Source organism: Erythranthe guttata, chromosome 4 (assembly GCF_056151865.1).
Source record: "Erythranthe guttata isolate IM_541 chromosome 4, IM_541, whole genome shotgun sequence".
Classification (NCBI taxonomy): domain Eukaryota; kingdom Viridiplantae; phylum Streptophyta; class Magnoliopsida; order Lamiales; family Phrymaceae; genus Erythranthe; species Erythranthe guttata.
The window spans coordinates 9057191-9201369 of NC_142536.1; the positions used below are offsets into that span (position 1 = coordinate 9057191).

Sequence of the window (144179 nt, forward strand, 5' to 3'; positions counted from 1 at the left end):
ATTTAGTGATTGTTTAAAAAAAATTCACCATACTGGGATTTTTGCTAATATTAATAATATAAGGAGTTTTTTTTAGCAATTCAACATCTTCAAATTAAAAAAAAAATATGATTTTGTAAAAAGAAAAAAAAAATAAATGAATCAAGAATAATATAAGCGTACGCGAATCGACTTACGTGTATCCGCTCGTCAACCGGTGTAGAAATACGAGCATAGTAACTTTTGCCATGTTGATGCCCAAGCATGCCCTAGGTCCTGTGCCAAAAGGTATGTAACTATATGGCTTTTGCATTTCCTGAAAAAAAAAAAAAAAAAAAAAAAACCAATATATATTCAATACAAAACATTGGCAATGATCATTAAAAGAGAAGCAATTAATTACTAGTAGTAGATGTGATATTTTATTTATTACATCGAATCTAGAAGGGTTGAAACGATACGGTTCCTCGTACGTTGTCGAGTCATAATGTATCTGAGTTGCATCAATGTTCACATTCCAACCTTTCTTTATCTCATAACCTGCACACCACACAAATTTTGTAGAATTCATTTCTAGTTTTTTCAACTTGATTATTCTTTTTTTTTTTGGGTCCTAAATTCTCAAACCTCAACTTGCCTTCAATGGTGCAATTTTGTAGAGCAACTCGAGGATACCATAGCAAGACATTAGCCATCCTCAATGTCTCTTTGACGACCTAATAAAACAATACTTGATTACTTTGCATAACTAAAATACCAATGACATTGTTGAATTTGAATGACCGTTTCCTCTAAAAATTTAAGTTCGCTACAAAACAAAAAATTAAAAAAATTGAGTGACAACACCTATTTTTAACATAGTTGGGCAAAAGATGTTGTTACTAACAGGATGTCGCTAATGCTCTACAGTGACAATAAGTAAGAATTAAGTGACAACAAAAAGATGTTGTAGTTAATGTATGCATTTAGTGACAACTTTTGCATTTGTCACAGTGTCGCTAATGCAACTTTTTCTTGTACTGGTTGTTAGTAGTAAGAGTAAGGTGAATCATTTGATATTTATATAATCTACTGCGCGCGTATGTATATAAAATAAGTACGTTGTTTGGTTTAGATTTTCTCTAACCTTTGAAGCATAAGACATGCTCGCGAGATCTTCATATTTGAGTAGGGCTCCATCAGGTTTCTTTCTAAGTATTGATAGTTGTTCCTCCTGCTAATTGCATTATGTTAGTGCTATTAATTATAGCTGATCTCAAAACGATATGAAATTAAAGATGACTTTTTGATAAATATTAATAGGGTTTGAATAATATGGAATGTGTAACATACGTACCCTTAATGTATGTTGAACATGTTTATTTTCATCCAAGAATTTGACGCACCACATTATGGCAGCTGCAGTGGTGCTTTGGCCGGCAATTATGAGCGTCAATAGATTATCGAGAATCTCTTGATCGTCCAACTTCTCTTCCGGTGGATATGAATCTCTCTCCAACAACGATTGCAGGAAATCATCTGCAGGAGCTTCCTCTCCACTTCGTCGCTTGCTAATCATCTTCGTGAAGGTTTCCATTAACCTTCTTCTTGCCTAATCATATATATATATATATATATATATATATATATATATATATATATATATATATATATAATTTCACCATTTTAATTAGAACAACACCTCAATGTGCATGTAATGAAAAACTATTTAGAACATTTATATCCAAAAATACAATAATACAACCTCTACATAAGTTATATATAATGGACCCATAAAACCTCGTTTGGTTAGAGAGATAAAAACATGTTTAACTAAATAATTGGAGTTTGTTTGATATTTGGTAAACCCAAATTACTTTCCGGGTCGGCCCAGAAATATTATGTTATTATGCGGCATCATGCCTTTTAAGGATTTTATTGTTGAACCTTCGAGGATCCAATAAAATAATTGAATTTTCATTAGATTATTTAATCTTATCTTGGCTAATCCTATCTTGCCAAAGGAAAAAAAAAAAAAGAATAAATGATGGTTCGTTTGTAAGTCGTCGCACCTACGTACCTTCATTCCTCTGTAGTATCTAGTGCCTGGAAACATAACAGGAAACGAAAGCATGGCTTCATTAACGGCATCAACATCACTTTCGAGTTTTCTAAGTGTGGAATAATCTCTCACACTCATCAACATTTCACATATTCCATCAAATGCCACCTTAATTGCAAAAAATAAAGTATCTTGTGTTATTTTGAATGAATAAAGAAGAACTCCTTCTTTGTTATTTTTTTAATTTCCACATGAGTTAGATAATAATTAATTAGAAGAATGTTCAGGATACCTTGGTGGTGAAGTCAAGCACTCTGAAACTTTTTCCTTCATTCTCTAATCTCTTGAGTCTCTCACACAACTCAAGGTCGAATTTCGGGACAAATTTGGACATTGAATTCATGGAGAAAGGATCCGAAAGCAAACGACGGATCCTTTGATGGATCTCTTGAGGTACACCTAACAAGCTTTTCTTTCCAACCGCATCCGCCATTGATTTCAAGAACCGTTTGTTGAACGCCGCATGATCGCTCGCCAACACCCTTTTCGCTCCTTCTGTACTAGGAACGAAAACGTGAACGTGCCCCAAAATTCTCGTCTTGATCCAATTCCCATGCCTGAATATTAATTCCAAAGCATATGCATCAAAACATCTGATAATGTTATTATATATACACAACTAAACTTAAATCCTTATATAAAATAATAGGGATTAGAGAAACGTTGCGGGTGCAGGGGGGGCCCACATGCATGATCCAACTAGCCCTATGCTGACTCCGCCAGTGAGTTCAAGGATCCTAAATTAAATTCCAATTTTATTTGTGGTAGAAAATAGCATAATTCTTTATTAGCTATATTCGGATTTATTCTAAATTCTTTGAGGATTTCGAAACTCGCCGTAGTTTTATCATCCCAAAACTAAACCAAAATCTAGATTTTCAGACACGAGTTGACTAACCTATAGTTAAAATATAAAATTACTACTAAAATATAAACAAAATTCACTTTATTTCTCAAATTCTTCTCCCAAAAACTAAAATGGGCTTAGTTAGTTCCGTAAGTTGTATGCGTACCTTATTCGTCGTTGCTTGACAAAATCATAACAACCTCTTGTACTGTTTGCAGCAGCTAGGAAAGAAAAAGTTTCTCCGAGGAAAGAAACACCAAGTTTTCCGGGAATTTCACCTTTTTTAATTCTTCTCTCACATCCTTTCCGAAACCATCCGACTAATATCGCGACAACTACGGCGACAACCACTCCGCGAAAGATGACATCAGAATAATTGTTCGTCAGAATTTTATAATAAGCTTCCTTCAATGAAATATGCATCGTTTAATTATTAGTACAGAATGAGAGAAGACGAAAAAAAAGTCGAAGAGAAATGTGAGCTGGAGAAGATCGAGTAAGTATTATATTGAGGTTTCATGTGTTATACAGGTCGAAAATAAATATTAAAGTTATCGAAAGCAACTTTATGATGAATAATAATAATAATAGTATGGGTTATGAGATCCGTTTAAGTAAAAGACAACGCAAGACTAAGCGAGCCCTCGTCTTATTTGCTCTTTCTTTTTTTTTTTCTTTTTTCATTTTTTCCCCTTTGATTCTTTGGTTTTCATGTTTTTTCATTCTTAAAATAATTGTATTTGTACGTTTTTTCGTTGGCAATCCAAAAGCTTTTTATACTTAGAAGGTTGATTATATATGTTTGGCCCGGTTTTTCAAGTCCTCCCAATATTTCCCCAAATAAAATTTAGGGCAAATAGCACTTCACCCCTCAAAAAACCCCATTTTTGCACTTTGCCCCAAAAAAATATAAAAAGAGACAACCCCTTCAAAATATACTATTTGTGGCATTTCGTCCCAAATGTGCATTTCGTGTGAAATCCTAGTCGGATTTGAGTAATTTGGAAGGGTAATTTTGTCAATTTTGAAGCCGAGCATTAACGCCTGCACGCGAAGTCGGCGCACTTCTAGAGTTTGCTGACGGCGGGGGTGTTGTCAGGTCAGGTCTTGAGCTCGAATCGTCGGTAGTTGCATTGATGGTGGCGGTAGTTTGCTTCTACGTCCATAGCGACATGAGCAGCCGTGAATCCAGGATTTTTGCCAAGGGTGTTCGAAATTGCGTAGAATAAAAATTTAAATATTACTTTAGAAAAAAATAGTGGACCAAAAATTTACCCTTTGCAAATTTTAGAAAATTTTTGGAATATTTAAAGAGAAAAGAGGTGGGAAAAAAAAAGCACTATATGAGAGGCATAGATATCAAATCCAGGATCTATTAATGTCTGAAGAACCTCTTTACCACCTCAACCACTAGCCATTTCAATTAACTTATGTATAACAGTACAATTTTATTTTGAAATCAAGGGTGTGCAGCTGCACACCCTAGACCATAGCCAGATCCGCCACTGGACATGAGTTGCATGGATGGTGGCAGTGGTTGAATTGATGGCGGTAGAAGAACTTTCCATGAAAGCGTTAAGATGGTTCCGCAAAAAAACTGAAAACTCGTAACTAGAACGTGCGGAGGGGGAGAGAGAATTAGGGATTGAAATCTGGTGTCAAATAGATAACTAACAAAAATTATTGGACAATTTTTTCCAGGAAATGGAGCCCCCGACCCTAAAAGACCTTCAAGGATATGAAGCGCTGACTCCAAATATAAAATTCAGATTCACGAAGGAAAAAAAAGCCCTGAAATAGGGTTTTTGAGGGGATGAAGTGCTATTTGCCCTAAAATTTATGTTTTATAACCTCTTGAAAAAAATCAAATGTTTCTATCTTATTCAGACAAGATCGTTTGTCTGCTTCAGTATGAATTGTCTCTTCTTAAACTACAAATGAACATTACTTTTTCCTCAATGTGTTTTCTTCCTAAAACACATTTTTCCAATTCGTGAGTACACTGGCACAATGACTATTTAATTAATTGAAATTAATAATGGGCACGAACAAGGCCAAAAAATTGAGCCATTTGAACCGTTTAGAATAGAAAAGTACCATCGGATACAATAACTAAGGGCGTGTTTGATTGCATTTAATGACCTCTTATATACATTTGAACTCTTGTTCGATCAATGAAAACAAATTCAGCATGTCTGGTTTAGAGCTCTGAATTGGATCAACCATTGCTTACCGATTTAGCTGGAAAGTTGGATCTTATTCGTTCAGAGAAGAGCTTAAGGGTGCATTTGGATGGAGGGATTTGGGGGAGGGATTTCAAATCCATAATAACAAATCCCTCGGACTTGTTTGGATTGAGGGATTTGGAGATGGATTTCAAATCCCCACCTCTCCTTTTTAGTTGATTTTGAAGCAATAGTGATGGATTTCAAATGACTCCAAAATTGGAGTCATTTCAAATCCATTTCCCAAATCAAATCCCTCCCCAAATCCCTCCATCCAAATGGACCCTAACATAAATTGGACAAAATTATACCACATAATTTTAACCATGCGATTAATGACAATAAAATGATAAGAGTACATGCATCATCTAAATTATTTTATATTATTTTTTTAATCGAGATTTTAATTAATTAAATAATTAGTGGCGGAACTAGGATTTTTCGGTTGGGGGTGGAAAACTGAGAGGGTTAATCAATGATAGATATTATTGTCAAGAAAAATATTTATGGACATTTAGTAAAATAAATTATAGGGCAAATGGTAAATAGATCCATGACAAGGGCACTCACTTAAAAGATGGACATCCAACTTTTTTGTCTTTCAAATAAATCATGCCCATTCAAACTTATTTACAAATTGCAAATAAAGAAAATCATTTTATATATACCAAAATTACCCGCAATTCATTGAAACCCAATTCAAATCCAATTTCATGATTTACACCCCAATTTAGCCCAATTTCATCAATTAACCAATTTTAACTCTAATTACAATTTTGACCCCAATTTTGACCCGCCACCACCGGAGACTGCCGGTCAGCTACCGTTGACCGCCAGTCTCCGGCGTTGACCTTTTTTTTTTTGAATTTTTTTCTGGTAGGTCAACCGTCGTTGACCGCCGGATCTCCGGCGTTGACTTTTTTTATTTATTTTTTATTTTTTTATAATTTTGTTTTTTCTTAAAAAAAATATTTTAATTAATATTACTGTCTTGGCTGCTAAATTACTGTCTCCAGCAGTTATTTAACTGTCGGAGACAGTAATTTAAATGTTAATTGAGTTTTTTTATTTTTGAAATTTTTTTTCTTCAAAAAATTATTTTAATTTATATTACAGTTTTGGCTGCTAAATTACCATCTCCAACAGTAATTTAACTGTCTGAGACAGTAATATTACTGTATTAATTAATTTTATCGTCTTGGTGGCCTGCATTTTTGCTATGTTCGATTGTAATATTACCGTCTCCGACCGTAATATTACTGTCACATGCAATAATATTACTGTTTGGGACAGTAATATTAATAATATTACTGTTCGGGAAAATAATATTCATAATATTACTGTCCCAAATAGTAATATAACTGTCCCAAACAGTAATATTACTGTCTGAGACAGTAATTTAGCAGCCAAGACAGTAATATTAATTAAAAAAAAAATCTAAGAAAAAAAAAGTTAACGACGGAGACCGGCGGTAACGGTGGTTGACCAGCCAGAAAAAAAATTCAGGAAAAAAAAAAGTCAACGTTGAAGACCGGCGGTTTCCGACGGTCAACGCCGGAATCTGGCCGGAAAAAACAAATTTCAGAAAAAAAATTATTTTCAAAAAAAAAATATTTTTTCAAAAAATTATTAAAATGGGGGTTAATGTGATATATTTGTCTAAATCCAGGATCAATGTGTAATATTAAGGAAGTTAGAGCATAATGGATGGAATTGACAAAAAAATATATTATGGAGGGTATTTTTGACTAAAGACATGAGGATGGGTGCGTTTGAAAGACTTTTTTTTTTTTTTTTTTTTGGGTGCACCAATGTGCATTTAAATCCCTTGGAATGAGTTTTTTTGTCATTCACCCTATATTATAATATAGTATGCATTAGTTGAATGAGATACGGCACAATTGGTATGTAGGAAAGGAATAAGATAGGAATGGAATAAGCATTGGAATGGAATAATGATGGGAAAGGAATGATGACATTGTTCCATTTCCTATGTTTGGTATAAACGAGTAATAAGAAAGGAATGAAAATAATTATTTATTCCCACAGAATTGGGAATACGTAAAACCATGGGGGAGTGGAGGAATCACTAATCCTATAATTTTGGGTATGAGCATTCCGATAGGAATGAGTATTCCCATTCCCAAAACATACCAAACATGTATTCGGGAATAAAATTGGGAACATATATTCCATTCCTTGCCCATACCCACATACCAAATGTGCCGTAAAAGAAATGAAAATCTAGAAATACATAGAAATAAAAGGAAAAAAATAAATACTTTCTTGTTTTACATAAAAAAAAATATTGTGAATTTTAATAGAGATTAAGATTGTGAAAATATATCAACCCTCATTAGGAGAGTTAGTACGTAGCCTTTACCAATAGGATAAATGTTTAGGATTCGAGTCCGGTAATTACTATTATTGTCCACTTGCACGTCCACTATTGTGCAAATGTGCAAATATAGAGTAATAGTTTTAGGGGGGCCACAACCTCCCTTGCCCCTTTTAAGTTCCGTGATTTGATATTGATTCTTACTATAAGTCTCTCTACATTAGATTATATGTGAATAAATTCAAGTCATAAGTCACATTTTTTATTAAATCTATTGTTCATATTGTGTTAAAAACACCCCTAATAAATATAGGTAAATTACAATTGCACCTATCAGATCTGTTAAATAACTTTAAAGTCCATATGGTATTGATAATTATATTTACCCCTCTCTCTCTCTATCTCTCTCTCCCATTATTTTTCAATATTATTTTACTGGTGCAAAACTGCAGTTTGTTTATCATAATGTTTGTATTTTTTTACTTTGTTGTTGCAGTTTGAAACTTGTTGATGCAAATTGTATTTTCCATTTTGTCGTTGTATGCAATTTTAAGAGAAAAACGTGTGAGAGAGAGACACGTGAAAGAGGAGAGTGATATATGAGATTTGTTTCTTAATTTTACAAAATAATATTTTAATTTAAATATTAATTGAGGATATTTATGTATATATACTAATAATTTAATTTAATTCATATCAATTTTATAGTTCAAGGGTTCAAGGAACCTACACCTATATTCATCTAACAACTTTTATATATATATACACACACGCTCGTCCTATAAGCGGTGTTTAGCCAATTTCCTCTAAAACGTATGATTGATCTTGAACCACAAAACAAAAGGAGAGAAAAAAAAAAAAAAAAAAACTAAAATAATTGAACTGAACTGTTATGTAACCTTATATAACCGATATGCTTGATTTTTTTAATTTTTATTATATAAAAATTGAAATAATTAGTTCATATTCAGTTTGAGCAAAATAAATAAATAAATAAAAGGGATTATTTGACAAAACTCCCCATCATATAAGTGTAATTACAATGAGTCCATTTTTTTTTTTAAATTACAGAGTGATTTTGACACAATGCAGGATTTTAAAGTTGAATGTAAGAGTGGTATTTGCACGCTGAGTGGTTTTTGCAAGTAGAGTAGTTTTTGCTCACATGGTGGTTTTTGCGCGCATAAATTCCACTCTTGTGGAAAGTGAATTTTGCCATTTCCACTGTAATACACGTCAATTTTTTTTACCGGAAAAGCTTGTGTGACGTTGAACCAAAATATGTATGTTGTTTGCTCTAAAGAGAAGAAGTTTTTGTCCGAAAATAATAGTAGATTTTCTTACAATACACGTGAAGTCATTGTTGCGGTTTTTGGGGATCAAGAGAAAAAGATGAAATGGATTTATGAGATACTGGGGAAGTGGGGGGCGAGATTTGTGGAGAGATGGAGAAAGATTAGATGTGATAAACAAATTAACGAAATAATTAGGTAATGCAATTTTGCCGGAGTGGATTTCGAGCGTGATTTTAGGGGGAGAAATAATGAGAGGATTTTTAGATAATGCGATTTCGGGAGAGATTATGCATTTAATTCACCATATTTTTAATTTAAAATAATTATACTAATTAGTGGGTGCATATAAGTGTTTTAGGCACAATTAATTATGTTAAATATCAATTACAAATTATGGATTTATCAAGAAGTAAAATCTCCGGTGCTTAACAAATTGCCCCTAGATAAAATGAGCCTAACCGGAGTGCTTTTCGTTGTCCTTTCATTTCTTCCATACTCTAATTTTGTTATTCCGATTTTTCTTTGAGCCATAAAATACGCGGATGCATCGTATCTGGATTCATCGTATATCCTAATTCGACATTAATTTTATGAAACTCGTTATGTGGATTCATAATTTTAACACTTATTCTGTACGATATACAGATTCATCACCCTGAGACAAGAAAACCTGCTTTTAGATGGTTAGGGCTGAATGGAAAACCTGATAATGGACTCAAAGAAGAGGATTTTTGGGACTGATTTAACTAATACAACAAAGAGGTTTAAGGTTGATGAAGATGGGCTTCAAATCTTGAAGCCAGTTAACCTAATGCGAGTCAAAAACGAGACCGAAAACGAGGATGATAGAACAACTACAATGGGTGCAAAGAGTTACCAGTTTGGCCCTTTTGCACCTGCAAATGTACCCCAAGTTGGAGTGTCGAACGATTATAAGGGAAAGCAGGTTGTTGATTGGGAAAGCTTGGCTTCTAGCTACTTACCGGCCTAAGTATCACAACCAAGGTATTTTCTTGAAACTGTTGATTTCATCATATCAAAATATTTTTTCTTAGTTAAATAAATTCCAATCATTTCTTTCATTCGAAGTGTCGTGTTCGTGTTTGTGCTGTGTTTATCAAATAGTAGACAACAAGATGCAAGTGATACAAATAGTATATACATTCATTTTCTTTATTTCAAGTTCCATACTGTTTAGGCACGCCATTTTTTCCAAGAAACAACTATGTTCGTTTATCTAATAATTCGTCATCGCTAAATTCGTGTCTGGACAACAGTTGAATAGTTGCTTATTTCTCATGAATATTTGTTTTAAATAATGTTGTTGCATACATGGATGGTTTTTCTGGGGATGTTCATTTATTAGTTGTTATGTTGTCGAAATTTTTGCTAAACAAGTGTACTTAATCATTTTCAGACTGATTTGGAACGAGTGTACGATGAGACAATTCGTGATGGAAGTGACGAAAGCACGGCCAACTCAATTGCGATAGAAAAAGTGCTCGGAAAAAGCAAAGGGCTTGGAATTAAGATTGCAACCACCACAAAGAGTTCAAAGTCGAGATTTTCTTCAATTCCGCCAGAAGTGCAAATGGAAATGAATTCAATGAAAGAGCAAATGCAACTTAAAGATGAAAAAATGGAAAGATTGGAAGCGGAATTGAAAGAAACCCGAGAAATTGTGAACACCTTGGTCCGCCGTTTTGGACTACAAGCCTCGACATCGACTCCTTCCAATGATGGTGGAGTATAAAAAGGGATGAACTTTGTTTGGTTTTTGAATTAAACTTTGCAACACTACATTATATGCTTTTAAGCTTTTATGTACTTTTTTAATTTATGTTTTGTGCTACCTTGATATTTAATCCGTATAATTGGTTTTAATATTTTCGATATAAGTGTATTTTTTTTTGTACAACTGCTGAATACAGGTTGAATTTGTTAATTGAAAAAATAAATAAACCAGAAATTATATTAAAAAAAAAACCTAGCGACGAATAAATAAAACAAATCGTCGCCAATAAATCGTGGCCTTGCGACAAAAACGGCTATTAGTCGCAAACATTTTTCACAAACGTAGCGAGGAAACCGTCACAAAACGTCGCTGACTATAGCGACGAAAAGATAATTCGTCGCCAACGTTTGCGACTTATTATTTATTCGTCGCAACTGGGAAGCGACGAAAGTATAGGATCCGTCGCGAATATTAAAAAAACATTTTTTTCCATAAAATATGAATGTTGCGACGATTTATTAAATTCGTCGCCAAACTTTCCATCGAAAATGACTTTTCGTCGCCGACCTTGCGACGGGACGTTTGGCGACGTTTTTTGTAGGATGTGGCGACGAAAATAATTCGTCGCAAACAGTACAAAATCGTCGCCAAATAGACATTGTCGTCGCCAAATTTCGTCGCCAGTCGACCATTTTGGCCTAGTGATGACAGATAAAAACAAGGTTTAAGATGCCAATCCACTATAGGTTTAAGATGCTCTTGTATTTCATTTTGTTTTAATATGAGTACAAAATCATATTATATTCAAAATAGTTCAATAATGAATAATAAATTGTGGTGATGTGGCCTTTCATTAATTAAAATGTTATCTTAAAAATACTAAAAAAAATCAATCCCGAAAGCAGCTATGTGCCCAAAATATATTATTCTAATTATTTAGTTCTAGATGCTCACAAACGGGGAATCTAACGATTCCTTAAACGACATGCCAAATTAAACACGGTGTTTGGCTAAATTTATAAGATGTTAAAAATGATTTATAAGATGTTTACAAGTTTATAAGTTTTTCCAAAGTGTTTGGTAGTATTTTTTTAAGAAAATTTTAATTTTTGTTTTTAAATAAGCTGTTGAAATATTTAAAAAAAAAATATTTCCACCCATCTTATAATGAGTAAATATAACAAATAAGTTTATTATTCAATTACTTTACAAATTAATTCAGAAAATAAGATGTAGTAGTTTATCAATTCTTAAACATCTTATCAGATGTAAAGATTTTGTCAGTTGTTTAAAATAAGTTTAACCAAACTAGCCCTTAAACTTTGACTCCCCAACGTAATCTTCATCGTCTTCCAGTTTTCTTTGTTTGATGTGCTTGGATTAACAATTATCAAATTAAACAAGTTTATAATAACCAATCTCGAATCGAATATCAAATATAAAAATTGTTAATTTCCTCAACTATTGTTACCATTTCATGCATACGACAAATTCCAGCACAACCAATCGCCTCACTCAAATATATATATATATATATATATATATATATATATATATATATATATATATATATATATATATATATATATATATATATATATATATAAATCTATATATATATATATATATATATATATATAATGCATCTTAACTAAATTAGACTAGTTATTTTTTATTATCATCATGGATGTGGAGAAAGTGTTCCACATGAAGGGAGGGCTTGGAGAGACAAGCTATTACAACAATTCTTCAATTCAGGTCACTTTTATTCAAAACAAAGTTTTTAGATTTGATTGACACCTTCTTATTTAACCCTGGCTTCCAAAATTAAATCGAAAATTCCCCGAATTTACATATATAATTTAATTGGTATTTTAAAATAAATTACTTTATTTCTAACACTAGTCTAGCTTCTTTCAAAAAATATATGTCTCTTCCATTTTATTCTCATATAGTTTGATTGCTAAGTACAAAAGTTATGCATTACTTCCATTCCCAAAATAATTAAATTAAAAAAAAAACTATATTTTCGATGAAAATTAAGTGTGTATATATATATATATATATATATATATATATATATATATATATATATATATATATATATATATATGGCGTGAGTTACGAGTATCATTATCATTTAATCGACAGAAAAGTGTAGCGGAGAAGATGATGGGCATAACCATGGAAGCCATAGAAGAAATGTACGTAACACTAAGGCCGAAAAGCTTAGGAATAGCTGATCTTGGATGCTCATCGGGTTCCAACGCTATGTCGTACGTTAAAAGAATCGTGGGCGCAGTACAGAACACGGCTAAGAAATTTGAGCAGCCAGCGCCTAATGAAATCCGGGTTTGTCTGAATGATCTTCCGACAAACGACTTCAACACAATATTTCAGGCATTGCCGGATTTGTACGAGGAATTGAATAAAACAATTAGGAGCAATATTTTTATAGGTGCTTTTCCGGGCAGTTTTTTTGGCAGACTTTTCCCGGAAAATAGCTTGCACTTTGTCTATTCCTTCAACTGTTTGCACTGGCTATCCAGGGTATGTATGCTTTCTTCTTCTCTCTGTTTTTTTTTTTCTGTGTGAATTATAAAATTTACTTTGCATATTTGAAGTATTATCCAAAATTAATACACATATCCAGATTTGTTTTTAGGGTAAACTACAAACACCCCAATAACGAGTTATAGACTAAATTAGGGAAAACACAAATCCCTCTTATTTGAGTGAAAAAAACTGTTTATTTAGGCCTCGTTGACAAGATAGGATTAGCCAAGATAAGATTAAATAATAATTCAATGAAAATCAATTATTTTATCTGACCGTCGAACGCCCAACAAAAAAAACTCCCTAAAAGGCAAGATAATGCAAGAGAAGACATGTTAATATAATATTCCAAATCGACCAGGTTAGTCATTGAGGATAATAAACATCAAATAAAGTCCAATTATTTAATTACTCTTGGTTAATCTCCCCAATCAAATGGGGTCTTACAGTTTAGTTAAAGCGTAAAATACTAAAAGATTTTGTTAGTGTTCGGACGATAAGAAAAAAAAAGACCATTATTAGGTTTTGATGTAAAGTTAAACGTAATTACTCAAACAAGAGGCATCTTTGATATATAATTTAGTTCGAACGTAAGGATATGATAATAATTTGACCTAGTTTTTTTTAATTATTATTTTCTTAAATGCTAGTCAATCAAGTTCTAAAAATTAAATAGTATACAATTTCTACAAACTATCGAAAATTTTATTGAATTGCAGGTTCCCCCAGGATTATACGACGAGAGAGGCACCTCTTTGAACAAAAAAAGCGTATACATATCGAAAAACAGTCCACCACAGGTTTGCAAAGCATACGCCAAACAATTCAAAGAGGACTTTTCCGTGTTTCTCAAGTCACGCTCCCGAGAACTCGTTCATGGAGGCCGGATGGTGCTTGTTTTCACTGTTAGAAATGGTGCTGACTTTTACAGTAAGGACAACACATTTTTATGGGAACTTCTTTATCAATCTCTCCGAGCTCTCGTTTCTAAGGTACGTACGTTGTCACCTATTTTTTTCATAAGGGGTTATTTTTGTAATTTTCAAAAAAATAGAAACACATTTCAATAGCAAATCTCCAAATAATTTAGTTACTTCCTTAATTCTTGTCCCAAATCAAGTACAATTAATAGATGATAACAATATATATGAAGATATGAAAAATATATAATTTTTAAGTAATTAAATAGAGACATATTTATTGTATATAAATAAATATATTCCTATATTTGTTATATTTGCATGTATCCCCCACCTTATTACATGTCCTAATATTTTTGATATGCTACATATATTCTAAACAATGTTAATATAATTTGTTGTTCCAGGGTATAATTGAGGAGGAGAAATTGGAAAGTTTTGATGTTCACTATTATAGGGCATCCAAGGAAGAAATAGAAGATGTAATAAAAGAAGAGGGTTCCTTCAAATTGGAGTATCTTGAGATGTTCGAAAAGGAGATGAATTTGACGAGCAACGTTACGGTGTTAGCCAAAGCAGTTCGAGCAGTACAAGAACCGATGGTTTCGCACCATTTCGGGGAGGCGGTAATGGACAGCTTATACGACGAATATGGAAGATTATTGGAACTGGAGACGGCCAAACAAGATATCTGCAAGTTCATTGACATTGCTCTTGTTCTTGGTAAATTATGAGTGCAAGGGTTTCCAAAACCTTTTTTTTTTTTAAATCTAACTCAATTATTAATGATTTGTCAATGTAATAATTAAGGGATCATGAAATGTTGAAATTTTAATTCTATATTATTCTATAATTAATTAGAATAATAAGGTTAGATTTTGTTGAAGTGTAGAAGCCTTTTCTTAATTTTGTAATTTGATATACTATATACCAGTATTACTAGCCGTGTCATGTACGGGATAGCATTTTAAAAGTGGAAAAATGACTATTTAAATAAATGACAATAACAATTATAATAGGAAAATATTCTACACTATAATAATAAAATTATTAACAATATTTAAATTATAGTAATCATACGAATTTGATAATAATTGGCCACAAATATTTGAAAAAATGAATTGCACATGGACTTGAAGTCAAGGCATGCACCTGAAGTCTGGAACTTTTAGTGCAAAAATGGGTAAATTCATTGTCTCATATTTGGATATCCTTTGGAAAATATATTTTTATGTAATCGATGCGATGCACTTAACGCATACATCTATTTGGATCCTAAAATTTTGAAAGAATATGAAATGGTTGAAGTATATAATAAGATGTCTCATAAATTAGACTGTATAATGATCCATTTACATCTTAAGATATTCTTGAAGAATATAGAATAAGCTTCATAGTAAATACTTTTCTATGAATGATATAATCATAGTTGTTTGATTTATCATTATAACGATACATGTGGATCAGTTAAATCGTGTGGGGACTTGTGAAGAGCTCACAAAGAATGCCGCTTGATTAGATAATTTGAGATGAAAAATCCTTGGACGACAAAATTTTATCTCTGAAAATTGAGTATTCATTAAATATAATATTTATAAAAGGAAGTTTAATATGATTTTATATGGATTTTTTGCAAAAACCACCCATGTGTAATCTAAAATTGCTGAAAAAACCCTCGTGTTAAAAAAATTAGTAATAACCCCCCTTATAAAAATTAGTCAAAGGCAACAAGGGCCCTGCTAGCTTATCGTGTGCTCCACACGCGGATTGTGCGACTGTGGGTGTATTTTTGACCCGAAAGGACCAAAATGCCCTTTAAATTATAAATTTCAAAAATTACAGATTCAATCCGAAATTCAATATGGCCCAAAATGAAGTTTTCAAAAAAAATCAATTCAATCCTTAACCTTTTCAAAAAAGACATCTTCTCCAAAATAAACAAAAAAATTCACTCAACCAGCTCCACACCATCTCCGACGTCTTCGTCATCAGAAAACATCAATCTCGATTTCTACTCCGAAACGGCATCGTCGAGCCCACCTCCGACCCGCACTCGAACTCTGAAACGACGTCGTTTGGAAGTCGGCCGCACAAAATAGATCTAAACCGGCTCCAATTCGTTCTCGGGTTCGAGGGTTGACAACTTACCTCTCAAACCTCGATTCTAAATTTTGTAAACCTTGATTCGTACATGAGTGAGGTCGACTCCAAAACCACCGTACCTCCCTCACGATGTCAAGATCCACCGCACACCGCCGCAATTACAGGTACGGACCAAATTGTCCTCATGGGGTTTCCTAATCATTTATTGGACCATGGATTGAGTTTTCACTTGTATTTGGCCCAAAGTCATATCAGGCCCAAGAAGATGTTTCTTGGGAGTTAGGGCAAGTTTGCTTATTTCTTGCCCATCAAGTATCATCACATATAAATAGGGAGTTACTCTCAACTTATCACATATATGCTCCCTCTTACATATCACAATCGATTATCTCTGAATAAAAACTGACTTGATCGTCGGAGATTTCCCACCGGGATCACTCCCCGGCGTTGCAGGTACTCCCATCGGAAGACCCTTTCGTGCCTTGAAGAAGAAGAAGGTCTCACGGACCAAATCAACTGGCGCCGTCTGTGGGAAAGATCTCGAGCTAAGACGTGAGATGATTTAAATTTGGGATCTTCTCCATGAGGTTGGAGATAATGAGCTGCCTTTGATAGCAGATCTAAAGGGAAGATCGAAAAAGAAATCAAAGTATTTCTTGGGGAGGTTTTTAACGGGAGACGAAGAAAGGGGCTCAACAAATCTTGTGCTTGGAATCCAGATCTGATGAATCGATGAAGTACAAAGAGGAGATGAAATACAAAGAGGAGAATCCACATCTGATGAATCGACCAAAATCTAAAGAGAAAAAGAAATCAGAGTAGATTCACGAGGTAAATAACATGAAACGAGTCCAAATCCTGAATCAAGAGCTTGACGAATCCAAGGTGGGAGAAGAAATAAGAGAAGCAGCAGTCAACCCCGTCTCAGTGTTCGTCGATCCATGTCCACCGAGCTAAGTCTCGCCGACCTCGTCTGACGAGATCGAATCTCGCAAAACCTGGATCTGCTGAGCCATCCCTCGCCAAACCTATGCTCGCCTGCCGAGCTGAATTTCGCGGGCTCATCACCACGAAATCCGATTCTCTTCTCCTCGCCGAAGCCCAGAGCGGCCAATTGAGCAATGAGCTCGGTCAATTGTTTTCTTTCGTATTGGTCAGTGCGCCCCCACCCGAAGGCTCCGCCTCTCCAGATTTGGCTGTGTAAGGCTGTCAACCATTGCCAACTGAAAGAAAGGGAATTTTGATTTGAAATCGGATCTGAAATCAATTTGAAAAAAAAAAATTCCACTAGAGAGAGCACCACAGTTGACTAGAGCCGCTGCCCGCGAGCTCTTTCATGGAAAATATCAAGAAACAATGGAAAAACTATGGGGCACCTGGTTTTCAGCAAAGGAATGAGCGAGTTCCGATTTTCTGACGAAGCCTAGTCCTAGGGGCATTCTTGTGAGGCAGTGCCACCCTAGCCCTCTTGACTTTGGGTTGAAGCAACCGGCATATTTTTGTTCGGAGTTTATATTGCTCAGAGGCAAGGGAAAATTGAATTGGGCGAAAGACAAATGTGAGCAAGAAAGAAATATTCGAATCTAAACTGAAGCAATTTTAACCAATTGTTGAAAAATGCCAATTCGTGGAAAGTTAGATCGGAGAGAGATTCAATTGCATGATGCTGCGAACAAGCTGTTTGATAAGAGGTATCAGAGAACACGTCAGTGCCACAAATTGAGCTCAAGTTTAAAGGAAATCATTAAGGGGATCCGGGATTACTTGGCAGGATATTGTATCCCTAGAATTAAGAAATGTCATCGAGGCAATCCTTTATTCGACGAGCTCCGAGAATGCAGATTACAAACCTCTAACTTCATGTTTCGATTAGCCACTGGTGGCAGTGCATTGGTGTGGTACAACGCGAGGAAAATCATGTGAAAGGGATATGGACATTAGAAGAAAGAAAAGGCCGAGCGAAGTTCGTTTTGAGTGACCACTACGGCTCCCATCAGATTACGTCGCGAACTAATTTAAACTCACTACCAGCGATGTGAGAAATGATAAAGATGAATTCACAAATCTGGAAAGAAATATCGAGTTAAGATCTTTGATCTTATCAATTGGCAAAAATGATATGAGCTACGATCGAGGAGAGATCAACCACAACCTGTCCTCGGAGTCTTCCTCAATCAAGGCTCTTCTGAAGCATCAAACACGAGGATTCGCCTGATTCATTCTATATTTTTGGAGTTGCACAAGTCGTTCTCTTAAATCCCTACCATCACATGGGAGTTGTCTGATAAAATGCCACAAAGAACGAACTATCAATTAGGCACTTTGGCGGCGAGGCCTACGTCATCACCTCACCCTCACAAGACTTATGCATTCGCCCGAGTCCTTTGCTATCAAGACGAAGAGAAAAGTTTATTCGTAGAATCAAGATTCTGAGCTGCTTCGATGCACACAAGTGTTTAGGAATTGTACGCGTGAGTCTGTTTGAAGATAAATCTAAGTCTTGGATCTTTTGATTTTTCCCAAGATTCCTCGGGATAGTGCTGGTGAAATTATTCATCTAAAGATCTAGAGTTTCTAGCTCGGAATAACCATATATAAAGTCCGGTATCGAGCCGTGCAATCTGTTCATGAACAATATGAGAAGCTTGACTTGCTTGAGGTTCATGAATTCATATGGAATTTCTTCTATTAATGCATTGACAGAAAGACCGAGATTTACGAGGTTTGTCAAGTTACTTACTTCCTTCAGTATTGGCCATGAAACTCGATTCATATGCAGAGAGAGAATATTGAGCAACTTCAAATTCCCTAATTCCGAAGGAATTGTACCGTCTCAGCTCGAAATATCCATGTGCACTAAATTCACCAATTTCCCTAATTCCCGTCGAATTCTACCCTCGTATACATTTGACAAATACCCCCGTCCCATCATACTGCCATAACCCGTAGAGATTCGACCGTGGAAATAGTTTCCTCAAGCTCAGCAAACCAGTCGGCATATAAGCAAAAAAGTTATTGTTATACGAATCGAGCACCTGTAGACTAGCGAGGCTCAAGTAATTCCAATCAAAATTCCCGTCGAACTGGTTTTTTGATATGTCGACAAGCGAAAAGCTTCTCATATTTTCCATCTAGATTTCGCCTGTGATGTTGTTTCCATCGAGGAAGAACTCGATCAACTTTTCAAGTTTCAAAATTTCAGGGGAAATGTAGCCGTACAGAGCCATGTTGGAGAGTTATGACGAAGAACTCGAACCTTTCTCGTAAAGCAGGACCATGGGGAACTCGGCCTTCTTGGAGCTCAATCTTGCCTGAGCTCGATACAATTAAAACGAAACAACTCGACCTAACCGCTGCAGCAGAAAATGAAAAGGGAAGATTACCCACACCTTTAAGAATATATGATGATGTTCAGTACTCGGAATCTTGTGTTGTTTGTTATCTCAGGGTTAACATACATGGAATTACCGGTCGAAATTTCTTCACATAGGCATTTCAAAGGAAATGTCGTTGTTCATTAAGAATGCACCCATCGGAGATATAACTTGGGGGGGTGGTGGATAAATTGAACAAAAGGTAAAGTATAGACATATGTCCAGAACAATGAAAGTTACATCTCCTCTGGGCTCAGAAGCAACCTCAACCCATAATTGTCAATGCGAAATCTAGAATGGAATTGATAGAAAATAAGAAGAATCTAAAAGTTTCTTTATCACGAGATGAATATTTCGAAGTCGCGAGCTCAATGATGGGACAAACCGCTCCAAGAGCTCTGTACAAACCATTCACTAGCCTGATGGTCTTGGAGCTTGCAAATTATTCTCCTCGAGTCTTAGAAGAGCACATCTATTTTAAGCAGCTCTAACTGAGCCAGGGATTCTCGGGGCTCGCATATTGCTTGGAGCACCAATATAGTACTTACAATTGGATTGTCGGAAACATGCATTTACAGAGCTTGAATATATTCCTTCCAAGTACCTGAAGATGAAAATTTTCTTTTATTCTACAAGATGTTACAAAGGAGCTCGACATTATTAGATTTCGCAAAAAGAGCTTGCTATCGATTTGTTAGTCCAACCTTCTTGAAGGGCTTATGGGCCTATGGCTGTTAAAAATTTCTCTGAGGTGTAAATTCATCGAAGTTCACCCTTCTCGGAGCTCGAATTTGTTTCTTGAGTTTCAAATTCCGGGAAGATCGAATGTATTTCTTAAAACTCTTAAAGCGAGAGTTATATTTCGAACACGAAAGCGAGTACTTGGTGATCGCTTTTGCTGCTTAAAAGTTCGTTTCGTCCTCTCAAAGTTGGATTTTCTAAAGCTTGTAGTTCTTTTCTAGCTCGCATTGAGCTCATACTCGAGCATGGATTTACGAAAGCTCAAGTGTCTCATGATCACCCTGCGAGCTCAAGCTACGATATGGTCATTCCGTACTAAAAACAAGACGCTCGATCCCTCGAGCACGGGGTTATCTCCTCGTTCGATTCTCTAGGGGCCCGTATTACAGCTCGCATTCCTCTTGCATAGCTCAGATATCTCGAATGAGCTCGACACTCAGTAAATTTATGAAACCAACATGCATGATACCTGTTGAACTTCTACGAGTTAACAAATACCACATTTTGAAGCTCAAATTTCGAGAAGCTAGAGTATGTCTTATGAACAACTTGGGTTTTGTAAAGCCCAGCATTACTCAGATTCATAAGTTGCGAGAATATGGTTTTCTACAAACCGAAAATTTATTATTTGGTTGAGAGCTCCCCAAGCTCGCATTATTCTCTCTAAAACGAATTCTTGAAGTCCATATTGATCGGTTGGAGACTCCGAGCCAGATTTCGCCGGATCGAACATTGCCATCTCGGTGCCCTCTGACCCAAGTCTCGCCGGCCCGATGCCCGCCGAGCTGAACATGTCGGACCCATCACTTATGCAAATTCGGTTCTCTACTCAGCACCACATCCGTTGCCCCACATTGAGTCGGAATCCATCTGAGGGACGTATTTGGACAACCTAGTTTTCTTTTCTCGATTGCTGGCGGGACGCCTAAAGCTCATCTCTCTAAATCTGACCGTCTAAGGTCGCCGACCAGCATGGGTACTCGGGCGCCACAGGCTTCGACCTTACCCCTGAGCTCGATATTGGTTAATAGATATCCATGGCTTATTAATTCAACGGCTCGTATTTTCTCTCATATACCCCGGAAGATCCCTCAAAGCACAAAGCTTATTTCCATGATTTAGCGGGCTAGGTTTTCTTGAAGTTCAGAGTTCTCGAATGAACTCGACGTTTGGTGAAACCTTGAAACTCGCACTCACAACTCACACCTCAAATTCATTTATGGTAATTGGACTTTTTGTCGCTCTAATTTATTACGAGAGGAAATTATGTGAGAAGAGATGATACAAGCCATATTTTTATGGCGATGTGAGGTTTCCACCTCGGCAAGAGATCGCTACGAGTCGAGGCGATTAAGTATTTCTATCTTAAAATGGGGCTCTCTCCTAGCTCGCATTCTCTACCTAGAGCTCGGAGTTATCCCCTCGGCGAGATTGTTGGAAATTTACGTTATACCAGGAGCTCACGTTCACATTGCTCGCACTTCTATGCAAGTTCTCCGACAACTCCGAGCCAAATTTTGCCGACTCGAACGTTGCTACCTCGGTGCCCTCTAACCGAATCCCGCCGACCCAATGCCCGTCGAGGGAAGTCTCTCAATCACCTTTCTTGAAGCTCGAATTTTCCTCTTGAATTTCAAATTCATGGAAATATTTCATAAAGCTCTTAAAAGGCCAGAGTTATCTTCGTACACAAAAGCAAGTACTTAACGATCTTGTTTGCTGTTGAGCTCGTTTTCTTACCTCGAGGCGGGATTTTTCGAGGCTTGTAGTGCTCTCATATCTAGCATTGGTCCTATAAAGCTCGCATCTCCACTCTGAATACGAATCTATGAAAGCTCGAACCTCTCCTAATATCCTTGCGAGATGTTGCTTGAATTTATGCCCGACATATAGTTATATATGTGTGAGATAAGGGACAATGAGTCAGATAAACAAAGGTGAAATGGAACACCCTCCATGAATTTTAGTTAAAGAATAAATATTTTAGTGGACTTTAAAAATTTCGAATCGATTTGACCCTTGAGAAACCCAATTTCGAACTTTAAAAGTATTTCCCTTTACTTAAAATATAACTCACAAATCAAGGTTACGATTTTCATAAAGAGTGCTACCTAAACATCATCGGGGTTTGAAAAGAAAACTTGTAAGACAGCGGAAGGAAAATAAACTTGATTTAAATACCCCCGTTTAATAGACTGAATTCCTAAATCAGAGTAAAATAAAAATCTCCATTTTTACATAAGACCCTTTTATAGACGAAAGTGAAAACATGGATTTTTTTTTTTTACGAAATCCGGGTAAGACGTGCAAGGCCTCAAGGTTCGTGATTCCTCGAACTCCGCTCCGCTGCGCACTCTGATTACTTCGAGAACCTGAAAAGTGGAAATTCGCATAAAGCGTGAGCCCAACCACTGGCTCAGTAAGAACATTGGCCTGACGATACTCACGCCTCTCTCAACGTGTCACTCACGTCCTATAGGAGCCCTAAAGTCCTCATCTCTATGTTCTTTCGTGTAGGGATAATCCAAAAGCTTCAACTATGTCCTCTATATTCAATTTATTCGTTTGGACCAAGACAGTCAATTACATACTTGAAAGCACATAACATCACATACGAATACACTACTTTTATTCTTCGAAATTAAGAATCACGAAGCATGAATATTATCATAAAATATAGTCGAACATATATCTCTACATATAAACATATAATACAGTTTACCTCAATCTTGGTATATTGGACACACAGTCCTCTTTCATATAATACGGATATAAAATCCTCATATTACTCACGGACATAAAGTCCCTTTAGTATCAATTTAACACTTTACGCATATAAATGCAATGCAACAGGATCCTTATCAGAACCCCAACGTAACAATCTAAAAATCAGATAATATACGACAACACACGGGTCACAAAAGCACATTATTACACATAGGTCATAAAGGCACACTATACCCACATAATTCACTTTATTATGCAAAATAACCAAAATGCATGTGAATGCAATGCATGTTAAAATTCATTTTTCATTTTGTCGGATCCGTGAAAGATTAATTTCTATAATCGGATAATAAACCGTTTCGAGCCCGTCTATGGATCCAATATCACTCATATCACTCGTATCACTCCTCTCAACCCTAGTTGGATACCGGCCCACCGTATCCGATTCGTTTATTACCCAAACATTCCATTAATCTTTCAATTTTCAAAACACGTGTTATGCATGGACATGAACACTTAGACCATAATCCTATTACCGTTGAAACACCACAAATAACACACAAATATGTCACAATAAAATAACACAAAGATTTACTAACCACATATTGTCACATAGACTAATTAAATCACACATATGGTACAAATACATACACAGCTGTACACGCACACACGACAATGATATCCAATCAAGTATAGCACAATAAACACAAATCACGTAAAGATTATTGTTCATCCACACACATACACATATAGTTGTACACACCCATACATATGTTTATAATAGTATATTTTATATTTACATAAACCATGGATCGGAGTTTTCACTCGACGACCACGTAGGTTGCTATAGAGATAGTATACATATATAAGCCATGGATCGGGAATTATTCCTACGACCACGCAGGCTAGGATATATAAATATATAGTCGTTTATTTAACATATATATAAAGTATGAAATATAGGATATACTATATAGCATTAACGAGTTTAATTGACCAATAATCCCACAAGTAATCTCAACAATCTTCAATACTTGCACACATACGGCACACACTTAATGAATCTCGAACCAACATACTAAATCAATCGAAACACACATAATGACTTAAATGAATAATTCATGACCATAACTATAATTAAATTCAACCTATCATATTTTATTATCTTAATATAATTGTAATTCTTCTATTAACTAAGGATCAAGAATTTAAAACCATACTTCTAAACAAACTTTCTAGTTCAAAAATAGTTTATTTTAGAAAATCGGACAGTTTTGGTATTTCATCTTTGAAAATTCATATCTCTTAGAAACTATATCCAACACCCCTGAAAATTTCACAAAATTTTCACCTATAAGTATATTCTACTTTGTTAAAACAGTTTAGCAAGAGACGTAACCGTTTAAGAGAAATAATTAATTTAGTGCAGTCACACAGTCAAATTTCCAGAACAGAGCAATCAACTTTAAAATTACCAAATAATTCATACCTTTAACCAAACACTGTGAAATTTTGCATAAAAGACGTTTAACAAGTGTATAATCATATACAAGTAAATCAAGCAAGTCAAATTAGTATAAAGTCATGTTAAACACATAATTCATAAATGACTCAGAAACTGTGCAGTTTCAGAAAATGGTTCATAACTTACTCAATATAAATCCGATTTATGCATAATTTATATCAACATGAAGATAACCGAAAGATCTAGATTACCATGAAATTTCATAATTTTATCTTAGGGATTACTCGATGAGACATGCAATACAAACAGATGCTACGAAACTGAAATTCAATTAGTGCTCATCAAGAACTTTATGTTCTAAAGCCCAAACTTAAAACCACAAACATATAATTCATTAAGACACGTATAATTCATATTAATTAGGTTATTATTTCAGTGAAGACCAAGAGGTCCTTACCCATGAAAATCAAAGGCTAAGAAGGAGAAGAAACCAAGGATCCATGGAGTTTTAGCTTGGAAGTCTTTGGGCTTGACATGGGTGGTATTGGATTGCTTTGGAGATGAGTTTTGAGAGATTATATGGTTGTTTCTTTGAGTGTATTTGGGGAATCTCGAATTTAGGGAGAGAGAGGCATTTTGAGAGGATTTTAGAAGAGGAAAAGAGAGACTTTTATGAAGAATCTTGAAGGTTTGGAAGTGGAAGATGAAATCTTCCTTTTGGGGCTGTATTTGGACGAGAAAGAGAGGAGATGAGTGATTTTTAGGCTGATGTATTTATGCTGAAAATAGTGAAGAGGAAGGGTCAATTTATATGGGAGTAGAGGGACTTACTTGTAATATAGAAGACAAGAGGGTGTAGATTGCAATTAGGGGAATTAGGACACTTGGAAGCACACCACAAATCCAACACACACAACACATACACACGGCTATTTTACAACACTCAAGCACATGCACACACAAAATCTATAGATATATATGTATCTATATATAATATTAAAATAATAGAAAGAAGAATTTGGGAGGAAATTACCATGTATTTACCGGGAGAGAGAGAGAGGGAGTTATGGGCATGTATGCCACATACATGTACATTAAATAAACATGCACATACAACATACATACATGTATACACATAATTAAATCCTCACATATATAATCGAGCACATATAATATATGATAGTATACATATTCATATAATATGTCATATAAACACACCATACACATACACAAGGCACATTCATATAATTCACACATATGCATAAGAAATTACACGGCTCATGCACACACTTAAGCACATATAAATATTTAATTACAGAATAAAAGAGAAATTGAGTGGAACTATTAACCAAATTATAAAATCTATTATAAGTCATATAAACACTTAGATAAATGGGATTAACTAATTACTAATCATAAATCCATTAATTAAACTATGAAAATTCATGAATTAACTAATTCAATTAAGTTGCATAATAAATTATAATTCACAAAATTCGTAGGAGCAGACTTATAGAATCACAAGAATCACTTAATCATGGAATCGAAGTTACTAAATCATTTAATCAAACAAGTACACCTAATTCATAATTATCATAATTTATAAAATTCACTTAAACACTTAGAATGCATTGAAATTACTAATTAATCTCTGAATGCATATTCATCATTTATTCAACATAATCTCATATAATGCATATAAGCAACTAAGGTGCATAGCATTTACTAATTAATTCATGAAAGGTAATGTATGTATAGAAATGTTCATATTGATAATTTATTCAATAAATCCCTATAATATGCTTATGAAAATGTGGGGTGTTACATGAAAAACCCTTGAGTTCGGTTAAATTCGATTTTCGAAGAATACGAGTTGTTAAAATGGGTTGATCATTTAGCAACACCGAGGCGCGTGTGCAAGATAAGCAACGTCGAGGCACTTTGCGCGAAATAAATAACACCGAGGCGCTCTAAGCGAGACAAGTAACACCGAATCGCTTTGCACATAAAGAGAAAAAATGAAGCGTTAAATCGCGCAGAAACGAGGTGTCAAATCGAGCAAAAAACGAGGCGTTGAATCGCGCGAAAATGAGTCGTTAAATCGAAACGAAATGAGACGAGATAAATTGCGCAAAAAACGAGGCGTTAAATCGCGCGAAAATGAGTCGTTAAATCGAAACGAAATGAGGCGAGATAAATCGCGCAAAAATGAGGCGTTAAATCGCGCGAAAATGAGTCGAAACGAAATGAGGCGAGATAAATCGCGCAAAATTGAGGCGTTAAATCGCGAGAAAATGAGTCGAAACGAAATGATGCGAGATAAATCGCGCAAAAATGAGGCGTTAAATCGCGCAAAAATGAGTCGAAACGAAATGAGGCGAGATAAATGAAAAAATGAAGCGTTAAATCGCACAAAATGAGTCGTTAATCGAGGAAAAAACGAGGCGTTAAATCGCGGGAAAATGAGTCGTTAAATCGCACAAAATGAGTTGTTAAATCGAAACAAAAATGAGTTGTTTAATCAAGGAAAAAGTGAGGCGTCAAATCGAGCAAAAATGAGTTGTTATAATAGGCAAGAATAGCCTATCAAATCGAGTAAGTAAATGGCTAGAGACATTCAAGCCAATACGGCGAGATAAGTGCACGAGTCATACAACCAGAGAAAGAACGATGTAAGGCGAAAAGACAACACGTGAATAATACTCCTAGTCTAATCACGACTTCTAGACTTCGGAGTAGGGGGGAGTAGTTGATACGGACCAAATTGTCCTCATGGGGTTTCCTAATCATTTATTGGGCCATGGATTGAGTTTTCACTTGTATTTGGCCCAAAGTCATATCAGGTCCAAGAAGAGGTTTCTTGGGAGTTAGGGCAAGTTTGCTTATTTCTTGCCCATCAAGTATCATCACATATAAATAGGGAGTTACTCTCAACTTATCACATATATGCTCCCTCTTACATATCACAATCGATTATCTCTGAATAAAAACTGACTTGATCGTCGGAGTTTTCCCGCCGGGATCACTCCCCGGCGTTGCAGGTACTCCCATCGGAAGACCCTTTCGTGCCTTGAAGAAGAAGAAGGTCTCACGGACCAAATAAGTCGAGCTCACCTCCGACCCGCACTCGAACTCTGAAACGACGTCGTTTGGAAGTCGGCAGCACAAAATAGATCTAAACCGGCTCCAATTCGTTCTCGGGTTCGAGGGTTGACAGCTTACCTCTCAAACCTCGATTCTAAATTATGTAAACCTTGATTCGTACATGAGTGAGGTCGACTCCAAAACCACCGTACCTCCCTCACGATGTCAAGATCCACCGCACACCACCGCAATTATAGGTATACGATGGTTCCCGGACTTCTGCAACGGTTGATGCACCATTAGAGAGCTTTCATGGATAGTAGTTGTCTGGGTTTGGATTTGGGTTGGGGGTGGGGTGGTTTGACGGGGAAGAGCAATTGTACAGTAATTTGATTTGTTTCTTTTTTTCTTTTTATTATGTAACCTATTGTGGATGTTTATAGGAGTTACAAAATCATTAGTATGTGTAATTAGAGGTAATGGTGGATGTTAAGGCCATTCATTCCCTTGTAACTCATGACCTTTTAAATGGTCTTCTTGTACTATAAAAGGGACACCATTGTATAGAGTCGAGACACACTTGATGATATGAAATAATATTTCTCTTCTCCCTACATTGCTCTCTTCTTCTTGTATAATATTTCTTAGTTTCTCAACACGTTATCAGCACGATTTTTCTATTTTCATTTTCGAGTAAAGATGATCCAAAGAAGATAATTACTTCTCAACCATAGAAGATGAAAAGGGGAGTTGATTTCAAATATTTTATAGTTGTTTTAAATTGATTAAATATTAATCATCTTAATTTTATTGTAGGTGAATTTTCGTGCAATTCACGAGTCTGTACTTCGATGCCTGTTTTGGACCTGATACTGTTCGAATTTCAGAAAATTAAAAGTACTAAACTTGTAGAATTTTCTGTTGGCTTTTCGGAACATTTTGAATCATCGAAATCGGATCTCGATCGAGAGACATATGCTTAAAATACTCAGCTATGCCAAAGCTGTCCTTTGTGCCAATTTTGAACATGATGTTCTAAAAACAAAAGGGACGATTAAAGGCCTAAAGCCTAGATTGCATACGAGATTAAAAATCTCGATTGAGTATTTTATACTTTAAGTCTAAATGATAAGACTCTTGAACACTTGAGTTAGAGGGTATTCCCCATTTATAGTACTATTCTTTCATGATCAAAGTACTATAACAATTTTATTATATATTGAGGGTTGAAGCTCAAATCGAGCACGTGCAATCAAGTGACTCGAAGATTTGAGTGATATATTTAAAAAAAAAAAAAAACACATTTGCTCTTTAATTTATGCGACTTGAAAAGCTCCATCAATCGAAAAAGAATTCGAAGTTCATAAATTTTAGGCTCGAAGCCTAGTTTAAATATGAAAGCTTGAAAGCTTATATGGAGGAATATTAAATATAAAGGCTTGAGGCCTAGATTAAATTTGAAGACTAGATATCTCGATTGAATATATTAAACTCAATGAGGTCTAAGTGATGATACTCAAAATTGAATATTTGAGTTAATGGGTATTTCCCACTCAAGGTACTATTATTTTACGATTAAGTACCAAATCTAAAGACTTGAGGCCCGAAATCGAGTATATAAATTCAAGGTGTAAAACTCAATCCTTGATATTTGAATAGTATATTGTACTTGAAAGAACTATTCAGTTTATGGTTCAATGATATATATATGAAGATTTGAGGTAATTATAGTACTATTATTTCACTAACTATTCAGTTTATGGTTCAATGATATATATATGAAGATTTGAGGTAATTATAGTACTATTATTTCACGACAAGTACTATATAATGATTTATATGAAGCTTGTAGGCTCAAATCGAGTACATAATTTTAAGCAATAAAACTCAAATCTTGAGATTATATATATATATATATATATATATATATATATATATATATATATATATATATATATATATATATATATATATATATATATATATATATGTACTCGAAAAGACTTCCTTTGTGATTCAATGATATGAGTCGTATCATGCAATTTGAAATTATTTTTGGTAGCTCAAGAAGAAACGTAACTTTGAGTTTTGGATCATTGAAGTTAAAGATCCATTTATGTCTCATGAACACACAAGTAAAAGTAACATTACATCTAGTTACTTATGAAGAAGAAGAGAGATAGATATTTGATCCTCTCTATAATTTGCTCTCTTTAAATCTTGACTTTGTTTTTTTTAAAACTACAAGTAAAATATTTCGATATATGTGTCTTGAAGATATATATAATGGAGAATTGTAAGAGAAAATATTCTCTAATATATGGATCTATATTATGATCATGAAGTGACAACTAAAAACTCAAGTTGCACTCGTATAATAGCAAAATAAAGATTTTAATAGCATATTGAACTATAATGCGAGTTGTGAGCTAATACAAAACTCGTTCAATAGTTGTTATTCTTTAAAAGTGAAAACAACAATGTTAAAAAAATCGAAGAGATATATTGGCATGAATAGCTATCGTGGTGCTCAAGTTTATCCACTATAAATATTTATCTCATCATTTAAAGTGGAAGAGATATGAGAAATATGAAAAATGACTGGTCATAAATCCATTTTACGATAAAACATGTTGATAAGCTTTATCAAGCAAGCACCAATAGAAAAGTAAAAGAAATTGCGTTGATTTTGGAGTCACAATATTGACCAATGTACTTATTTATGGTGGTGTTGCTGCCACTTGTTCTATCATTCCGATGTTGGTGCATGAAGCGAGGTGCATAGATATATGATTGAGATCGATGGTTCTATATTGTTGGGTGAGGATAACGCTTGCATTACACAGAATTAGAATTGGCTCTAACAAACGTGGCATAATGTATTGAAGTTTTCTATATTTACGAGTTAAAAGAAGAAAGACGATAATACTAATCATCAATGACAATCAAGTAACAAGTTAGCATGTTCATGCATCGGAGGTTTGCCAATTATATCGTTTAGAAGATTATCTAAATTAAAAGTCTCATGCCGTAATCAGGGGATTATGATCACGAAGTACAACACTGTACTATTTTTCCTTCGTCTCCAATTTTTTTTCTCCTAGTGGTTTTTTTTTGTACAATCTTTTAACGAGGCGGTGGCACGTTCGCAAACTTTACATGGAAATGTACTCTTTTTTTCCTCCGATCAGGTTTTTTCCTACAGGGTTTTCCTAAGAATATTTTTAATGAGACATATTTTATCAATGGTGGACATCCAAAGGGGAGTATTATGAATCCTTCAGACTTATGTAGTGTGGAAATCGGACAGATCGGGTCGGATTTGGGTGTTTCGAAAAAAAATCGATTTTTTTTTGAAGTCTAAAATTCCTTTCGATCCCAATTCTGAAAATTTTGCAATTTAGAAATTCATTCCAATTCCGAAAAAATCAGAAATTTTAGAATTTCGGAAAAAAAAAATCAGAAAATAATGTCAATTTTGGATTTTTTTTTCTTCGAAAATTTCAGAAATTTAAGAAAAATCAGATGTGAAAGAATCAAAAGTTGCAAGGACAAAAACAAAGGTAAATCAATGAACACGTACAGAAAAATTCCGTTATCAGAAGTTTTTGGCCATTGAAAAATCGTATTCGATCTTTAAACCAATAAAATCAAAGAAAAATGTAGAAAAAAGAACCGTGAACTAAAAAATTGGAGAACACAATTTAGTATTCTAACGTCGGCCCTTTCATATGAAGACTCCACCTCCATCAAAGGCTCTTTGATTTTATAACTAGGTGGCATAAAATTTGGAGCACATTTTAGGATTTCTTGTGAGGAAAAGTGAAGAGGCAAAGAAGAAGACAATGGGAAAAGGGAAAACAATGAGCAAGATGGTTTCTAAGAGGAGAAGAAAATGTTATCGGGTATTAGGTCGAGCAAAGAGCTGCTGAGGAGAGAAGAAGAAATGAAATGAGTGTTGGAAATTTTGAGTGCTGACTCAATTTTGGATGATTATTTAAATTGATTAAATTTAGTTTTTCAAACATATTTTTTGATGAATGAGACATTAATAAAATTATTTAAACTAATAAATGGAAAATGAAGAGATGGAATAATCACATTTGAAAAACATGGAGTTGTTTAAATATAAATTGCACATATGTACTATCACCAGTGTCTCCTATACTCTTTGTACTATAAAATGCGATAAAGTAGCCCTTGCCGTCGTTAAATTATGTTAGAGAATCCGTTCATTATCAAGTTGACTGACTATTGCACTAGATGTTGGACAATTTCAGAAGAAAATACCCCTATGGTTGTATATAAAAAGTGTGCCTCTTTCTCTCCCTCCTGTACTCAATTTACTCTCAATTTTTTTTAATGTTTCTTCCCTAATCTTATTTTCCTCAACCTAAAAATTTCATCAAAATTTCTGAAAAAAATTTATATTCTAAAATTATTTAAAATTTCCTTTTAAATTTGTGATTTTTTTTGCAATTATGTGCCCAACCTAAAAATATCACCCAAAATTTATGAGTTTCTTTTATTTTGGATAATATTTTTAAATTCTTTTCAAATTTCTGAAAAGATTTTTTTTTTAACTTTCAGCCTAAAATTCTCGATATAAAATGTTTCCCATAGTTCTAATTCTCAAAATTCATGTATTTCAACTTTTACGTCCAAACACTACAAGACATATTTTTCTAGAACCATTTGTCGATGCCACCAGAGTGTTAAGTAATGAAGTACAAAAATTGGCCGAGTAAAAAAAAATGGTCTATTTATATCATATAAATGTAAGGGTAAAATTGTAATCACGCTACATAAACTAACAGTGTTAGAGATTTGATGGTTGACCGTTAAGTTGATGGGCCATCTCGTCGTATTTTATAGTATATGGAGTATATGCGACACTGGTTATAATACTACATGGGTGCAATTTATATTTAACACTGGAAACTAAGTTAATGAAATACAAATTATGATAAAGAATGCATTAATAGTTTCAAGTCCACCAACGATCTAAAAACTTGTATCATATAATTTCATTCAATGGTTAGAATAAATGTTGATTTAAAGTGCATTAAATAAATGTTGATTTTCGCATTACAAAGAAAAAAAAAGAATCAACAAAGAAGAAAACAGAACACGAGCACCGGCAATAATTGTTCACGCGGTAAACGAATTTAAATAAATAAACAATAAAATAAATAAATAAATAATAAAATATTATGTGAATGTTTACAGCTTTTTAATGGTATCGCAGCAGTCGCCCCCAAAGAGGACTTCGCCCCCAAAAGTCCGAAGCGAATCGAAAGTCGAAACCCCCAAATTTCTCTCTCTTCCCCCAAAAACAAAAAAACACAGATACACACAGTAGTGTGTGTGAGAGAGAGAGAGACCTTGCTGAGAGAGAGTGTGTGTGGAACACAATCGAGAATCCAATCGAAAGTGTAGGAGAAAAAGGAGGAGTAATTCTTTGGTTTTTTTGGGTAGTGGGAGTTAGTTATATAATATATAAATGGGGGGAGGTACTTTCGTGGACGGTGTTCGTCGGTTGTTCCATCGTCGGTCGACATCTGGCGCCAACAATTCATTAGCTTCTTCTTCTTCTTCCAATATTAGTATTACCAATGAGCGTCACCCGCGTTCAATTTCAATTTTGACGGAAAATCGAGAGGAAGACGACGAACAAGGCGGCGGCCTTACTATTGTTGAGGATTTTGATTTCTCGGGTCTTAAGTTGATCAAAGTCCCCAAGCGGGTTGATTTCCCTGTTTTGAATTCCGCCATGGATTCGCATAAAAAGGTTGCCTTTTTTGCCTTTTGTTTATCCTTTTATGGGCCCCTTTTGTTTTTTATTTGTTCTTTTGCTATGGGGTTGGATCTGTGTTATTTGTGTTGATTACTTCTCGGTGTTTTCAAGTGAATCCACTATTTGCATTATACGATCCACGAAATTCGGATTTGAGATTTCATATATATATGATTCTTTTTTTTTTTGGTAGCTATTGGCTGGATCGAAGTGTTTTTGGGTTTTGAATATTCCTGATTTTGTAAAATATTTGAAATTTCTTTTGCTTTCGATCGTGCGATTTGCTAACAAGGAGAAAGAAGAGTGAGAATCAGTCCGTCCAAATGATTGGGGCTTTCGTATTCTCTGCTTTTTTTGCATTTTATATTAGTTCAATAAGTAAATTTCACAAATGGTGGTTTCCGTGCTATTTAATTGGGACCGCCTAAGGTTGTTTTGTTGTTATTCCATCCAACAATTCGTCTTCAAAGACAATAAATAATTTTGCCACTGTGATTTGTTCTAATCGAGTACCTCTTTTTACAGAGTAATCTAGAAACTGAATTCTTCACCGAGTATGGAGAGGCGAGTAGGTATCAGGTTCAAGAAGTTGTAGGCAAAGGTAGTTACGGTGTTGTAGGGTCCGCAATCGATACTCACACTGGAGAAAGAGTTGCCATTAAAAAGATAAACGACGTGTTTGAGCATGTTTCTGACGCGACACGGATCCTCAGAGAAATCAAGCTACTTCGGCTGCTTCGCCACCCCGATATTGTCGAAATAAAACATATTATGCTTCCTCCTTCTCGAAGAGAGTTTCGAGATATCTATGTTGTTTTTGAATTGATGGAATCTGATCTTCACCAAGTAATTAAAGCGAACGATGACCTAACGCCCGAGCATTTTCAGTTTTTCCTGTACCAGCTTCTGCGTGGGTTGAAGTATATTCACACAGGTCGTTATGTGTTCTTAGGTTACATCTAGAAGCTTCTTTTTATTCGTCTTGATATATTATATTGACGTGTATGTTTTTTTTTCTGTTTTCAGCTAATGTGTTTCACCGAGATTTAAAGCCGAAGAACATACTTGCTAATGCTGACTGTAAGTTGAAGATTTGCGATTTTGGTTTGGCACGTGTATCGTTCAATGATGCCCCGTCAGCAATATTTTGGACTGTAAGTCTTAGGCCTCATTTGGTCACCTATATCGTATTAATTTGGATTAGATGGGATTGTATTAATTCCTTATAGACTAATCAAATATTTAGCTAGTAAGATGTTTGGTTCCTTAGATTAGATTTTGTATTACATTTTTCAATTATGGTATTATATGTGATTTGTCTATAAAACCTTTTACTTTTCCTTTACCTGTTTCGGTTGTAACTGTGTTAAATGGTGCTTTCTTTTTTCCTTTTCTATTTTTGATGATGTATAAAAAATTCTACTTAACAAAATTAAGATATGGGTTTTATGGATAAAATTATCGCCCCCGACAAAATTAATCATAGGGGCAGGGGTGCCTGCTAATTTAATGAAATAGCGACATTTAATTGAATTTTGTCAACTGAACATCTTACTACTATGCATTTGTTCATATATCTTGTAATTTCAATTTTGAAATGTGGCTTTATAATTTCTAACCTTTAGATTTTGGTTTACAATTGTGCTATAGGATTATGTTGCAACTCGATGGTATCGTGCTCCTGAATTATGTGGTTCCTTCTTCTCTAAGGTAGGTCTATAGTTTATTAAATTTGCAAGAAATGTGTATAACATGATATATATATGCAAAATAAGTACGGATATTTGTTTGATATTCTTGTTTGCAGTATACTCCTGGTATTGATATTTGGAGCATGGGATGCATATTTGCTGAGATGCTAACTGGAAAACCGTTGTTCCCCGGGAAAAATGTGGTGCACCAGTTAGATTTAATGACAGATTTACTTGGCACTCCTCCTCCCGAATCTATTGCAAGGGTTCGTTAATTCATGCAATTTTCAATTGGATTCTCCACAAATACTTTCTACTTTAGTTTAATATAAATAGTGAATCACCCAAGTTTCCATTTTGGCATTACGTTTATAATTGAATTTATTGAAAATATAATGGCAGATCAGAAACGAGAAGGCGAGGAGATACCTAAGTAGTATGAGGAAGAAACAACCGGTTCCATTTGTGCAGAAATTTCCGTATTCTGATCCTTTGGCCCTTCGGCTACTACAAAGACTCCTTGCATTTGATCCTAAAGATAGACCAAGTGCCGAAGAAGTAATTTTTCAATGCCATATTGGTTATTTTATTATTCTTACAGATTATAATGATAGTATGCCATTATGAATATTCCTGGGATGTTTACGGTTTTTGCAGGCACTAGCTGATCCCTACTTCCATGGGTTGTCGAATGTGGACCGTGAACCCTCGACTAAACCAATATCGAAGCTCGAGTTTGAATTTGAGAGGAGAAAACTGGCTAAAGAAGATGTTAGAGAGTTGATTTACAAAGAGGTAGCATAATATTTGCTTGTTGATTGCATGTTATTAGAGTTTTTATAGACCCTTTCTTACTATGAAAACTTGTATTTCAAGCAAACAGATTCTAGAGTATCATCCGCAGATGCTTCACGAATATATGCGAGGTGGAGATCAAACTAGTGGCTTTATGTACCCAAGGTTAGGCCCGTTATGCAATGCTAGATTAACCATATTAATTCCTTTTGATAGCATTCGTGATTAAAGTTCATGTATATTATATTATTATATGGTGTACCATTTTTTCACGGAAGCATTTTTCTCACGAGCATTTTAGTTTTTTTTTTAAATTATTTTCAAAACGGGTGTTGCCACAATTCATTATCAAATTGATTTTCTATTGGATATTGAGATATGTGGCTATATTTTATGTTGGAATATTGAGAAAGAGAAAACTGGAGATATTTGATACACTGTCTCGTTTTATGTATGTTAGTGGGGTTGATCGGTTCAAGCGGCAGTTTGCCCATCTTGAAGAGAATTATGGTAAAGGTGAAAGAGGAGGCACTCCTCCGCTACAAAGGCAGCATGCTTCTTTACCAAGGTATGTACCTGGATTTCTATTCTTCTTCAGTTAAACAGCTCCGGTACTGCATATAATAATAGTTTCTCTTCACTGTACAAATATATGCTATATGTTCGATAACTTCTAATAATTAATTTTCGAGTTAGTTTTTTCCTGGTATTTATCATAAAAAAAAGAAAACATCGGTCTATATTTCAGAAGAGAGGGTGTGTAACATATTCTTTCTCTTAATACACTTTGAAATGTATTTTTGTTTTCCTTTCATACTAACAGAATTAAATGATATGACATTGAACAATGTTTTAATGTTAAATTGTTAATAGCATATTGTCTTAGTTCTAAAGCATCAGTCGAGATGATTAGTTACCATAGATTATGGCCCGGTTTGATAGGCTCTATTGACCTTCATTTATTTGCAATCAAGTCCATTTTTTCTTATGCAATGAATTGCTTGATAGTGTATTAAAAACCCTCACGGTAGGATCCAAAATCCACCCCAATAATATCCTTCCTATCAAACGGGAACTGTGTGTCATGCTAATAATCGAGAACATTTTCATCTGCTGATAATTTAATATTAGGTTTTGTTATTTCAGTTAATACTGCTTGTTACCTATCAATTGTAATATCGTGGAGGAGAAAATTTTAGCAATTGACAATTGTTCCAAATACTCACAGGCCTGTTTTTGTACAGTTAAAATAGTGAAGCAATTATGTAATATATATACATTTGATGTTCAAATCTACTGTCAGATTCCTTGGAAGAAAAATACACGTGATATTAAAGAGAAATCCCTATGATGATTATGATAAGTAATGCTAAATGTTTTTTTTCATGGGTATATAAATATCTTTATGTTCAAATTTCTAATGTGGTTGTTAGAGAGCGGGTCCCTGCACCAAAAGATGAAGTTAAAGAGAATGATTTTGAACAGAGAACCGCAGCTTCTGTTGCAACAACTCTCCATAGTCCACCACGGGAAGGTGAAGGATCGGATATTATATGTGGAACCGAACAAAACGGGCCGAACAAGGGGAACTATAGCGCTCGTAGCTTGTTAAAGAGTGCAAGTATTAGCGCTTCGAAATGTGTTGTTGTTAAACACAAAACAGACACAGAGGTATTTTTCACGCAACAGCTTCGTTATTGTTATTTTGTTTTTTCCAATATAGAGTTTTGTTGATTTAATGGATAATAAACTTATCATCCTTTGTTTGACAGAGAGAATCGTTAGAAGAGAACAATGAAGAGGTTGATAGGTTGTCGGAGAAAGTTGCTGCTCTCCGTGCTTAATTTTTGGAGTCCGATTTTTTCTCAATATTTATTGATTAGAAGGAGAAGTTGTTTTCCGTCGTGATATGGATCAGTTGTTGATGGATGTACCATAACTTATCTGTTTGATGATTTAATCGAGTTGTACAAAAATTATCGGTATACTGTTTCTATTCATCTGATATTTATGTATTATAAGAAACTCTGTTCTCTGATGTAGCATACAAAGATGTATTTATAATAAATTGTTTGAGAACTTGGGGATCCATTTTAGTTGTTGTATTTGAAATGAAGGTTTTTAAATTCTTGATAATAGAACACTTGAGCTTGTTTGGGTGAGTTTATCTTACTAAGAGTGAATTTCTTAATCTCGTTTGAACTATATCAAATTCAAATCTTCGAAAACAAGCACAGTTCAACAAATTTGTTAACCACGGGTTCTACCGCAATCCTTTGTATTTTTTAAAATTTATTTTATATATAAATATATACATTTGTCAACAGTGTAGATTTTTAATGGGGTGAATGGCAAAGAGGTCCATTCTTTTATATATAAATATATATACATTTGTTAATAGTGTAGATTTTTAATGGGGGTGAATGGCAAAGAGGTCTATGAGAAGGAAACAGTCTTGCAAATAAACTATATCCATGTCTTTTGTCTAAAATACCCTACGTAATATATTTTTTATCAATTTCATCCATTATACTCTAACTTTCTTAATATTACGCATTGTCCCCTGATTTGAACAAATATATCACATTAATCCTCATTTTCATAATTTTTTGAAAAAATATTTTTTTTAAGAAAATAATTTTTTTTCTGAATTTTTTTTTCCGGCCAGATTTCGGCGTTTATCGGGCGGTTCTCCAACGTTGATTTTTTTTTTCTCACTAAATTAATGTGTTAACAACAAAATCTATGTTGAAATAGTAATATTGAATACCAAAACAATAATATCCAAACAGTAATATTGCTAATATTATTGTCCCAAACAGTAATATTATTGCATGAGACGTTTATACTACGGTCGTAGACAGTAATACTACGGTTGAAGATAGCAAAATTGCAGGTCGAGACGATAAAATTAAATAATACAATAAAATTACTATTTAAGACAGTTAAATTACTGTTGGAGACAGTAATTTAGCAGCCAAGACAGTAATATTAATTAAAATAAATATTTGTAAGAAAAAATTTTTTTAAAAAAAAATCAACGCCGGAGACTGGCGGAAAAAAAAATAGAAAATAAAAGTTTTCAAAAAAGAAGTTACTGTCTTAGACAGTTAAATTATTGTTGGAGACAGTAATTTAGTAGCCATGACAAGTAATATAATTAAAATAATTTTTTTAAAGAAAAAATAAAATTTCAAAAAAAAAAAGTGAACGCTAGAGACTGGCGGTTGACCTGCTGGAAAAAAAATTCAGGAAAAAAGAAGTTTTCAAAAAAATAAAAATAAATGAATTCAACGCTAGAGACCCGACGATCTTGGGCGGTGGTGGGTCAAAATTGGTTAATTGGTGAAATTGAATTAAATTGAGGCGTAAATCATGAAATTGAAGTTGAATTAGAGTTTCAAGGAATTGAGGGTAATTTTGGTATATATAAAAGGGTTTTCCTTATCTGCAAATAAGTTTGAATGAACTGAATTTATTTGGAAGACAAAAAAGTTGGATGTCCTTTTTTTAATTAAGTGCTCTTGTCATGATCCTATTTGCCATTTATCCTTTTTAATATTACTAGTAAGTACCACGTGCTACGCACGTGATTTACGATTTTACTAAATAGATGTAGTAGAAAATTTATTGAGTTAAGTTAGACATTTTGGGATATTTCATCAAAGAATGAATATGGAATAATCAACATATACTAACAATCAAATATAATTATACTAAAAAAAATTCTCGATATAATTAATTTTGGAGTTAAATGCTTCATTTCTTAGCTTAGGTTACATTATTAGCAAACATAGATGAAACAAGTTCATGAAAATTTAGGAAGAAACCGTATACTTATTTTTTATATTTATCTGACATAACAAATCCTAGGACTTACTTTCTTGAAAATTAGAAAATTCGCATAATATATTATTTTCCATTAAACGATAACAATACTAAGATATTTTTTTCCTATATAAGATTTATTCTTATATAAAATGGTACTATTTCAAAATTTAATTATAAATATTTTAAGAATTGTGTTAGAAAGTAATAGAAACAATACTAATTAGAATATAAAAAAGTGTGTTCTTAATTATATATACTAATCACAACTTATTGACATACGTAATTTACGTTAGTTGTAATAATTTATTTGTTAGTTTGGTTAACTGCAAATATAGATGAAATAGTTGAGTTAAAGTTCATGATTATTTTATGGCGATGTGATAAATGTCGTCGTTCACTTATAATAATACGGTTTTGACTTCAAACATGATTTTGACTCTTTTTAAGGTTGAATTTGGCAAAACTCAAACTGATTTTTTGGTTCTTTGATGAATCAACTTTCTAATCCAATTTGAATCACCAAGATTCGATTTTGGATGAAAACGATATGCATGAATCAATGAACATCATCTAAAATTCAAAATGTAATTCATTCATGCATTACTGTCTTATCCGAGATCCAATCATGTTTATTTAAGTTGCATAATTCAGCCTAAAACATGGTCAAAATCATGTTAGAAATCATAAATAATATTAGTAAAATTAAAATGACATTTAACATTTCAGTTAGTTTATATCCCTTTTTTTATCCTGGATATTTTTGTTTTGTAAATTTTTTTATAAATATAAATATTGAAAATTTGGGATTCAGGATGACTACATCTTTTAAATAAATGATATTGCATTAAACATAAGAATACTAATATATAATGTCTTATAAAAATAAGATTGGTTTAGGCTGTTTAGCACACTCCTAATAAACACTATTTAAGGATATATATGAAAAGCCTCCTAATGGAATGAAAGAAGAAGAATATCAAGGGTTTTGGATTTTTGGTCTTTATATGACTCTTGAGTTATTTGAGAAATTGTTTCAACTGCCCATCTTTGAAATGACGAAGAGTTTATTGGCTAAAATTCATTATTAACTACTAAATACTAATCAATATTGTAAACGAAATTGTGTACTATTTTAATGTTTAATGAATTGAAATTGATAAGATTAACTAACCATTAAATACTAATCAATATTGTAAATGAAATTGTGTACTATGTTAATGTTTAATGAATTGAAATTGATAAGGTTAACAGATATGACCTTGTTGCCCCTAAAATCTTGGATATTTTTGTAAGAACAAAACATGGAAGTAACCACTAACTATATTCATCCTTCATCTTTTTATAATAAGTAGATAGATATAGATAGATACAATCAAATAAACCCTAAAAATCCATTAGAAAAATAAAATACCGATCCAATAGAATTTCAAAGTTGAATAAACTCATTCCATGTCCCAAAAAAAAACAATGTATGCAAAATACACAATGATTCAAATGGAAACATTCAAAAAAATAAAAAATAACAAAAATGTTGCTGAAATTTGAGAGATGGGAAAGTAAAAGAAGAACGAAGAAGAGAGGCACAAAATAAAATAAAAAATCATAAGAATTACAAAACAAAGAAAAAGAAAAAAAATATACAAAAGACAATTTAATATATTATGAAAGAAAAAATAGAAAAGTTAATAATAATAACTTATGAAAAAAAGGAAATTTAATTAGTTACCTAGAATATTCATACACTCATATTAGTTATCTAGAATATTCATTATGATAATAATATGAATTTGTATATTTTGAGGAAAAAAAATTACTTTGGAATAATTACAAAACAAAGAAAAAACATACAAAACAAAGAAAAAGAGAAAAAATACAAAAGCCTTTAACACATTACGAAAAGAGAATAAAAAAAAATAAAAAAAATAAAGAATAATCATTTTTTTTTGAGACCAAAATAAAGAATAATCATACACCGTCTAAGATTTATATATGGTAATACGAATCTGTATATTTTTAGAGGGAAGAAAAGCCCTTTCCAATAATTATATTATCTGGTTAAATCAATAGCATGTTCTAATTTGAGAAGGAAAAAAAATTAAATAAATAGATTGATAGTGATATTGCAGGAATTTAATTTCCCATACACGAAAATCCCATAGGATATTCAACTTGGAAATGAAAAAGAAGAAGGTACATCACTTATAGTAATATATTCTAACATAGTCTCTTTATTCATTTATTTTTTCATGAGAATACAACTTTTTGAATCATAAGTTGACTTATTATTTTTTCTTTGGAAACTAAATTATGCTTGAACAATACGGTGAGGGAAAAGTAATTTTGTAAATGATTCTAAATATACATTATTTTCATCATTTAGTCATTATTCTCCTAAGTGTTGTTTTAAAAAAAAACTATCTTTGAAGTTCTTCGAATTTGTAAATAAAATTTCAATCTAAATAAGAAACAAAATCTTATTTCTATGAAATTCTATGTTATGAAACACCGCTGAACGAAACCACTACCTAAACCTGAAAATCCACTCATCCTAAAAAAAACAAAATATCATTTCTAGGAAATTCGATATTAAATACCGTAGAACAAAACCAATTCCTCAACCTGAAAAATCCGACATCCAAATCTCGATACACATCGAGCAAATAAGTTTAATCTCTTGTACATAAGTTGCCGTTATATTTCAATGCTAAGAAATTTGTTGTGATGTACAGCAATTTTTTCGAATCTGCAACAAAAAACTGAAAATCAAATATAAAAACGAATGATAACTCTACAAAACAGATAAAAGAGATCACAACTCCTTGTACTTGCCAAATATAGTTGCCAACAGTTGACCGAAGAACTTGTAGAAACAAATTGGAGATACATGCTTCTGTTAGTAGAGAACTGCCCTTCTTTCCACTCTAAATATGATGCATTTTATAGTAGCAAAAAAGGAGTCAAAGAGTATTTTATTATTCATTCTCTCAAACTCCTCAAATTCTTTTACCCATTATGTGAATAGGTTACTTATACATTCATGTACCTATTAATTTCTAGATTTACCTCTACGTATGGATGCATTAATTAATTGTTTTATTTAACCAAATTGTTTTTACTAACTTAATCACCTAGGGGCATTTTTGTACATACAAAAAATGGAAGAAACCCCAATCATATTCATCCTTTTATGAAAGTATAGATATAGATATAGATATAGAATAGCAGTGAATATGACGTTGAGATCCTTATTGACGTTGAAAGATATTACGGTAAATCCGGAGGTTTGGCTATGTTTTGGCGGAAAGATATTACGGTAAATCTTCTTAGTTTATCGACGAACCATATTGACGTTGAGATCCTTGGCCAGAATGGTCTTCCTAGTTGGCGTTGTACTGGGTTTTATGGTGCTCCAGATCAACGCAATAGACATATGTCTTGGGATCTACTCAGGATATTAAATACCCAGTGACGAGGTCCGTGGATTGTTGGTGGTGATTTCAATGAAGTGCTTAGTAATTCTGAGAAGGAGGGAGGCGTTACAAAACTGCCCTCGCACATATGGGGTTTTCGAAATGTTCTTGGTGAGTGTGGATTAACGGACCTTGGTTTCATCTGACACCCCTTCACGAGGACAAACAAAAGAGAACACCCCCATACCATTAAGAGCAGACTTGATCGGGTTTGTGCCAATGGAGCATGGACTTCCATATTTCCCCATGCTCGGGTCAGCCATTTGGAAGCGATCGGGTCCGACCACCTACCCATTTTTCTCAACTTCGAGGAAGAGCGCCGCCACACAAAGCACAAGTCCAAAAAACCATTCCGCTTTGAAGCCATGTGGATTCATCGAGAGGATTGCGAGGAAATTGTTTGACGAGCATGGGATACTCCTGAGGGAGCTGACCCAATGGAAGAATTACTTCAAAAAAGTACAAAATGCAGAACGGCATTGATGTTTTGGAACAAACATACGGTGCATCGGCCACAAGCTCAGATTGAGGAGCTCAAAAAAAGACTTAATGAGCTCAACTTAGGAGTCCAGACTGCTGCAACTCGAGAAGAAGCATTAGGGATTCATAGCAGATTAGAGAAACTTTACGACGACATGGATATTTATTGGCGCCAACGTAGCCGTGCACAATGGATTAGAGAGGGCGATCGAAACACGGGATTTTTCCATGCCAAGGCCACGATTCGGCATAAGAAAAATAGGGTGGACGAATTACGAGATCAAAATGGTGTGTGGAGAGATAAGGAGGAGGAAATTGAGGGCATTATTGCGAACTATTTCGACCAAATTGAGGGTGAGATCGATGAGGTACTGGAATCTTTGGAACCGAGAGTAACTAGCCATGCCATTCAGATGTTGTCTCTTCCATTCTCGGAGGTTGAGGTAACAAAAGTCATATCCAATATGCCCCCCCTTAAATCACCTGGGCCCGATGGTCTGCCGGTTTTATTCTATACTAAATATTGGCACATCTTAGGGTCTAATATTGTGTCGTGTGTCTTAGAATTTTTGAATAATAAACACATGCCCCCTTCTATGAACTTTACTTTCATTGTTCTTATTCCTAAAGTTAGTCAGCCTGAGAAAATCACAGAATATCGACCCATTAGCCTTTGTAACATGATTTATAAAATAGGATCTAAGGCCATTGCCAATCGTCTCAAAATGTGCATGAATGATATAATTTCACCCAATCAATCTGCTTTCGTTCATCGTCGTCTTATCACAGATAACGTGCTAGTTGCTTATGAAGTCAATCATTTTATTAAGATTAATACTAGAAAACAAATGAACTATTTAACAGTTAAACTGGATCGATTGGATTGAATGGGTTTTTTTGAGGAAAATTCTTAGCCGCTTGGGCTTCCCTTCTAACTTTGTTGAGCTCATCATGATTTGTATTACATCCGTCTCTTATTCTTTTCTTTTCAATAGTTCACAGTTTGGCTCGATTCACCCATCTAGAGGCCTTCGCCAAGGCGATCCTCTTTCCCCATATTTATTTATTTGTTGTGCAGAAGCTTTGATTCTTATGATCCACAAAGCAGTGGTGGATGGTAGCTTTCATGGCATCAAGATTGCTCCAACGGCTCCCACGATCTCCAACCTGTGTTTTGCCGATGACACACTACCTTTTTGCCAAGCGACGAGGCAGATGCTCGGACTATGAAAGAAATCCTTCAGAACATATGCAAGAATTTCCGACCAAGAAATTAATTATGAAAAAACGACCATGTGTTTCAGCCCAACCACCCCTCAAACAATTCAAAACTCAATTCATGGTATTTTGGGTTTTCAAATAGTTGATCGTCATGACACGTATCTCGGCATGCCTGCTTCAATGGGTCGAACTAGAAAGGATATATTCAACAACCTTCGAGATCGACTTTGGGCCAGGATTAGAGGATGGGGAGATAAGCAATTATCTCGTGCTGGGAAGGAGGTCTTGATCAAGTCGGTGCTACAGGCAATCCCGAATTATTTAATGAGTTGTTTTATGTTACCTTGTGGGTTATTGAGTGATTTAGAGTCAACAATTCCCAAGTTTTGGTGGGGAAACGGGAATGGTAAATATATGGCATGGATGAGCTGGAGTAAGATGTGCTTGCCCAAAGCTAAAGGCAGTCTTGGGTTTCGGGATCTCAAGAGCTTTAATCTCGCTCTCCTGGCGAAACAAACATGGAGGGTCTTTATAAACCCGAATCTTCTTATTTCCAAAATTCTTAAGGCGCGATACTTTCCAAATAGCGAAATTCTTGCAGCCGGGGAAGGGAGCCGTCCATCGGCTACGTGGAAATGTATCATTAAGGCTCGAGAACATCTTGTGGGAAGGATCAGACGAAGGATTGGGGACGGTAGCAGCACATCTATTTTGGCAGATCCCTGGCTGGCAGATGATGGAAATTTCAAAATTATTACACGTAGACCTTTTCACACAGCAAAACCAGATAGAGTTTCGGAATTAATTGACGACACAACCGGTGCTTGGAACAAAACTCTCATCTATGACCTCTTTTGGCCGGTTGACCGCAAACGTATCCTGGCAATTCCAATAGGATCTCATGGGAGGTTTACGGTGCGCCCGTGCTACCACAACATAATATCGGGCGCTCGCAACTCAGTACAAAATCAAGCTAATAGAGATGGCTCGGGAAGTGGTGCGGTATCTAGAAAGTGGGACAAGATTTGGAGCATCTCACTTCCCCCGAAAATTAGATTGTTTTTATGGCGTGCATGTGCAGATATTTTACCGACCGGAGCTGAACTTTTTCGACGAAAAATACATGACCGTCCAATCTATTTGCGGCGAGAGGGTTGAAACACTCTTGCGTGTCGCTCTACGTTGTAGTGGCATGGATAAGTTATGGGCTGAGCAACCGTTTACACTTGACAGTAGTTCCGTCTTCCTCTCTACATGGGACTGGCTTGAGAGAATGCAACTGAAATGGAACGAGGATACTCTACAGCTTGCAATAATCATAATCTAGAAAGCTTGGGAATCTAGGAATAACGAGGCGCATGGAGAACTAAGGCTCAAGCCGCTGGATTTTACCAGTTGGAGTCGATTGTATTTGGAGTCGTATAAACAAGCACAATTTCCACCAGATATAACTATGACCCAACGCCATTCCAGCAGATGGAAAGCTCCACTTGTGGATTTTATTAAAATAAATATTGATGCCAGTTTTCCAAATGGGGTGGAATTTTATTCTACTGCGATGGTGGCTAGAGATTGGAACGGAAAGTGTTTATGGTGAAGTGTGATGAAGCGTCCGGGCAGACCAAAAGTGATCGAAGGTGAGGCTCATGCGATTCTTCATGCACTTACCACGGGTCGGAATAGAGGCTGGGAAGAAATAATTGTTGAGGGTGATTGTCTGCCCGTCTTTTAGAGTCAACTTATGGTGCTTTCTTGGAGGAGAGCCTGGCTCTGTCCAAATCTTTTAGAAACTGCTCATTTTCATTTGTCAAACGAAATGGTAATACACTAGCTCATTTGTTAGCTGCTAAGGTGGATTTTTCTTGTACTGAAGATGAGAACCTTCCTTTTGAGTATGGCGAATGATACCTAATAATAATGATTTATTTTCAAAAAAAAAAAGGAATATGACTTTTAATAATTTATTTAACATTATTTATATAAGTATTATAATTATTTTGCATTTTGCATAGTCTTTTTGTACTCCCTCTATCCCCATAATATTTGTCTTTTTCGAAGATTTCTTTTTGTGCCAAATTATCAGATTTTTTAAAAAGCATTAATTTTCAATTTTATTATTTATCACTCTTGATAATCAGTCAAGAAACAATTAATGGCAAGGGTATTTCATTGACTTTTCAATATTTTTATGCACATTTTATTAATTTTTTTAATATGTGTGCCTGGGATATTAGAAACCGAAACCGACCCATAATTTTCCGATCCGGTTTTGCACCGACTACGAGTTGGGGATCCAGGGGTCGGGTGGTCAACGGGCCAGTTATGGGCCAAACCCGGCCATAGCCGTGTCTAGTGTCTACTCACGTGTATTTGCAAGTGTTGGAATTTCAAGTTCTTTAGAAAGAGTAAGGATTTTTTTTCGATAAAAACAAATTTTTAAAGGGAGCGGCTAAAACAAATACCCTCTTTTTCTGACTTCAATACCACCAACATTTTATTGATTTTATTAAGGGTATTAATGTCATTACCTATTTATTTTCTATTTTCTATGTTGGTGGTATTAAAGTGAGAGAAAACAGTATTTGTTTTAGGCCTCCCCTATTTTAAATTCAACCAAGTAAATTATAAATTTTTTATTAGGAAATACTACTATATAATAAGTTTCATTATGTAATTATAAATTTATAGATAGTTTACGCCCATATTATCTTTAACCTCTAAAGTGTTTTACAAGATATATGATTTTTTTTTTAAATATTGAAATAAACTAAACTGGTCAAAGTTACTAAGAAGTTAGTGAGTTTCAATTTGTTTAAGCCCTCCATAGCTCTTGTGTTGTTAAGTTTCCGTCGTCCTTGTCTCCTATTATTGATTGATTAGAACCAACACACCCTTTCCATGATTTCTGCAATGTTCATATACTTGCTATGATGCACGGACATTTCTAGGAGGTGAGGAGTCCTCGTATCCGACACCTGGACACTCGGACATACTCAAACACCGCTTGGACATCCATGTCGGGCCGTGTCATAATTTCGCTAAAAGTAGAACACTCGTGGGCAGTGTCCGTAATTTTAAAAAAAATGGCACACAACTCTTATGTTTTAAGAGAAGACCTAATAAAAAATACGCATTTTCTTTTACGTGTAACACATATTTCCTCTGTCTTCTTTGAGAGTCCACCCAAACGGCCAAAACTCTAGTGATAACGGTGACCAAGGACATGAGCAGCAAGGGTGAGCAACTCTCTTATGCGATTTGGAGACTTATAAATATATTTTACAATTTATAAATGTACCCCTATATTTTTATAAGTTTTAAATATACCCCTATATTTTTTATATTTATACGTATCCCCTGTGTATCTGTATCCTTGTTTTTTTTAGAAATGCCGTATCACCGTGTCCGTATCCCCGTATCGCCGTGTCCGCATATTCGTGTCCGTGCATCATTGTATACTTGCACTGTTGCACAAACATTGCATTTCATGTAAAACCCTATTTTTTTTTTGAGTAAATTCTGTTGTTCCCGGTATATAAAATGGGTAGTGAATTTAGTAAATGGTCGAACAAATTAATTAGTGAAAATACGAAAAGATTAGCCGAGGCGAGAATACTCTTTCCTTAAGACAATATTGCCCCGCTACGGTGCTTACGGTTATTCGACAATTGTCTCCCAAGATACAACGGCTAACTCGGCATATGAGCACTCAAAATCCCGAGTACAACGAACGTTACTTTGTGTCTCAAACTCTCGAATCGAATACGGAAGAAATATTATGCGAAGAATATTTCCGGGCTAAAGAAAGAAGAATTCCATGAACAAAATTATAGAATTGAATTGATTTTTTGTTGTTATTAAATCAAACATGTGGAGTTTCTATTTATAAGTTTCCAATGGTTGTGATTAATGAACACAACCCTTAGGAAATTAAACAAGTGAAGAGGTGTGGCCACACCTCTTCATATTGTCACACCTATTTGATCAAATAGGTGCCTAAAAACCTTTTAATAATTTCCATTCAAAAATTATTTTATTTTATAAAATAAAATTCCCAACAATCCCCCACATGAATGAAATTAACGAAAAACGATGGAATATATCGAGTGTTCAAGTGGATACTATTGCAATGGGGATAGGTAGCTTCTGGCCTTGAACCTTCCTTAGCGGTATACCATCGGATTTACTTGACTAGTTAGTGAACGCGATGTCTTGAACTGCCAGCCGTTTGTGTAAACCAAGACAATGATATCCACACAATAGTTTTCCCACATTTCATCAGTTCTCATGGTTGCGTCCATTTTGGCCCTGGAGCACATCTTGGATTCATAAGTGTTTGTCATTTTGAAGCGGCCCACACTTCTACACTTAGATAGGTGATGTCCTATTAAAGGTATCCTACCAATACCTCACCTTTTATCAAGGTTTTGGAATCATTAAAAGCTTTCGCTTATCCATTACCCTCTCTGCAGGCAGCACTAATGTCTATCACGGGAATGAGTTGGAAATATATAATTCCATAGGAATATATACTCCTTAGTGCATCACTGAATTTTCCATAACTTAGTTGTCCCTTTTGAACCAGTTCTTGGGATCTCCAGTCATCATGGTTGGGTTTCCACTATAGAAATTCTTAATTTGTGGATTTTGATCTCACTCCCCTAGACAGGCAATATGTTTGATCTCTTTAGTTGACTTTTAGTCGCGGATCCACTATTAACCATTGATTTTCATAATCAATGTTATATTATTTCTTTTGAGATCAATTGCCTAATGGTCTTATGTGTACGAGTGTGTCGATACTTGTCATTATACATGTCGTTTGTGCCCTTACGTAACCGATTGGTTATCACAATTTATTCATAATTGTAGACACCGACTTAGTCCAACACGGAACATCCTCCAATAATTTTATGAAGTTTATTCAACTTCTTTTCTAACCTTATCTCAAGTTATATATTCGAATTCGACCATGAATCGAGCTATTTGTTTGAGGATTTCCAAGATACATAATCTTAATGGACTCATATATCCAATGTACTTTCCTAATACAATTGGATATTTTCTTTAATGTAATCCATTTAAAGGCGATACTTAGATTACCTAAGAACCCTTATAATATCATTGAATGATTATTTATTTTGGAATTACATATTTACTAGTTTGCAATCCATTATGCTGCCAAACTATCCAAAAATATTTGTAATTGAACCATTGTTCATCATTATTTTTTGCAAGGTAAAGACTTGGTCTTTAGATAACTAGATCAATTTTCTAGTAATGTATGAACATGAGACTTTCAATAAGACTATCTTTGTCTTAGTGACTTTAATCTATAAGATTACATCGTCTAGACCCTCGTCTTTTGACATCAAACATAATTTTATTTTTATTTTCAATATTTTCTCAACTTTCAAAATAATATCATGATCATTATCTCATGATTATAATGTCGTCTATAGACATATACTTCCATGTGCTTTTAATATAAACACATTGATCACACTCGTTAGTATGAGAATTATTTGATAACACAATTTTATCAAATATTACTTTAGAAGGACTTAACGGATTCCAATATCTTGTTATAAATAATCAAGATTTTTCCATAACTGTTTAATTAAGCTTTATAGGACCACAATTTTAATTCTTCTTTTGAATAGTCCATTTAAACATTAATGGTTTACTACTTAGAAGAAGACTAACTAACTTCCACATACATTCTTCCAATGCAGACAATATTTCATTAATTGTCTTTTGTTCATTTTATAACCTCATAAGTTATAAAATCAAATCAAAATCAAACGTATTGATTTTATTTGCCATCTTGTTGTATCTTGGTTGATCATCACTTTGATGATTTACCACTCACACATATTTTAACTTGGTTGTTCATCAGTTTGATTGTAGCGCCCCGCCCCGAGTAGCAGGCACCTCGTGGCGGAACACCACTCAACATGCAGTACATTCAATGACCCCAAATATGCTCCTCAAAATTTCGACGATCAGAATATTAAACCCCCAATATCTATACCATCGTGTTTACAAAAGGAGGTTCTATTACAAGTCGACTTCGACACCACTTACTCTATTACAAAATTCTCGATCAAAGGATTCCTATACGGAACATAAATAGAGATACTTATCGACGAGACTAATCGGAGGCATACACGAGCTTTAACTCTTAGTATGAAAATTTAGGTATAAATCTTTCTTTTACCTGCGCATTAATATTAGAAAAGAGAAACGAATAAGTCCGAATGACTTAGTGAAAAACATATGATCCATGAGTATGATGAGAATCAACAGAACATAACATATAACGAGAGACTTTACAAGAATTTCATTAACAGAAGTGTAACATGTACAAGAGTGTAACATGTACGGCTTGAGTTCAATATTTGGTGGGGTCTCCAACCTTGTAACTCCCAACAAATAAAATCATATCACATCCTTATCCCTCCACTCCGTCCCGAGTGGCCACTCGGTCGGAAACAAGCAAGAGGCACGACCGGAACGTGCCGATCCGGCTCAGGAACGTTTAACTCCAAACGAACGTGAGTCCGAACCATCAGGAGGTACCATTCGGGAGACCAGTCATCGTCAGCCCAATACTGCCCGATCGTCTTGCCGAAATGGTCCTAGGGCCCAGCTCCCCCAAGAGCGTCCTCAAGGGTGGGGACAGTAGGTTCAAGAATCAATATCATTCCTTTAAGGAATATCAAGTCATTCATTTCAAGAATCAAGTCAATCATTCACAAGATAAGTCACGATCATGATAATTGAATATCAAGTCACAGGGTAATGAACATGTTTGAGATTTCAATTCAAGCCAATCAGAGAATAGTCGTGAATATGGAATTCAAGAAGAACAATAAGTTCAATATCGGGTTCCAAGAACGAGTATATCAAGATCTCAATGAATTCAATGAACATGAGATTCAAGTTCAAGCCAACAAAATATTTATTCTCGGAAAGCATTCAAGACAAGATTTTGAGAATAAATATAGTCCAATATCGAGTTCAAGGAAAATGTTCAGGCCAAGGAATCAAGTATAAGAATTAGCCGTGAACATAGCAACCAAGAAAAATGACAAGTTGGAGATTTCAAGAACAAGATCAAGGTTCCAAGTTCGAGCCAAGAAAACAATATGCTCGCAAAACACTGAGGATCATATTTCAAGAAAAATATAATCAATGCATAAAAGGATTCAAGATGGAGAATATATTTGGTTCAAATAAAGGAGATATTAAGCGCAGGAAAGAAATCGGATAAGGAGTCATAGTTTCTCACCTGGAGTCCAACACTAGTGTTATAGAAGTGCTATAGAAGCATCTTTAAGCTTAAACCTTGAGTCAGAGCTTTACTACGCTCAACACCTATGCAAATATTAGAACTAAATAAGACTCCAAACAGTAATATAGCCATATTACCATCCACTATATGACATAGTCAATTTCTTAAATATATACTAAGAATTGCTTCTCGTGGCACTCTATTCAAATAATCACTGCGATCGTCGTACTTATCCGAATGACCTAAACGATATATAAAGTTAAAGATAACATCTGTATCTACAAGTCTACTGAAGACATTAATCCAAATTAACAACATAACCCGTCAATAACAATCCCCAAAGATGAACACATAAACTTGCCAGATTTTCGGATAATTTCGTTTGCTATCACAGTTTCTTTGGAAAATCATAACAAATCGTACGATTATCCAAATTGTCCAAATAATACATAAAATGAAACCTGACAAATTAATCTACAAGTTTCATGAAGACACACGACCCAAATTATGATCCCAACATATCGAAAACAGTCCCGCAAGAAGATACTCAAAACTGCCCTGTTTCCGGCAGATTACTGTCATCGGATTCCGACCTCTAAAACACGTATATTAAATACTCTAATTCGATACGATTGAACACTAACTTACAGTTTACGATGTCCTCTACGAGTTTCCTGAAGGAACCGATTCCAAATTCGCATTCGAAACCCTTCGATTTCGGCTCCGAAAACAGGTGCGGCAGCAGATTTTATTTCCCCAAAATCCCAGCGAGCTAGCTGACTTCTCCTCAAACTCCGGCGACCACCGGCGGTGCAAACCATCGAGAACCACCACCAATAGAAAGATAACATCGTAAGGTTTCTAATGATGGGACCTGATCGTCGAGATTCCACCTTTAAGGCCTCCGCTCAATTAATTCTTTGAAGGACCAATCGCTGAAATTCTGGTTCTGGACGGCTCGTCTTCTTCGACCCTTTCCGACCACCACCGCGCGTCATCGCCAGTGAAATCCATCACCACAAGGAAGCTGCATCTTGAGATTTCCAACGGCACCTCTCATATTACTCGAGTTTTGCTGTAAAATTTCTGCAATTCCAGCCCAAGAGCCGATAGAGGAAGAGAGGAATATAGATAGAGAGGAAGATAGAGAGAAAGAGAGAGACGGTGAGAGAAGAGCTGGGGTGAAGAGAAGAAACGTGGCTGCCAAAGGAGTATTGTGAATTGGCGATATACACGTCAATCCCTATCTCAACTATAAATTCTAAAAATTGGCTATAAGGCCAAATTGTTTCTTTAATTACCAAATAGATGCCATAACTTTAGATAATTACAATTCTACACTTCCCATCAAATTCGGGATATATTATAATTCCATATCGACACATATCAACTAAATAAATTCAATTATCCCCAGACTTAAACAACTTACATATTTACGGGGTTACATTGATGATTTACCACTCACACATTTATAAGTTCTTTTATTAAGAACTTATTTATTTTCTTATTTTACACGAAACCACAATATAATCAATTTGCATCAAGAATGACTATCTCGTGCACAAACCCCACATTTCTAAATATTAACGTGGTAGCTCGGAATATTTAATTTATGTGGTTAGGGCCTAAAGACCCCCACATGTCTAAAAATTAACGTGGTAGCTCGGGATATCTAATTTCCCCCACAAATTCTAGAGTATGTATTCTAGAATTTATCTATATGATATCCATATTTTTTTAAATTTATTTATTATTTTTTTTTCAAGAGTTTCAGTACTCATTTTTTAATTCATTTGTCAAAGTTGGCATTTTCCAACTTTCATTCACATACCATTTAAATGCTTTGAAATCCGTATTTTATTTTATTAATAAGGATACACAATGTAACAAAATACATTTCTTCTTTAGTTGGAGAAATATATTGGATCACCAATATATTTAATTACAAAGTATTCTATTTCTTTCTCTCAAGAAAGCACAAAAAGAAAAATCTTCTCAAGATATTTAAATCTTGTCAACAAATATTATAATAAGATTTCTTCTTTTTCCTCAAATAGAGAAAACTCGTCAAGATACTTAAATCTTGTCAATAAACTAGAGAATATTAATCTATCCAAATGGTGGTTGATCTCCACTATTCAATATTAAAGTTAGAATATACAAATTTTAATCTTAATCATTCATAATTTAGGATTGTATGTCCTAAACATGCCGTTCAAAATTCAGTCAAATCCAACGATTTAATTCTACAAAACGAGCTAAGTAAACTGCTGGAATTTTCTTTCAACAAAACATCTATTGTTGTTTACAACTATTTCGGATATTTGAAAATCAAAATCCGATCTCATCCATTCACATTGTAGATCATCATCTTGCAAATGTGATATCAAATCATATCGAACCAACGATTCGATCTTCTGTTATGTTCTTGAGACAAGAACTACTCATTTGCTCTCATGAATTGAGCTTCTCTTTCTTTCTATTTCATTTCAATCATGTTTTTAATTGTACTGTAGTATGATTCATATATAAGACATATGTACATCAATATTATAATAAACATAATATGTGACCACGACTTTCATACTAGTTGATCATAGAAAGAAACAATACTAGTTGATCATAGACATAAACAACATATCAAGCATACTTTATCAACATATACATAGTATACACACATGAGTACATAATAACATCATGTTTGGATATTATTTCATGGCATAAATTAATTCATGTCCAACATAGTTGATTTATATAATTATATAGCACGTAATCAATATGTGTCCAAGCAATTACAAGATTCTAAGGAATTGGTATGGCTTACGGAAATAATAATATGTATAATAATATTCCTCTTACTAAGTAACTCATACTTAATATACGAGACAAGTCTAATCTTTCATAGACAATAACAAAAACGTTAATAAGATCACGTACTCACAAATTTCATATAACATATTCGAAAATCAATCAATTGGACGGTTCCACATCAAATAAAATTTGGGAGAAAGCTAATCCCGTATCAAACTATAACAATTTATGCAAATAATTATTGCATTTTCATGAGAAATATCATGTAGTATAGCACATATCATGCAGTTTATGATAAACTTATTCAAATAATTATCACATACGCTATCAATTTATTGTATTTAAGATAAAATTAGTTATATCATTAATGTAGATACACAAACATAATGAATATTCATTAAGCATATATATTGTATATGGTTTACGATACTTCGACATATGAAAATTAGACTATCATGCAATAATCCACCATTATATAATATAGCATTATCAATATATATTGCACAAATAGATATCTTATAATTAAAAAGCGTACCCGATAAATTATATGTTCGTCAATTCAAAATTTGTGGGTAGCACCAAATCGTGTCAATATTATGGCAGTGCTGAATGATTTAATCATATCTCTTCCGTCTGAAGTCCGATTTTATTGATTCAATATGATCCGAATAGCCAACACAGTTTTCTACAACTTTTATCTTTTACGTTTTCTGAGATTCGGACTGGATCATGATCAAAATAAGCCTCGAAGTTGGAATAGGTGTGCAGTAAAAATGAACCTACAATGGAACCACAAAAAAAGATATAAAAAATAATATTCATGAATCGAAATTAATATATAACCTCATCATTATTCTTCAATTCCGTCCTTTCACCAAAATTTTGTGCATTGGACATTGGTGAGGCGTTAATATGTGACAAGTTGCATTGGTCACGAACGGTTGTATTTTACATGAAAAGGTGCATTGGCAGTTCTGCCACCCTTTCGTGTTTTCATCATAACGTCTTCGTACGATCTCCGATTGTGACGATTTAACATGAAAAGTTGATTATCTACAACTTCTGTGAAATGTTAATTTGCCGTATTCGGACTTTAACACCTTCGAAAATGGGCAGGAATGTGGACTTCATGTTCTGTCCGAAAATGAACTTTCTCCTCCAATTTGATTTTGTAACTTCTTGATTTTTTTTTTGGCAAACTATCTTCTTCTCCATCCCGTTTACCAACGTGTGCAGAAAACACAATTTACTAAATCTCACAAAGATATTGTCTTAAGATTGTTGTTCCCGGTTTATAAAACGGGTAGTGAATTTAGTAAATGGTCGAACAAATTAATTAGTGAAAATACGCAAAGATTAGCCGAGGCGAGAATACTCTTTCCTTAAGACAATATTGCCCCGCTACGGTGCTTACGGTTATTTGACTTGTCTCCCAAGATACAACGGCTAACTCGGCATATGAGCACTCAAAATCCCGAGCAAACGAACGTTACTTTGTATCTCAAACTCTCGATTCGAATACGGAAGAAATATTCTACGAAGAATATTTCCGGGCTAAAGAAAGAAGAATTCCATATAACAAAATTATAGAATTGAATTGATTTTTTGTTGTTATTAAATCAAATATGTGGAGTTTCTATTTATAAGTTTCCAATGGTTGTGATTAATGAACACAACCCTTAGGAAATTAAACAAGTGAAGAGGTGTGGCCACACCTCTTCATATTGTCACACCTATTTGATCAAATAGGTGCCTAAAAACCTTTTCATAATTTCCATTCAAAAATTATTTTATTATTTAAAATAAAATTCCCAACAAATTCAAATCCATTACAAGGGAAAGTAGGGAGGAGGAGACTCAGACCCTAAACCTTTATCCTATTGGTAAAAGTAAAAACCTATTTGCAAACTATTCTTTTCTTCTTCTTCTTCCTCCTAATCTATACTTCCATAAAAGGATGAATATGATTGGGGTTTCTTCCATTTTTTGTATGTACAAAAATGCCCCTAGGTGATTAAGTTAGTAAAAACAATTTGGTTAAATAAAACAATTAATTAATGCATCCATACGTAGAGGTAAATCTAGAAATTAATAGGTACATGAATGTATAAGTAACCTATTCACATAATGGGTAAAAGAATTTGAGGAGTTTGAGAGAATGAATAATAAAATAGACTCTTTGACTCCTTTTTTGCTACTATAAAATGCATCATATTTAGAGTGGAAAGAAGGGCAGTTCTCTACTAACAGAAGCATGTATCTCCAATTTGTTTCTACAAGTTCTTCGGTCAACTGTTGGCAACTATATTTGGCAAGTACAAGGAGTTGTGATCTCTTTTATCTGTTTTGTAGAGTTATCATTCGTTTTTATATTTGATTTTCAGTTTTTTGTTGCAGATTCGAAAAAATTGCTGTACATCACAACAAATTTCTTAGCATTGAAATATAACGGCAACTTATGTACAAGAGATTAAACTTATTTGCTCGATGTGTATCGAGATTTGGATGTCGGATTTTTCAGGTTGAGGAATTGGTTTTGTTCTACGGTATTTAATATCGAATTTCCTAGAAATGATATTTTGTTTTTTTTAGGATGAGTGGATTTTCAGGTTTAGGTAGTGGTTTCGTTCAGCGGTGTTTCATAACATAGAATTTCATAGAAATAAGATTTTGTTTCTTATTTAGATTGAAATTTTATTTACAAATTCGAAGAACTTCAAAGATAGTTTTTTTTTAAAACAACACTTAGGAGAATAATGACTAAATGATGAAAATAATGTATATTTAGAATCATTTACAAAATTACTTTTCCCTCACCGTATTGTTCAAGCATAATTTAGTTTCCAAAGAAAAAATAATAAGTCAACTTATGATTCAAAAAGTTGTATTCTCATGAAAAAATAAATGAATAAAGAGACTATGTTAGAATATATTACTATAAGTGATGTACCTTCTTCTTTTTCATTTCCAAGTTGAATATCCTATGGGATTTTCGTGTATGGGAAATTAAATTCCTGCAATATCACTATCAATCTATTTATTTAAATTTTTTTCCTTCTCAAATTAGAACATGCTATTGATTTAACCAGATAATATAATTATTGGAAAGGGCTTTTCTTCCCTCTAAAAATATACAGATTCGTATTACCATATATAAATCTTAGACGGTGTATGATTATTCTTTATTGGGTTTATTAGGGAAAACCCCCTTGTTCATATTTTCTAATGAGGTAGATCCAATTTTTTTTCTCCTTTTTGAGATACACCCAATTTTGCCAACTTGGCAAAATATATTATATAATTTCCCTTTAATACCCCTGTATTATTATTAAACGGCATTTATTTCCCTTAATACGTGATTTGAGATTTGCTGATACGTTGCCTAAAATCACGGAATAAATTTACGTGAGATCATTGGCCGTTATATCAAATCGTGTACAATATTTTTTGAAGATTCTCTTCATCGTTCCAGCGGGTTTTATCGTCATTGAAGATTTCTGCACCGTCGTGGAAATAGGATCGATTTTTGAGCGTTTGTTGTTGGACGTTGTTAAGCGGATATGAATGCGTTATTCGTTTTTATTTTTTGCTCAATGTCCATGATTGTCGTGTATGGTGGTTAGAAATTTTTAAGAGTTGTGTTGATACTTGATTCTATTAAGTAGAACGTTTTTTAACAAAATTATCCGTCATATATATATCGTTTTTTTTTGCCGATGATGTTTGTTTGGAAGAGGATTGACAGAGTTAGAAGAGGATGGTTCACGCAGATCGGACCAGAGTTGTTTTATATGAGCTTCGTAGTTGGTTTATGCAATAATCGGAATAATTGTCCGCTTTGGTCGAGTTCATGTTTTTATCCCGATCGATAGTTGGTTTATTTGTTTATAACAGCCGATTTAAGTGTGCTGGGTAGTACATTAAAATATAGTTCGTAGTCTTTTTTAATTTAGCGTATGAATTTTGCATTTTAAGTTTATTTTTGATGATATTAATGTATTATCATTCAAATGTATTTGCAGTCTATTTAATTATTTTTTAGTATTCTGCATTTTTAATTTTGTTTCATGATTTTAGGTTTTTTCGATGGCGAATTTCGTACGGATTTTGTTGAGGTTTGCTGGGTTGGTTGCTATAAAGAGGTGTCGATGTAATGGCTCGGTAACTTCGGTTAAGTGTTAAACCGTTGTAATACAGTAGTATAATATTATGAATACCATATGATACTACCATTATCATTTTATTATACTATTATGAGATTATTAATGTACTTGAGTTTTTTAACTCGACATATTGGTTTTATTGTGTTATGATGTGTTTTATGTATTTTATCAAAACCCTAGATTGAAATTATGAGATTATTAATGTACTATTTTATTGGTTATGTGGAATACTTTACGTTGGTGTTGTTCTCAATGTTCTTGTCATTTCAGTGGTATATTGTTTGTAACACAATTTCATATCAATACTATAACCGTAATATACTATCATTAGCAGATTAATGTACTATATTGAAATTATTAATATACTATGTGATTGAATAATACGGGATCCATAGTCTATTAACGAGATCCATAGTCGAATTAGATCAATAAGATAGTCTATTACATGATATAAGGAAAATTACCCTAATTGATTAGTATAACAAACATATTATTCACTTTCCATATGTATTATTATTTCTTCATATATATTATTATTTACCCTAATCGTTTTCATATAATAAGGAAAATTACCCTAATTGATTAGTATTTCAAACAAACATATTATTCAGTTTCCATATATATTATTATTTTTCCAATTGTCAATTAATTAAACCCATAGTCGAATTAGATACATGGGATAGTCTATTAAAAGATATGAGATAGTCTATTAATTTAAAAAAGGTAAAGTAACGGGATTTGTGGGATTTGATTGAGGGTAACTATGTAATTACGAAAAGCTTGGGCTTTTATCAAAATGGCAAATTTAAATTTGGGTCTACCCCTATTATTTGAATGTTTAAGGGGGTTATATCTAATAGACCCTTCTTTATTTTGGTCTCAAAAAAAAAATGATTATTCTTTATTTTTTTTAATTTTTTTTTTATTCTCTTTTCGTAATGTGTTAAAGGCTTTTGTATTTTTTCTCTTTTTCTTTGTTTTGTATGTTTTTTCTTTGTTTTGTAATTATTCCAAAGTAATTTTTTTTCCTCAAAATATACAAATTCATATTATTATCATAATGAATATTCTAGATAACTAATATGAGTGTATGAATATTCTAGGTAACTAATTAAATTTCCTTTTTTTCATAAGTTATTATTATTAATTTTTCTATTTTTTCTTTCATAATATATTAAATTGTCTTTTGTATATTTTTTTTCTTTTTCTTTGTTTTGTAATTCTTATGATTTTTTATTTTATTTTGTGCCTCTCTTCTTCGTTCTTCTTTTACTTTCCCATCTATCAAATTTCAGCAACATTTTTGTTATTTTTTATTTTTTTGAATGTTTCCATTTGAATCATTGTGTATTTTGCATACATTGTTTTTTTTTGGGACATGGAATGAGTTTTTTCAACTTTGAAATTCTATTGGATCGGTATTTAATTTTTCTACAATCCAATATAATCATCTAATGCAAAACTACCAATAGCAATCTAAAGCCCATTTAACAGATTATTTCCTATTTATCTACTCACAATTCATAACATTAAAAAATATTAATAACATGCAGTTCAACTTCTTATTTTCATAAACGGAATGTGGAATACCAACAGCCACGTAAAACAAAATTAAATTATGGTTTCTAGAAAATGTATAGCTTAGTCTTGTTGGAGAAGACAAACAACTTTGATGAGATTGGATCACTGGCTAAACCCAAAGTCATGCAACATCACCTTTGGATTAAGCAAATAAAGCAGCTGCAGGATCAATAAATTTTCTTTCTTTTGTTAGGTATCCCTGATAATGTACATACGTGAATTTGAGACGACAAGAAGAAGCCAATTGAAATAGAAAGTCCTTACAAACTTCACGCATAACATTCTTAGTCACAAACTATATCACAATGAATCTTACCTGCCAATAAATAAATAAAGAATTGAACAAAAAAATACAATGTAATTACAAGTAAATTTAGTAGATAAAAGTTAAATCAATAATCCCCATAACCATTAATTTTATGAAACTGACACGTGTTTTGAATTACCTGAGTAGAAATGATTTTAAATTAATAATCCCCATGTAAATCAATAATCCCCATGCATATAACCCATACATATTTCATTAGGTCAATTAATTCAAAGGAATAAAAAAAAATTAACTTAGTACATAGAAGTGGGAAAAATAAGCAAATAACTTACAAACTTTATTAACAGAGGCTCAATCCGGTCTTGATATGGAGGATTTATTCCTTCATTAATCTAAGAAAACTTTATCAATTTCTCAAAATTTAAGGTTCAAACTATTAAACATAGAACTGAAAACAAAAAAAAAAAAAAAAAAAAAAAAAAAAAAGACAAAGACAAAAAAGAAATCGAGAAGAGAAAGAAACGATGCAAGAGAACCTGAAAATGGAAGTTACGATCATTTTCTTTTATTTCTTTGGTGTAACTGATGCAAAATTGAAATTCATATTGAATTATCGAGACCATTGAGTTTCTTTGAATTTCTTGTATGACTAAAATTTAATAGATACATGAGTTCATCTTTTCCGGTGCCTTTATACATTGAACTCTAAAAGATATCATTTATTTTCATAAACATACATTAAAAGACTAATTATAAATTAATATTAATTATTTTAATTTTTGATAGGGGCATTTTGGTCATCACAAAAAAAGGAAGAAACCTTCCCCTTTGCATAGTCCAATGTTCCCCAACTTATAATCCCAAATTTCAAGATATAGTAATTAAAACACAAAAACTCAATAAATGGTCTATAAAATTAATAACAGTAATTGACAGCCAAAAATTCTCAAATTAAAATCTAAGACCCTCAATTAACCAAGTTTCAAGATTCTCAAATTATTTTACAGTTATACAAAATATCAAATTTCTAATAATTTTAAAAATTAGAAAATTAATTTATTTACCAAAAATTGGTTTCCTTTCATAGATCTAATGGTGCCAACACTCTCCTTCTTTCTTCTTCTTTCACATAACCCCTGTACTTGTCTTCTTCTCTCCTCACCACCGAAGCAAAACCACCACCTCCGATCTCCATCTTCTTCCACCTCACTTTTATTTTTCAAAGAAAATGAGGGTTCCTTGTTTAACCATAGCCTTGGAATATGCTAAGAACACAATAAAAAACACTTGCCCATTAACCGCACATAATGACACCTTTGTTTTAGAAGCACACACCATCTTCTCACTATCAAAGTCGCTTGGTTCGATTTTAGCACCAACCTTTGAAGCATCCCTCCTTGATTGTTCTTCCTTTTCTTTCGGCTTTATAGGTAAGAAATTTTGAATTCATTGCTGCAATTAGAAGGTATCATTACTATAAAAATGGTATTTCATAAATGTCTACAAGACTTGGAAGATTTCGATTCGCTACTTGGTCCATTCTGATTGATGATACTATTATTATCTGTAATCAAAAGGTATCTATGAACTATAAGGCTCACTTAGAAATTTGAATAATAATCTAACACTGAGAATATATTATATAAGATAGATAATATTATAAACCACTTCAATCACATTGGTTCATCATCCAAATACAATTTAATAGTCGAATAATCATATAAGCCATAAAAGCACATAATTTCCACATAAATCACTTCATTAAAAAAAATGACCAAAATGTCGTTGAATGAAAATCGTGTAAAAATCCATCTTTAATTTTATCGGATCCGTGAAAAATTAATTTTTGTACATAGAAAATCGTGTAAATACCATTTTTATTTTATCGGATCCGTGAAAGATTAATTTATATACATAGAAAATATTAATAAATAAATAAAATATTAGCGAAAATGATAAATGCATGTCTGAAAATTCTAAATACAATTGGCAAAAATGTTGGATGCAGTTGGGCAAAAATTACATATAACATTAGTATAGTACTTTTGGCTCTTCAAGTGGATATCCATAATGATTATTTTGGTTTGACTTTCAAAGAATAAAATTACATTTGATAAGGATAATTTTATGAATACTCCGTACGATGATAAGTAATATTACTACATTTATTTTTGGAATAAATTCAAGTCAATTACAATGGGAAGTAGGGGAGAAGGGGTCTCCAACCTTAGACTTTTACTCTATTTATAAGGTTAGGTACCAACTCTCCTAATAAGAATTGATAAGTAATATTACTACATGATGTGTATGCATTTCATTATATGTTACTAAATTATATAAAGAATTAAAATGGACAATTTTAACTTTTTATATCAATAAAAATAAAAAATAAAAATCAATTTGATACCTTAATTTAAAAAACTATCGGTTTAAGGGTTGGGATTTTTATTATTACCAAAAGCCCCCGAGATGTTTTCATGACTAGTTAACACGTAAATGAAATGGGTCGATTGCCGTCTAAAAATAAGCATAAGGGAGTTTTTTATAGGCTTCTTTTATCACAGGGAAAAAGCGCAATTGCAACTTTCACTAAGGGGTGGTATTTGCAATAAACTCGAAAGAATATACTTGTCCAATAAAATAAATGGTGAGCTGTGTTCTTTTCGCATATAATTAACCTGGAATAAATTATAAAAATATTTAACCATTCTAATAAAATAATTATATATTTTCAGTAATTCATTTTTAAATGCATTAATAATTTAATCATATAAAAATTTGATTTTATTGAAAAATATTCACCACCACACCTATTAAATTTTTATTTTTCATATTTTAACTGAATAAATGTGTTCGACTTAGTTTAAGAAAATAATATGAAATTTAAATAAATTAATTAATTTTGCATAAAATCCCTTTGTATTGCAGAAAATATGCACTAAATCCCCCTCTGTTATAAATAAATAGCATAAAATCCCCTCTATAGTTAACGTGTAGACAATAATATTATTACGTTACTTCGTTAACAACTCAAACAAAACAAAAAAAACCAAAAAAATAATAATATTGATGTGGTTGACAGTAATATGATTGCGTTGACTTGTCAACAAATCAAACAAAACTATATAAAAAAAGCCAAAAAAATAATAATATTGTCGTTGATTCTAATTGTATTGTCAACGACATTACAATTACATAAATATACTGTAAACGATAGTACAATTACGTTAATGTATTGTCAACGACAGTATAATTACGTACTGTGAGTGACAGTATAATTACAGTGATTATGCTGTTAATGACGCTACAGGTACGAGCAAAAATACCTTCTTTCTTTTGACTTTTGCTTCTTTCACAACTCACAAGTCATAACCAAAAAATGGCAGAATTTTGTTGAGACAAGCATATTTCCGAATAAGGATAAAATAAAAATGTCTAGAAACTATGACAACTGGGAGAGATTGGTTGATGCAGTATTGCTGAGATTGCATCTCAGGGAAATTGCTATGATGGACTCAAGGAGCCCCAGCACTGCCAGCTCTGCATCCTCTTCTTCTTCTTCTTCTCCGAGAAGTTATCGCAACGACTTTTATTCGGACAGATTATCAGACCTCGATTATCCGAGACCCCCATTAATCAAGGTAAATAATGCTACATTCAATCAATTTAATTTTTAATGAATAACTTAAGTTTCGGTTGTGAATCATATTCGATTCCTATGAATATTATGTTGATTACTGTTTATTGAGCATTAATTATTGAATTGATCCTGTTGTTTTCAGATATAGGAGCTTATAAGATATTTTAAATAAGCTTAGCCAAACAGGGTTTTTTTCGCTCGGAACCCCGATATACTTACTTTATTCAAAAGGTTTAAGCCATCGAGTGTTATGTGTACAAATAAATGTTGCTAGTGAAATCAGTTGTGTGATTCAGTATTAGTAGATCAATTTAACCTACCATTTGATCCAAGTGAAAAATGCAGAGCAGTCGCAGTCTAATGTTCCGTTTTCCTTCTGTTTCGATAGATTAAGTCGGCCCGATTAGAAAAGGAGTTCTTCACCGACTACGGAGAGGCAAGTAGGTATGAGCTTCAAAAAGTGATAGGGAAAGGTATTTCTGGTGTTGTACATTCTGCAATCGACTCCCGTACTGGAGAAAGAGTTGCTATAAAAAAGATCACTGATGTCTTCAAGCTTACCTCTAACTCCATACAAATCCTCCGAGAAATGAAGCTCCTTCGGCTGCTCAAGCATCCCGATATTGTTGAAATAAAGCATATATTAATTCCTCCTTCCCGGCGAGAATTTCGAGATATATATCTTGTATTTGAGTTGATGGAATCTGATCTTCACCATGTAATTAAAGCAAACGATGACCTCACACCCGAGCATTTTCAATTTTTCCTGTTCCAGCTTCTGCGCGGTTTGAAGTATCTTCACACGGGTTGTCATCTCTCTTCAGTTCTTTCTTACTTCTACTCTTAGGATATATATATAGGAAAACTCCTTTGATATATATATTGACATATATGTTTATTTTTGTTAAGCAAATGTGTTTCACCGAGATTTAAAGCCGAAGAATATACTTGCAAATAGCAACTGTAAGTTGAAGATTTGTGATTTTGGTCTGGCACGTGTGGCATTCAATGATGCCCCATCAGTAATATATTGGACTGTAAGTTTTACTTATATGAAGTACTACAATCAGGGATTCCACTTCCTAACCTTTTCGTTCCGTTTATGCTTGTTGAAGGACTATGTTGCAAATCGATGGTATCGCGCTCCGGAGTTATGCGGTTCCTTTTTCTCTAGAGTAAGCTTATACTTTTGGTTTCGATCTTAATTCATGCTAATGTTCAATCATATATCTTGGTATAATTATGTGTGTTTAATTTGATTTCCCCTTTATATACACTGAAGTGATTAGTCTCTAGAAAAGTTTGATATTTATGAGTGGCATAATACTTCATTAAAATTTTGTATACATATATTTTATTTATTTACAGTATACTCCTGGTATTGATATTTGGAGCATTGGATGCATATTTGCTGAGATGTTAACTGGAAAACCGTTGTTCCCTGGGAGAAACGTGGTGCACCAGTTAGATTTAATGACAGATTTACTTGGCACTCCTCCTCCCGAATCTATCACACGGGTTCGTTAATAAGTCCTTTCTCTGTTTAATTTCCCTTGTAGTGTTACGGATATAATCGAAATTATAATGGCAGATCAGAAACGAGAAGGCGAGGAGATATCTCAGTAGTATGAGGAAGAAAAAAGGTGTTCCATTTGTGCAGAAATTTCCAAAATCCAATCCATTGGCTCTTCGCTTACTACAACGGCTCCTTGCATTTGATCACAGAGATAGACCAACAGTTGAACAAGTAATTGTCAACATCACATGTTGATTATTTATCATTCATCAGCCGTAATCATAATTAATATCGAGTGTGAATAATGTTTTGCAGGCATTGGCTGATCCCTACTTCCACGGATTATCGAATGTGGACCGTGAACCATCGAGTCAACCCATATCAACATCCGAGTTTGAATTTGAGATGAGAGAGGTGACTAAAGATGATGTTAGAGAATTGATTTACAGAGAGGTACGTAGCGTATTAATAATATTTGATTGTTGATTGCATGCATATGGTTTGTTATTATAAGTTTTTATCGATCCTTTCTTATTGTGGTTACTTGTATCGCAAGCAAACAGATTCTAGAGTACCATCCTCAGATGCTTCGGGAATATCTACGAGGTGGAGATCAAACTGGTGGCTTTATGTACCCAAGGTTAGTCCCGTTATGCATGCTATATTAGCCCAACGGGAAATGAGTCCAAACACAAATGCTTTTCCCGTTGAGATATTTGATCAGTGTCTTTATATATTTTAGTGGTATTGATCGGTTCAAACAGCTCTTCTACTGCATTCTATTTTAATTTTTTGGCCTCTCCTTATTTTATACTACCAATTTCCAAATATATTCTATTCCTTGCTTTGACTATTGATTTTCGAGTTAGATATGTATTATATGAAACCACAAATTCGTGTATTTTCATCAAACAGTGTTGTCACTTTCTCTCAGTTTGTGCATGCATCATATATATATATATATGTGTGTATTATGTCGTACAGTAGTTACGTAAATTTCAAATTTCTTTTGATATGATTGTGGTTACTACTTATATACTGGTTAAATATTAGACCCTTAACTGTGGTTGCTGAAAATGATTTCGAACAGATAACTTCAGCTTCAGTTGCAACGAGAGTTTACCGTGGCAAGGTGAAGGGTCAGAAAATAGGTTTCCGGAGAATGTATGTTGCTGCTCTTCGTGCTTAATTTTTTCGGAGTCAATTATGGTCTCGTTCTCGTACAAATGGTATAACACACACTGCCGTTTTTGTACTTGTATTACCGCGCCATTATATAGATATTCTTTTCTATTTGTAAGATGTCTTGTGTATTATAAAACTTTATGTTTTGTGATGTAGCATACTACTAGAGTCTAGATGTACTTGCAATAAAATGTTTGAGAATTTGAGGCTACATTTTGGTTGTAATAAAAATAGGCACAATCAGCAAAACAAATCTTTGAACTGCCAAAAAATGAGTTATATTGGTCAAAAATAGCCATTTCAGCTTAAAGGAGTTTAACGGAGGATAAATGTACTGAAGACTTTATGTTGCTAAATCCAACAAGGGGCTTGTACCATTTTTACAAAGGGGTCATTTGATATACACCCCTAGAATCGAAAATATATAGGGATAAGTCCACCCCTAAAATTCTTTCTTTGAGATTCACTCTTGGAGAGGCAAAAGTACTATTGTGCCCTTATTTGTAAATTTTAACCAACTGCATTCAACTTTCCAACTGCATTCAGCATTATAGCTAACTGCACTCCACACTTTTAGACCTGCATTTATCATTTTTTCAGATTTTTTAATAAAAAATTATAAATTTTTATTTTATTATTATTTTTTTATACGTACCCTCTTTTTGTGGTTTTTGAAATTTTTTAATTTTTAATTTTTAATTTTGTCTTTTTAAATTTTTTAAATTTTTTAAATTTTTTAAAATTTTTAATTTTTTTAATTTTTAATTTTTTTTTTATTTTTAATTTTTTTAATTTTTTTTTTAATTTTTAATTTACTGTACTGAAATTGACTACACATGACTGTAGTATACCACGGTCATGTATAGTTATATGTAGCCATGTACTTTTCTTTACCCCAAAGTTATGGTCGATCGATTATAAAAACCGTTGATTATATATAAAAAAAAATCATCTATACCAATAAAAAAATTCCAAATTTGATTCTTGATATTATAAATAATTTAATGCCTAACAAAAAAGTGAAAAAAAACACAATCATCAAGATCACTATACATCAGAAAAACCACATAGCTTGTATATAAATATATGTAACTACATGGAACTATACATGACTACAGTTATCTATACGACTAAATTTGACTCAAATTGCACTTGTCAACACGAGAACCGCTTGTTTTGAACAACAAACACAATCCACTCCGCAAAAACTTACTACATAGTAGTTCAAACACCAAGACCTGTGAACAAAGTTACTACATAGTAGTTCAAACACCAAGATCTGTGAAAAAGAAAAAGAGTTAAACGAACAACGAATTTTGCTTCAAATTTAAATGTGCACACACGCACATACATGACTACATATGACTATATGACTACATGGTTTATATACAACTATATATTACTACATGTGACTACACCATATATTACTGTATGTTACTACACATGACTATATATGACTACATGTATATGACCACATGTGACTATATACATGTATGTGACTTTATTTGTCCCTTCAAGTACCTGACTTTGTTCTCCAGGCGATACGAGACAACTTATATTATCAAAATCAAATTACAAACAGAGTATGCTAGTCATTATTCTTCGTATAACCAAAGGTCAAAGATCAAAACAAGTTGAAGTGGAACACCATAGATAAAATAATAGTTGAAACACACGTAAAGTAGTCACCTATTTCATTCTCTATAAATAAAATATCAATATCATATCAACAAAATATTCTCATCACGAATCTACATATACTCCCAAGTATAAAAAAAAGTAAACAAATCATTTGAGGACCAATAAACAGTGATTCAATATATTAAGAAGCACATTAAAATTCATTACCTTTTTTATGCCTTCAATGGATGAACCGTCAGTTTTGTCGTACCACCACCAGGAACAAGTTTCGAGTTTTTTTTATTTATTATATTTCTTGCCACAACAATCGCGTTTTATGTACAAGTCGACTCCTAAAATTAAACTCACAGCTTCACACAAAAAAAGAAGAAAAAAAATTAAAACCAAAACTCAAAAAATAACTGCAAAATTCGATGATGGCTGTACAAAAAATACTTTGTTGAACTCAAAAAATACCTGCAAAATTCGAATTACATTACATGAAAAATACAAAAAAACCATGAAAAACACTTTATTGATAAATTTACTTTGGTGAACTATAGTCACATGTAGTTATGTCTTATTGTTACTACATATGACTATATATGACTATATGTAGTAAACTATAGTCACATGTAGTTATGTTCATTCTTGTTACTACATGTCACTATATATGGCTACACGTACATGACTATATGTGACTATATATGTATATATATAAATTCATCTACACCACCAAAAAAGTTCACAAGTGAATCTATATAAAATGGTGAATAGAACAATGCAGTTGAAAAAGAAAATTATTACTTACCGTGTGATAAGTGTTCGTTTTGCACGATTTTTGCTTATCAAATCTTCGAGTTTTGGTCTTCGTTCGTCCGAGTTTCGGCTTTATTTGTATATATTATTGCGTTTCTTGTTTTATTTCCTTTTTTAGGTTTTGTTAGCTTTTGTTGCCAAGTCGAAGCCATTTGGAAGCGAAACCGATTTTTCAAGCCGGGAAAGTGGTCATTATTAAGACCCAGATCGCGATCCAGGAAAGTCGGATCGCGATCTGGATGCAAATTCCAGTAGCGAGCAAGTTCAGACCCAGATCGCGATCCAGGAAAGTCGGATCGCAATCTGGTGACAAATTCCAGTAGCATCGTGATTTTGGGGCAGATCGCGATCCGCACTTCCTGGATCGCGATCTGGGATGGCGGTTCACGTTTTTTCGAGAAGCCAGATCGCGATCCTACTTTATTGGATCGCGATCTGGCACGATTTTCGAGGGCAGATATTTTAAAAAGCAAAGCTTCTTGAGGAAGCTTTGCAATTTACTATAAATAGAAGCAAGCCCTCACTCTTCGTTCTTCTTCGACTTTTTATGGTTTTCGACAGTTCTTCGCGGGAATCATCAACGGGGGTTCCGACTTGGGTTTCTCTTACGCAATTTCTTTACGTTTTGTTCTTCATTTCCTTTGTACATTCTTTAGATACTATGTTTGTTATGAACTAAGAACATTTTCTTCTAGGGTAATGAAGCCTTGTATATATTGATTTCGATTGTCATTTCTGTTATCTATTTGTCGTGTTTTGATTTTGTTTATGTTTTCCTGTATTAAATGCTTCTGGTTGTGTTGATCAGCTCTCAGATTGATATTAAATAGGAATGAACTCGAGAGAGGATTTCTTGTTTGAAGTTAGGAAAACATAGCTCGGGGTGTGGAAACGGAGACGTGATGCACTTCGGGTAGCCCTTAAGGACTTGACCTAAATGCTCTCTTAATAGCAGGTTCTGAACAGAGACGTCGGACCTATGGGTAGACTCTAACTACACTGGAGACGGGGGTTAGAGTACATTAGCGTCTGGGTTAACGAATAGGAATGTGACATTAGATAACGGATTTGTAGATCCGCGTTATTGATTATACATAGGTGGATTTGGCCCTAGAAGTCTCCTTTAAATCGAAGTCCCCCCGCGTTGAGTTGTCGTTACTTTATTTACGTACATTCTAAATTTGCATGTTTACGATCTTGCATGCTTTCAAATTAGGGTTTCTCACAACAATGGCCGAAGATCAAGGAAATCCAGAGCACCTGGCCTTTGAGTACGATCGAGAGCCAGGACGAGATCACGAGCAGCCAAGACCGAACCTGCCACCCGAGCGAACAATGCGAGAATACCGAACTCCAGCTGTGAATGAGAACTATTCGGCAATCAGGAAACCGACGATAGCCGCAAACAACTTCGAGCTGAAGACGGGGCTAATCAACATGGTCATGGCGAACCAATTCTCCGGAGCAGCCACTGCAGATCCAAATCTCCATCTTGCCAATTTCTTGAGATTTGTGACACGATCAAAGTTAACGGTGTTTCTGATGATGCCATCCGGCTGAAGCTATTCTCATTTTCTGTCAGAGACAAAGCGAAGAGTTGGCTTCTGAGTCTTAATCCAGGATCACTCACCTGTTGGGAAGAATTATCACAAGCCTTTCTGGCACGATTCTTTCCACCCTCGAAGACCGCACAACTACGAAGAGATGTAGGCAATTTCATACAGATGAGCCAAGAGCCGATGCACGAGTCTTGGGAGAGATTCAAGGACTTATTACGACAATGCCCTCAACACGGATTCAACCCGTGGGATCAAATGGAGCTAATTTACAATGGGCTCGATCAACCAGCCCGATCTCTAGTCGATGCTGCCTCAGGTGGATCATTGCAAAACAAGACTCCCACAGACGCTCGAGACATTGTCGAGCGAATGTGTGAGAATGCTTACCATTGGCCGTCCGAACGGAGTGGTATACAAAAGGTGGCCGGAGTCCACCAACTCGATCCTTTAGCCGCAGTTTCAGCACAATTAGCTACTCTATCAAATCAGGTCGCCCAATTATCAGTTCGAGGGCCACAGACCGAACGAGTAGCAGCAGCAAGCACCTCACAAGCCACAAACGACGATTGGGAGCAGGCACACTTTATGAACCACCGATTCAACAATTTCTGGGGAACCAACAATCAGAACCAAAACCCTACTCATTACCACCCGGGAATTCGGAATCACGAGAACTTCTCCTATGCCAATCCAAAGAATGCTCTACAACCACCTCCCGATTTCAACCATCAAAGAGAGCAACGAGGGCCAACGTATGACGAGCGTCTTCACCGACAAGAACAGGAAATGGAGGGCCTGAAATCAACAATGAAGAACATGGAAAAGCAAATAGGGCAAATCGCCCAATCCATGTCCACAATGGCAAAGGGTGGATTTCCGAGCAATACCGAAGTCAATCCAAAAGAAAGCTGTCAAGCCATAACCACCTGAAGTGGTCTGCAAATGACCGATCCTCCTTATCCGACTGACGAGTCACCAAGGCCACCTGTACAACCGACACCGGTCGAGCCGCATATCACCGTTTCAGGGAGTAATACAAAAGAGGCTAGTAAGCCCAATAACATTTCTTTTCCTGATAATCCCCCTCTTATGATAACTCCTATTCCTTTTCCAGAAAGACAGAAGAAGAAGAAGTTCAAGAATCAATTGAAAAAGTTCATTGAAAAGATCAAACAGATTCGAATCAACATCCCTTTTGCAGAAGCCTTGGAGGTAATGCCAAACTACACCAAGTTCATGAAGGAAGTCCTATCCAAGAAAATTTGGATCGAAGAAGACATACCAGTGACACTCACGGCAACTTGCAGTGCTATTCTTCAGTCGAATCTACCACCGAAAATGAAAGATCCAGGGAGTTACACTATTCCTTGTATTATTGGAAATTCTACTTTCGATAAAACTTTATGTGATTTGGGGGCAAGTATTAATTTGATGCATATGTCTGTGTTTCTAAAACTGGGCTTAGGAAATTTGAACCGCACTCGCATGACTTTACAACTAGCTGATCGTTCATTGAAATATCCTGATGGGATTGTAGAAGATGTGCTAGTTAAAGTAGATAAACTCATTTTGCCTGTTGATTTTGTGGTACTTGAAATGCCTGAAGATGATGAAGCACCAATCATTTTAGGTCGTCCATTCTTAGCCACTGCTAAGGCGATGATTGATATGGAATTAGGATCTTTAATGCTTAGGGTAAATGGGGAAGAAGTTGTTTTTAATTTGACAGATGCATTTAAACACTCTGAGCATGTTGAGCATTGCAGTAGAATAGACGTGATCGAGGACTGTGTTTCCTCCTTCTTTGATTTGTATGAATTATGTATTCTATTGAGCACTGCATTGTTAATTCTATTGATTTGCAATCTGCCTCCCCTGAAACCCCTATTGAAAATGATGTGCTTGATTGTGTGTTGTTTCTTGAGTGTGCCGAGATTTTAGGTGTAGACGAGGTAGGAATCGTCCCCGAGATACCAGTTAGTGTGAAAACGGCCCCCGTACTGGAATTGAAGCAATTACCGGATTATCTTTGTTATGCTTTTCTTGGAGCAGACAAGACTTATCCGGTGATTATTTCTTCTAGTTTGAGCGAGGCCGAAACAAACACACTGCCGGAGGTCCTTAGAGAATATAGGTCAGCTATAGCTTGGTCTATTGAGGATATTAAGGGAATTAGCCCGTCTATTGTTCAACACAAAATTCTAATGGAAGACGTCTATAAACCGAGAGTCCAACCTCAGAGGCGGTTAAACCCGTCAATGAAAGAGGTAGTCAAAAAAGAAGTCTTAAAACTGTTAGGCGCTGGTATGATTTATGCAATTTCTGACAGTCCGTGGGTCAGTCCGGTGCAGGTTGTGCCGAAAAGGGGTGGGATGACGGTTATTGTGAATGATAAAAATGAACTTATTCCGTCTAGAACAGTCACTGGGTGGCGTGTATGCTTCGATTACCGATTATTGAATGCAGCCACTAGAAAAGACCATTTCCCCCTTCCCTTTATCGATCAAATGCTAGACAGGCTAGGAGGTTTCGAGTATTACTGTTTTCTTGATGGTTATTCGGGGTACAATCAAATTTCAATCGCCCCGGAAGACCAAGAGAAAACTACTTTTACTTGCCCCTACGGTACTTTTGCATTTCGTAGGATGCCGTTCGGTTTGTGTAATGCGCCTGCTACCTTTCAACGATGTATGATGTCTATTTTTCACGATATGGTTGAAGAATTTCTTGAGGTGTTTATGGATGATTTTTCTGTGTTTGGATCGTCTTTCGATCATTGTGTGCACAATCTAGAACTTTTTTTGAAAAGATGTACATAAACGAACCTTGTTTTAAATTGGGAAAAATGTCATTTTATGGTTCGTGAAGGTATTGTTCTAGGTCACAAGGTCTCGAAAAAGGGTCTTGAGGTGGACAGGGCAAAAATCGAAACGATTGAAAAATTGCCTCCACCGAAGGATATCAAGGGGGTTAGAAGTTTTTAAGGGCATGCTGGGTTTTACCGTAGATTCATAAAATATTTTTCGAAAATAGTAAAACCATTATGTCATTTACTTGAGAAGGAAGCTGTCTTTGATTTTGATTCTGTTTGTTTGCAGGCTTTCACGTTTCTCAAGGAGAAGCTAACCCAATCACCGATCATGATTACTCCCAATTGGGAGGAACCATTCGAGATCATGTGCGATGCGAGCGACTATGCTGTAGGTGCAGTATTGGGACAAAGGAGGAACAAAATCTTCAAAGCCATCTACTATTCGAGTCGTACACTTGACCAGGCACAGAAGAACTATTCAACGACCGAAAAGGAAATGCTTGCTGTCGTTTATGCTGTTGACAAGTTCAGACCGTATATTTTGGGGTCTCAGGTTATCATTTACACCGACCACGCAGCTATTCGATACTTGTTCGCAAAGAAGGACGCCAAGCCCCGACTCATCAGATGGGTACTCCTACTCCAGGAGTTCGACTTGGAAATCAGAGACAAAAAGGGGAGCGAGAATGTGGTAGCAGATCATCTTTCCAGACTCATACTAGAAGAAGTTCCAGCCGAAGGAAATATTCAGGAATCGTTCCCAGACGAGCAACTGCTCGCCATTAGTACTCACACTCCGTGGTATGCTGATGTGGCCAACTTCTTGGCCAGTGGAATCATTCCTGACGATCTTTCTTGTCATCAAAAGAAAAAATTCCTTCACGACAGTCGTTTCTATCTATGGGACGAGCCGTTGCTTTTCAGAACCGGCCCCGATCGTGTCATCCGAAGATGTGTTCCGGAAACAGAAGTACGTGAAATCCTCACACATTGCCACTCTTCACCTTGTGGCGGGCATCACGGGGAATCTCGCACAGCCGCCAAGGTTCTGCAGTCAGGCTTCTTTTGGCCAACCCTATTCCGTGATAGTTATGAGTTCGTGAAACGGTGTGATCGATGCCAACGAACAGGGAACCTATCCAACAAAAGCCAAATGCCTTTGAACAACATGCAAGAGGTGGAGCTTTTTCGATGTTTGGGGCATAGACTTCATGGGACCATTCCCTTCTTCGAACGTGTAGTTATACATTTTGCTTGCCGTGGACTACGTGTCAAAATGGGTCGAAGTGATTGCCACCACTACCAACGATGCTCGTACGGTCCTCAAATTCTTCCACAAGAACATATTCTCAAGGTTTGGGACACCTAGGGCGATCATTAGGGATGAAGGATCTCACTTCTGCAACAAACTGCTCACTAATCTCACGAACAAGTTGGGGATCCGACACAAAATAGCGCTTGCCTATCATCCGCAAACAAATGGCCTTGCTGAGTTGTCAAACCGAGAAATCAAACAGATTCTGGAGAAGACCGTGAGCACGAACCGAAAAGATTGGGCATTGAAGCTCGATGATGCACTTTGGGCCTATCGAACCGCATTCAAGACACCGATTGGGATGTCTCCGTACAAACTCGTGTATGGGAAAGCGTGCCACCTGCCAGTGGAATTGGAGCACCGAGCTTATTGGGCAGTCAAAAAGCTCAATTTCGATCAAACAGCTACCGACGATCGTCGATTGCTTCAACTCAACGAAATGGAGGAGTTCAGAAATGATGCTTACGAAAATGCCAAGATTTACAAAGAAAAGACGAAAAAGTGGCATGACAAAAGAATTACAAAGCGAGAGTTCCGGGCAGGTGACCAAGTCCTGCTATTCAATTCTCGGCTACGACTATTTCCGGGAAAGCTCAAGTCTCGTTGGTCGGGACTATTCGTAGTCCTGAGCGCAACCCCACAAGGAGTTATCGAAATACGAGGACGAGACGGTCCGTCGTTCAAAGTGAATGGGCAACGAATTAAGCATTACTACCCGAATGGTGCTCCCGAGGAAGTGGAGCGTGTCGCACTAATTTTCTCCCAATAAATCCAAAAGAAGTCGAGCCGTCGACTGTAAAACAGGCGCTAAATGGGAGGCACCCCATTGTTGCTCATTATCTGTCATTTTTCTTTTGATCTTGTTTTCATTTTTATTTTTTTTTGCATTTTCGTGCATTTTTATATTTTAGGGTTCAACATCTCTATCTCACCCATTTAAATTTTCGTTTTGGCAGGTTTTAGGTGTCCCGGATCGCGATCCAGGTAAGTCGGATCGCGATCTGGGGTGTTTTTCCAGTAGTAGTGAATTTTGGGCCCGGATCGCGATCCAGGTAGGTCGGATCGCGATCTGGGGTGTTTTTCCAGTAGCCACCAATTTTGGGCCCGGATCGCGATCCAGGTAGGTCGGATCGCGATCTGGGACGTTTTTCCAGAAGCTGCGATAGTTGGGGCCAGATCGCGATCCAGGTAAGTCGGATCGCGATCTGGGGCCTTTTACCAGAAGCTGCAAGGTAAGCCTCCAGATCGCGATCCGGGTATTGTGGATCGCGATCTGGGGTCGAAAAACAGTTCAAAAGGCACAAACCCCCCTTTCATTTTCTTATTCTCCCTTTTCTAAATTCCAAACCCTAACCCCTCCCCAATTTCAAAAGCTTCAATTTCTTTCATAAAAAGCACATCAATCACACACTTGATCATCACAAATTCATTATTTGCACATTTACTCCAAGAATTTGTGGGTGAATCTTCAAGAAAAGGTAAATTTTCAATCTAGTCCTCATTTTTTGTATTTTCTTCAAATTCTTTCGAATTTCCCCAAAATTTCATGTTTGTTTCCCCTTGTTTGTTAATTGTTTATACTAGTACGTGATTTTGTACTTGGTGTTGGGATTCAAAACATAAATTTGTGGGTGAACCAATGTTTAGATATAGGAATTGCCCTATTGTTCTTAATTTCGAAATGAAGGATAAAATAAAAATTTGAATGACTTGAGTTGGTTGTTTAGCTACCTATTGTTGTATGTAGTGGTGGATTCTCACTTGGGGTGTTGTGATTGATGTAGGAGGGATAGGTACCGAACAACCGGTGGAAATCAAAAGGCTTACCAAGTTGGGCACGCCAAGTGTTCGACAAAATTCCCGAACGAACTTCCAAAAGCTTTCGACCTTCCATCTCGCACAAATTCGAGCGAAATGACGTCGCCGGCCAAGAAACTCTTAAAGACGGGCGAAACCACCAAAAAAGCCCAACCCAAGGAGAAGGCTCCGGCAAAGGGAAAAGCCGCACCGAAGAAAAAGGCAGCTTCTCGAGGCACGGGAAGCCAAGAAGGCACTTCGAGCGCACCACCACCATCTCAGGTGCCGGAAGAGCAACAAACCCCACGCACGGGAAACGTGCAACTTGAGATGGGCTCCCGTGCTAATCAACACACCATCCTTGACCACGTAGTCCTCGAACCGGGAGATGAGTTTTTGTATGTGAACGTCGAGGCCAAGAGAGAATTCATACGTCGCCATAGCCGACCGTTTGTTCCAGAAAGGGAATTAGATATCTATGGCATGGAAAAAGAATCGATCATAACAAACTTTGATCGTCGAAAATGGAAGTACTTGGCTAAACGACCGGAGGACTACAACGAGAATCTAGTGAGGCTTTTCTACGCCAATGCCGGTTTTCACGCGGGGTCGGTGGTCGTTCTTCGAGACAAAGAGGTGCACTATGACGCCGCTACAATCAACAATTTTTTCCACATTCCCGAAGTCCCGACCGAGCCGTTTCAACAACTGAAGATGGCAACGACCTATGAGGAGCTGATTCAGACTCTTTGCCCTAGGGGTTCGAAGTGGAAACGAGGAGAGCATTGGTTCCGTCGGGGGGAATTTTCAAGAGAAGCGAAGGTATGGATGTACTTCGTCAGTAGCAGGCTCATGCCCACAAAGTCGACGGCCAAGACCTATGCCCCACGTCTTACACTGTTGTATGCCATTATGAAGAGGACACCTGTGAATGTGGGCGCGATAATACACGCTGAGATCCGACGATGCTTAGGTGATACCTCTCTAGGTTTGATGTTCCCTTCCCTCATCACTACACTGTGTGATCGTGCAGGGGTCCCCACATACGCTGATGACTGGCTCACCAGGTCACCACAGCCTATCTTCCCCTACCACAAGCTCCAGCCAGCGAGTGGACCCCTGGGCGAGGGAGACTCAGACTTACCGGATGCGGGTCCCTCAGGTGTTCATGCAGCTCGACCAGAACAAAGGGGCAGAAGAGGCAGACAAGAAGCAGAACCATAGCTCCCGGAGTATGTTGGCCAATGGATGGATGTTATGGAGGAAAATGTGGGATGGTTCAAGAAAGTGATAAAGGCCATGGCTCGAGCGCTTCAGTGCAGGACCGATGACATTGTCGAGCCACGGCCGTTCCCACCACGGCCTCGATATGACGGAGCATCAACCTCCGCTGCCGACGAACCAGCACAAGCGGCAACCACTACACTGGTGGCGCAGGCCTGGGAGGAGCACGAGAGGGGATGACAGGAAGAGGATGGAGGAGCCAACGAGGACGATCAAGACAACTAGAGGACGTTGTGTTTTCTATCCCTTTTATTTTTTATTCTGCTTTTGAGCATAGGGACTATGCTAGAGTTTAAGTTTGAGGGTGGTGTGTGTTGAACCTGTTTGTTTTTTTGTTCGTTTGTTTTGGGATAAGTCGTTGGATTGATATTTCGTTTACGATGTATCTTTGCTAGACTTTGTTTTTATTTTATTTTATTTATCTTATTTTGATTTGGTCTTTTGCATGCATATCATATAATTTAGTTTCGTTTATGTATTTTGATTTCCGTTATTGTGTTATGTTTGTCACATGCATTTCATTTAGGATCGAGTGTAATTTGCATTTCCGGATTCTATTGAAGCAAAGCAATTAATGAATTAGTAGATGGGCTAGTTGATTTTAAAATTCAAATTATGGATCACCGGCTAATTATAGATGAACCTTCCGACTGCGTTTTTGCAACTTGTGTGGATAGCCTTTCGAATCCTTTCCGATTAAGCTTGAGCGCATTTTTCTGAGGGTTATAATAGCCTGAGGTTTGAGGGGGCAAGTTAGAATTGAATTATGTGTTCACGATTTCGAGTTGTTGGCTAGAAGTTCTATCAAGGGTCTTTACGTTTTTTGATATATAAAAAAAAAAAAAAAAAAAGAAAGAAAGAAGAAAGTTGTGATGAAAATCACAATATATCGTTGTTGTCATTTATTATTGAATAAAAAGACCTACTTATGCCCAACTCGAGTTTTTTGAATTTCAGAATCAAAACTTACTTTTCACCCACATTTCTACTCAAAACCCTCGATGATTGTGTTTATTGTTTAATTACAGATTCTTGAGTCTATCTTTCATTTTGGTGTAGAAACAACTAATTGCGTCGGTAGGAAAGTCGAATACCTTAAAGCCATGGGCCATTATGAGATTTTAGGTTATCTAGCTCGTTTTATCTTTCGAATTAATTGCAATGCTTTGACCAATCCGGTAACTTTGTGGGTGTGTTGTCTGAAAACCCTCACGAGACACAACTCGTCCTTTGGGGGTACCCAGGGGTTCAAAGGCTTGTTGCATATGCTAAATGCAATCGTGACTCCCTACGTTAGTGGCCTAGTTTAGTTTGTTGTTTTATTTCTTTTTTGTTGTAGTTTCGTGTTGATTTACTCGGGACGACCTTTTTTAGTTAGTTGCATATGCTAAATGCAATCTTTTTTGTTGATCTAAGTTTGAGGGTGTGATAAGTGTTCGTTTTGCACGATTTTTGCTTATCAAATCTTCGAGTTTTGGTCTTCGTTCATCCGAGTTTCGGCTTTATTTGTATATATTATTGCGTTTCTTGTTTTATTTCCTTTTTTAGGTTTTGTTAGCTTTTGTTGCCAAGTCGAAGCCATTTGGAAGCGAAACCGATTTTTCAAGCCGAGAAAGTGGTCATTAAGACCCAGATCGCGATCCAGGAAAGTCGGATCGCGATCTGGATGCAAATTCCAGTAGCGAGCAAGTTCAGACCCAGATCGCGATCCAGGAAAGTCGGATCGCGATCTGGTGACAAATTCCAGTAGCATCGTGATTTTGGGGCAGATCGCGATCCGCACTTCCCGGATCGCGATCTGGGATGGCGGTTCACGTTTTTTCGAGAAGCCAGATCGCGATCCGACTTTATTGGATCGCGATCTGGCACGATTTTCGAGGGCAGATATTTTAAAAAGCAAAGCTTCTTGAGGAAGCTTTGCAATTTACTATAAATAGAAGCAAGCCCTCACTCTTCGTTCTTCTTCGACTTTTTACGGTTTTCGACAGTTCTTCGCGGGAATCATCAACGGGGGTTCCGACTTGGGTTTTTCTTACGCAATTTCTTTACGTTTTGTTCTTCATTTCCTTTGTACATTCTTTAGATACTATGTTTGTTATGAACTAAGAACATTTTCTTCTAGGGTAATGAAGCCTTGTATATATTGATTTCGATTGTCATTTCTGTTATCTATTTGTCGTGTTTTGATTTCGTTTATGTTATCCTGTATTAAATGCTTCTGATTGTGTTGATCAACTCTCAGATTGATATTAAATAGGAATGAACTCGAGAGAGGATTTCTTATTTGAAGTTAGGAAAATATAGCTCGGGGTGTGGAAACGGAGACGTGATGCACTTCGGGTAGCCCTTAAGGACTTGACCTAAATGCTCTCTTAATAGCAGGTTCTGAACGGAGACGTCGGACATGTGGGTAGACTCTAACTACACTGGAGACGGGGGTTAGAGTACATTAGCGTCTGGGTTAACGAATAGGAATGTGACATTAGATAACGGATTTGTAGATCGTTATTGATTATACATAGGTGGATTTGGCCCTAGAAGTCCCCTTTTAAATCGAAGTCCCCCGCGTTGAGTTGTCTTTACTTTATTTACGTACATTCTAAATTTTCATGTTTACGATCTTGCATGCTTTCAAATTAGGGTTTCTCACAATTCCAAATATTTACGATCGGCTAGATAATATAACGATAATATAATTACACTACTCAGCATGTGAATCTACAAGGTCCCTGTGGATCGATATCTGGAACCACTGTTCTGCAAAATGCGATACTGTATACTTGCGGTAATTTATACGTGAGGAAAACGCGTATCACCGTGCCAGCAGTTTAAGGTAATCAATATGCTTCGTTCTTCTTTCCTCAGCTTTTCTCGATTGTCTCTGCCAAATGCTGCTCAAGGCATACATTATATATTATTAAAAAAGAAAAACAAGAAAATAGCAGACAATTTTACATGTATAGAAAAGAAGCCAAGTGTTCAAAGAATTAACCAAAAGATTAAAACTAATGTCCATAAAAGTATTCTGAATGGAAAGTTGTGAAGGGGAGAGCACAAAGCAGGTTGCGCTACGAAGTATAAAAAACAGATTGACCCACCTTTGACCGACCAAGGCTGAGAATCAATTTGAGATGTGTAGAAGATAATTTTTTCACACACATGTGCCTCAATGATATCATCACTAGTTCAGTAAAATCATAAAATATTTCTCTTCAAGTCAAAGTCTTGGTTAAACTAAGGTATATCTCATGTAAACTTAATATTCAGGGGAAATACTAATTACAGCCACCTATCAAACAAAACAAGATGTAGGGAAACTCTAATTACAAATTTCAACAGCAACGATCAGAAAATCAAACAAAACCCTAACTACAAAGTTCAATCAATACCTTTCGTACCATTGAATATTCCTCCAAATGTGTAATTTTTTCAAAAAACCCTCTCCCTTCGAGCACCGAGAAGAAGGAGATTCTAGTCCTCGCCATTTGCCGAGCCAAAAACTCGTGCGACGGAATATGGATCTCGTTTTCCTCCTCGCCGCCGCCGTCCTTCCTCATAATCGTCGTCGATCTCCCTTAACCTTTCTCCGTCCTTACCTTTCCGCTTCTTCTCCGTCACCGCTGCCACCGGAGCCTTTTCCACTATGCTGGTTTTCTGTTTTGGCGAGAGAGTCAGAGAGAGATTTGGAAGAGAGATGTAACAGCGTGTTGGGTTGTGGGTGTGAGAGAGAAGGCTAAGGGTGGTTAGGGTTTAATTGAACTAAAGGGGAAAAATAGGTATTTTATGTTGTCTAGGGGGTCTGTCAAATTAAGATTTGAATTTGGATTTTTGACTAGAACAAAGAAAAAAATATTGGACCTCCTCATATATATTTTCATAACTAGGGGGTTATCCCTCATTCTCCCTTTTACGAATACGGCTTGTAATAATTCACTCACTCTCCCCTCATCCTTTTAAACAAAAATATCTCTCAAGCTTTTATATTAGAAATTGTCTCGAAACCTATCTTGTTGAAGCAATTTACAAAGGAAAATGAGTGCATCGGATGAAGATCGAGATATACAATACAATAAGGTAAAATTTATTTGCTTTCATTCTATAAATCTGGAAAAGGTGGCTCACGACCAAAACGGCTTCAGTAAAATATTCAAGCCCAATTTGGGCGTGCGGACTGTCTTTCCACGCCCATTTTGGGTGGGTAAACTGGTTTTGGGCGTCCGGTTTGGGCACCAACTACCTCTGTCCGATCTTTTTTTATTTATTATTGTATTATTATACTACTTTAACTTTATTTTGTTTCGGCGCCCGGTTTTGGCACCAACCACCTTTGTCCGATCTTTTTTTATTTATTATTAATATTATTATACTTTTTAACTTTATTTTGTTTCATAATTTTTTCAGGAAGAGCAACAAAATTCATCTACATTTGAGGGTGATCATGATGAGTATATTGTGATAACAGAACTATTTAACTCGATGGATGAGTTGATAGATTGGGTGAGAGCGACAACCATGAGTCTTGGTGTAAAATTGGTGAAGCGTAGTAGTCATAAGAAATGAATATAGGGCAACTTTACACCCATGAATTATGGTGTGTGTTGCAAACACGTCCTTCAATTACGAAATCCACCGAATACCCCTTATATTTGTATTCCATTTGAATATGCTGGCATCACCTATTGACTTTCTTGTTCCCTTTTTTTGGACCTTTTTACCCCGAATTGTGTAAGGGTTCAAAGTTTATATGTGCCTTATTTTTTTTTACCAATATTTTTTCTCATTTTTCATTTGAAATTAGTTCTTTTTTTTCCCTTAACTTCACTATAATGTCCAACTCTAGTTGTTATCATGGCTCAATTTCATATAGCAATCCTAACCAAACCACATTAACAATTAGATACCTAATTTCTTCAATTAAACTAAGTATCTCAAAATAGGACATCAAATCAGGGTAAACATCTCAATCAATGCAAGTCGAACCCCCAACATATTCAAACTCCGTAAATTGGCCTCCATAATGGATTTTAATTGTAAAAAATGATCTGCCGTTGTAACTTAAAAAAAATGTTCAAGTTAATAAAATATTAAAATTAGTTAAACAATTGCTTAAATAGTTATCCAAGTATTGTTTGTAAGAAGAGTTATGTTGGAAAAAATGAAGGAGATTGACTTTGTATTTTTATTTTGGCTGAAATATTTCTAAAATTACCAAAGTTCACATATATTTTCCCATATACGGGATCATGATTTTGATTCCCATATAACATTTTAAGTTCTCATATATTCTGATAGTGTTCATTGAAGTTACCCACTTCCCCCCAAATAGATCACAAGTAACACATATTCTAGGGCAAAGTTCACTTTGCACCCCTTAATTATAGGCTATGTCGCATACACGCACCTCAATTACGAAACGTACTAAATACCTCCCTGTATTTTTTTGGTCAAACTTACAAAAATGTAAAGACATTAGTCTTGTAATGTTTTCTTGTGCTATTACAATCTTACCCCCAACTTTAGTGTAAAGAAAATATATGTGAACTTTGGTAGTTTTAGAAATATTTCAGCCAAAATTTAAAAATACTAAATCACTATCTCCGGGTTGAACATGTTACTCTTTGGTAGTTTTGTAATCTTTTTCTTGTGCAATTTCTGTTACGTAGAATATGTTATTATTATTATTTTTTTTCATTTTCGTATTTTTTCACTATTATAAAAATCTATCATTTTTTCTTATTTCTGCATAATATTGAAAATTATGAATTAAAAACAAATTGGTCGTAGTCATCCATAGACAGACACCTATAGGAAACCATAGAAAACCGTAGTATTCCATAGACATCTCTGATAGCATATTTTTTGAAACCCTAGCTCCTCTTTTGAACCTTAGCCGACAGACGCCCTTAGTAACTCATAGACATTTGTAGACATTAAATCTAAAAAAATTAGATCTGCCCCACCAAACCATAGATCCATCCTCCAAACGCTAGATCCGTGACGCCAAGGCCACCCGCCCCATCCACGCCACCATCGTCTACCCCACCCACGCCGCCATCGCCTATCCCATCATCACCGCACCACTAGCATTATCCTCGAACCCCGAGCGCCATCGTTGTGCCAGTGTCATCTTCCATGGCCCAGTGTCGCGCCACCACAACACCTTCTCCCATCATCGTGGCTTCCTTACCTTCATAATTGTCTTCCCTATGCCGCCGTCTCCACCGCCGTGATCATCGCCATAGCCACCACCTTCCTCAATCATGGAGAGAGAGAGAGAGAGAGAGAGAGAGAGAGAGAGAGAGAGAGAGAGAGAGAGAGAGAGAGAGAGAGAGAGAGAGAGAGAGAGAGAGAGAGAGAGAGAGAGAGAGAGAGAGAAGAAGAAGAAGAATAGATCTAATGGAGCAACGTAAATATTTAATTTATAAGATTCAGGGTACAAGGGTAAGATAGAGATTAACTTTTTTTTGGGATGTGAGTTATATATTATTTCAAACTAGGGATTTAATTAAAAATTTGGATTTAGACTTGTCATTTAGTACAAATTATGTTTTGTTTGAGGGACTCATAGCATATTACCCCATCTAAAATATATATTTTGTTACCATAAATACTGCTGGTCAAGGAATTTTCAAAAAAACAAATTACCACAATTTAACGTTAACTTTAACATTGTTTGTATATTAATATAAAATCATAAAATGTCTAAATATTTGACGTATATGGAAAATATCAATGTTAAATTACATGGAACATCAATATCCAAATTCTAGAAATATGAAGGGTGAACCACGTTGTATTTTTACTTTTCCATTTTCCTTCATTTTATTTTATGAATCATATCTATGATGATGATTTTTTTGGTTGCTATATGTCTGATGATTTTAAAAGTTATTAAAATATGTTATTGAAATGATGTTTAATAATGTTAATTATAAATATATTAAAATTGCCCATATTAGCTTATCATCAAATCAAGCTAATTAATTGTTGATTCTTTAGTGTATTAAATATTAAAACAATTATCAATAATTACCCAATTAATTTCTAAACTTAATATTATCTATTTATCTAGTATACTCTTTTATTTTATTTTGTTTTAATTTTATTTTTATTTGAAATATATACTAAACATTCATTTAAACTTAATAATTAATTCATATCTTGAAATTTTCTATTATACACACGAGTGTCTACGAGAAACAAGATCATTCTAAGCATTAAGGTGGACAAGAACCCATACAAAAGATTATAATAGTGGGTAAACATTTATTACTTTTTTGAATTTTGTTCCAATATTTTGTTTGATCATTCATATTACACAATACTTAGTAACTTATTTTATATAAAATTAATCATATATAATTTTTTTATTGATAAAGCAATTAATAATGTGCAATTTTAACCAATTAAATCTTAAATAGTGCAAATCATTGATTAATAGTAAGAATCACGTGCATTGCCCTTGGTACTAACTAGTTACTACAAATAGTAGTAAAATATAATAGTTGTACACTATTTTTGTCTTTATCCTTCTCAACTTACTAAAACTATAAGTGAAATTTATAAAAAAAAAAAAATTTTGAAATATCATAAATAAATCATTTTGAGCTAAATGAATATCTCATTAAAAAGGCTGGAAATCAGTTTCATATGAAGGAATACTTGTTTTTAAATTTAAATTATTTTAAGATTTATGATACAATGATAATATTAAAAAGGAAGAATATAAAAAAATACTTAACAATCAACCTTGAATTAAATATTAATTATAGGGGAAATATGCAATTCCCCTCTAAAATGAAAAATATTATGAGTAAAATTCATTTGACTAAAAGATTTTTGCATAAACCCATATTCCAAACTTAATTAGTGAGACCCCCCAATTAAACGTGATAAGACATAAGTACCCATATTAATAATTTTAATTATAAATCAAATATTTAATCACGATATCTTTCCATAATCGAATAAATCCCAAAATACACACAATGGTGTGGGAGTATTCTCTCTCCACCATCACCACCCTCCCCCCCGAAAGTTCTACACTTCCTTTGCCAACTGGTAAATATACTAGCTCTTATTACATACTTTTTTATGTTTATGATTTAATTATATATTTACATAGATGAACAAAACACACAGAGTTCAAATGAAATTTTAGAAATTTTTTATTTTATTTTATTCAACTTGTGTGTGTGAAGACCTCATTGGCTTTGTCAGATATGAAGACCACCATAGCCGTCTCCCTCACTCTCTCTTTCATTCATCATCGTTGTCGTCGCCTCTCCCTTCCTCCCTTTAGTTATTTTCGATTTTTTTTCATTTTGTTTTTCTCTCCAAATCTGAAGCAGCAGCAGTAACGTGACTATAGTCTGGTTCAAACATGATTATTGCTCATTCTCGATTAGTGATTTATTAATTTCTTGTTTGTTACGTGGATCTTGAATAACAGAGTATACGATGAAGAGGAAGAGTGGTTCCGATTAATTCTCAAGAATTCAAAGGAAGATGCGATTCAAACCAATACGAGTTTTTTCAAAAAAAGAAGAGGTATCTAAGTTTCTCGATTTATCATATAGAAGAATGAAATTTTGTTTATCCGATCACATTGCAAATTAAGTTCAATATTCTGGGTTTTTGTCCAGATCTATCCGCCACCACCACCACCGCCGTTGTCGTCAACTCCCCTTCCTGCTCTTTCGTTATATTTCTATCTCTATCTATTTGTGTATTTTTCGATTTTTTCCCTTCAAATCTGAACTAGCAGCAGTAACATGACTATAGTCAGATTCGAATTTTTTTTGTCCAGAGCTCAACTAGCAGCAGTAACATGACTATAGTCATATTGAAATATGACTATTGTTTGAATATGACTGTAGTCATATTTAAATATAAATATTGTTTTTATGACTGTAGTCATATTCAAATATGTTCTATATTTTCATTTCAAGTTGACTTGTAATAACAACGTTCAAATTGTGATTTTTGTGTGGATGTTGCTATGATTATATAATCGGAACTTTTAAATTGAAAATGTAAGAATCTACAATATAAAGAAAAAATATGACTACAGTTGATATAGTCACATATAGTCATATTCAACTATAGTCATATGAAAAAATAATAAATAAATAAATAAATAAATAAAATATGAAATAAAAATTAAAAAATTCAATTTGTTTTTTTTTTATTTAATAGCAAATTTTTAGGAATTAGATTGTTGTTATGGTAAGAGAAAAAAAAAAGAAGAAGAATTGAGATATTATGCTAAGTAATCCTAACTAGCAAGATTAAGTGCCTCAATAATAGGGATTTTAAAATGCTGATAATTAAAAAGAAAAAATAACCTGATAGATAGTGCAAGGGTAAGATTGAAAATAAATATTCTAGCGATTTTTCACAAACGAAGAATTACGGTATGAACATATCACCATTTTTCATCTATAGGAGGGGTGTATTGCTTATGACCCCGTACTTAAATTAGTTACTTTTTAAACCGTACCGTGTACTTGTGAGTATTATGGGATTCAATGCCAAACAAAAGATTACATTAATTTGCAATTCCTCTATACAACTTCTGAAATTGTAGGGTTTCTTTCTTATCATTAATGTATTCTAAAATTGTAGTTTGGTAGTGTAATACCATGAATCCAAAAAGTTTTCCTCATTAATGTATATTAATCAAAATGATATATATGCCCTTGAAAATACTATTTAAAGGCTATTTTGTAGGTTGAATTTGTAACTATACGTACAAAATAAGTAAAGAAACCACCTATCTATTCATGCAAATTTCAAATTTAAATTATTAAGAAATAGAATTTTTAGGTACTTCATAGAAATATCTCTACTGTATTTGAGTTTTAGAATATATCTTATATCTATACGATTAAATTAATCTGCATCATTCATTAGGAGGTGGATTGGTACATAAAAGTATCACTTCATTGATAAACTAACCAAGCAAAAATGTAAACACTTGAGAAAACTTATCTATTCAAATTCAACCGAATAAAGCTTTTTCATTACAATAATCATCCGATTCTCTTACTTTTTACAAAAATAAGCATCCAATAACTCTCAAACCATTCTTGAGACTCAAATTCCTTTATATCCAAGTCAAATGCAGGGTAGAATTGTTGTTGTATGAGATTTCATAAAAAGGCTTATTGTAGCACCTTCATCGATGGGTACAGTTTTATTAATATCCAATGGAACATCGCTAACCTCGACGCGAACAACTATGACAGTAGGTGCAGCATGGCTGACAGTTGATCTAGAGAAGGTTGTTGCCGATACCCATATACAACATGGAAGATTTTTCGGGATTCAACTCCTATTTTGGCAAAAAATTCACTATTTTTTCTCCCAATCATCTAGAGTTGAATATAAATAAAGAAAAATAAGAAAGAAAGGCACTAATGAGAAAGAGGGAAATAATTCAATTTTTTTAAATATTATTGAATAAACAGTTGAATATAAATAAAGAAAAATAAGAAAGAAAGGCAATAATGAGAAAGAGGGAAATAATTTAATTTTTTTAAATATTATTGAACTAAACTGTTTAGGACTGATACAAATTGGATTTTTAGTTTTTGTACAAATAAAAATTGATGAACGCTGAATTCCAGGTGCATTTTTCTTTTTCTTTAGGAGTCATTTAGGCATTCTATTTTCTTTTTTTAATTATTTTATGAAACTAGAGCTGGTTCTATTTTACTAAATGCAGACATTTTCAAACATACAGATATCAGCTATTTTTTTTCAAGAAACTTAAAATGAATAAAAAAAGTTCGAAATATCAACATCCATTTGATATCCAGGGCTTCAACATAATTAATTACCGACCAATTTTCTTTTGGCGGACGTAGGCTAGGTTGCAAATATCGATATCTACGTCGGTTTGATTGTAGTTATGATATATTCTTAGGGCGTCAATGTAATGCGCCGACAATTGACCGGTCATCAGGTAAACTGAGTGTCTGCACGCATTGATCTCAAGTTAATCTAGCCACGCGTTATAACTCCTCGTCATGCACATGAAGTGTGTGTCCACATCCCTACCCCTCCTTTTCGTCTCTTCTTCCGCCGCCGGTTCATAGCTTGCTACTAATTGCGGCTACTGATTGTTGGCTATTTGCGGCGATTGATCGCCGCCAGCAGAGGGTGTTAACACGAAAATTGCAGCAGCGATGATGACGATAATTGACCACAATAGTAAATTACTTGGTTTGCTGATGGCGATGATGTTAATATGTACATGTCTATTTACTACTAGTATTATGGATTTGAATTTTTCTTTCACATGGCAAATAGAAAACTATTGTACAACATAAAAAAAATTGGCCACGAATCTAATAAACTTCGTAAGAAATGTAAACAATCTACTCTAAAAATTAGTAAGAGTTGGCCACAAATTCATTAACTTTCGTCAAAATGAATTTCACCTGAAGAAACAAATGTTGTTAAACAGGCCTCGTTTGGATGGAACCATCATAACCCATTCTCGTAATTTTGCCATCACCAATAGTCTCCACAATTACACACACCTCCCTCGAAATGGTGAAAACGGTTCGGGTCACGCAGGATAATCAATCTCCCGACAATCTTAGCCATAAGCTTGACCGCCGTGTGACAATCCTCACAAACCCTCAAGTTTTTGAAAACCCTAATCGCCCTCCCACTCGGCACTTCCATAATCCCATACGCAACCGCCAATTTCTCGCTATGGTACCTAAGCATATTCTGCTTCTCCTCTTCCTCCACATCATGCAGAACTAACTTCGTGGCTGATACATAACCTTCCCCTCTCATCCTCAAATCCATCTCCTCCAAAAACGCATATATTCTCTCACTGTCAGCATGGCTCAAATCACCCACTGAAAAAGTGTGGATCTTGTTTCCAACTTCCACCCAGCTATACCCAGGGACTTTACTCACACCCTTATCCCTCATTTTCAATCTCAATTTATTAGCATCGGACCATCTTCCGGTTGATGCGTATAAGTTTGAGAGAAGTACGTACATACCGGAATTCCATGGCTCTAATGCGAAGATCATTTCGGCGGCTTTTTCTCCCAAGGCTGTGTTTCCGTGGATTCTGCTGGCTCCGAGGAGAGCTCCCCATGTTGCTGCGTCAGGCTCGAAGGGCATTTTCGTCATTAGGGTTTGTGCGTCGTGTAGGCGGCCGGCTCTGCCGAGGAGATCGATCATGCATGTGTAGTGCTTTGAGTTTGGTCCTATGCCGTAGTCTTTGGTCATGGAATCGAAGTAGTGTTTTCCCCTGTCTACCAAGCCGGTGTGGCTACATGCTGATAGAACACCAACCTATATTTAAATACGAGCACAATAAGTAAATATCTTATAACGGATGGAGAAAATTGAATATACAAAAAACATGGGACATTACATCGATGAATTTTTTTTTTCACATAAAAAAAGAAAAGAAAAACAAAATGGAACAGAAAGGAAAAAAATAGACTTCAGTAACTTTGGTCCTTCAAGAATAACTCTTGAGTCAAGATTCAAGAAACGATCTAAAAGGAATAATCAAGGAGTTCTGGAGTAAAACATCGGTCCTTCAACTTCTATACGAGTTCAATAGTGCCCAATGCAAAATATGGAATAGTAAATGTAATTCTTTGTATTAATAGAATATATTAAAATCCAAATACCCTAAACACCAGATTCATAAAGCACCCATTATTAGCATTCAATAAATAAGTAGAAATGTGGAAACCCTTCAGACCAATCTTCTGAATAAAACAAAGAAATATTTGAAGTAAGAAATCAAATTTACCATAGTAACTTCATCAGGTTGAATACGGGCTTGTTTCATCAATTCGAAATGTGCGAGAGCTTCTTTTCCAAAACCATGTCTTGCATAACCAATTATGATTGTGTTCCACGAGACGACATCCTTGTCCTCGATTCTCTTGAACACTTCTTGCGCCTCATCGATGCTTCCACATCTACAATACATAGCAAGAAGAGCATTGCCCACGAAGCAGCCAAACTCATAACCTGCTTTAACAACATGCCCATGTATTTGCTTGCCAAGCTCAAAAGCAGCAATATCAGCACATGTGCTCAAAACACAAGTAAATGCAGACCTATTTAACCTCTCTCCATCCCTCTTCATTTCGATAAACATTTGCAATGCCTCCTCACTATCACCAATCTGAGCATATCCGGATATGATTGCCGCCCAAGAAATACAATCCCGATTTGGCATTCTATCGAATAAGTTTCTTGCTCGAGCGATATCTTCGTTTTGAGCATAACCAGTTATCATTGTGTTCCAAGAACTGATATTTCTACAAGGCATTTCCTCAAACAGCTCTCCAGCCAAATCCATGTTCTTGCTCTGTACGTACCCCGCAATCATAGCATTCCACGAAACAATATTCTTCTGTGGCATCCCGTCGAAAATTCTCCTGGCTTCATCTAACTGCCCGTTTTGTATGTAACCCGATACAATTGCCGTCCATGCAAACACATCTTGAATTGGAGATTTTTCGAATAACTTTCTTGCTTCTTCCATTTTCCCATTTTGAGCATAGCATGTAATCATAGTATTCCACGATACCTCATCCTTAACAGGCATGTTGTCAAAAATCTGCCTCGCCTCGACCAATCTCTTCTTCTTCAAGTACCCACCCATCAAACAATTCCAAGAAATCACCGCCCAGTGGTCTTTACTCTGAAACAATGCCCTTGCCTCATCGATCTTCCCATTTTGCACATAAGCGGAAAGAATCCCGTTCCAGGATATCTCATTCTTCACCGGCATTGAATCGAAAACCCTCCTCGCCTCATCCACGAACCCATTCTGCGCATAACCCGACAACATCGCATTCCACGAAACAACATCCTTCACAGGCATTTCATCAAACAGCTTCCTTGCAGCGCCTAGATTCTTGTTCCTTATATGCCCGCTAATCATTATATTGCAAGTGACCAACTCCTTGTGCGACATTTCATCAAACAGCTTCTGGGCCTGCTTAAAGCTGCCGTTCGACAGGTACCCAGAAATCATAGTGTTGTAGGACACAGTAGTTCTCCGAGGCATTGAGTTGAACAGGCGCAGTGCCTGGTCGCATTGGCCGCTGCGCATGTGATTGGTGATGTCGATGTTGCATTTGACTATGTCGGAGTCGGTAAATCCGTTGCTGCTTCTGGGCTTTGACAGTGGTGACTGATCGGTGGGTGGTTCGAAGAAGTCCCTAATATTCTGACGCGGAGGTTTTGCACTCTGAGCATGGATTGCTGTTCTGTTATGGAACGAGCGTAAGGTGGTGGTGTGCAGCTGTTTGAAACGCATGGATTGAGAAATGAGAGTTTCATTTCGGTGATGAATTAAACATAATAGAAATTTAGAACGCTGTATGTGCACAGTGTATGTGAAAAATCGGCTCGCCCCACTTTTTTATTTTATGGATATTTAGAAGGGGGTTTTGTGCATAGATCCCTCAGAAAGCATCTTTATTATTATAAGTTTACGGGTTATATTTATTTCACCATTAACTTCATCTCTTTAATATCTATTATAAATAATTAATATTTATTATAAATAAAGGAAACATTCATGTATATGCCAATATTACTTCAATCATTTATATCCAATTCTTAATTGTAATCCCAATTTAATCAATTTTGTCTACGAAAATCCAATTTTGACCACAAAAATCCAATCTTCGCTGTTTTTTTTCAAAAAAAAAATTTTTTGCTGCCGGATTTCGGCGTTGACTTTTCGAATTTTTTTGTCTGGTCTGTTTTTTCCGCCGCCGCTAAACGTTGACCGTAATTGTGCTGTCACCGACAGTATATTAGCGTAATTATACTGTCAATGACAGCCGTAATTATACTGTCGTTGACAATACATTTATGTAATTGTTCTACCGTTGACATTAAATTAACATAATATTATTATTATTTATTTTTTGTTATTTTTTTTTAATTGTGTTTGACTTGTTGACAAATCAACGTAATTATATTACTGTCATTGACAGTAAAATAACTGTAAACACAATAATATTACTATCAACCACATCAATATTATTATTTTTTGGGGTTTTTTGTTTTGTTTGAATTATTTATGGAGTAACGTAATAATATTACTGTCTATTATTGTAATATTACTGTCAACACAATAATATTGGTTGACGGTAATATTACTGTTGTTAATATAATATTGCTGTCAACCACATCAATATTATTATTTTATTTGAGTTTTTTTGTTTGTTTGAGTTATGCATGGAGAAACGAGATAATATTACTGTCTATTATTGTAATATTACTGTGGATGACGGTAATATTACTTTTGTTATAGTAATTTTACTGTCACTCACAGTAATATTAATTCGTTTGGTTTTTTATTATGTTTACATTTGTTGAACGGTCAACATAGTAATATTACTCTATTACAAAATAATATTGAGTTTTGTTGTGTTAATATTACTATGATAAAGATTAATATAGCAATAGTATTGTGTTAAACTGTGATTTAGTCCGTAGGTCTTCGTCTTCCTCAAGCCAGCTTCGTCCGTACTCCGGTGGACAGACCTGCAACGCCGGGAGGGGTTCCCGGCGGGAAAGCTCCGACGATCAAGTCAGTGATCGGAATAAAGGGAGAGACGTGTATGCAATGTAATAGTAATGAGTGTATATTCTCGTGTGTGTGTGTGTGTTGATTCTCTTATTTATAGATGAGGAAAGCTTGGCCTCCAAGGCTTTCCTTTTTTAGGGTTTCTCTTTTCCCCCAAGTCATATATCTTGGGCCTGTATTGTCCTGGGCTCGCCCTACCCCGTTTTGGTATTGGGCTGGCGAGTTAAGGTACTCCCACGTGGTTCCGAGGTTCGCACCATACGGCGACCTCGCTCATAATACCGAGCTAAGTCGTCATGGGTTCTTCGTTGTGGGCCTATCATGTTGGGCTTACCCTAATGGGCTTATGCTTATTTGTTAATTGTCAAACAAGCCCGTATCAACTACTCCCCCCTACTCCTTATTTATAAAACAAGTCGGCTTTTCTTTACCTCGTTTTATAAGTACGGAGTATGAGGCATCAGTTCGCACTTCGATTTAGATTTACGTCGGCGTACGCAGCCCCTCTTCCTTTCCCTTTCATTAATTGCTCTGACACCCCGTGTGGTCGGTTCAAGTTCCCTAGGTCATCATGGGAAGATTTCCATCAACGCTTTTCGCGCTAGGTTCGAGGTAATCTGCATTAAATCCTGTCCGTTCGGGTGGGCGGTTATGATTGGTTTTTCTTCTTTCCTAGGTCATTACAGGGGGATTCCAATCGACACTTCTTGCGCCGAATTCGAGGCGACCTACTTTGAATCTCACCCGTTCGAATAAACGGTTATGATCAAAGTTTCCACTTTTCCTTCTCCTATAAGTATCTGACTTCCACGAATTTTCAGAATTTTTTCCTCTTCTTCACCTCTGCGCTCTCCCCATCTTTGTTTATCTCCGGCGACTTTGCTTCCCGAGAACCAAGTTCTTTCCCTCCCGTGCTTGTTTTCTTCTTCGACAAAGGTACTCCCCTTTTTACCCTACTTTTTACTATTCTTAGCCTATGTCTTCCAATTCCCCCGACCCTTTTGGTCAAAGAATGCCCTCCAGAGAGGGAGATGAACACCCTACCCTTACTCTTTCTTCTTCATCGGAAGAAGGGCCCTATTTTTCCCCTTCGGGTAAATTACTGAAAAAACCGAAGAGAAAAAGAAGAGATGACGTTTTGTCTTCCGCAAGGAGCGGCTCTCCTTCACTGTCTGAGGGACGCGATTTAGACGACCAGTGGGGGCCCAGCACTTTAAGCGAGGTGGACTTAGACAATTTAGTTCGCGATATAGGCCTTCCTACTGACGTAGAACTATTGTTGCCTTCGCGAGATCAGCGTCCCTTAAACCCACCCCCGGGTTTCAGCACCTGGTTCTCAGAACAGTTTTATTTCGGTCTTACTTTCCCCATCTCACCTTGGTTTTCTGAGATTGCGCAGTTGTGCAATGTGTCCCTTAATCAATTTCATCCTCATGCCATAGTCGTCATGACCGGGTTTCGCATGCTTTGCGCCTGGTCGGGTGTGGTCCCTACTCCAGCTCGATTTCGGAGTGTGATGGTCTTGAAAAATTCCAGTCCTTTTCATATTTCTATCTCGGCTCGCCCGGGTTTCAAAATATTAATGCCACCCAACAAAACTGATGGGTGGCAGGGTCATTACTTCTTCGCGAAAAACCCTGCTGATACCCCTTACCTGTGTCCTTGGTTCGCCACTTTACCCGACAAGCGGAGGGGGAAACCCCTAGCGATAGACGAGTGGCTCTTGAAAATGATTGTTCACTTTCAACCAAGCTATGGCATGCCTGAGACTCTTACCAGTTTTCCACCAATACTTCGCCACTTCTGCTTCCATGACAACGGCACTCATCCCTTGACTCAAGAGGATTTAGGTGGGTTTAAGCATGATACTAGTTTTCTGCTATAGTTCGTCACTCGTTTTGGGTTGTGGCTTTTTACTTGGCTGTATTTTATGCTTGCCGAGGTATTGCGTACTTGCTGACCACACTTTTCTTGATCCCATTAACAGATTTAAGGATGAAGAGAATGTTCCGAGGTGACAAGCCGGCGACTCGCCCGTCCGAATCGGAGCCGGAATTTCAGGCGTCTGAGTTTCAGCGCCCCGTGGTTGCTGATTCCCACAGACGGCGCCACTTGATTTAGTCCGTAGGTCTTCGTCTTCCTCAAGCCAGCTTCGTCCGTACTCCGGTGGACAGACCTGCAACGCCGGGAGGGGTTCCCGGCGGGAAAGCTCCGACGATCAAGTCAGTGATCGGAATAAAGGGAGAGACGTGTATGCAATGTAATAGTAATGAGTGTATATTCTCGTGTGTGTGTGTGTGTTGATTCTCTTATTTATAGATGAGGAAAGCTTGGCCTCCAAGGCTTTCCTTTTTTAGGGTTTCTCTTTTCCCCCAAGTCATATATCTTAGGCCTGTATTGTCCTGGGCTCGCCCTACCCCGTTTTGGTATTGGGCTGGCGAGTTAAGGTACTCCCACGTGGTTCCGAGGTTCGCACCATACGGCGACCTCGCTCATAATATCGAGCTAAGTCGTCATGGGTTCTTCGTTGTGGGCCTATCATGTTGGGCTTACCCTAATGGGCTTATGCTTATTTGTTAATTGTCAAACAAGCCCGTATCAAACTGTAGTATAGTTAATTTTACTATGTTTAACAGTAATATAGTTACTATTACTGTCACTCACAGCAATATTGTTGTTTAAACGAAAAAAAGATGTTACAGAAAGAAAGAAAGAAAAAAAAAACCGAAAAAGTCAACGCCGGAAACCGGTTGCGGAAAAATCAGGAAACAAAAAATCAACGCCGAAAACCGGCAAAAAAATAAGTCAACACCGGAGACCGGCGGTCAAATGGCGGTGACGGACGAAATTGTCCATAAAAATGTGTTTTGGGTCAAAATTGAATAATATGTGAAATTTGGGGTCAAAATTGAGGTTAAATTAAATTAAATGATGAAATTTGAGCATATTAAAGTATGAGGGCTATTTTAGTCTTTCACAAAAATTTGGACCATATGTGGACTTTTTTGTAAAGGAGTTTATCGTCTGGATCTCTTTATGAATCAATATTCATTGATGGACTTATTTGTAAAGACCTCTATTTAGAAACACTGTGAATTTGTCATGTAAACTTTAATTTTAGGACGAATTGCGTATAAAGGAGGACTTATTTGCGATTTTTTTTGTTTTTGTTTTGAATTTTTTGGGTAAATAGCACTTAACCCCCTTGTGGTGGTTTGGACGTTTTGCACATGACCCCCTTATGGTATGCAATTAGTCACATAACCCCCTTGTGGTTTTGACATTTTGCACATGACACCCTTATGATATAAAATTAGGCACATAACCCTTTTGTGGTTTTGATATTTTGCACATGACCCTCTTATGGTATGAAATTAGCATATAACCCCCTTAAATACAAAACTGGAAAAAGACTAAATTACCACTAAAGTTAGCCAAATTGCAATCATACCAACAGTCTGTTGGTTACTCGATCAAGTCGAAAATTCTTGTTTTAATTTTAAAAAAATTATTCTACGAAATGGAAAGCTTAATGTACTCTTTTCTAGAATGAGAAATATAATATATTATTGTATTTTTTTTAATTTTACAGCACATTTGTTTTTTTAATTTAATTTTCATTTCAATTTTAGAGAAATATTTTTTTTAAGATTTTTCCAAAAGAATAAAAAAGAAAATAAAGACGTTGTTTCTTAAAAAAATTAAAATTCAATAACAAGTATAATATAACATATTATATACAAAATAGTAATATAATAATCACAATTAATGATAATATTAAAGATTTTAAAATTGATTTCTAAAATTGAATAAATTGTCAATCGTACAATAACAGATATTATATACCTTTTGTGTTTGCAAAATTAAAGAAAAACACAATAATATGTTATATTTCTCATTTTACAAAAAAATACATTATACTTTTCATGTTATAGAATAATTATTTTTTAATTAAAACAAGAATTAGTGACTTGATAGAGTAACCAACGAACATTTGGTATGGTTTCAATTTGGCTAAACTTTAGGGGGTAATTTAATCTTTTCCAGTTTTCTTTTCAAGGGGGTTATGTGCTCATTTCATACCATAAGGGGTTATGTGCAAAATGTCAAAACCACAAGGGGGTATGTGCCTAATTTCATACCATAAGGGGGTTATGTGCAGAATGTCAAACCACAAGGGGTTATATGTCTAATTTCATACCATAAGGGGGTTATGTTCAAAATGTCCAAATCACAAGGAGGTTAAGTGCTATTTACCCTTAAAAAAATTCTAATTCTTTTACCCGTAAGTCTTCGGCTTTGAATTTTTTTTTTTTATGTTTTGCTTAATAATTATTTTATTTTCGGTAAATGGCAAATAGGGAGGCCACAATAGGCATAAACTTCTCTTGTGGAAAATTGTCAAAGTATTCCTACTAAAGCTAGACTGAATAGTCTTTTTCCCTTCCTTGACACTGGATGTTACTTTTTTAGCTCCCCTCTTGAAGATATTAATCACTTGTTCTTATCGTGTCCTTTTGTTCAATAACTTTGGTTCATTTCTAAATGGAACATTCGTATTGATCTTTATCAATCTCTGTGTGACTTGGTTTTATTCTTGATAAAAAGAACAAATTAATTCCTTCTCCTTCCGCTAAGGAAGAATTTGTTATCTTTACTGCTGTTTTGTATGATCTTCTCTGATTTAATGGGAATAAAGTGGCTCGTGGAAATCCTTCTTCCTCTCTCCAAGAGCTTCTCAAGTGGGTTTCTCGAAGTGCAAAGGAACATTGGAAAAGCCAATCTCTCAAAGCACATAAAGTGGGAACTAGACTGGCTCAAACATGATGCAAACCTCCCCTTGACTGGATAAAGATCAACTCAGACGCATCCTTCCTCAATGGAGTCTCTATGGCAAGCTGCATTATCAGGAATGCAAACGGTTCTAGGGTTTTCAAAATACTCAAAAGTCGGTTTTTTGTTACGTAATAATCATTATACACTAATGAATTCAATACCTTCTCTACGGTAAGATTTTATTTTTTTGCCGAAAACTCGCCAACTTCACGGCCGTCGTGGTGGGAGCAGAATTGGTACAGAGGCGGACAACCTTGAAACGAACTCAACAGACAACGCGCACATGTTGGGCGTGCGGTTCATTGTATCCGCGTCCACCGTGAGCGTTGTCTTTGATACGTCTGCTCCTACTTTAGCCGCAATCTCTTTTTTATTCTATATTTTTATTTTATGTTCGAGTTTGTTTATTTTTTAGGACTATGTGGAAGTTAATCATTCTGAATATTTTCGAGTACAATTGTTTAATTGTAGCGCCGGTTTAATACAGTGAGTGAGAGACACAACTGAAATCCATGGTATTAAGCTAAGTATAGGTCATATTTTTTGTGATAGAGTATACGTCACTTGTGATCGGTTTAAAAAAAAAAACAAGTGAAACCAAAGAAAAAGGGATGTAGAAATACAAAATGTACTAGAAGAAAAAATGTAATTGTGGTTTCCAACTGAAGGGGGATCTACAAGCAGATGTTACTCTATAGTTTACGAGAAGCATAATCATCCTCAAGCTTCGAAGCATGGTCTTTTTAAACAACTCTCGCAGAAGCAATATGAAGTTAACTGAGATGTTAACGAGAAGTCACGTGAAGTCGAAGAAGATTCTAAACCATCTTCAACGTAAAGATCCAAATATTATCACTTTGTTGGAACACATTTATAATGCAAAAGTCAAAAGTCAAAATTAAATCAATGGGTGAAAAGACAATCATTCAACATTTGATACAGTGTGTTGAAGTGTGTTGAAGAGAGCAAGTGTATAATACGGCACCATGCAGATTCAAGAACGAATGAGGTTACTCACTTGGTAGTTGTTGATCCTCGAATTCCCCATATGCTGAAGTTCTTCCCATATGTCTTACTCATGGACTCTACATATAAGATCAATAAGTAATTCTTCGTTTATAGTTGATGCAATTTAATTTGGAGCTAAATTTTTTATTGAATATTAGTATTATATAATTACTTTGTAACAGGTACAAGATGCCATTATTGGAGATTGTAGGTGTGACCTCAAATGGAAAAAAAATTACAATTGCAATTGCATTTGTGCGACATGAAAACGAAGAACACTATAATTGGGTACTGAGTCAAATAAAATCAATATGTTATGGTTGCCCAGAACCGGGAGTAATTGAGACAGATATGTATTTAGGCATTATTAAGGCGATAGAGCATGAGTTTCCACAATCATACCATTTATTGTTCATTTTCCATATCAATAAGAATGTGGGGCTACATGTTACATGGCATATAGGAAACAAAGAGGATCTTGGCGTTGCATTCCTCCCAAGGACCATGAATTTTTTTTTACATGTCATTATCTGAGGAGGAGTTTAGTACAAACTATGTGGAAATATTAACTGAATATAAAGCCCACCACGATCTAATGAAGTATCTTCAAGATACATTGCTCGTTTATAAAGAAATATTTATACGTGCTTCGACGGATAAAATTTTTCCACTTAAGCAATACGTTGGCAAATTTTTAGTTTCCTGCTTTTTGAATAATTTTTAATTCATATTTGTCTATGTTTTGAATTATTTTTTATTTCTATTCTTTCATATTTGAGAGTGCTCATTCAACTTTGAAACACGTGGATTATTTCCACATTGCGTTTTTAACTTTCTTATTTTTTAAACTAAATTTTAGTTATGGAATAAGTAGTGCTTAGTGGGTTAAGTATAGTGCTTAGTGGGTTAAGTATAGTGCTTAGTGGGCTAAGTAGTGCTTAGTGGATTTAATTGTGGATTTTATTCTAACTTCCTAACTAACCCACTAACCCATTTTCTTGAGTGCTCTTGTGGTTGGTTTTCTTGCAGATCATGGGCTGAGGAGTGGAAGCTTGAAATGTCTATAAATACCGATTTCAATACTCAATGATTTTTATCGATTCTACGAAATAAAAAACCGAGAGCTGAAAAGAATACATGAGTGTTTTAGAGTGGTTTTAGAATTGGTCGTTTGTACTCCTCATGAGTACAATCTTTACGTACTCCTTATGAGTACATTCTTTACGTACTTCTCATAAGTACATTCTTTGTAGTCTAGATTGTTAAGCATATATGTTTCTAGACTTGGTTGTAAGAATGATCAAGATAGTGATTCATTCATAAGTTCTTTACGTACTCCTCACGAGTACATCTTTGAAATCTAGAATTTTTAATATTTTTCTTTAAGTATCTAGATTTGATTGTAAGAATGATCTTGAAAAAGATTCATTCATAAGGAAGAAGTTTTCGCACCTCTTCTGTTTGTATTCTTGGAATACTGATTCTAATATATTTTTCCGTCCTGTAAAGGGCAAGTTCACAAGTCTTTACTTGTGAACATTTTTAATTCTGAGTATTGTTCTTTTATCTTTATATTTCCGCTGCATATTTGTTCAAGTGTCATAACACTTAAGATAACACCTCTGTATTAAACGAATTCGGGACCATAAATTCTTTCAATTGGTATCAGAGCCAACACTTGACGTATACTAAGTGTTTGTTCCTATTTTCTTTACAGAAACGAATTCGTGATGGATACTCAGATGACTGCTTCTATGCGACCTCCTGTACTTGATGGCACAAACTACACCTACTGGAAAGTCAAGATGAGGGCGTACATCAAAGCCATTGATGAGAGAGCCTGGAGATCTATTCTCACTGGATGGAAGCCACCAACTATCACAGATGTGGACGGGGATGTGTTTCCAACTCCAGAATTACGGTGGACACCAGATGATCTTGCAAATGCTAACCAAAATTCAAAGGCATTAAATGCAATTTTCAATTCAGTAGATCTAACAATGTTTAAGTTAATCTCTATATGCACTTCTGCGAAGGATGCTTGGGAAGTTCTTCAGCTACATTGTGAGGGATCCGATAGTGTCAGAAGAACCAAGCTCAGATTACTCTCTTCCAAATTTGAGAGACCGAGAATGGAGGAAACTGAAACAATTTCTCAGTACAATGAGAAGTTGATTGATTTGGCTAATGAATTTCAATCCTTAGGTGGTCCCTTGAGCAACGAGACACTGGTGAATAAGGTATTGAGAACTCTTCCAGAAAGGTTTAGCATGACGGTTACTGCTATTGAGGAGGCTAAAGATACATCATCTGTACGGCTGGACGAATTAATTGGTAGTCTAAAGTCCAGAGAGATGAACTTTGAAGATCAAAGGAAGGAGAAAGGAAAGGCTATCTCAAATGCACTTCAGGCAGAATTAGAGAAAGAAGATGTTGTTTCGGAATATGATGATGATGCAGAAGAATGTCTCAACAATGTGGCATTTCAGATTCAGAAATTCAATAGGGCGTACAGACGAAGTGGAGTCAAGCCCAGACAATTATTTCCAGAAGGATCTCCACAAAATCGACAAACTCAGCCCCGGAACAGATCTATTCCACAGAGAACATTTCCTCAAACATCTTCTCAAAACATTTCAAAAAATTCTTCATTTATTCGTTCAAATTCTGAACCACCTAACTTGGATCATATTAAATGCAGAGCATGTTCAGGATTTGGACATTATGCTAATGAATGTGCAAATACCTTGAGAAGAAGAGGAATGAGTCTGATTTGTGCAGTCAGTGATGAGGAGGAAGAGCAACCTGAACAGACAGAGGAAGAGCAATCCTCTAAACAAGCTTTTTATGTCAGATATCTCACTGGAAGTGCCTCTGAAACAGAATCACAAGGAGTTCCTCTGGATGCTGCAACACTTTCTGAAACACTTTCAATAACTGAAATTTCAGAGTTTAATACTGATCATTATACATGTTTAAACTCTATTTCTTTGAATGCAGCAGAATCCAGTAATGAAGCAGTTAGTGATGAGGAAGAAATGTGTAAGAAGCTGATCAGCAACTTGGAGAAGAAGACTCAAGCTCTAGATGCAGCCAACAAGGAAAATTCTTCCCTTAAAGAAACAATCACACATTTGGAGGTTGGTATCACCAAGAAGGATCTTGAACTGGCAAAGGTGAAAGATGAACTCAAAGAAGCGACTCTAGCAATCAAGAGGATGAATACCGACACAACTAAACTCAAAGAGATTGTGTCACTGGAGAAGTACAACAAAAATGAAGGTCTAGGGTTCAAAAACCAAGTGAAGAAACACAAGCCAGTAAAGAAGAAGGAGATTGTCTTTGTAAAAGAGAAGGGTTCAAATGGAAAAGAATGCAGAAATTCCACAGTCACCACTTCAGAGTCCAGAATAAGGGGATACATTTGTCATGACTGTTTCTCACCGGGTCATATCCGTCCATTTTGTGAGAAACTAAGTAGTGACAAAATGTTGTACAGGATGAGTCACAGCACTCCAGGGAACACTTCCAAGAAAAAGGTAGAATTTACCAAAAAGGAGTGTAGAATATGGACTCCCAAAGGTAAACTTATGTGCAAAGCAGTATACACTTCTTTAAATGCTAACATTTCAGGTTCATGGTACTTTGATAGTGGATGCTCTAGGCACATGGCTGGAACTAAAGAGTTTCTATCAAACTACCATACACTAAATGGTGGACGTGTAACCTATGGAGGAGGAACTAAAGGCAAAGTGGTTGGACGTGGAACACTCAGTATTGATGGACTTCCTAAACTTTCAAATGTTTTACATGTTGAAGGATTGGGGTCAAATCTCATCAGTTCCAGATCAATGGATAATTGTTATCAAACAAGTGACACCATCTCATGCAAGAGCTCAAGAGTAAGTGAAGTAGAGCTGTGGCACCAGAAGCTAGGGCACACAAACTTCAAAAATCTGAAGCTGCTCAACAAGTACAATTCCATAAGAGGAATTCCAGATCTCAAGATCAAGGAGATCCCTATATACGGAATGTGCCAGAAGGGAAAGCAAACTAGAGTACCACACAAAGTGTTACAACCCGTTGGTACCACCATTTATTTTGAACTTGTACATATGGATCTTATGGGTCCTATAGAGGTAGAAAGCCTAGGTGGTAAAAAATATGTACTTGTGTGTGTTGATGATTTTTCGAGATATACTTTGGTGTATTTTTTAAGAGAAAAATCTGATCTAGAATACATGCATGTGTTTGGATGTGTTTGCTATGTCCTAAATGATAGAGATCATCTAGCTAAATTTGATTCAAAAAGTGATTTGAGTTTATTTGTGGGATACTCTAACAACAGTCATGCGTATAGAGTATATAACTTAAGAACTCGAACCATTGTTGAATCTGTAAATGTGGTATGTGATGATTTTGCTGATCTCCGCAGTAAAACAGCTGAAGATGAAGTTGATGACCTGATTGCTGAAGGAGAAACAACCAGAGGAGACACTACTGCCACAGATGCTCCAGATATAAACAGTCCAGTTTCAAGAGAAGAGGGTGTTGAGCCAAGTGTTACCACATCTGACTCAATACAGCCTACAGAGAGCACAGAAGCTGAATTGCAGTCAACTCATGATGTCTGCAGAAAGGAACCATCAAATAGAATCCAGAAAAATCACCCCTCTACTCAAGTTGTGGGAGATATCTTTGATGGAATAAGGACCAGAAGAAAAGAGAGAGTGAATTACAGAGATATGGTAAGATTTGCAAATTTATCTTCTGAATGTGCACTAACTGGAACTATTTGCTTTGTATCTTCAGTCGAACCAAGGAATATTGTAGAAGCACTGAAGGATGAATTCTGGATCAATGCAATGCATGAAGAACTGAAGCAGTTCATCAGGAATGATGTTTGGTACTTAGTTCACAGATCAAGTCAAGTAAATGTGATAGGAACTAAGTGGATCTTCAAAAACAAAACTGATGAAAAAGGTACAGTTGTTAGAAATAAGGCTAGATTAGTAGCACATGTTATACTCAAATTGAAGGTATAGATTTTGATGAAACCTTTGCTCCAGTAGCTAGAATTGAATCTATTAGGTTACTTCTTGCTATAGCCTGCTTTCTTAAAATCAAACTGTATCAGATGGATATCAAAAGTGCATTACTAAATGTTTTTTTAAATGAAGAAGCATATGTAGAGCAGCCCAAGGGTTTTGGAGATTCTGCCAAACCTGATCATGTGTTCAAGCTTAAGAAGGCTTTGTATGGTCTTAAACAAGCTCCTAGAACTTGGTATCAAAGACTCACTGACTTCTTACTTGAAATACAATTTTCTAGAGGAAAAACAGACATAACTCTATTTGTTAGAAGAACAAATAACCATATCATTATTGTACAGATATATGTTGATGATATTGTTTTTGGTTCTACTTGTGCTAACCTCTTACAGTCTTTTGTAGATTTTATGTCTCACACTTTTAAAATGAGCATGGTAGGAGAGTTGAATTACTTCCTAGGACTCCAGATCAAACAGACAGGTGAAGGAATCTTTGTAAATCAAAAGAAGTATGCTCTAAATCTGGTCAAAATGTTTGAGTTGGACTCAGTCAAGCACGTGAAAACTCCAATGGGTTCAAGTCAAAAACTGTCCAAGGATGATGTTGCTGAAGATGTTGACAACACCCTATACAGAAGCATGATTGGAAGTTTTCTGTATCTAACTGTAAGCAGATCTGATATTATGTTTAGTGTTTGTGTGTGTGCCAGGTATCAAGCTAATCCCAAGGTCACTCATCTTAAAGCTGTGAAGAGGATTATTAGGTATGTTGCAGGTACAGTAGACTTAGGCATTCAGTTTTTCAAAGACACTAATACAAATTTGATAGGCTTTAGTGATTCTGATTGGGCTGGGGATATTAGTGACAGAAAAAGCACATCAGGTGCATGTTTCTTTTTTGGGAATAATTTGGTTTCTTGGTTTAGTAGAAAACAAAATTGTGTATCTCTCTCAACAGCTGAATCAGAATATGTAGCTGCTGGAGGATGTTGTGGTCAACTAATTTGGATGAAACAAATGTTGGGAGATTATGGGTTGACCAGTGATACCCTGACCATATATTGTGATAATTCAAGTGCTATTGACATTTCAAAAAATCCTGTTCAACACTCACGAACTAAACACATAGATATTAAACATCATTTTATTCGTGATATAGTTGAGAAAAATATACTGTGCTTAAAGTACATTCCTACAGAAGATCAGCTGGCTGACATCTTTACAAAGGCATTAGATTATGAGAGGTTTTCTAAACTCAGAAAATCTCTCGGGATGTGTACCCAATAAACATGTCCTGAAATATGTTGCAGCACCGCATCAAACATCTTAAGCTGCAACATAATTTAGTGAAGCTTAGCTTCTTTAAATAATGACTTCACTGTGATGAATTATTTTTCTAAATAAGTAACTGGAAGTCTTTCACCTTGAAACGTGATCATGCTTCATGTAAACATTTGGGAAATAATTCCACTCACATAAGTCAAACTCCTCTATTTTGATAGTCATATCTTAGTAACTGAGGAACCTTCAAACTGAACACTTGATCATGTTCCATGTGAATTGTTTGACTTGACAATAAGAGTTTAAACAAAAAAAAAAAAAAAAAAAAAAAAAAAAATTAGATATATATATAATAAAATCTATGCCTGTTAGCCAATTTTTTTTACACTATTAATCATTAATAAACTTGTGTTTTTATTTTTGTGAATATTTCGTGAGTGATACTATTATTTTTTATTATATTGAATTATCACTATTTATATGGGTCATGGGGTACATGGGTTAGTCTTTTATTTTCCACTAAGTCCACTCCTTATTGTGCCATGTGTCACATTTTGCTTTAAACTGCCAAAGGAAGTGTTATTCTCCTTAATCACACTTTCTCCAAGAAAAATGCACACCACTTCTTCACCTTCTCCACTTCAATTTTTTCTGCAAAAATTAGGGCTTACAAATTTCGTACTTCTTTTTCGAAAATTCACACTCAAAAATCAAAAGCACAAGAAGCAATTTTTTATCTACTGTATCATGGCATCTCCTCCTAGAAATCCTCTTCCTGCCGATTGGTGATGTCCACAACGATGCTGCAACACCTGAACCAGCAGACCAGAATCTAGCCATCATCGTTCATTCTGTCAACCTTGAAGCTATGCTGATCAGCTTTATTGAGCCCGGAGACGAGATGAATCGGATTGACCCAGTCACCTTCCAGAACGTGGGTCCCTCTTCCAGTGCAGGAAGGATTCCAACTCGCCGGTCCAAGCGCATGAATCCCTTTCCAAGATCTGAATGCTACTGGATCACAACGCCGAAGGGGAAGACATTCTCCCAGCAGAGGCGGCAGAGTTAGAAGAAGAGGCAGCAGAGTCGGTCGCACTCCAGTTAGGCCAAACCCACCAAGTGGCCTTCATTTGGTTGATGAAGAAACCGATGATGAAGAAGGAGATTCAACCTTTGCAGAACCAGAAGCCCAAGCTCTCTCCTCAAGCTCCACTGAGTCATCTTCCAAAGACTCACCTCCACTAGCATCAACTCAGGGGGAGACATTTCAGTCCAACATGGCAGCAACTCCCTCTCAACATCCTGTTTCCGAAGATGTTGCTGCACATGTTCCTGAAAATACTGCTGCACCTACTGTCTCAGACAATGCTTCTCAAAATGTTGCTGAGGATGCTGCTCCCTACCAGGATGAGGAAATGCCTGATTTTTCTGGGATGTCTTCTGCTGAGCATGTAGACATTCCCACTGTTGATGCCCAGGATTTCACCACCACTGAAGAAACACCCTCTGCTCCAAATGAAGATCCTCTGGAAACTCTGGCAGAGGCAGCTATTCAAGTGGATGCACCACCTTCCCAGGCTGAAGAAGAAGAGAAAAGTGATGATAGCTGGGAAGTTCTCCTTGCCTCATTTCGCAAAACATTGTCACCTTCAGAGTCAGACAGTGACTCGTCTATGGAATTCTCTCAGATGCAGAAAGATGTTGCCCCACGTGTTGCATCACCTGAGCCAGCATGCATCCCAGATGAACTTGACGACTCAGAAGAAGAGGAATCTTCTGAGGAAGATGAGCTGAACTTGGATGGGAAGAATCTATCAACTCCTTTTTGAGGTAAACAATGCTTTCAGTACAACTTTTTATTTTGAATCTGATTCAAATTTGAGTCCTCAAATCATGAATTGCCAATTCATTGAGGAAAAGAAAATTTCCAAGGATGAGTTTGATAGACATAGGATTACTGATTTTCTTGATCAAAGAAAAATCCTTAGTCTAGTTGAGATTGCCTGTCCTTATGATCCCTCTGTTGAAGGAATTTAATGCCACTTTACAAATCTCTTTTTTAAAGAAAAATTCTCCAAACTTTGGCAAAGTTTTTTGTGCGAAATTTCATTTTCTCCCTTTTCTCCCAAAATTATCAACTCTCATTTACAAACTCCTACTCTGATTGATGAGGATAATTATGGTGATTTTACTGAGGTTTGTAAGATTTTTTTTTTGGCAATCGTTTTAAAATCCTTCTCTCATATACTCCATTCTGCTTTCTCACACTTGGCATGATAATTGTTTTTCAAAATTTTCTCAAAGCTCATCATGTCCAAGATCTTCCCTGGAATGGAGATAATTTCATCTCAACTGAATCAGGTCAAAATAATCTTGGTACTGAAGGTGTTGCTCCTCATGTTGACAACACCCCTGACAATCTTGTTTCTGTTCCTAGAGATCTCTTGTTACAACAGCTTACTCACTCTCTAGCTCAGATTACCTATCACTAGTCCATGGAGGAAATGCTCCGAAAAACTCTTTCTGATCAAAAAGGGGGAGAAAAAGCTAGTCATGAAGTTGAAGCAGGGACTTCTCATCCTTTGGATGCCAGAGGGAGAGAGCAAGGAGTTAATAAAGAAGGAGCAGAGGAAAGCAGTGGATCCAGTGCTAGTGATGGAGGAGCAGCAGCTGATACTGAAGAGACCTTGGATATTCTACTTTAATTGTTTTTATGAACAATATTTGGTTTTGTTCTGTTTTTATTTTTCCTCTGAACGTTGGTTGTCAAATTCAGGGGGAGTTCAAGCAATGACTCAGGGGGAGTTAAGCTAAAATTTAGTTTTGATCAGAAAGTTAAAAAGGGGGAGTTTGAAACACGTGGATTATTTCCACATTGCGTTTTTAACTTTCTTATTTTTTAAACTAAATTTTAGTTATGGAATAAGTAGTGCTTAGTGGGTTAAGTATAGTGCTTAGTGGGTTAAGTATAGTGCTTAGTGGGCTAAGTAGTGCTTAGTGGATTTAATTGTGGATTTTATTCTAACTTCCTAACTAACCCATTAACCCATTTTCTTGAGTGCTCTTGTGGTTGGTTTTCTTGCAGATCATGGGCTGAGGAGTGGAAGCTTGAAATGTCTATAAATACCGATTTCAATACTCAATGATTTTTATCGATTCTACGAAATAAAAAACCGAGAGCTGAAAAGAATACATGAGTGTTTTAGAGTGGTTTTAGAATTGGTCGTTTGTACTCCTCATGAGTACAATCTTTACGTACTCCTTATGAGTACATTCTTTACGTACTTCTCATAAGTACATTCTTTGTAGTCTAGATTGTTAAGCATATATGTTTCTAGACTTGGTTGTAAGAATGATCAAGATAGTGATTCATTCATAAGTTCTTTACGTACTCCTCACGAGTACATCTTTGAAATCTAGAATTTTTAATATTTTTCTTTTAGTATCTAGATTTGATTGTAAGAATGATTTTGAAAAAGATTCATTCATAAGGAAGAAGTTTTCGCACCTCTTCTGTTTGTATTCTTGGAATACTGATTTTAATATATTTTTCCGTCCTGTAAAGGGCAAGTTCACAAGTCTTTACTTGTGAACATTTTTAATTCTGAGTATTGTTCTTTTATCTTTATATTTCCGCTGCATGTTTGTTCAAGTGTCATAACACTTAAGATAACACCTCTGTATTAAACGAATTCGGGACCATAAATTCTTTCAAACTTTTAAGGACTGGATGGAGTCATCCACCAGTGCTTTTGACACAATTTGGATAGCTTTGCGTGATACTCTGCCATCTCTCGTGTAAAGTACAACATCATCATCCATATTTGGAATGAAAATGTTATTTTGAACACAAAAGGATGAAGTTTCTTGCAACAAATTATCCCACCCACCTTCTCTCAATTCTTGTAGTCGATCTTTGGCTAAAATAACAAGTTTCATGGCATTTGTAAGTTCTTGGTCTTTCTTCTGAAGTGCTTGTGACAAATCATTTGTGATCCTCAAGATCGATCTCGTTAAGTGCAAGACAAAATCAAACTTGAAACACACAATTTATCGTAAAAGAATTGAGGCTTGTCCACAATAAGCGACATCATCACTATTATTTTCTAAATGCTCTAGTACACTAACCACCGAAGGAAAAAATTTAATCATACTCACATTTGTGAAATAATATGAATTCCAATGTGTATCTTCGGAACTTTTTAAAGTGGACTCTTGATTCAAACCACTACCACGTACAAAATTATCAATAAAAACCCTTTCCATTAACTTCTCAAACTGTTTCTCCCGAAGCAACTCTTGACGTTTACAAGAACCTCCAATAATGTTGGCCAACAATGCAAGAGAACCAAAAAAAAATCGGAAAGTTGCTTATTTTTCTTAGTACTTTGCACAAGAGCTAACTGAAGCTGGTGAACAAAACAATGAACATAAAAAGCAGACTTGTTTTCTTTCAATATTAAACTCTTCAAACCATTAAACTCTCCTTACATATTACTAGTTCCATCATAACCTTGGCCATGCACTCGTGACAAACTCAAGCCAAATGTTGCAAGAAGAGACTCAAGAGAAGCTTTCACACATCGTGAAATAGTATTTGGACATGAACAACACCGAGAAATCGTTCAATATTTTTTCCTTCATTGTTTACATAACGTAAAAACCGCCATTTGTTCTTTATTGGAGGCATCACGTGCTTCGTCAACTAACAAAGCAAAGAAATCATCTCCAATATCACAAATAATAGTCTTCGAGACTAAATGAGCAAAACACACTAATGATTTATTTTTGAATTTCTAGTTATTTCATAATACAATTACCTTGGAAGTTATCCAATACAACTTTATTGATTTCATCATTGTTTTCCGCCATAACCCTTATAAGCTCAACTAAGTTACCTTTATTTAGCGAACTCTTTGACTCGTCATGGCCTTGAAATGTTAGTCTTTGCCTTAATAAGTATCTAATGACTCCGCTTAGATTCCTTAGTTTTGTTCTCAAGAGGAACATCTATGTGGCCTTTATTATTCATCAAATCTTGACAAGCCATATAGCAATGATGATGAACACTATCATGATTTCCCTCATGTTTTCTCAAACCATCCTTCTTGTACCAATTTATATAACCTTCATTGACAAATTTAGCACCACCCCCTCTGACACTTTCTCCATCTTTTAATAGATATCAAAATAGACAATATACCGCATCTTTAATTTACTATATTCCAACCAAATACCAAACTCATTGTACCAATCTACAACAATTTTTTGTTGATGTCCATATACAATAGATTGAGGAAAATTACAGAGTCGAGGTTGACAAAGAACTTTATGTAAGTAAGCTCTTCGAACAATTTCAAGCTCTTTAGAAGTTTTAGCAAGAACACCAATAGGAAATCTTAATATCGGGTCAACCTCAATAGCACTCAAATTAACTTCTACTTGCGATTGAGCTCGAATGCCTTGAACATGTTCTTCTTGAACGCTACCAATAGTTGGCGGTTCTTCTTGCATGCTACCATTAGTTGGCCTTTCTTCTTGGACGCTATTATTAGTTGGCGTTCCAACATTGACATTATCATCCGAAGTAGATGATTCTCCTAGTCAAGGCCGTTTAGATTTTATCACAAATTGATCTAGATTCTACAAATAAATATAACAGATAAGAGTTAAAGTTCAATTCCCTTGATTTAATTGAAGTTAGTTATTGACTTAGTGTTATGATTTTATATACACTAACACACCAACATGGGCCACATTGGTTGGAACTGGGAACAATTCCAAATTTGTCTTGAAAGTTAAAAAAAATGTAGTTCACAAATGCATTAAAGGATTGATAGTTGCTATGATGTGGAAATTTAGAATTTATCACTTCATTTGATAAATGAATGCTTTATCCTTTTCTCGCCAAAACCCCCTCTCGCTGTCTCACATACATAAATACACTATATATACACTAGGGCAACCACCAAACATTCCAAGTCCAAGTCAGTCTTTTTGTCACTTCTCACACACTAACACAAGGTTACTAAAATATTTGAGCTTGCTATTTAGTTGAAGAAAAAAAATAAAAAAATCTACAAAATTTCTATTAATAAAGTTAAAACCCATTTTTTCAATATTTAAATCGAAAATTGTTGTTGTCGGTGTTGCTAACACGTTGCCGTTTGGCCATTAATTGGGGTGGAATAGTGGCAGGCTGGCGGTGATTGGTATTTTATTCCGGTGCTGGCGGTGTACGATGGACGGGTGATAGATTTTTCTGGTAAAGAAAAATTGAATGTTCTGCACATTTGCTTCTGTTGTGTGTTGCGTGAGAAATTGGGAGAGGAGATAGAATTTTGTAATTTTGACTTTTGGGTAAGATGTAAATCTTCACTTATTTTCAAATTAGTCCATTACTCCCTTTTTAACTTAATATATTGAAAGCACCTTAAATTATCCAAATCCTTATCCTATTCATAACACTAATCATGATTCTAATCCTAATCATTTTCCTAACACTAATCATAAGTATAATCTTAACCCTAATAATTTTAATACTAATAATGTTAATGCTAATGCGAATGCTAGTGCTAATGTTAATTCTTATTATAATTCTAATGATAATTCTAATTATAATCCTAATCCTAATGCTAATTGTTGAGTGTATATTTTACACTCAATGCATACTTTCTTACGAGGATTTTTGTATACTTGTATTGATTTAATGATTCTTAATGAGTGGTTTATTGTATTTTAGGTACAACTTGACGATTTGGGAGTTCCAAGGATGAAACGACCAAAAAAGGTCAAAAACAGGCAAAATCGGAAGAAAACAATCGGATGTTGAAAATTGGTCGGCGCGGCCGTGCCAAATTTAGCCTATTTTTGGCGCGGCCGCGCCAACTGCAGAATTTGTGCATAAGGTTTCGGCGATTCTCGCGCGGCCGTGGGAGAATTGCACTGATTCTCGCGCGGCCGTGTGAAAACACGCTGGAGATAATTTTGTAGTTTTAATCACACAAGGAAACCTAAAATCTTCTACCAAGGTGGGACATCTATTTAAGGGCAAATGAAGCACGAATTAAAGGACTTTTTACACAATCTTAGAGGAAGAGGAGCGAGAAAACGGAGAATCGAAGACGGAGAATTGACAAAATCTTCATCACAATTCTTCTTTTATCTATCTTTTCTTAATTTATGTCTTTTTATATTTTTATTATGTTTTTCGTAGAGAACATGAGTAGCTAAGTTATTAATCTAGGATTTTGTTGGAACCCTATGTGGGGATGGTGAACCCGTTTTCTTGAGATTATGCAATTATGATTTTATGATTATTTCTTCTACTTGTTATGATTGTTAGTGCAAGAACCTGATCAATTTATGTGCTTTATCTGTGATTATTGGGATTGACTCGATAGAGCTATTTTGATAATTAGGCAGTAACTAAAAGAACCTTCGAGTAGTTTTCACCGAATGAGTGTGTCAATTGCATGTGGTGTCGTAGACATACATATATCACCTTAGGTAGCCATTTACGAGACTTGTAGTTAATGCTTTATTCATAATTGGTTTGCATAGACATATAGTGAACCGTTTATGAATAATAGACTCATAATACACGCGACAGCGGGTTATGAATAAATTAGTGTCTCGGGTTAATAATCAGGAATCATATATTTCATAATTGAGGGGTTTTGGGTGAGCAATTCTTGCATAGGGGGAAGATGAAATCCTAGATCCGTTTTTATTGATATGTTCTCGTGTTTATTTGTTTTTATAATTAGTTTAATTATTTAGTTGATTATATTTGACATCTTTGCGTAGGCTGGATAAAAATCATAATTGTTAGAATTCGGTACTTAGGATTAGATAATTTGAGTATTCCCTGTGGGATCGACATCCGACTCTCACGAGTCCACTTTTACTACTTGTTTGCGATACGTGCACTTGCGTGTTAGGTATTTTGCCCAACAAGTTTTTGGCGCCGTTGCCGCGGAATACGGCTAAATTATCTATTTATTCTAATATTCTATTTGAGCAATTTTTCTTACTTCAGCCGTTTTATTTATTTTATTCTTATTATTTTTGTTTTAGGTACTTTTTATGCGAAGAGGACACGACACGAAATTGATACCTTTTGATCTCGAAATTGAGCGAACGTTTAAGCACGCCAGAAGAAATCAACGGTTAGCTCAAAACGTTCCAGCAACAATGGACGAAGAGAATAATCGTAGGGGAGATGACCAAGGGCGACTACCGAATGCGGCAGGAAATATCGTCAACGAGCAAGAGCAACTTCAGCTAATTAATCCACCACCTCGTCAACGAGCATTGCATGAGTACACCGTTCCAACACTCGATGGGTTTCAATCGATCATCCAGCAGCCCCCCATTGAAGCCAACAATTTCGAAATTCGAGCGGGACTCCTTACTATACTCCAAAACAATGGGTTGTTCAGCGGATTAGCTCATGAAGATCCGCATCTCCACTTGGTCAACTTGCTCGAAACGTGTGATTCGCATAAGATGAACGGGATATCACCGGAAGCACTGCAGCTCCACCTCTTCAAGCACTCTCTACAAGGAGCCGCAAGAGAATGGCTACAAACTCGTGCACCACACTCCATATCGTCTTGGCCCCAGCTAGCATAGCTCTTCATGAATACGTACAACTCTCCAACTAAAACTGAAAAAATCCGGAGAGAATTACAAAATTTTCTGCAAGAAGCCGACGAAGCACTTTTCGAGACGTGGGAGTGGTTTAAATAGCTGACCCGGAGATGCCCCAATCACGGTCTTTAAGAGTGGCGGCAACTTCAAATATTTTATGACGGATTGCAAGATAATTTGAGAACGGTGCTCGATTCAGCAGCTGGCGTTATGTTCATGAGCTTGACCTATGACGAAGCTTACGAACTTTTGGAGCGGATCGCAAGGAACAAATACATGCGGGCTTCTGACAGGTCAAACAGTGGAACCAAGAAGACGGGAGGAATTTTGGAGGTGGATGGGGTCACCGCAATCACTGCCCAGTTAGAAAAGCTATCAAAGCAAGTAGCAGCTTTGCTGACTCAGCAAGTCCATGCAGTCCAAAGTCCCGACCAGAGCTTAGAGAAAACGGAGTCTCTATATTACATTAATAGCACAAATCGAAATCAGAGGAACCCGTACTCCAACACCTATAATCCGGGATGGAGAGACCACCCAAACTTTGGATGGGGAGGAAATCAGCAAAGTCAAGGCCAAGCACCGCCACAAGGTCAACCTCAACCAAGACCTCAGCCAGCTCCCGGATTCCAAAATCCACCTCAAGCTCCGGCCCAAGAAGTGGACCTCGCTGACATCTTAGCGAAATTCATGACGTCGACCCAAGCATCCATTCGGAACCTTGAGATACAAATGGGTCAATTTGCAAACCAGCTAAATGCGAGGCCGTCGGGAGCACTGCCGTCGAATATGGAAGATCCTCGAAAGAGCAACATCGAGCAGTGCAATGCAGTAAGTTTGCGAAATGGGAGGCAATTAGAGGAAGGGCCTAAAAAGTCCGTATCACCACCGTCTATTACTTTAAAAATTATTTAAAGTAACAACACCTTGAGTAGGGTTATTAAATGGGCTATCAAAACCTCTAACCACAATTTTCATACTAAAAAAATAGTAATTTTAAATCCAATAGAGTTATGAAATAAGGGTTCTATTTTGATATTTCATCTTTCGTAATTTAAAAATACTTCATGTGGAATAAAATATCAAACTTGAGTTATGAATTTAACCACCTCAGTGTCCATTTAGATTATGACACGTGTCATATAGATATATAAATCAATTTAATCATTTTTAATTAACAACCTTTTAATACCTATGGTTAGAGCATATTAAATATCACATAAATATTTGCAAAATCATTTTGATACTTTTGAGTTGGAGTTGCTCTAGATATTTACTTAATTATATCTATCAAAGTTATAGAGAAATACTTATTAGTAGAATACGGTATATAATATATACGATCATTATACATTTTAAACAAAACAATTGATATTCTTAATTTTTGGTATTAAATAAAGTGAATAAACGAAGTTAATACCGAAGATTTAAAATAGTATTGTCATATTTTGAAATATATAAACTAAATATTTTTTATCAATTGATTAAACTTAACTTATGTTCTTCAATTTATTAGTATAATCATGAGAAAGTTTGTATTTTAATTAGTATATAATTAAAAAAAGTTAAATCAACTATAAAATTTATTGTCACTGGATTCGGTGAAGAAAAAAGAAAAGTTAGAACAATAACATGAAATTCAAATAGTATAATTTTCAATATGATAAATAATTGAATAATATTACTGCACAATGGGAGGGAAAAAATAGTGTCAATTTCCAGAATATAGTAAATTCGAACATGTATCTTTCTTTTATACAGAAAATGTTAATATATAATATTAAATTAGTACAAAAAAACATATTCTCTGGCTATGTTCATGTAAAATGTATAATATATTAATATCAAATGATTTATCCTGCATATTGTTTTTAATATAAATCCAAATTTATTAATTAAAATACAAAATTTCCTTAACACCACCAGTCATGCAAAAATTATAAGAGAAGCCTTTAAATTGAATTTAGCTAAATTTTAAATTAATTACTATTAAAATTAAATTCAAAAATAAATCTATTTATAGTTTCCAAGAAAGTTGATATATTTAGAGATTTTATGAAAGGTAGGATATAAATATATTAATAAAGTTATAAAATATATTTAATTACTTTTAATTTTAGAAATGATGACATGTTTTTTAATGATTTATTTTCACCAATCAATTTGCTATATGGGATGAAATTGAATACATATCATCAATTCAAATTGACAAATATCACTCAATTAAGTGTGGGATTCAACTTTTATATATTATATAGATTATATAGATTATTATTCCTATTAATTAATCAGTTGAATAATAATATTGATTCTTCGGCGAGGCATATGAATTGGCTTATTATAAAACTTTATATAAACAGCCACACCTCTTTGTACTCAAATATCAATTAATATTCAACTAGATTTTTGGCTCGTGCGATGCACGGGATTGATGTAAAATTAATACAAAGTAAAGTTCAATTTACGCAACAAAATTGAGTTTTCAGTTCATTTCGATGTTTGCTATATGTATTGGTGATAATCCCTCGTCCATAAACTATTTTTGCCATATTTATAAATTTAACTTTATGTTTTTTATGTAATAATATAGTTGTATATTTTTCTTATTTCAGTTACGGTAGAAGTCTGGCGAATCTTATTCTTTATCACCCATAATAGAGTTTCAGTAAACTGTAAATCAATGATGCCATTAAATCTCAAGAGTTTACCTGGAGCAATTTAATAATATACGATAAGAACCAAATATTTTTCTAAATAATTAAATAATTTTCCTATAAAATTAATATTAAGTAAAACGATAAATTTAGTGGGAAAAGATACGTAAATGTGGGGCCAAAAAATAAGGAAACTTAATGAATTTATTAAACTTGATTATATAAATAAAATAAACCAATAAATTTAATAAGGTATAAACCAAATATTTTCTAAATTATTAAATAATATTCTCATAAAAATGATAATAAGTAAAATGACAATTTTTAGTGGAAAAAAAAACACAGATTTGGGGCCAAGAAATCTTGATACTTAATGGATTTATTAAATTTATTAACTTAAATAAAATAAAAATAAAAAAATAATTAATTAAATAAATTACAATTAAACTATCAAATGAGCGAGAAAAAACTTCATAGGGTTTAGCAGGAGCAACCTTGCTTTTGTTGATAAAATTTATTTTGGATTCGTCACATATCCCACTTAAAAGGCATTCATTCATCTTTAAATTTTTAGGGTAAATTACAAACACCCCCCCCAAGATATGGTCAATTTAGAAAATAACCCCTCTTGTTTGAATAATTACATTGACCCCTCAACTGTGATTTTTTCTTACACATCCACCCTTATAGTGTCGAATTCAACATAATCATCTAGATTTCGTGGAATGTGCTATAGTTTGTACTTGTTTTGTATAAAAATACAGTTTCTGATGCACCACAATCTGATATACAAGCCAAAAAACACATATTATGATCATCTTGCTTCAAAATATAGAGTTCGAATGGGATAAAACGGGCACAAAAGTGATAATATTCCATATAATTTCGAAGATTCCACTAAATTTGAGGAGTTGAGGGGGTGGTTGTAATTATCCAAACAAGAGGGGGGTTTCATAATTTGACCATACCTCAGGGGTTGGTTGTAATTTACCCAATTTTTTATAATAATGGAAAATTCGTTATGGCACTCTTTCTATTTGCTTGCTAATCAGTACTACAAACAAAATAATTTCAAAAAAAGGAAGTGTGACCATATGATGAGAAATAATGTTTTGTAATGTTTAAAATATTTAGGACAGAAAGATGCAAACGGCCCCCACCCCACCCCACCCCCACCACCACCCCACCCATATATATGGGCATGCATAATAAATGGCATGCAAGTGCTAGCTAATTAATTCCTAGTGTTCAAAAGTTTGGATGAAATGAAAATGGAGGGCAGCTTATTTTACCAACTTCTGCTAGCTGCATTGTTTTCACTGGCAATGCCAATACTTTGTTCTTCACCTTCCAATACAAAGCATTTTAATTTCAATGTAAGCTCCATGCATATATATGATTTTCTGGTTGGTTTGTAATATGCTAAAAAGTCGTGAATTTCACCGGATTATATGTATTGCAGGTTGAGTGGAAGAGTGTAACAAGACTTTGCCATACAAAGCCAGTTTTGACAGTGAATGGCAAGTTTCCGGGGCCAACCATAGCTGTGCATGAAGGGGACGATGTCGAAATAACGGTCACTAATAGCGTCGCCAGAAATACTACTATCCATTGGTCAGTATATACTAACCGGTCATCTTTTTTTTGTATTTATTTTATTTTTAACTTCTAATTGTTAGTTTATTTTATCGATTATATGAAAATTCGGGATCATCAAATATTTTTTTCTATCTCTATAATTTCTCATGCAACTATGTCACCGGCCAATTTGGTTCGAGATCATCCATGGATGAATTATTTATTAGTACACAAGTTCATGATTATATGTTTTGGAATTTCAAAAATAAATTAATTATTTATATTAATACATAATTAATATATATATATATATATATATATATATATATATATATATATATATATATATATATATATATATATATATATATATATATATACTGCTATGTAAATTGTTTATTTGGGTAATGATTGAGCTATACCATAATAATGGTTACTAGTGTAATTTATATATTTGCGGTGGTCATCATATATTCTTCCCCTTTCCTTAATATATATGCTTAATTATAACTTGTCTCTTTTTTTGACTCAATATTATTCACACTTTGATGTATGGTTCTCTTTCTTTCTTCTCACTGCATCATGCATCCAATCATAAAAGTGTCTCTTATACGGAAAAAAGAAAAACTTAGACTAAATTACGAGAAACACCCCACCAATTCGTAATTATCAAAATCTCCCAGACATTTGACAATCGAATTTCACGAAATTGGAATTCAATTGGCTTTTCTCGTATGTTGATTGGATCAGATTCATAATCATGACGGAAATTTGATCGTAAAGAACCGACCAAAATATTCATGCTAATTATTTGTCCTACAGTGCATGGTAGAAACTAATTTAGGATGCAAATATAATTAATTTCGTTAGTTCAAAAGTAACATCAATTATTTAATACTCCCTATGATGCAGAAGTAGCATCAACAACGAAAATAAAAATTAATTAGTTGTCTATATTCATTAAATTTAATGTTTAAATACTCCATTGAGAGAGGAGTTTGTCCTATGCCTAATTGAACTACACTACAAAAAAAATTGTTCGAGTGACAACTCCGATTTTCACATGATTAGGCAAAAAAAATTGTCACTATGCTTCTCACTAATAGGATGTCACTAGTGCTCTATAGTGGCAATAAAAGAGTATTAAGTGACGAAAAAAAGAGCTATTAGTTACAGCGAAAAAGATATTATCACTTAATACATGTATTTAGTGACAACTTTTGCATTAATTCGTCACAATTTGAGTGTCACTAATGCAATTTTTCTTGTAGTGTTAGCTCTACCAGTAGACGCTTAATTAAAGCACCTGCATAATATTTTGTAGTAGTAAGTCTATATATATATATATATATATATATATATATATATATATATATATATATATATATATATATATATATATATATATATAAGCATTAGATTATAAAAAAATATAGTTGGAGAAATTGGTTTTTTGTTTGCATATTTTTGAAATTCGTGATGTTAATTTTTTTTTAACATAAATATTTCATTACCAACCGGTAAAATATGACAAATTACATCAAAACCAGGGAGTGATTACAAAGGTTCATAATAGATCTAGGATAAACAGATATAAGATCATTAATTTGTGATGTTAATTGTTAATTATTAAAACGCGTACTAACATAATGCTACAAGATGCTACATGCACATAGTGAAATACACCAGATAGTCGTTTTTCTTACCTTTGACTTACAAATAACTATTATATATATATATATATATATATATATATATATATATATATATATATATATATATATATATGTATGTATGTAATTATATAAGATATTTATGAATAAAAATGATGATGATTTTGAATAATGGGATGATGTTATATAAGAATGGGTGCAGGCATGGAGTAAGGCAGGTAAGAACAGGGTGGGCAGATGGACCCGCATACATAACACAATGCCCAATAGGAGAAGGCAATACATATACTTACAAATTCAGTGTTTTGGATCAAAGGGGCACTCTTTGGTGGCATGCTCATTTCTCTTGGCAACGTGCTTCTGTTTATGGCGCTTTTATCATTCACCCAACCACTCCTTTTCCTTTCCATTTCTCACTACCCCCAATCCATGCTCACATTCCTCTCATCTTTGGTAATTATTCTTAATCACCATTCACCCCCGGCCCCTCTTTTCTCTTTTCACTTCTTTCTCCTTTTCTTTTATTTTGCACTTTCAACTTACATATACCTATATATACATACATATGATATAATATATATATATATATATATACACACACACACACATATATATTAATATATAGAGAGGGGTCTGTTTGGTTAAGTTTATTTTAGACAGCTGATAAACTCTTACATCTGATAAGTTGTTTTAAGAATTGATTAGCTATTATGTCTTATTTTTAAAATTAATTTTCAAAATGTTTGGATAGTGATCTTATAAGCTATTTTTACTCATTATAAGATCTTAAATAAAAATATGGGGTAAATGTACTTTTTAAAAAATATCTTATTTGCTGCCAACAGCTTATTTTTTTGAATTTTTAAGATATTTTTTAAAAGATATTACCAAACACTTTTGAAGATTTTAAACATCTTATAAGATATTTTTAACAGTTTATAAACTTGGCCAAACACCATCTACGTGCTAAAAATCTTAAAAAGCCAACATTGTTTTTAAAAGTTATATATATTTTAATACATTTTAATTTGTTAATTGTATAAGTAATTTATTATTTAGAAAGTGGGGATAATATTTATTAAATAACTATTAATAGTAATATTAAAAGGGCTATGAATATTAAATAAAAAAGCACCTTACATATTCTAACAAAATTGATTTAAGTAAAAATAAACATTATTCCCCCTCATCCTCAATTTTGTTTATTGAGATCTAGCAAATAAACCAAATGCATGCAGGAGAATGGTGGAATAGAGACATTGAAGTAGTGGAAAGGGAAATGAACCTATTTGGCGGTGGACCTAATTCTTCAGATGCCTACACCATCAATGGTTTACCTGGTCCATTTTACCCTTGCTCCACCAAAGGTTAGTTGCTTTCTTAACCATGGTTAACAACTTCCCCCCACCAATTCTCTTTGACCTCTTAATTAATCCACCTAAATTATATATATATATATATATATATATATATATATATGCATGGTGCAGATACATTCATCCAAACAGTTGAACCCGGCAAAACCTACCTCCTAAGAATAATCAACGCAGCGTTAAACGACGAGCTCTTCTTCGCCGTGGCTAACCACAGTTTAACCGTGGTCGAGATCGATGCCGTTTACACAAAGCCCTTCACGACAACCGCTATAATGCTTACACCTGGACAAACCACAAATGTTCTACTAACTGCTGATCAAATAATCCTTCAAGATCATTCAACGGAGGGCGTGTTTGTTATGGCAGCTAGGCCTTATCTCACTTCAATTTTCCCATTCAACAACTCCACCACAATTGCTTTCTTGAAATATCAAACAAACAAGCCTTATCCAACTATGCCACCTCATAACTACACTTTGCCTTTGAATCTACCTGCAATGGAAGACACCCCATTTGCCACACAATTCTCCAACAGCTTAAGAAGCCTTGCTTCACAAGATTACCCATGCAGAGTGCCTACAAAGATCGATAAACGGGTTTTTATTACAATCGGACTAAACCTTCAAGATTGTCCTCAAAACCAGACATGTCAAGGGTTCCGTGGCCAGAGATTCTACGCTTCGATGAACAACCAATCTTTCGTGCGACCTTCTTTCTCCATACTCGAATCCCATTATCGCAAATTCAAGAATAACGGAATTTCCTCCGATTTTCCGGAGAAGCCGCCGTATGTTTTCAACTACACCGGCGTGAATCCGGTGACCGAAAATATGAACACCGTTTTCGGCACGAAGTTGCTACAAGTGTCGTTTGGCACGAGACTTGAAATCGTGCTCCAAGATACGAATTTCTTGAACCCGGAGAATCATCCGATCCATGTGCACGGACACAATTTCTTCATTGTGGGGAGAGGGTTCGGGAATTTCGACGATGACAAGGATCCGGTAGAGTACAATGTGGTGGATCCGCCAGAGAGGAACACAGTGGGGGTTCCGGTGGGGGGATGGGCGGCGATACGGCTGATTGCCGATAATCCGGGGGTGTGGTTCGTACACTGTCATCTTGAGGAACATACGTCGTGGGGTTTGGCTATGGGATTCATTGTGAAAAGTGGAAAGGAGCCTTCTCAGTGCCTACTTCCGCCTCCGAGTGATTTACCCCCTTGTTGAACCTAATTTGTTTTTTTGGATATCGAAATCACATCTGATAGATTATTCATTGAGATCCATTTTCTTATTTAATTTGATTTGTAGAGTTTCTTCATTGATCTTTTAAAGGGTTATTTGGAATCGGGATTCGGCTCGATGGCTTTAATTTGTCAACTATCAAGCCCATGATTAGTTAAAATGATTCATGATTTTAATCAAGCGTACGTACGTGTGAATGATATTTAGTAGAAGTTGAATTTCTATTATTAAATGTTAGTTTAACTTGTGTGTACTTACTTGGTTATGTTACTATATAGTCGATGTGGTTCGAACATGCATGCATGGCTTGTTAACTAAAAGCCTCGTCCTTTTCGGGTAATCTATAGGTATATATTAGTCGTAATTCGTAACTTCAAATTTTCTACACCTCATTGCCACTGATGTTTACCGTATTTTTTCATGTGTCGTCGATAAAAAAAGTTATTGAAGAAATATTTTGCTGTTCAATATGACATCTTTGTGCCATCTTGACAACCAACATGCAAAAACTAATCTTTTTTTTTTGTTTTGTTTTTTTGCTACTGTTTTTCATGTTGAGAAAAAATAAAATAAGGAAATTATGAATAATTACAACAGCTGTAATTTGATGAAAATATGATATTTCATTTTCTGTATTATTGTTAATGTTTAGCATGAATTTTTGGTATAGTATCATATTTGCATTTTTGGTGATGTTGTTCTCAGTTTGAAGTTCTTCAATTACTTCCATTAGTGATAAAGCTGACTGCAGAGATTGGTTGTACCATGTAATGCTAGTGTTAATTAGTTTTGTTTGTTGGTACCTTTTGCAGTTTGAATTTGAAAAAAAAAATATATATGTTTCTGCTATTTTACGTTCATCTTGCAGTTCAGTAAAAGATACTGATCAACTGATGTCATAAAAGAAAGTCGAATAAAAACCAAACGCGAATTAATTTAATGTCTCAATGGAACAACATACAAAAACGTCATAAATAAAATACGTGTGAAAAAAATAATTCTGCTATTTTATATTCATCTTGCAGTTCACAAGTTTTACTATTGTTGCAATATCGGTTTGCTATTTACATTCCGTAAAATGATTTTTGCCGTTGTTCATATGCTTTGTATTCCGTAATACACATGTTGCGTGATGCAACAAGAGAATTTATATGGCTCTGTTTGGTAAGCTTTTGGGCTTCCATTTCCATTTTATTTTGGGGAAAGATGTTTTAGGAGAAGAATTTGAAAATTAAATAAAGTTTGTTTGTGTTTTGGTAGGAGACAATTTGTACTGTAGCAAGTCAAATCATGTCTGAAAGGTGTTGGGAAAAAGGTATTTTGGAAGAAGAATTTAAAAGATAAAGTGATTTGATTTTGTATTTTAGTGAAGACAATTTTCACTGTAGCGGTCAAATCATGTTTGTTAGAGAGGGAAATATTTGAATTTGTTTTGGGGAAAGTTTTTGAAAATAGTGTAGAAAAATAATTTTCATTTTGGGGAAAGTGTGAAAAGAATTTGAAAATGCTAACAAACATAACCTATATCTTCTCTGAGTTAATTGCACATAACCTCCTATGTTACTTCGAATTGCTAAAAAAGTCCTCGTGTTATAAACATTAGCGAGAACCCCTTATGTTGTGTTTTACTAAGTTCACTGACCCTTGCTTTAAAATGACCCTTGCTTTAAAATTTAATGTTGACTTGAATGAAATGACTAAACCATCTAAATGAATATTTAATAATATTTTAATTTTATAAGAAAAAATATAATTAAATTCAATGTAACAAAATTAAAAGAAATTGAAAATGGAAACTATTCTATTTTTTTCCCACTCATGCCCCACCCAAAACCAGCCTTTTTCCTCATCCAGCCCCCGCCACCGCACCACCACCGCCACATCAGCCCCCACCCTAAAAACTTCTCCCTTCCCCAGTCTATATCGACGGCGGCCTTGATTTCTGTTTGATTGCTCCAATAAAGTTGGCAACAATAGTCCAATAACCCAAATAGATCCGACGCCGCCCTTCGCCGGACCAATTTACAGTACGAGATCTGTCGCTAAATGGTGGCGTTAATGGGGTCATCGGAGCCGTCCAATTCCAAGTGATGACGGGAGTGCTCAGAAACGAGCGAACAGAGAAAAGACGAGAGACTGGGGGAATATTTTGGAGAGATGGCCTTTTAGAAAATATTATGGGCTGGATTGAAAATTCTGAGAATTTTGTTTTAGGCCTCATAAAGCTTTTGAGGCCAATTTATAATTTTTGAAATTTATTATTTAAAGGATAATTGTTTCTTTTCACGATAAAACTACAACCTTAGTCGCACAATTCGCGCGTGTAGCACACTTTCAGTTCATATGGGCTTTATCAGCTTTGACTAACTTTTATAGAGTGGTCTGCGCTAATCTTTTTAACACGAGGTCTTATTTAACAATTAGAAATTACACAAGGGTAGTTTTTGCAAAAAAACCCTATCTTTTCTACATGAGCAATATTCTTGTGATTAGTTTACAACCACGCTAAGGTTGCAAAAAAACCTCATAAAGTAAAATACAAGATGACCAATCCTCATTAGGAGAGTTGATACCTAATATTTATCAATAGGGTAAAGGTCTAGGGTTCGAGTACCGCCTTCCCCTACTTCCCCTAGTAATAGAGTTGAATTTACTCAAAAAAAAAAAAAAAAAGCAAAATACTAGAGGCAAAATATAAAAAGAAAACATAACAAACTACAATTTGCAACAACAAACACTTTAAAAAAAAAAAAAAGTGTCTTTTAACCACTTTATTTTAATAACGCGCATTATTATGTATTGTGATAATATATTTTCAACAACATGCTTTTAAGAATGTTGTTGTTAGCTCCAGAACAATATATTTAATAACATGTGCGTTTAGAGTGTTGTTAACTCATGATTCTACAAGACGCGACATCATGTTGTAATATCTCAATTGACAAGTTCTTTACAACAATGTTCCTCGCAAGTTGTAGAAAAGCGTAATTGTAACAAGATATAAAGCATATTGTCGAATGGTTATTTTACAAACCTGTTTTAAATTTGCGATTCGTTTTTTTTTAATAAGATTTTGATAATCAGCAACGTATTTTTATAATTATGTTCACATGTATTTAATTTAATTGGCTAAGTTAATTTAGAAATTAGGTTATATATACCAATTAAATTAGGAATTTGTTAACCTAATGACGTTTGGGAAACAAGCTATGAAAAGACAGAACATGTACATCGGCCAAAAAATAAGACTGGGGGAGAACAATAGAATTCTGATTGATCAAAACGTCACCAAAAGCAAACAGACGGGGAAAGGGAGACCTTTCCGCATTTCAACTTTGCTACAAAGGATTTTCATCAATCTTGTGTTGCAAGGAAGAAGAGAAATGTATTAGTTGTTTAAGATTTATTTTTCATTTATTTTTTATTCAAAACTTGATATTTGATTACAGTAAAGAAAAAAAATAAGGACAACAAGCTGGGAGATGAAGAATGGAATTTCACCGATCAAACTTCACAAAAGAAAACAGGAAGGGGCCGAGAAAGGGAGACTTCCACGTTTCAGGCGTTGCTACAAATGATCTTCATCATTCTTGTTGTCGTGCAGGAAAGAAGAGGAACTATCAGGTGATTGAGAATTTCTATTCTTCATGTATTTTAAATTTAAACCTTTGTTTTTTGACAATATCATATGAAAAATCGTAAATTGTTCACATATATATCCCTTGCGATCTTTTACTAATGCACTTTCTGTTGTTAGATTTGGAAGTGTAAGATCACACTAAATAATCTCTTATTGGCCGGTTAAAGAATTTGCTTTACTTTAAAGTCTCTATGCTCATGTGAAAAAACATATGCTCTATACATTAATTAGCTTTATTTTGACTTCTCTTTGAGTATCATATTTTCAGCTTAGCTTGGGCATTATAAACGTTGCAGGAGACTTTGTATTGATCTCTAAAAATGGATAAAGAATGGATGAAATTTGACAGATTTAACATCTAATTACCTTTGCATTATATCTTCTCATTAAGTTTTATATTTAAAGAAAAAAAACATGATAAATGTAGACGCGGAGAGATTTACCAAAAGGGATCACGCAATTTTGTTGATGCAGCTCGAGCTCGATCAAGAGATTCAGATATGATTGTGGGCCCTTGTTTATTATGTAGAAACCTACAACACCACCACTTCAAGGCTTTGTGGAGAAGACATCAAGTTCCAAGATATAACAAGTTTGCTTCTTCTATACAAAAAGAAGATCGGTTCTTCGAGAGAGGGGTTTAAATAGATCTCGGGAGGAGATCAGTCCGCTGACTAAAGGGATTCAGCATTAAAGCGAGTTCATCCAAACGGAGAGGAGGTTGGCATAATCGGAGTCACTAGTTTTGAGTATTGTACAAGAGCGGCGTGAAGTTAAAGAGAGGGTCTTTAGTTTATTGTTTAAGTCCTAATATTGTGCTTGTTAAACCTAAAATAGTGAATATTCGTTTTTGCAGATCCTCGTGGATGTAGGGTACAATTGTATTCGAACCACATCAAATTTGTGTCTTGTTTATTTCTATTTTTACAAACTGTTTTACGAATTGTTACAACATTTTACGCAATAGTAACGAAAAACTGAATCTGACACAAATAATTAATATTTGCACGAAATAAATTGTAACATGATCGGTTACGAATTTATTATGAAATGTTTTCTATAACTGCACTAAAAGAGGATCAGTCTAGAGTCTATTGTTAAAATCAAAGTTTTACTCTCTCAAATGATCTGATTCCACTTGGAATGGATTCTTAACTTACTGTTTTATTTTAAAATAAAATTTGGTAGTCTTTGAGACTGTATATAATTTATAAGGAGATTTCAAATTTTCCTCCCCTGTTCTGGATTTTAATCCGAATCTATGTACCATTTTAATTATTTCTCTTTAATGGCTAATGATCTTTCAAAACCGTTTCAAAAGAGTGATAAAAACTCATAGGAAAGTACGTAGTAAAAATCTCAAGTGTTTCGCATACATTGTTTAAGAGAAATGAACTCTTAAAATTAATCTATCTATTATGTCTGAATTTCCTTAAGAGATGTTTTCAATAATATTGTTCTAGCCATGCACATAACATATATGTGAGTTATTTAGTTGATTAATGAGTAATAAGGTGTGAACACTCTTTGTCTAATTTTAAAAGAATTTTTTTAGGTAAATTTTTATCCACACTAAGTATTTAATAAAGTATTGGGTAAAATTACTTATAATAAGAGTAATAATAAGAGGGTTGTCACATATGTTTTGTTTAGTTATTAAATTATAAATTTATATAATAAATAAAATTATACGTAATCACGTACATCGCACGTGGTACTTGCTTGTTTTTTTTAAAAATTAAAAGTTTTCAATTTTTTTTTAAATGCTAAAACTCTTGTGAATTCCGTCATTATAGAATTATTAGATTATCTTAATGCGAGGAAGTTCTCTCAGTAATGAAAAACCAGAGCTAAAATGTAATGTTTGAGAAAGTAGACGGGTGTTCAATAATTATTTGATAGTGAAAAATTCATAATTAGTTTATAATTAACTAAATGAATTCTTTTTAAAATTTGAATTTTAATTAATTATTATTTGCCCGTATTAAAATTTCACATTTAGACCCTAGCATAACCCAAACAAATTTCTAATTAATTAAAGAAAATAAAATACAACCAAGTGGATAAGATGGAGGAGAAGTGAACGAAAATTCGGCATCTGCATAGAATTAGAGAAGATTTTTTTTTCCTTCACTCATTTCCTTAAACAAATTTAGACTTCTTCTAGATATAAGTTCACCTTTGTAAGGCTTTATATATATGCGCGAAACTAGCCTTCCTAACTCATGGTTGATCTCCAAGAAATCGTGTGATAAGAAACACAATTCTGCACGGTTAATCTCCAAGAAATCGTGTGATAGGAAACACAATCCTGCACAATTTATACCTCTACTTTAGATAAGTATAAAAGATAGATAATCTAAAATAAATCTATATGGACATAAATCAAAGTCCTAACTAATTAAAACTTTATACACAAAAGGACTTAATAATTCTCAAAATTAAACATGGAAATAAATCTTTTGTCAATATTTAATTTTCAACACTTGGCGGATTTCTTCAATTTTCAGCAACGGAAAGTTTATTATAAAACATAAGTTATGCTAGTTATATCTATTTAAGTTTATTATAGCATAATTCCCATTTATTAACTTAGTGTTAGTATTAAGCAATCAAATAAAAAATGATCTAAATATAAGAATAAATATATATATATATATATATATATATATATATATATATATATATATATATATATATATATATATATATATATATATATATATATATATATATATATATATATATATATAGTGTGTGTGTGTGTGACCAGAACATCACCTTCAATGAAGTATTCTTTTCATTTCAAAATATGTATAGTTTGGAGGTGGTGGGTAAATATTAAGAAAACTAGTATTATTCGTGGATTATTTAAGAAAAAAATAGATTGTAACCAAAATACCCTTGCTGCTAAATTTATTTTCACGAATTCTTTAAACAAATTAAGAGTGATAAATGCATAACTGAGGAAATGATATATAACTAATACATTGTTGGAATTTTGAAGTAATAGATAATATGAAAGACGAAAAAATCTTTAAATCGATGGTTCATTTGAAACATTTATAGTAAAAAAAAAAAAAAAAAAAAAAAAAAAAGGTGTAAACCTTAGAGTAAAAAGGAGTTGAGTGGAAAATGGGCCCAAGATTAAATAGTAGTACAATTGTAGTGATAGGTGCAGATGAAGTGTTTAATTGGCAGTGTGTGAAAGTGATACAGGCAAGTCACGAGGCATTGTGGGGTAATGTGAAATAATAAAGATAGGCAGAAATGAATAATCCAAATTTATGGCAGCTCGATTGGCCATGTGATTTGTTTTCAATGTCACATCGATATAGTAAGCACCCTATTTCACATACTATGTTATGATAGAAATGTATGATTAATTATTGTATACCATTTTTATGTTCAATTCATCACTCATTCGTTCCAAATTGCATTAGGTTATTTTTATGCTACATCGAGGATATCAGATTAAGTTTCTATAAAAAAAAAACAAGTATTTATTTACCTGACAAACAAATTAGGTACGACAGAAGAAAGAAAAAAAGAAAAGTAAGCCTCTAAAATTACCGGTGAAACTTTTGTATATATATATATATATATATATATATATATATATATATATATATATATATATATATATATATATATATATATATATATATATGAGTAATAAAAGGAAAACAATGTATATATGTATGTAGAACTTGTATAAATTACATATCATGTATGTATAACTGGATTTTAATGTTACATATTGACAATGTTATATGGATTGATGATTTAATATATGTGAACTACAAATATCATGACTCACGGGTATGATCTCCAAGTCTTCGTTCCGAACGAATGCAACCCATGTACAAGCATTTACCCGTGGTACTATCTATATTTACTCACTCAATCATAATATTTCAAACTTGTTGAAATCTAATCCATTAGAAAAATGAAATCTATTATTATAATTATTAAATTAATTTACAACTTCGTTATCCAGTCCACTTACATGGATGGCTGCGACTTTTTTTGTTATCAAGAAAAGCAAAGGCTATTATATTTACACGCATACAAAAGCTCATATACTATATTTTTTAGGTTCTTCGAGAAAAATTCCCTATTTTTTTTCATTAATATAGAGATCCACGATCCATATTTCACTCTTTGAGATGTATACATACTCTTTTCAGCTTCTTTCTAATTCCAAAGTTGTCCTTCCACTATCTTTCTTTTCACTACTCTCATCCCCATTTTCGTTTTTCCTCTATTTTTAAATTTATTCTTCATTTTTTATTTTCTATTATCTTTTTAATTTTTTATAATTATTTTTCTCCTTTTTTTTTAAACATTTTTTTCGATGTCAGGTGTATTCATCGACTATCAACTAAGGCATACTCGATTAATGAACTGACTACTAAAATCATTGTTGAATAATGAAATTGACTACTAGAAGTAACAAAAACAACCCTAATACTGCTCATGCAACCAAACACGATTCAACAATTTTTTTTTTAAATCAGACAATCAATCGCAAAAAATAACAAAATAAAATTAAAAAAACGAAAACGTACTATTTTTTACAAATATACAAAAGTTGTGAGTGACTTATACAAATTGGATGATGAATTCACAATGGCACAACAAAAATGTGTGGCAAATTAAGGAATCAATAAATAAAAATTCAAAATGAATTAAAAAATGAAGTCGATTAACCTTAATCGACTACTGAACGTAGTCGATTAACGTCCGCGGACTTTCTCTGCACACGCCGTCCTTGCCGCAGTCCATAAAAAAACCCTAGATATGTTCCCCATCGTCACCACACTTTCCCCTCACCATCCCCACACTATCAACGCCTAGCCAGTGTCGGCACTGCCCTATGCGATCGCGTATCTCCGCCGACCACCTCCTCATCCCCATGTAGCTTTTTTTCACCTCCATCCCCACCACCATCGTTGTTATTTTATTGGTGGCGCCTCTGAAGAGGACGTGCTCTTCGACAATGACGACCAATCTTCAAGAACTACAGGAGTATTCCTTCATCTACGGCGGCGCATCGAGGTTGTTGCCGTAGAAAAGAGAGAAAAAAAATAGAAGAGACAAGAAATAAACGAGAAATGAGAAGATATAAATACAAAATGAGATTAGGGTTCTGGAAGGGTACATTGGACAATTTAAAGTTGCGAGAGGGGTTGTTTTAAAGGTAAAGAGGTTCTCTCAAATTAAAAAAAGAGAGAGAGAGATTTCTACCACTAGTAGAAAATTTTCTTATTACTATGAATTTTTTAGCTACGGTAAAAAATCGTAATAAAATGTACTTTTTTATTACGGAACAATTTTGAAGTCGTAGTAAATACTAGGGTTTACCGTAGCAAAAAAGTATTTGGTACGGCCATTTACCGTAGCAAAGCTTTTGTCACGCCCGTACATGCTAGGGGGCAAATTCGTAGCAAATGCGTAGCAAAAGCCTTTTAGTACGAATTTGATATCTTTTGCTACGGTCAATGATCGTAGTAAAACGTCATTTTTCTACTAGTGTACCTTACATTATTTTCCCAAATGAGAGGGATCTAGGGCTCTTTAACAAAACTCCCTCAAATCTTTCTTTAATAGAGAGAGACACAATGTATATTTCACTATTGGAGATATATCGATATTACTTTCACCTTCTCTTTAATCCCAAAATTGTCCTTATACTATCTTCTTTCCACTACTCTCATCCTCATTTTATTTCTTCCTTTTTTTAAATTAATTTTCATCTTTATTTTCTTTTCTTTTTTATACTTTTCTTATTTTTCTTGTTTCTTTTAACTTTTTTTCGTTGTCAGGTGCATTAATCGACAGTCAACTAAGACATGTCGATTAAGGAACTGATTACTAAGTCATTGTTGATTAATGAATTGACTACTAAATGAAACAAAAACAACCGTAATGATGTAGATCTAGGGTTTTTATTTTGGCGGTTATGGCGACGGTGGTTGTAGATCTAGGGTTTTTATTTTTTGATGACTATGGATATTCGTGGGTGTCTATGGTTGTCTATGGCTTGTTGGCGGCTAGGGTTCAAAGAGAGTGTTAGGGTTTTCGTGGTGGACCGGATCTAGGGTTTGGTGGAGAAAATTTAAGATTTTTTGTTTTGGATGTCTACGGATGTCTGTGAGTGTCTATGGGTGTCTGGCAGCTAGGGGTCTGTGGATTATTACGGTTCATACGGATTTCTATAGATGTCTACGACCGAAAAAAAAAAACAAAAAAATCATAATTTTCAATTTATGTAGAAAAGAAGGGGAAAAAATAGATTTTTATATAATGAAAAAATACAAAAAATGAAAAAAAATGTGTTCCACATAAAAATTAAAAAAATGTTAGATGCAAACTTAAAAATGTCAAATAATACCATAGTTCATCATAGTATATACAATCTGCTGTAATTTTGAATTTATGATTGAAGGGGCATTTTTGGAATGTATTTTAATAAAGGATGTGAAACAAGTTTTAGTTAGACTTATCGTTTAGTTCTAATAAATTTTGTACCATGAACTTTATATCTTAAGACCACTTTTAACTAATTAGAAACTAGAAAAAAAGAAAACGTTCACAAACAATAATTACTTAATTATTATATCTTTTCTCTAGTTAATTCATAGTTTTTCATAACTATTCCTAAATTAAGCATAATAAAAACAATAAAAAGGTAACGTCATTAATTAATTTGGGGTCTTTACAATTAAGCCCGTCAATGAGTACTTATTTATAAAGTATCCAAATAACAAACTCATTTACAAAAAAGTCTACACATGGTCCAGATTTTTGTAAAAGACTAAAATAGCCCCTCATACTTTAATATGCTCCAATTTCATCCTTTAATTTAATTTAACCTCAATCTGACCCCAACTTTCACAAATTATTCAATTTTGACAAAAAACACATTTTTATGGACAATTTCGTCCGTCACCGCCGTTGACCGCCGGTCTCCGGCGTTAACTTTTTTTTTTCTTTTTTTATCCTGATTTTTCCGCCACCAGTTTTCGGCGGTCAACGTCGGTCCCCGGCGTTGACTTTTTTGAATATTCTTTCTTTCTTTCTGTAACATCTTTTTTTTTCCGTTTAAACATCAATATTGTTGTGATTGACAGTAATATTAAATATATTATTGTTACACACAGTAAAATTAACTATACTACAGTTTAACACAATAATATTGCTATATACACAACAAAACTCATTATTATTGTGTAATAGAGTAATATTACTATGTTGACCGTTCAACAAATGTAAACATAATAAAAAGCCAAAAGATTTAATATTCCTGTGAGTGACAGTAATATTACTAAAACAACAGTAATATTACCGTCAACCACAGTATATTACAATAATAGACAGTAATATTATCACGTTACTCCGTGAATAACTCAAACAAACAAAAAAAACCCAAACAAAATAATAATATTGATGTGGTTGAAAACAATATTACTATAACAACAGTAATATTACCGTCAACCACAGTAATATTATTGTGTTTACAGTAATATTACAATAATAGACATTAATATTATTACGTTACTCCGTGAATAACTAAAACAAAACAAAAAATCCAAAAAATAATAATATTGATGTGGTTCACAGAAATATTATTGTGTTTACAGTTATTTTACTGTCAACGACAGTAATATAATTACGTTGACTTGTCAACAAATCAAACAAAATTAAAAAAAATCACAAAAAATAAAAAAAAATAATATTACGTTAATTTACTGTCAACGGCAGAACAATTACATAAATGTATTGTCAACGGCAGTACGTTAATGTACTGTCGACAGTATAATTACGTTAATTTACTATCAGTGACAGCAAAATTATGGTCAACATTTAGCGGCGAACGTATAAAAATAAAAAGATAAAAAAAGAAAAAAGAAAAACGCTGGAATCTGGCGGCAAAAAATAAAAATTTGAAAAAAAAAATTGAAAAAAAAAATCAAAATTGAATTTTTGTGGTCAAAATTGATTAAATTGGGGTTACAATTAAGAATTGGGTATTAAGGGTAGGGGGTAATTTTGTCATATACATGAATGGTTCCTTTATTTAAAATAAATATTAAAGGGATGGTTATTGGTGAAAGGATATAACCCTTAAACTTAGAATAATAAAGATATTTGGTTAAGGACCTATGCACAAAAACCCCAATTAAATTAAATTGGATGTGTAATTATTTTAAAACTAATAAAAACTAGGGGCTATTAGTGAGAACTCCCTCTAGCACTATTTTAATGAGGATGAACTCAACTCATTTTCTTTTATTAGTGAGAGACCCATTCTTTTTTTATCTTCAAATTTACCCTTGGTCTATTCACTGCATATTATACACTACTCTGATGCACTTTTTATTTTTTATATTTTAGGGGCTCTTTGATATAACCCATCAATACTTCTTTTAATAGAGAGATGCCCAAAGTATTTTACACCATTTGAGAAAAACTCTTCCTCCACTTCCAGCCACCAATTTTTCCAATTATGCCCCGCTGACATCCTCATTACAACACTCACCCGCGTCATCATTCTGTCGCGCACTAGTCATCGGCTATTATTTTATTATTATTTTTGTAATTTTTTATTTTTTATTTTTTTTAATATCTTTTTTTTTCTGTACCAGTTTTCTTAATCGACTATGAAGCATAGTCGATTAAGGAAATCGACTATGAAGCATAGTCGATTAAGGAAATTCTTTAAATTTTTATTTTTTTTATTCTTAATTTTTTCGTTTCTTAATTTCTTTTTTTCTCTATCTGGTATATTAATCGACCATGCTTCATAGTCGATTAAGGAAATCGCCTATGAATCATAGTCAATTAAGAATCTAAGTACTAAAAATAACAAATCATAACTTAAAAAATACAAAATCAATTATATTTACAAAAACAAAAAATATACTATAATTATAACTTAAAAAATACAAAATCAATTATATTTACAAAAACAAAAAATATACAAAAATGATAATTTATTTATACAAATCAGAATCAATAAACAAAAAATCCAAAACATTTTTTTTTTGTTGATTAACCTTAATCGACTACTGAACATAGCTAATTAAATCTTAATCGACTATTGAACATAGTCGACTAAACCTTAAATGACTATAGAACAATTAGTCAATTAAGGGTCCAGCCTGCGCCAATTTCTTTGTCTGCGGGCTCGTTCTCCGCCCGATCTACCAAAAATTAAGAAAAATAATCTACTGAATAAATGTTTTTAATTAACAAATTAACAGTAGCAAATTAATTCGAGTTTGTTGCCCATAATCACCAAGGATAAAATTCTTAAGTATTAGACAATATATAAACAGCAATCTGGAACCAAATGACTGACCATGTATGTCTGATGAAAGACAGACAAGTATTCGAGATCCTTGGACTCGCCCCAAGACCTTATCAGCTGCATCGCCCTCACCCGATTACCGTGGTCTGTCGTCAAATAATCAATCAGCTTCACCATATCATCCAGCACCTTCTCCGACGCCACCTCAGAGAACATCCTCTGGCAATTTGAGGTGCACGATTTCAGGTTCTAAAAAAGAAAAAAAAAACAAAGATTGCATAACTCAAAGTGTAATGATGCAGAGGTGGCGGAGTCGGAATTGGGTGGGGCCAAGCTTTTCCGAACCGGAACGACGAGGGGAGTCGAATATACCGCTATGTTGTGATGTGCGATGGATTTTGGCGTTTCGAGGTCGTTTAGGCCTTCAAAACGATGTGTTTGCTATTTTAGGAAAATTTTAAATAATTCATAATTAATTCTAGAAAAATCGGATTTGAATTCCGCAAGTTGGGTTGTTTCCAACTTTCGGTATTCTATTAGGTTTAGGAGTTATTTCATTTTTTGTCTTTTTTGGTAATTTTCTCATTTTCCTAGTTTGATTAGGTTTTTCGTTTTCTTTAGTATAAATAGTTGCTCTAGGGTTTATTTTTCAGCATCTTTTCATTATTAATAAAATTTCTGAGTTTTCTCTCAATTATCTGGTGGATTCCAGAGTTATCGTGTTTTATAGGATTAATTCGTAGAAATTAATTCTTTACCGTGCTTCCGTTCTGCGTCATTTAAAAATTACTCTGTATATTGATACGAACCCCGTAGAACTTGTTACGGGACCCAATAGTCTTATGCGGAAGCAAGAACGGAACGTCCAAAAAATAAAGGATTCGATTGGCGGAATTCGGAATATTGACCCCGTAGCTATAGAGAGCTAGAAACCAATATTATCAAGGTGGAAGTATTGACCCCGTGATTATAATGAATCAGAAACCAATACTATAGTGCTAAGAATAATTCACAAGAATCCACTCGCAAAATATCCCGAAGAGTTGTTGAAGAACAACGAAGGAGAATTTTAATCTCTCAAAATAATACTTAAAAACGTCCAAATAATAATGACCTAAAACAACATATTTATAAGTGTCAAAGAGACCTAATCTAACAAGGAAAATAAATCCTAACTTATCTATTATAAGGAAATAACGAAATAAACTAAATATAGTCCAAATCGGACTCTAAATAACAAGAAATAAATTGTCCAATAATAAAATGCGAAAATTAATAATAATCATCTTTTCCAAGTCACGTCTTCTTCGGCTGGATGACTAGACGGGCTCAAGTCCTTGAGCTCGGCTTGCTTCACAATCTGGCCCGATAATTCGCTCCAATTAAGCTAGCTGGGATCGAACTAGACTTCGTCAATTCTTCCTTTTGGAGATCGTGTTCTACTAAGTTAAGCATGGCTGCTTCAATGCGCTTGGCCCGAGCTCGGGTAATCGGTCCTCTTGGCACATGCAGCTCGTCCAAGTCATCAACTCCTTCATCCAGCTCGACACTACCTCGCGTAATTGAATGGATCGTATCATATATTTTATAGAATCTAAGATGAGAATATGTTTCAGAAACTACCAATGTAACCACTTCTAAAATTTGAATTCTTGCAATCAAGTCCAAGTTTTAAAAATAGTACCTCAATTCAATATTCAAGAATGTACATGGCAACAACAGAGTACGCAAAACACTATACACAATTCCTCTTTCAATGTTGAAATATATGCTCAACAAACATAAAACCACATTTTATAAAAGACTTCCCTAATTCAATAAAGCACTCTGAAAGATGAGTCACATACGAATTATTTGCAGATCGAGTCTCAAAACCTGGGTCACCGTATTCCTACCGAGACGACCAGCTTCCTCTTGATCACCTAATGATCTCGGCGTCGTCGTACTCGACGAAAAAGTCCACCCTCTTCGAACACGGGTCAGATCTCACGACCTGGTCGCACAACGATGAGTTTGATGGTTGGAGCACACTTTGCTTATCAAATAGCGGTGAACGGAGCGAGGTTGATCGACGACGGATGATTGCTTACTCCTCGAGCGACGTCGGATTGGAGGCAGATGATGGAGGGTTGGGAAAATTAATGAAAGAGAGAGAGAGAGAGAGAGGCGTGAAATCTAAATAAAGGAGAAATGGCTAGGGTTATAACAAAAAGGGTAATAATGGAATTTTATATTTAATAATTAATTAGAGTATTAGCTTATAAGGAGGTGTTCTCTAATTATTTTTGGAAAAAAGTGTTTCCTCAACTCATTTTCCTAGATGAGGGGTTTTCTCTAATTATCCCTATATTTTAATTTTAATTTTCATTTATTTATTTATTTTTATTTAAAAAATAATATTTTGAAAAAATATTTTTTAACTTTTTATTATATTTTTAAAAATATATTTTTACTATATTTTTTTTGTCTTAAGTTATAACAACGATATATCAAATAAACAACTATTATATAAAAACAAACTATTATTAAAACAATTATGATTAAAACAACTATATATCTCCAATAAGTCTCATTTATCAAAAACAACTATTTGTTAAATTAACTATTCATTAAAATCAACTAAAAAGTAATAAAAACAACTATATTGTTGTAGAATAACAACAACAACAATGAAACAAAGTTGGCGGTGGTCTCTATTGAAATCTCATACGCAATATCAGCCCTAGCGCCACTGCTTAGTCTCGTCATTCTCCCTAGCGAAAATCCTAATGCTGTCCTTGACCAGAGAATTCCAGGGGTGAAGACTGCCTTCTTTTCGCGGCGGTGGAGGAACGAACGCCGTTGGGAGAAGAGAGTAGACATGGCGAAATAGAAATTAAGAGGATGGATGGTACAAAGGCGGTGGTATAAAGCGCAACGATGGCGGCACAGAGATGGGAGAGGGTTGGATGCGGTGGTTATTAGAGAGAAAATAGAGAGGGGAATATGAGAAATAGCGAGAACGTGAAATATGTTCGGTTATTTTAGATATAACATAGAAGGGCGAATTAGGTATATTAATCATGTCAAATACAATATTAATAGAAAAATATATATTTAATATAACGTGGGAGGGTCTCACTAATAATGAAAATGAGGTTATATCCAACTAAATTAGTCGGGAATTTTCACTAAGTATCCCTAAAAAATAAATCAATACTTGTGTTTAACAAAAAAAAAAAAAAAAAAAAAAAAAAAAAAAAAAAAGAAAACAGACCAAAAATCACAACTTAAAGAAAAGAAAATATGGTAGAAGTTTGTGTTGATTTACAAGAAACTCATGAATAAATTTCGTGTAATTCAATAGAAAACAGACAAAAATATTACGTATTTTTGTTTCTTGTGTTTAATTACACAACCAAACCCTAAAGTGGGGTTTGGTGTCCTTCAACATAAAATGCCTTTTATTTTGTTTTTATTTTTCAAATAATTATGTTATGTAAGACCACTATAGTTATGTAACTTTAAATATGTACTCCATCAGTCTTTGTACCAAAATGCGAAATTCCTTGCCCACAGGGGCCCGTTAGGGTAGCGGATCCGAACTTGGTGCTCACAAGCCCATCCATTGGCTCGACAAGTATTTGACGGATGAATGTAAATTATGGTAACTCAACGGCTCGTTAGGGTAGCTAACCTAGACTTGGTGTGCACAAGGAAGCAACCCTCATTGGAGTTGAAATTTCCACACTGCGGCTATCAGACCTTGTACCAACTTACCATCCCGGAATCAGTTGAGCTACAGCCATGCGGGCTACTCCATCTATCCTATATTATTTGTCTGCGTGTTTTTTCATCCCAAATTATACGTCACTTTGGTATTTCAGTAAAACATCAATTGTATTTTGATCAATTTTGCAGCTTATCACTCTCAATTAATTAGTTGAAAAACAATTAATAACAATTGTATTTTAGTTTTTGCAATGGTTTTTTTTTTAGTACAATCTACATATATTTATTGAACATTCGGTAACAAAAGATGCTTGTGCAAAATATGAATATCAACCTCATTAATAGAATCCCACAAACAAAAAGCAGTCCAACCAAACACACACTTAACCTCACTTCACACACATTCTTTCCATCCCCTCTTATCTCTCACACAACACACACACACACACACACACACACACATTCTCTCCCACATTTTTCCTTCAGCGGTCCACATTTCCCCAGATATTCCTCTCCGATCAAAAAACACGCTTCCCTAAATATTCTCAAAGAAAGCCATGTCCCAATGCATCACCACACTCTTCTTCTTCACTTTCCTTTCCACATTATTCCAGCTGCCACTACCACTATCCGCCCTACCCGTTTTACCCGACCCGGACCCAGCTACAGTCCAGACCCAAACCCAGACCCTCCACCCCGCCCCACCCGCCACCATCCCCGCCTTCCCTGAGCAATCCGCCGCCTCCGCTTGCCCCCTCGACCTCCCGGAGGACCTCTTCCACGGCATTAAATCCGCTTGCGGCTCCAAACCCCACCACCGACCCGATCCGAATTCCTACGCGGGCCAGCTCCACCGCAGCCGCTGCTGCCCGGTCCTGGCCGCCTGGCTCTACTCCGCCTACTCCAAAACCGGGCTGCGGACGACGGCGGCGGCAACAACCACCAAGGGCCCGGCCACTCAAACGGCGCCGTACGACATGCCGGTGCTGCCGGACGACTCGGAGACGTGCGTCGACACACTGGAGAAGGCGTTGGGGAACAGAGGCATAGAATTGAAGAGGCCCAACGAGACGTGCGACGTCGTTTACTGCTACTGTGGGATCAGATTGCACCCATTCACCTGCCCTGAGGCCTTTACTGTCAACACGCGCGGCAAATTGGTCGGCGGAGCGGCGGTGGTGAAGCTGGAGAGAGATTGCTTCAACGGCGGCGGCGGCGGTGGTGGTGGGCTTGCGGGTTGCTCTAAGTGCCTCAACAGCCTTTCTTTGGTACGTTTTCGCTTTTTTATATGGGACTTTTTATATTTATTACACACACAACACGCAGTAAAATTGTGTGGAAATTTGGGGAAGTGCGTTTTTTTTTTTTTTCTTTTTTTCTCTCCCACAGCTTTTGTACAGGGGAGTCACATGCTAAGTCCTTTTCCCACCCGAAAAGTGGGCGCCGCGTTTGGCTTTTTCTGCTTCTCACAATCATTTCATTTCTGCTTATATCTTTGCCATAATCATGTTTCTTTTTTTTTTTTTTAACATTAAAATCTTATTTTTATAATCACATCATATATTAAATTCCATTGCAACAAATTAAAGAAATCTCAAGTTAATAGGTAAAAGACAACATATAAGTTTACTATACAAGATAGTATAATAGAACTCCGATCCAATGGAGAGGTATTAAAATGAAGCATCAAACATTCAATTGATGATTGAGATACTGTGATATTTTAAAAAAACTCATATGCTCCAACCCATAGGCATTAAATAAATTATTATCCATTTTTCATTGAAATTTATTGACATTTTATTTATTTATTTCCGTTGAATTATCAAAGCTATTTTTAAGGAATATTTGGTTCCTCTTTTTGTAATTTAATACTCCATTTGGTTCTCCCATTGGAGTTGCTCTAACTATTTAATCTTCAATTAATTTATCATAGTTTTTTGTATATAAATATACCTTGTCTTATATATATATATACATAATTTTATTGATACACAAATACACATTTTGATTCGAATATGTATTTATAATATTATATCACAATATAATTTCTAATGTATATTAAAGTAACGTAATTAATAAATTTATTATTAATTCGATTCGACCTCCCATTTGAATCGGTTGAATCGCTCTATGTATTAAACTGGTTTGATTATGTGAACATTGTTCTTACCTAAATTTTGGTGAGGGCCAATTTGGGAATTTCCAGTGTTCTTTTTTGAAAATTAATGGACTTTTTTTGTTATGGATTTATAGAATGATAAGTTAAGTTTATCGATGAATCCATATTTAATTTATTATCTGCAGACGAGTGATTATAATGTTTGTTGGCCGTGATTGTTTAGCGATTTCCGGAATTCAGAATGAAAACTATTGTTTTAAAATTGGAAAATTTTCGGATTGGAATCAGCGGAATTCGAAAATCCTAGACACAACCATCTTTGTTTTACAATTTTCCAATTGTTTTATTGATAAGAATATTGATGATGGAACTTCTATTTACTTTATATGATCGTCTATAAAACTGTAATAGATTTGCATCGTAGCTGCCTTATCAAGAGTTAAATTTTTGTCGACTTATGGCATTGGGCGAGTTATCCTATTGGTTAATCGGTTAGGCATTCATATAAAGTAAGTTCAGAGTGAACTCTCCTCGTTGATCTCTTTGAAGTGGTGTATGCTTCCTCTGCTTGTTTGTTAATGTTTCATGCTTCCTTACAAAATAAATAACTTTATTCTATGTTGTTTCTTTTAATAGGTGTTTCTCTAATAAAAAAAATGATTGGATTAGATATGTTTCTTTGCTGACTAGTTAGATTTGTAAACGAAACTATATTTATCTTATGATGTATGGAAAAAAATTGAGAAATATTCGTAGATCGGAAAACGAGTTTTTATTGGTCTAGGTAGGTTTGTCAATGAAAATAAAACTATTTTGCGATGCTTTCTGCACGAAAAAGAAAATGTCCAATGTTCATAAATTGTGAACTGTGTTTTGATAGTGTTTCTTGTAAACTTTGTCGATGAAATTAAATATTGGTACATGGTCATATAATGGTCTTTTTCAATAATCCAATTGTCCATACGTAGTCATTAATTCTAACAATAAATCCCGTAAATTTACGCAGCTTAACGCGAATAAATCGGGAATAAAAAACAGCACGGAGAGGACGAGCAAAATGCATAACAGAGACTGTGAGCTGATGGGTCTAACATGGCTACTGAACAAGAATCGACCTGCTTATATCCGAACCGTATCAGCTGTTTTGAGGGCTCTGATGATGAACACGGACGAATCTTCTTCCGATCCTTCATTTTGCAGTCTCAATAGCGACGGAATGCCACTGGCCGTTGATTCTTCCGAAATCAATAACCAATCTTCATCAACGGTTCTGGCTGTACCACTTTCTTTGTTGTATATGAGCATTGTTTTCTTGTTCAATGGGTATTATCATTAGCTGGTGGTTGTTTTGTCTAGCTACGTTTCATCGACTTTATTCGTTGTTTTAGTGTGGGGTCGAAAAAGTGATTGTTAAATTACTTTGTTAATTTAGCTTTTAGCGAATTTGTCGTTGGTTTTGGCCTCTATGCCTTGTAAATAAACCTTTTGAGTGAGTTGAACCTTCTCGTTTTTTCTTCCAAGGCTGCAATGTGCTATTGAACTAACTCTAAATAAACCATGTCTTTGCGGTGGATTCTGAAAAACAAACTACTAAAATCAAATATGTGATAATAATTAAAAAGAAAGAAGAAGAGAGAACTTAGTTTTAATGTAACAAATGAGTCTAGTAATTAAGCTGCTAAAATCTTATTTTATGGACAATGTGTGTTATGAAAAATACGGGATTTTAGTTTACCACGAATCGATAGGACTGATTACTACCCCTTTGACCACGCTATTCGTACATGGATTCAGGAGAAATGGATTTTTTTCATTTCACAAATGGACATGCTCGGTTTTATATATATCTACCTGTATCTATAAAATGAGAAATTCTATGGTGGTTTCTTCCCTTTTTTGAAGAACCAAAAATGCCCCTCTGGGTTATCTATGATTGAAGGACAATTCTGTAATATTAACAATACATGTGACTTATGACATTATAAT

The 144179-nt window shown here is 34.7% G+C and overlaps 7 protein-coding genes, 5 long non-coding RNA genes and 1 pseudogene across 14 annotated transcripts in view; 8 read left to right on the forward strand and 5 right to left on the reverse strand.

Annotated features, from left to right (window-relative positions):
* The window catches only part of LOC105972754 (abscisic acid 8'-hydroxylase 1), a 4145-nt gene extending 689 nt beyond the window's left edge, over positions 1-3456 (reverse strand). Inside the window, exons 1-8 of the mRNA XM_088817652.1 lie at positions 3094-3456; positions 2313-2637; positions 2039-2188; positions 1316-1570; positions 1106-1192; positions 617-695; positions 413-519; positions 177-295 (exon numbers count right to left, since the gene is read on the reverse strand). Coding sequence (XP_088673778.1) covers positions 177-295; positions 413-519; positions 617-695; positions 1106-1192; positions 1316-1570; positions 2039-2188; positions 2313-2637; positions 3094-3350 — 1379 coding nt within the window. The 5' untranslated portion in view covers positions 3351-3456. The remainder of the gene's footprint in view (positions 1-176; positions 296-412; positions 520-616; positions 696-1105; positions 1193-1315; positions 1571-2038; positions 2189-2312; positions 2638-3093) is intronic.
* Positions 3457-9503: 6047 nt separating this feature from the next.
* Positions 9504-10678, forward strand: LOC148771076 (uncharacterized). Its single transcript, XR_016030835.1, has 2 exons — positions 9504-9790; positions 10203-10678. It is a non-coding gene; the product is annotated as an uncharacterized LOC148771076 (long non-coding RNA).
* Positions 10679-12166: 1488 nt separating this feature from the next.
* Positions 12167-14791, forward strand: LOC105972752 (putative methyltransferase TCM_000336). The gene is made up of 4 exons (XM_088817653.1): positions 12167-12278; positions 12672-13070; positions 13796-14068; positions 14404-14791. Exons 1-4 carry the CDS (start codon positions 12204-12206, stop codon positions 14728-14730), a joined length of 1074 nt encoding a protein of 357 aa, XP_088673779.1. The 5' UTR covers positions 12167-12203; the 3' UTR covers positions 14731-14791.
* Positions 14792-22246: 7455 nt separating this feature from the next.
* LOC105956355 (uncharacterized) lies at positions 22247-25506 on the reverse strand. The gene is made up of 2 exons (XR_016030836.1): positions 24864-25506; positions 22247-22586 (listed from the first exon to the last, which is right to left on the reverse strand). It is a non-coding gene; the product is annotated as an uncharacterized LOC105956355 (long non-coding RNA).
* A 7186-nt stretch (positions 25507-32692) lies between these two features.
* On the forward strand, positions 32693-37899 carry LOC105972814 (mitogen-activated protein kinase 9). The gene is made up of 11 exons (XM_012997795.2): positions 32693-33281; positions 33813-34221; positions 34314-34441; positions 34938-34997; positions 35095-35244; positions 35381-35536; positions 35636-35773; positions 35862-35938; positions 36234-36341; positions 37207-37444; positions 37546-37899. The coding sequence occupies exons 1-11, from the start codon at positions 32994-32996 to the stop codon at positions 37615-37617; spliced, it is 1824 nt and encodes a 607-aa protein (XP_012853249.2). The 5' UTR covers positions 32693-32993; the 3' UTR covers positions 37618-37899.
* A 12785-nt stretch (positions 37900-50684) lies between these two features.
* Positions 50685-53468, reverse strand: LOC105950725 (uncharacterized). 2 transcript variants are annotated; one of them, XR_016030838.1, is made up of 3 exons: positions 52717-53449; positions 52070-52155; positions 50685-50995 (listed from the first exon to the last, which is right to left on the reverse strand). It is a non-coding gene; the product is annotated as an uncharacterized LOC105950725 (long non-coding RNA). The 2 variants fall into 2 exon arrangements; XR_016030837.1 differs by lacking the exon at positions 50685-50995 and having other exon boundaries at positions 51063-52155; positions 52717-53468.
* A 10785-nt stretch (positions 53469-64253) lies between these two features.
* Positions 64254-66264, forward strand: LOC105972750 (mitogen-activated protein kinase 9-like). The gene is made up of 5 exons (XM_088816823.1): positions 64254-64536; positions 64924-65341; positions 65445-65572; positions 65651-65710; positions 65904-66264. The coding sequence occupies exons 1-5, from the start codon at positions 64327-64329 to the stop codon at positions 66060-66062; spliced, it is 975 nt and encodes a 324-aa protein (XP_088672949.1). The 5' UTR covers positions 64254-64326; the 3' UTR covers positions 66063-66264.
* A 94-nt stretch (positions 66265-66358) lies between these two features.
* Positions 66359-67542, forward strand: LOC148771077 (uncharacterized). The gene is made up of 3 exons (XR_016030841.1): positions 66359-66504; positions 66615-66691; positions 67142-67542. It is a non-coding gene; the product is annotated as an uncharacterized LOC148771077 (long non-coding RNA).
* Positions 67543-68198: 656 nt separating this feature from the next.
* On the reverse strand, positions 68199-82185 carry LOC148771078 (uncharacterized). 2 transcript variants are annotated; one of them, XR_016030840.1, is made up of 4 exons: positions 81832-82185; positions 81259-81333; positions 69085-69227; positions 68199-68474 (listed from the first exon to the last, which is right to left on the reverse strand). It is a non-coding gene; the product is annotated as an uncharacterized LOC148771078 (long non-coding RNA). The 2 variants fall into 2 exon arrangements; XR_016030839.1 differs by having other exon boundaries at positions 68199-68515.
* Positions 72177-76130, forward strand: LOC148771079 (uncharacterized; annotated as a pseudogene).
* Positions 82186-89725: 7540 nt separating the features above from the next.
* On the reverse strand, positions 89726-92891 carry LOC105972815 (Tetratricopeptide repeat (TPR)-like superfamily protein). The gene is made up of 2 exons (XM_012997796.2): positions 91242-92891; positions 89726-90769 (listed from the first exon to the last, which is right to left on the reverse strand). Exons 1-2 carry the CDS (start codon positions 92763-92765, stop codon positions 89963-89965), a joined length of 2331 nt encoding a protein of 776 aa, XP_012853250.2. The 5' UTR covers positions 92766-92891; the 3' UTR covers positions 89726-89962.
* Positions 92892-118742: 25851 nt separating this feature from the next.
* Positions 118743-123529, forward strand: LAC1 (laccase 1). The gene is made up of 5 exons (XM_012997808.2): positions 118743-118906; positions 118993-119144; positions 120984-121234; positions 122020-122148; positions 122272-123529. Exons 1-5 carry the CDS (start codon positions 118796-118798, stop codon positions 123384-123386), a joined length of 1758 nt encoding a protein of 585 aa, XP_012853262.2. The 5' UTR covers positions 118743-118795; the 3' UTR covers positions 123387-123529.
* Positions 123530-140287: 16758 nt separating this feature from the next.
* On the forward strand, positions 140288-143713 carry LOC105972807 (GPI-anchored protein). The gene is made up of 2 exons (XM_012997786.2): positions 140288-141339; positions 143200-143713. The coding sequence occupies exons 1-2, from the start codon at positions 140629-140631 to the stop codon at positions 143527-143529; spliced, it is 1041 nt and encodes a 346-aa protein (XP_012853240.2). The 5' UTR covers positions 140288-140628; the 3' UTR covers positions 143530-143713.
* Positions 143714-144179: the final 466 nt, after the last annotated feature.

Bases quoted from the DNA above. Each gene is read 5' to 3' on its own strand.
- LOC105972807 (XM_012997786.2), top strand. From the start codon at position 140,629: ATGTCCCAATGCATCACCACACTCTTCTTCTTCACTTTCCTTTCCACA. The intron at 141,340-143,199 runs GTACGTTTTCGC...AAATTTACGCAG, and splicing joins GCCTCAACAGCCTTTCTTTG to CTTAACGCGAATAAATCGGG.
- LOC105972752 (XM_088817653.1), top strand. From the start codon at position 12,204: ATGGATGTGGAGAAAGTGTTCCACATGAAGGGAGGGCTTGGAGAGACA. The intron at 13,071-13,795 runs GTATGTATGCTT...ATTGAATTGCAG, and splicing joins GTTTGCACTGGCTATCCAGG to GTTCCCCCAGGATTATACGA. The intron at 14,069-14,403 runs GTACGTACGTTG...TTGTTGTTCCAG, and splicing joins TCCGAGCTCTCGTTTCTAAG to GGTATAATTGAGGAGGAGAA.
- LOC105972815 (XM_012997796.2), bottom strand. From the start codon at position 92,765: ATGCGTTTCAAACAGCTGCACACCACCACCTTACGCTCGTTCCATAAC. The intron at 90,770-91,241 runs GTAAATTTGATT...ATTTAAATATAG, and splicing joins AACCTGATGAAGTTACTATG to GTTGGTGTTCTATCAGCATG.
- LOC105972814 (XM_012997795.2), top strand. From the start codon at position 32,994: ATGGGGGGAGGTACTTTCGTGGACGGTGTTCGTCGGTTGTTCCATCGT. The intron at 35,245-35,380 runs GTTCGTTAATTC...ATATAATGGCAG, and splicing joins CTCCCGAATCTATTGCAAGG to ATCAGAAACGAGAAGGCGAG. The intron at 35,774-35,861 runs GTAGCATAATAT...TCAAGCAAACAG, and splicing joins GAGAGTTGATTTACAAAGAG to ATTCTAGAGTATCATCCGCA.
- LOC105972750 (XM_088816823.1), top strand. From the start codon at position 64,327: ATGTCTAGAAACTATGACAACTGGGAGAGATTGGTTGATGCAGTATTG. The intron at 65,342-65,444 runs GTTGTCATCTCT...ATTTTTGTTAAG, and splicing joins TTTGAAGTATCTTCACACGG to CAAATGTGTTTCACCGAGAT. The intron at 65,573-65,650 runs GTAAGTTTTACT...TGCTTGTTGAAG, and splicing joins CATCAGTAATATATTGGACT to GACTATGTTGCAAATCGATG.
- LAC1 (XM_012997808.2), top strand. From the start codon at position 118,796: ATGAAAATGGAGGGCAGCTTATTTTACCAACTTCTGCTAGCTGCATTG. The intron at 121,235-122,019 runs GTAATTATTCTT...AAATGCATGCAG, and splicing joins TCACATTCCTCTCATCTTTG to GAGAATGGTGGAATAGAGAC. The intron at 122,149-122,271 runs GTTAGTTGCTTT...TGCATGGTGCAG, and splicing joins TTACCCTTGCTCCACCAAAG to ATACATTCATCCAAACAGTT.